The sequence below is a fragment of the Rhynchophorus ferrugineus genome, unplaced genomic scaffold, assembly GCF_030347505.1.
Source record: "Rhynchophorus ferrugineus isolate W39M unplaced genomic scaffold, kcgeb_rfMv2 rfM5, whole genome shotgun sequence".
In the NCBI taxonomy this organism is placed as follows: Eukaryota; Metazoa; Arthropoda; class Insecta; order Coleoptera; family Curculionidae; genus Rhynchophorus; species Rhynchophorus ferrugineus.
Window position 1 is genome coordinate 22,097,408 of NW_027472584.1, and position 144,179 is coordinate 22,241,586.

A 144,179-nucleotide genomic window follows, 5' to 3' on the forward strand; every position below is an offset into this window, starting at 1 on the left:
TTAAAATTAAAACTGAAAGGGCTTGTTAAATAGATAATATCTAATACATATTATATATTAAACATACATTCATAACTAAGTTGAAAATAAAATATTGACTGCCTTATTAGCTCCTTATCATTACTGTTCACGCATGAAAATTTTAAAGTCCTAGAAACCGAAAAATCAGTAATATATAATAAGAAAAATAAACACTGTTAGCTCTCAATATTTCAATGGTTTTTTCTATTCTACCTACCTATGTTTTGGTATCTACTGTATCATTTCTGGATTTCTGTTGGCTCTTAAATAAGGAAACTTGTAAAAAACAATGAATTCGATGAAAATCTTGCCGCGAAAGAGTTAGCGACTTTACTATCTCTAAAGAAAGGATTTTGGATTGATGAGATTTTGAAGGATTTAGAGGCAATCTTAAAGAATTAGAAATGTCGAGTTTTTGTTGAATGACTCTTTACAAAAACTTAAAACGATGGGGTGGAGAATGTCTTTAAAAATGCATTTCTTACATTTCCATTTCGATTTTCTCCCTAATCTTGGAATGGTGAGACGGATAAGGTGAACGCTTTCGCCAGGATATCAAATACATAGAAGAGTATTATAGGAAGCGGGATGCTAAAATATTAGCAGAAGGTGGTTCGTGATGAAAGATGAGTCTACTGTTCACAAGAGGAAAAAATAACATTTCGTCATTTTCTTGCAGAATATATGGCTCATTTTTTTCTATTGGCCACTTAAACCAGAGCTATTTGGTTTCACTATCTATTAGTAAATATATATATTACTCTCTTTTTTTGTAAAATTACTTATATAAGTAAATATGATTTAATATTTTCATAATGCCTTTATTTATAATACTATAATTTATAAAATTTTTAAAATGGTACGTGTTACAAAAAAACCGTTTAAGTTTTTGTTGTTCAGCAGATACAATTTCACATAAGAACAATTTTATTTGATCATATAGTAAAACATTCTCACACGGTGTAATTAGTATAAGAAGAATATATCACATTCTACTATACGTAGGTAATAACAAGTTAAGAATATAAAGTAGGTCAAATGAAAGATAATTAATACTAGCTAAATATTACCAACTTTATAATCTTATATATAATATTATTATAATCTTTTATATCTTAGAACTGAAATAAATATATTCATATATTGACTGAATCTAAACAGAAAAAAGAACGCCTATCCGTAGCCATTTCTTTATCGTAAAACTTTCTTTAAAGTTTCGACAAAATCTGATAACATAACACTTGTTTTCACCAAAAAGGGTGTAACTGGTTTAAACGGTTAGGTTGTTTCGGTTGAAAGCAATCAAAAAACTTCTCAAGTTTTCCCTTTATTTACTTTACATCAGAAATGTAACATTAAACAGAAGGGAGGCGCTGTATATTTTCTTTGGCAAATTTTATGTTTTTATTAGGCCAAATGGACGTCATAGTTCGTCCAAAATAAAGACGATATAACGTTATGACAACGTCGAATATATTGCCTATTGCATATGTTTAAAATCGGCCTAGTTGCCAAATATCTGCAAAATACTCTAAAACATTAGTGATAATATTGGAAATAAGGCCAATAAATATCCAGTTAGTATGGACACTGTGAATAAGATTTTAAAAGAGTAAGATAATTTTAAAAGATAAGTATAAGATTACAATTTTTATTTTATTTTCAACTATGTGGTCTACATAATAACAAATTGATCTCAGTTGAACTAGATAAAAAATGCCATTTATGCGATATATAGTATGCGATTAAAAACCACTAAGTATTAAGACTGTGGTTTAATTTTGAAGGATTTGTAATAGATGGTAACAAAGCTGTGCCAAAAATACTTTGACTATCTTTTTTTTTTTGAAATGTGAGCAATATAATTTCCATACAAATTATATAGTCACACATTTTAAACAATTTTTACAAGATTTCGTTTTCATTTCACCTAATATATTTATTGATATTTCTATCAGCAATAAATATTAGTCAAAATCAGAGGCTGTTAAAGTGGAAGGGATCTGAACGAAGATTGGCATCCTTGTTAGCATGATCCTCTAATTATCAAAAATACAAAAAGGATAATGTAGTATATGTCATTGAGGAATGAATATTTTTTGTTCTCAGAATTTTTATAAATAGAAATAATTTTGATATTCGAGGATCGATATATCAGAGCCATACGAAATATTAAGTAAATAGGTTCTACTAGAACCTGCGTCATCATTTAAATCACATTGAGAAAAAGTAGTTTAAAGAAAAAATGCGTTTAAAGCTTGGTGTAAGACATATTACAGGTCTTTATACTCATTATTTTATACACATTATTTAAACGTCGGTTCCTTAAAAGCTTGAAATTTAAAAACATATACGACAAAATGTACATTTTCAAAATTCGAGACAAGATACACTAGATTCTATACTACGTTAAAACATGATAGAATGAACGAAAAATATACTAGACAGCTGTAGGAGATTTAAGAAGAGAATTTGAATGTTTAAACTGTACTAAACTAGTATGGAAATTAATATTGAATGCAAATGATTTGTTTAATCCAAGTATAGGGAGAACGACGACTCAAGCATAAATAATAATGTCATAATATTACTTGGTAACATATGAAGAAAACTTTTAAATAATTTCTAAAAAGTTTTCTAGATAAAATTAATCGAAATTAGAATTCAAACGATGCCAGAAAGATCATTAACTAAATTATCGTTAGATAAATACAATAAATTTAGTTCATCGACGTTGTTATTACCGTTTTGCTTATTGGAATTCTATTGTTAACATGCTTTTATTACGTATTGGATATTCTGTTGTTTGTCGCTTGATAAATTATATTACAACGAAAAAAATCCAATATCACTCTACCTTTTTTTCCTAGTTTTAATCGATATAAACTGTACGAACTGACAGAACAAAACTGACAGTGTAAAATGGAACCTCTAAATAACAAGGCTGCTTTTATTCCTTTTAACGAAAGGCCAGCAGGAATACAAATATAATTAATCGACCGTAACAGTTCACACACATTCCAATATACTGTCAGAGAACGTTTATCTCATTTGTTAACAGTTTCATAGTCCAATAATATTTAACAATATTTTTTTCTCAAGACACAAAAAAGAAATTTATATTAACCTAGAATATTTTGTATATTATCTTAAGCATCTCTAATACTTGAACGGAATCTTATACATTAAAAATAACCCTGGGGCTACCTAAGTATAATAATGAGGTTTCAACACCTGAGAAGAATATATTTGACTATTTAAGAGGATATTTTGAGACAGTCTTTTTTTCTCATCGAACATTCGCCATTATGATTTTAATCTTGTCTGTTCTCTTTTCGATAAGACAAAAGAAAACGAGAAAGAAATTAGGACAATCTGAGCTGACGTAAACAATTAATCGGAATATTGCTTCTTGAAAAAGTTTTAATTAGGAATATTCTGCATGTCAAAAGAAAAAAGAGAAAGTTCTTTTGCTTAATTAAAATTAATAATCGATATTCGATTTTGAAATAAAATGGGATAGTATATTATATTTGATAATCCGTATTAGGATCGATTATTTTAGTTATTAGGGGACGGAATTAATTCGTAGGGTACACTATGCTTCAAAAAAACTGTTCTTTCAAGATATTTAATTTAGTTAAATATTTTATAATATTAAGTATACTTCGTTTATCAAACACGTTGGATTTTGTGTCTAATGATGTATTTTTCATCATTATCTTAACATGAAAAGTATACTAGTAGAAGTAATTTTAATATTTAAGTTTGATTATTTTTTTATTTTTAGTGAATTCCTTATTTATTTTTTGAAGTCGGTTCAATTTTTTTGGTAAAAATATTTTTTAATAACACTTTTTCTTGTCAGTAAAAATTCTTCTGTAAATTAGTGAGCAGTTAAATAAATGTTGTTTTTAACACTACTTATTTATAATTAAAAACCATTTCAGATTAAACATCAAAATAATTATTAAGTATAAATTATTATTTACTTAAGAGAAATTACCGAATGAATGTCAAGTAAGAATCTTTCGGTAAATACTGTATCTGTTATCAAAAGCAAATAAAGCTTTCATATGCGGCTATAAGTAACATATTTAACAACATAGGTTGACTAAAAGAGAAACCCGAGGGTTATAAAAGCAAACCTCCTTTTATTTTTTTTATAGTCCACGAATTTCACCTATATCTATAAATAAAATTTTCCGTTTTGGGATTATTTGATAACTTTTGCCCGTGAAAAACTGTGTTATGATTCAGGAAAGACTATTGGCAGTGGAGATTGATGTTTTTTTTTTGAACGAGAGCATTTGAAGGCAATATGTCTAGATGAACGATACGATAGCACGTCTCTTTGAGATTCTTTCAGGAGCTGTTATGGTCAAGCATCAAGTTGATAGTGTATCGAATTTTCCTCAAATCGATGTTACATATTTTTTTGAAACAAATATATCTCTTTTAAGTAACACACAAACATTTTCCAATAATGAAAACATTTATTTTGTGCATTAAAATTCTATACGAGCACATAAAATTTGTCTTGTTCGTATTTCAATTAACAATATTTTCACGTAACGTTGTAATCCAAATTTTATAAGATTAATACGGTCGAAAGTGTGAATAAAATTTAAATATATTTTACACAAACCGGGCTAGTGAAAATATTCGAATTATGTATGATATTTTGTTAAATAAAAACCGAAAATGTTGGTATTTTGGGTTATGATAATAAAATACTTTTATGAGACAAATTTCGTCCTTTCATTTTGCGCACAAGGTGACAATTAATATTTTCCAGTCTCTCTCCAGGCTAGAAAGGTGAAACAAACTGCGTTATAAACATAATAACCTTAACTTAATAACCAAATCCTATTTTGATATTTGTTTCCATGGTATTTTCGAAATGGAAGTAATTAAAATAGTTACTGGATAAAAGGTAGCGAAGTATTTTCACTTTATTAACTCGCAGATGCTGTACTAATCTTTATTTATCATAATAAATAAATAAATCGTTTTTATAGTATTATTTCCAGATGAAACCTTTTTCCCTAAACTTCCTTAGTTCAATGATGATATTTTATAAATTATTTGCTCTGAAATAAATGTAAGATATTTAATGATAAATAATTATAGAAATATTTTGATATACCTAAATTATATTTAGTTTAAAAGGTTAAAAGCTAACGGGCCTTTGGCATTCCTTTGTTTTGGCATCGATATATTTACTGTAAACTCTTATGGCACCAAAAGGGTTTCAGTCATGACTCAATGAACTGCTTTCGGTTTATATATCATGCCTAAGGCGAGCTAAGACTAGAGATATAAGGGTCAACTCAACACCGTAACTTGATTCCGATGGGACCCAGACTTCTCACCCTAGTCTAAGTGTAGAAACCACTAGAAATTTACTTGGTATTTGATATATCAAAGCATTTTCCCACCCTTATATATATAGTTTTTCTTTTAAAAGAGGGTAGAGACTACATGGTTAGTTTTTTTCATAGATATTTATATATATTTTCTTTTATTCGGAAACATTTTTTTTCAGATTACTGATAGGTTACTGATGATTTTTCTTTTGGTAAATAAATTCGGCATATTAAAAGAAAAAAGAGAAAGTTCTTTTGCATAATTAAAATTAATAATTGATATTCGATTTTAGAATATAATGGAACATTATATTACATCTGATAATCTGTATTAGGATCGATTATGTTAGTTGTTAGATCAGGTGTTGGAATTAATTCGTAGCGTCCAGAGCCTTTCATTAAAAGGTGTTGATATCAAAACATTTAATTAATTTAAATACCATATTATACATATATATACCATTAAGCTATAATTGATTGATGAAATATGTTGGATTTTGTACCTAATGAAGTATTTTGTGTGGTGTTTGGCTTCGTTGTTTTAAAATAAAAAATATACTTCTAAGAATAATTTTATCCATTATTATTAAACCATATAATGCCTAAACAAACAAGTTGAAAGTTATTTGAGTGATTTATATTAGATGGTTTTCACTTGTCAAGACAATGAATTACCTTTAAGGCCTATTGGGTCCATGAATACTTTTATTTAGAATTCAAGATTCATCTAAATCATTGAAAGATTACTTGTCAGCAGCAGACAAATGCCGAAAATCGTTGATAGTGTTAAACAAATTAAGAAATTGTCTTCATTATGGGAAATTAATGAAGCTTTTCGGATTTGTAACCTGTTGCTCCATTGCCAAAAAAAAAACAGACTGCCCACCCTAGTCCCTAGTCTAAGCGCAGAAACTATTAAAAATGTACTAGTTTTCTCACTTCCTTATTATTTTTTATTTATAAATTAATTTCTCAATCAATTAAGATTCATTAAAAGTTATATAGATTAGAAATACAATCAACAACTTTAAACAGCACTAATTTTTGAAAAAAAAACTTACTTTTCTTGTTCACAACTGCTTAATTTAGAGCTCATAAATATATTCCACTAGCAATTTAATTGAGATGATGCTTAATAAACTAAAACCTAATAATAAAGTTTTAATATGTATACGATTATAAAATTCAACAAAGTTATTTTACAACCTTAGTATTATATTTACATTATGTTATAAAATCTGGATTTTAAAATAACTTGGATGCTTAAATATTGTTATTTTGAAGAAAAACTCTAAATAATAAAGGTGTAAGTAAAGTTGTTATCGGGGTTTTTTGCTTATTAGCCAATTAAGCAGCGGGCTTGTTAAAATCTGACGTTCGAAAATCAATAGATGTGCTGAGAAGGGTTTTCTTCCTTTAAACGTTGGTGATATTCCATTTAAACACCTCCCCTAATCCATCAAATCAAGCGTATGTTATGTGTAAAATGTAGAAACCCAATTAAGACATCAAACTGGTAAAGTCAATAAGCGCTAGACCTGTAGCCACATTTGGTAATTCAGTTAGAAATTAAATTAACTCCGTATTTTAATCTAAGAGAAATGATGAGAGTCTAGAAGGGCTTGGAATCGTGTTTTCACAGTTTAGTTTCTATACAGGACGATTAAAATACCAAGTTGCAGTTCATATTCATAGTGATTATCGTTTTATATGAGTGATTTATATTAGATGGTTTTCACTTGTCAAGACAATGAATTACCTTTAAGGCGTATTGGGTTCATGAATACTTTTATCTAGAATTCAAGATTCATCTAAATCATTGAAAGATTACTTGTCAGCAACAGACAAATGCCGAAAACCGTTGGTAGTTTTAAACAAATTAAGAAATTGTCTGCATTATGGAAGATTAATGAAGTTTTTCGGATTTGTATCCTGTTGCTCCATTGCCAAAAAACAGACTGCCCACCCTTTGCCCTAGTCTAAGTGCAGAAACTATTAAAAATGTACCAGTTATTTGATATATCAAAGCATTTTCTCACTTCTTTATTATTTTTTATTTATAAATCAATTTCTTAATCAATTTAGATTCATTAAAAGTTATATAGATTAGAAATACACTCAATAACTTTAAACAGCACTAATTTTTGAAAAAAACTTACTTTTGTTCAAAACTGCTTAATTTAGAGTTCATAAATATATTCCACTAGTAATTTAATTGAGATGATGCTTAAGAAAGTAAAACCAAATAATAAAGTTTTAATATGTATACGATTATAAAATTCAACAAAGTTGTTTTACAACCTTAGTATTATATTTACATTATGTTATAAAATCTGGATTTTAAAATAACTTGGATGCTTAAATATTGTTATTTTGAAGAAAAACTCTAAATAATAAAGGAGTAAGTAAAGTTGTTATCGGCGTTTTTTGCTTATTAGCCAATTAAGCAGCGGGCTTGTTAAAATCTGACGTTCGAAAATCAATAGATGTGCTGAGAAGGGTTTTCTTCGTTTAAACGTTGGTGATATTCCATTTAAACACCTCCCCTAATCCATCAAATCAAGCGTATGTTATGTGTAAAATGTAGAAACCCAATTAAGACATCAAACTGGTAAAGTCAATAAGCGCTATACCTGTAGCCACATTTGGTAATTCAGTTAGAAATTAAATTAACTCCGTATTTTAATCTAAGAGAAATGATGAGAGGCTAGAAGGGCTTGGAATCGTGTTTTCACAGTTTAATTTCTATACAGGACGATTAAAATACCAAGTTGCGGTTCATATTCATGGTGATTACCGTTTTATATGCAATTAGTTTAACAATTAACATGTGTAAAGTTTTAAAATAGTTATGTTCACGTGCAATAAATATATAATCTATACAAAGTAGCAGTGATTTCACCATACATCTAGATGTATAATGAATTGTTTATTGCTATTTGTACAATCGTTGTAACACCAGACAATATTTTCCTTCTCAGTTTAATTCAATTAAAAACAGATAAAATACTATTCGAGCGTGTAACTGCATCAGCTTGTAAAAGTCGTTCGGGTGTCAAATGTCTGCAAAATTCCTCAAAACTTTCATGATAACAAGAGTTTTGACATTTTTCTTGTTTTAATACACTTTAAATGCTATTTGATGCATATTAGGTAGGAGCTATTAAATTAATTGCTTGCATTTTAACGTGACTTGAGAAAGATCAAAAAGCAAGGAAATTAACAACTCTTAAAAATGTCAAGATAATAATATTTTATAAAATTAATTTACCTTGTTTTTCGTTTGAAAACTAACGAAAAGTATTCTAGGCATTAATTAATACCCAACAAATAACCTATGCTAAATTCTATATACACCTACAACTTTCAGAACGTTTGAAGGCAAAAGTTTTATATCCACTTTACTCGCTTAGGCCAAATTTCTCTCCTACCCTACAATTTCCTTCTTTTACCTAATTGGAGGTCCTTTTTTAATTGAAAAACTCACATTTCCGAATAATGGTACATAATCAAATTATGTTGAAAGGTTAAATAGCACGTAATCTATTTAAATACTTCAATATAATTATTTTTGATAGGGTAGTTTATCATTATTCACAACAATATTGAAGTTGTAGTGTAAAAAAAAAAAATAAAAATCGTACATGAAAAGATATTATTGATGATATTTTAGTTGTTGTCCATAAAAGATTTTATTAATACACTGTTGATCAATTAATTTTAGCTTTCCTATTTTTAAGTAGTCTGAGTATATATTCTCTGAGCATGTATTGTTTTAAAGTTATTTATTATAGAGTACTGGTTTAGTATCTTCTATTTGTTTTCGTTTAATTAACGTTATTTTTAATAATTATACGGCTTTTGTTAAAATTGTAGACTAGCAACATCAGTAATATGACATATGTTCAAAATTATGTATAATAACAGGTGGGGCCATTTTAGTTATATGAGATTTAGCTCAGTTAAGCTTTAATCACTGTGTTGCGTATATGTCCAAATTTTATTAAGGATAAATATACGCTACAAGAGCGAGCAGAAAAAATGATAATATTTATTGAAAATAATCCTTCCATTATTGCCACTTAGCGGAAATTGCGTCAATGCTAGCGGGACTTTTGCCCCACCTTATAGAAAGGTTTATTTTTCTTGTAATACTTATTATTTTTGAGTTTCGCAAAGCTGGATGGTGTTTTCCATATACACCGTTTGTTCTGGTGTCGGTTTGTTTTATATAGCTGTTTCTTGCTCATCTATGTAGTTACCATTTTTGAACTCACCTATCTTGTTTTTTCATGTTCAACGATACCTTCATTTAGGTTTTTCTCAGTGAGCAATGGTTGGTGAGTGCGACAGGCGATGTAAGATTAACCATATCACAATACGCTAATTAGAAAGAGCAATTCGTGCAATTTTATGGTTGATTATGGCGGATATACTTAACGAGACTTTCTTCAGATCGTAAATACAAATCGGAGAGGAAGTTAATTAACCTGCTTTTATCTTCTTTTTTATTTCATAATCTTAATCAGACCATTGGAAAAAGTAACAAAAAGAAAGACGATAAACACCTTTTCCTTATTTAATTTTTTTACCGCTTTAACTGATAAAAAGTATAAAGTTCCCGAGTTTTTCGGATATACCTTCGACTCATAAAGTTTTATTTCCAGTTTAACCACAAATCCTAATCGTCCAGTGCGCCACAAAACCGCCATTTGTCGTTTACATGCGAATTTTCGACAGTATCGTACGACAACAGACAGGTCTTGTTCTGGAAGACAACGGACGTCTCCTAATGCTGACAATGTGACTCTAGCGCGCGATAGTGTTGCAGAGTCTCCAAAAACATCAATTCGGAGACGTTCTTCCAGTTACACAATCCTAAGGCTGTCGAACCAAGTACCAAGACATGATTCGAAATTTTCTTGTGCCTGAAATGGAAGAGCACGGACTAGAGGACATCTGGTCTCAGCAAGATGGGGCCATAGCACACACAGCTCGTTCAAAAATTTAATTATAGAATGACGTTTTTCCACGAAGACAAATTTTGTGAAGTGGCGATTAAGCTTGGCCAGCCAGATCTTCGAATTTAACAGCACCAGACTTTTTCTTATGGTTTTTTTTAAATCAAAGGTTTATGTGAATAAGCCCCATACGATTCAACATCTTAAAGACAATATTCGTCGCGAAATTGAAGAAATTTAGCCTAAGATGTCGCAGGATGTCATGAAAAATGCCTTTAAAAGAACCTAAACTTGCATAGTGAATCGCGGTTACCATTGAGCCAATATAATTTTTCACTCATAATGAAAAAATGTAAAGCCTAAATAAACTTTTTATGAAAACCACACATACTTATCTTTTCTTTGAGCAAAGTTATAGGCAATCAAAATGGCAGCAGGACTTTTGCCCTACGTTGTTTTAGGAACAACTACTTAAGCAAAATTGAATCAAAATCTACAAAGCACATGGATAAAGTCTATGATGAAAATAAAAACAAATGCGCAATTTCATTATTTATGGGACACATTTTATTATAGACAAATTTTAAATAAAACCAACAGTAAAAATAGTATTTCGAAATGTATCTTTCCCGTCGAAATCAAATTAGGCGAATAAAGCATTTGTAAAATTTTTGTTATCCGCACCTTAAGACTTATAGGTTCATATAAAGGTCGCATACCATTCGAAAAAACATCCTTTATTGACATGTTAACTTCACAAAAGTAATGAACAATACTAAAAGTTTTACGTCTTACTATTTTTTATGAAAAATGTATATTTTTTTAAATATATTTTAAAGTATCCTTTTACCAACTATGGATTTATCTGGACTGGACCTACAGTTTAACGTGGGCTCCGAACCACGGTCCTCAGCATTAAGCCTACCGACTGGCGAGTGACCAACTTTAGAAATCATCCCAGAAGACATCCGGTCTTACCCAGCCTGGTTACTAGCGTGACTGGGATCATTTTCCTTATCGGATTTTGCACTCTTGCCTAAAGACAATCACAAACATAAATTTACAACCATGCCCCAGCAGGATTCGAACCCGCGAACAGTAGGAGGGCCGTCCTATCGCCTTCACCACTGCGCCACTAAGCCGGCTCAAAGATATTTAAAATATAAATAAGAGGAAATAGAATGAAATGAATGAAATTACGAGAATGCTTGCAAGCAATAAGAGCAAATAATTAATGATTAATTATCATACCGAACATTTAAATTATTTTGACTATTGTCGAAGGAATCTTTATCCTTCCTATTTCCTAGCTTGTATATCGGGGATTTTGTTTTGTTTGCTGTTGAATGTTCCAGAGCCATGGAGCTTTTGTGGGAGTTAAGAGATTTAAGCATCTAATTATTAATTAAACGAAATAGCTATCTGTAAATTAAATCAGAGAATAGATTTGGCCAGAACTAGGGCAATGGCCGACGAAATCACTAGCACTAAACTGCTTACGTAAAATTGTTACGTTTTAATATATCACTTTATTGCCTAAATCGTTTAACATAAAATAAAATTCTTGTGACTTGTTTTTTCATCGTCTGACTATTTCCAAGTCTCCAAAAAAATCCAAAGAAATATATATATAATAAAAAAGAAACGTTTTGCATTATTATAGTTCATCACGATTGCAATTTTATTTCGTAACTTTATGGTCAATAAACTAAACTGTATCGATTTATAAGTCACTACCTTTCTTGTTAAAATAAGGAAATTTTATTTATTAACTTTGCTGATATTTAAGAATAAGTTTCCCCTGTTAACTTTACTAGGATGATGAACTAATAAGAAGTAGAGAAATATGGAATCCGTCCATATAAAATCTTTATAATTATCTTAATTTTCATAAGTTCTACTTTAGAGCAATGGCTGCAAATATTAAAACACGAAAGGCAATTTTATACACTGTTACATTTTAATATCTCACTTTGTTCTCGAAATGTTACCCCATAAAACATTATTCTTATGGCTCATTTTGTCTTAGTCAGATTTTTTTTGAACAAGAAATAAAATGGATACATTTTTTGAGCTTAGAAATGGAAAATTAAACGGTGGTAAATGAAAAGGTGAGTTTTTATTTATTATAAACTCGAATTTATGTACTCTTTCGTCCGTTTTGTTTATAGTTTATTAACAAACTTAAATAATAAATCAAAATTAATTAATTAACTATTCAGATAATGTAAGACAAAATATTATAAATATATATTGATATTTTCTGTGTCTGTCATCAATGTCTGCACACTTACAGGCAGTATATATATATATATATATATATATATATATATATATATATATATATATATATATATATATGTGTGTGTGTGTGTGTATAATACAATAACAATAAAGGAACAAACAATAAAGGAATGAAAAGATATAAGTAATAATAAATAATTAAAGATAATAATTACTTTTGATGTAAGCTGTTAAACTAAATCATAGATACAGTACTATTATACTGGTATAACAACCAGTACTATTATATTTTGTCATGAAATTTTACATATTTTTTATACTATGTAATTATAACAAAAAATTCTTTAATAAATAACATAGTAACTATATTTTTATTAATATATAAATAAATAAATTAGTTAAAAACAATTTAATCGATTTCATAAGAACAATAAACGATTTCTTGTACTGGTTACCTCAAGGAATGTATAATATACCGTTCACCATTGACCCTTTTTACGGAAATAAGTCGTCTATCTGGAGATTTGCCTTCAAGACGTTGTAAACTATGATGAAATACAATCTTCGGCTTTTCCCCATAATTCAATAACTTTTCATTAGGGTTATTCCGGGCACTATCATCGTAATCTTCATCGGTTTGGTCTTCGATGTCGATGGGTTTTTCCGGTAATCCTCCTCCATCTTCCCGATTAACAATTTGAACACCTGATAATCCCATACGGATGCAGTCGAATGACCATTCGAGTAGGGTGAAATCAGCCCAATTTGCTTCGGCATCTACACAGAGATGTACGTTGCGATTTAAGAAGTAAACGTTGGAGAATTCAAGACACAACGTTATAAAACGCAAGCGAGGTAGCCTAAAACACATTGGCGGTGGGTTCTTACCTGAAAAAGTAATCTATGATTATTACTCATAATAACTAATGTAAAACAATAATATTCTATATGAAAAGTATCTAAAATACATGATAGAAACTAATGGTTTAATGTCTTATTTGGTTGGTGTAGGACTAAACTAAATTGTCATTAAAAAATCTGCTATGTTCGATCAAAATGATTTTCAGCGGGCAAGAAATTTTACTTATTTTTGCAAAAATATGGACAACTCAATAATATAATGCACTAAAATTGATTATCAACTTTCAGCAATGTGCAAACTGCAATGAAGCGCATCCGGCAAGTTATAGAGGATGTGTAATTGCTAAAACACTACAAGGGAGGAGAAATAAAGTAGCTCAAGTTAAATCTCAAGAAACAAGTGAAAAGAAACAGCCGAAGAAATATAACAACGTTAATGGTGAAATGACATATGTCCAAAATGCCCAACAACTAAAGGCAATGAACTGCATAAAGCAGCTACTGAACTAAGATGTAGTTACTGGAACCTGGAATGTCAACTGAAAAACCAATTTATTGGTCGACTGATCAAGAGAAAACCCCAGACCTTTTAGATTTCTTCATAGCAAGAAACATAACATCCAACTATATAAAAGAAAATTTTGAGCTAAGTTCAGATCATTCGCTAGTGATTCTGACGTTGAGCGAAAATATAATAAGAAAATAAAGAAACCCAACGTTAACAAACAAGAGATCAAACTGGGAAGGATTTGCTGAAGAATTGAACAAACGAATTCAACTAAATGTACCCCTCAAGACAACTGAACAATTAAATCTTGAATCAGAAAATTCGTAGTAGATATTCAACAAGCTGCTTGGAATAATTCTACAGAAATTAAGAGTACAACAAAAGGAATGAATTATCCAAAATAATTGAAGGAAATGGTAACTGAAAAACGTAAATTACAAAAAAAAATGGCAACAAAACAGAACACCTGAAAATAAAAAGAGTTTAAACAATACAACCCAAGGACTGAAAAGAGAAATACTGGAAATAAAAAACAAAACCATAAATGACTATCTGAGAAATTTAACAGATGATAAAGAAACTGATCCACTACTAAGAAACTATTCACTGAATATCTAAAGCGCTCATCTCTACACAGTCCACCTATAAATGACCTATGTGGTAATTGGGCACGTGAAAATCGCCAAAAAGCATAAGCATTTGCTGAATATCTAGAAAAAAATTTCAAACCAAACGAAACTAATATTGAACTTAATTTGCCGGACAGAGCTGAAAATTTGATGATTGAATTAGTCACGCCGAAAGAGTTAGCCAAAGTTATTAAAACTGACATTAACTCCAGGAAATCACCAGACTACAATTTAATAACAGGAGAATTACTGCAAAAACTACCAAGAAAGGAAATTATAAAACTCACCAACTTGATCAATACAGCATTTGGATTAAAACACGTCCCAGACATTTGGAAGATGGCGGAAATTATAATGATATCGAAACCTGGGAAGTCACCAAACGAAATAAAATCCTATAGACCTATATCACTGTTGCCACTAATATCTAAGGTTTTTGAAAAACTCCTGTTGAAAAAAATAAAATCGATCATAGAGAGAAAAAACCTAATACCAACACACCAGTTTGGGTTTATTAACAAGCACCCAACAATTGACCAGGTCCACAGAATAACAGATGATATTGAAAAAGCCTACGAAAGTCAAAAAGTATAGTATAAGTATAGCTATATTCTTAGATGTAGCACAATCCTTTGCTAATAAAGTACAGAAAATGCTACCTAAACAACACACCGAACTATTAAAATCATACATTACAACCAGAATGTTTAGAGTCAAACAAGAAGAAGCTTACTCTACAATAAAAGGAGCTAAAGCATGTGTACCACAAGGAAGTGTACTGGGAGCAATGCTTTATCTACTTTACACTTGTGATATACCACAAATAAAAAATATCACGATGGGTACATTTGCTGATGATACTGCGCTTATAGCTGTGGAAGATAATAGTGAAGAAGCCTCACGAAAATTACAACAGGCAAGTGACAATATAAATAATTGGACACAAGCTTGGAAAATAAGAATTAATGAAAGTAAATCTGTACATGTGCAGTTCACCTATAAACAGACCGTACAAGCACCCATAACATTAAATAATACTATCATTCCATATAGCAATAACGCTAAATATCTCGGAATGAATCTCGTTGCAAAACTTCGCTGGAAGGAACATATAAAGAAGAAAAGAAAAGAACTGGAATTGAAATATAGGAAAATGTACTGGCTAATTGGAAGAAAGTCACAATTATCAGTACATAATAAATTGCTGTTATATAAGCAAATATTGAAACCTATATGGACCTACGGAGTTCAATTATGGGGATGAACATGACGCAAAATAGGACGTAGTTCAGTGTAAAAGTCAGTCAGTTTGCTTTTTAAGCAACAACCATATCATATGAGACGTCATAGAAACGTTGTAGACAACCGTTTCTATGGTGAACTGGATAGAAGGTTGAGCTCACACGCGGTGGTCGATGATTCAATTCCTAACAGGGCAGCAGCTTTTTGTTCTAGTTTGACCGGAACATTTGTCTAGAATACCACCTAGACTAGGTAGCGGACACCGGGGCCTGAAACGTTCCTTTGAACGTTCGATCATTATTTCTTTATTCGCATTTTTTATTATTTGAGATGTATTTTCACTTGGGCTATCCATTGTAATATTTAATAAAATAATTGCGTAAATTATTGAATAAATATCTAACATCAAAAAAAATTATTAACAAAAAACTAAATAAAGTTTCTACTTATATTTATTTAGTTATTACAACGACCATTATGTACATATTTTATTTTAAAACCTGTTTTTTTAATTAAAAGTGTAAGATTGATTATTTTTTACTTTTTAGTGAGTTCCTTACTTATTTTCTGAAGTAGGTTCAGTTTCGTTAAAAATATTTTTTACATTTTGCAAGAATTTTGATATATTTTTCTAAAAATACAAGCAACTTAATGATATAAAACACGAAAATTGGTTTGTCAACTTTCAGCAATTGTAAATCATGAAAACTTTGACTCGACTAAATATATTAAAAAGTTGCTTGATTGGAAAAGACTCATACCACGTATAATTTTGTAATACCCGCGAAAATGGGTTGAAGATATTAAAGTATATTAAGAATTATTATATTTCTCAAAGATTTTTCCTGTTAATTTAATAATTCTTGATAACTTTTGTACAGGATACGTCACTGACTGAATAATTAGAATATCTGCCTCTCGAATATCTATTAGAGAGCTGACAAGAGGTGGGAAACATGTCCCCGTACAAATACTTCACTTTTTACAAAACTTTTTGACATAAAATCTAGTAAATATGATGAGACCCATCTGGTATGGCTCCTTATGACTATTTCTTATTCCCAAAACTAAAATTAATACTTCGAGGATTGCCTTTCACCGACTGAATTATGTTACTGATTAAACATTAAAAATATCTGTAGTTACTACTAAATACTGGATGATAACCACAATGATGCTAATGTAAATATATTTAAATGTCGCATATATACAAAATATCTTGAAAATTTTCAATTTCCGTCATCAACAGGGTGAATGTTATAATTGTCTTTAATTTTATTTTGGCATTATGTTTGCCTTGTGTTTATGCCTGCGTATTCTTGCATTTTCATGAAATTATTCCACAAACAGCTTTACAAGGGGTCTAATATCCCTGGAGAGGCTTAACTCTTATTTTTAGGGTAGTCGCTGTCATAAAAAAGAAAGGATGCCTCGTATACTAAAATATACTGTTTTTTGTACTTAACATACAGAAGCTTAATGATGTTTTTTTAACTTTCCGCGTTTTAATACTCGTTATAATTTGTTTCTCTAATCACTCTTGTGATATCTACATTTATTAAACAGGTAAAACAGAAACGTCCATATTTCGGGACCTGCTGATAATAAAACATACATAATACATGAGATTATCTACATTCAAGTACACGTAATTAGGACTAGTATAAAGCCAATTTAGAGTTTGTATAATTGTTCTTAATCCTTTAAAACCGTTTTTATATACATTTGCAATAAAGTTTAACTTAAATATCATGTAATGGACTTTATAAATATTACAAAAAAATATATACAGATTAAACAATGAATAATGTAATAAAGTTCTTATCCATAGTCTAGTTACAAGACGAACTAATTAAGCTGGTACCTAGTAGAGTATAACAAACTGACAAAGAATTAAAAAACTAGTCTTAATACATAAAATATGACCATATCAGACTAACTTTACCCAAATTAAGTTGAAACCTGATCTATCAGTAATATAACATTTAAAATACCTAAGATGGGTTAACAGAATACTAATAGGAATTATTTCAAAAATAAAACAAAAGAAGCATTAATACAGTAAATAGAAAAAGATGATTTATGAGAGGGAAATATGTAAAAAATGCTGAAATAAAATAAGGAAAATCAAAATAAATAAGAAGAAAATAAAAGCGATATAGGTAGCTAGACAAATGGCAGAAATGGTAAAGGAGCTGAAGATATACACTAAAAATATTGTATAAATAATAGAAGGTTAAAGAATAAAATAAGACAAATCTCATGACAAATGTTTTAAAAAACTACTTCATAAGCAGCCATAATCCACCATGGCTTTTTACTAATTATTTATTCACTCATGTAACAATTTATTACTTTAAATACAACTTACTTAGTTGTGTGGGTTTCTAGACAGATTTTTTTTAAATAGATCAACTACATGTATATCTATCAATAACATACAATAACACATCATTTGTGTGAGATTTGAATTTTAGACTTTAATAGAACAAAAAGAAGCTGAAGATTATCGAATACTTGTAAAGTGTATTATCACAATATTCCAAGGAATAAATTATGTAGATCCTAGTAAACAAGCTGAAAATATATATTAAAATTATTGTATCAATAATGGAGACATGTCAAGAAATAAAAAAGAACTAGGCAAAAACTCTAATGGACTTCTTCATAAACACTTGTATTCTTCTAGTGTGTTTAAACCACTTATTTATTCTCTCATATAACAATTTAGGAGCTGTTTCGTTCTAAAATATTTATTGAAGATATATCTAACAATTATAAGTGATACTAGTAAACTATCTACATCCACATATAAAACCCTGGTGGCATTACTATTGAAGAATTCATCCTTAAGAATCGTTGGTCTAGTAGACCAATTTAATGTCCATAAAAATGCAGTTTAATTACTTTTGAGCTCAAATAAAGTATTGAATATGTAAGTGCAGGCCTTTTCTAATAAATTATATAAATAATAATAATAACGAAATCTAACGAAAGTTTTCAAGGGTCGACAAAATACGTGTGACATTTTTTTTGGCAATAAACTTAAGGAAACTAAAATTTTTGTGTAAATAAAAATCTTAACTTCAATTTTTGAACAAACTCTTTTACTGGGCTGCAGCTAACAAGGTTAGATCGTTCAGCGCTTAGTAAGTGCTATTCAAAATTTCTATTCACGCCACCAAACTGATTGTTTACTTAAAACTTTTTCTATTCGACAAGACGCGCCACATGGCTCTCAGTTTTGAACTGGAAATATTCATTTTTTTAAAATTCCCCATTTACATATTGTGTTATAATTAGAAAATAATAGTCCTCTATCGAAAAGAAGCCCATCTCCAAGCTTACAGTCTGTTTTATTCCACTTACTTATTCCCCCATATAACAATTTAGGAGCTGTTATGTTTTAATATATTTACTGAATATATATATAACAATTATAAGTGAAACACTTGTATTCTTCTAGTGTGTTTAAACCACTTATTTATTCTCTCATATAACAATTTAGGAGCTGTTTCGTTCTAAAATATTTATTGAAGATATATCTAACAATTATAAGTGATACTAGTAAACTATCTACATCCACATATAAAACCCTGGTGGCATTACTATTGAAGAATTCATCCTTAAGAATCGTTGGTCTAGTAGACCAATTTAATGTCCATAAAAATGCAGTTTAATTACTTTTGAGCTCAAATAAAGTATTGAATATGTAAGTGCAGGCCTTTTCTAATAAATTATATAAATAATAATAATAACGAAATCTAACGAAAGTTTTCAAGGGTCGACAAAATACGTGTGACATTTTTTTTGGCAATAAACTTAAGGAAACTAAAATTTTTGTGTAAATAAAAATCTTAACTTCAATTTTTGAACAAACTCTTTTACTGAGCTGCAGCTAACAAGGTTAGATCGTTCAGCGCTTAGTAAGTGCTATTCAAAATTTCTATTCACGCCACCAAACTGATTGTTTACTTAAAACTTTTTCTATTCGATAAGACGCGCCACATGGCTCTCAGTTTTGAACTGGAAATATTCATTTTTTTAAAATTCCCCATTTACATATTGTGTTATAATTAGAAAATAATAGTCCTCTATCGAAAAGAAGCCCATCTCCAAGCTTACAGTCTGTTTTATTCCACTTACTTATTCCCCCATATAACAATTTAGGAGCTGTTATGTTTTAATATATTTACTGAATATATATATAACAATTATAAGTGATACTAGTAAACTATCAACATCCACATATAAAACCCTGGTGGCATTACTATTGAAGAATTCATCCTTAAGAATCGTTGGTCTTGTAGACCAATTTAATGTCCATAAAAATGCAGTTTAATTACTTTTGAGCTCAAATAAAGTATTGAATATGTAAGTGCAGGCCTTTTCTAATAAATTATATAAATAATAATAATAACGAAATCTAACGAAAGTTTTCAAGGGTCGACAAAATACGCCTGACATTTTTTTTGCCAATAAACTTTAGGAAACTAAAATTTTTGTGTAAATAAAAATCTTAATTTCAATTTTTGAACAAACTCTTTTACTGAGCTGCAGCTAACAAGGTTAGATCGTTCAGCGCTTAGTAAGTGCTATTCAAAATTTCTATTCACGCCACCAAACTGATTGTTTACTTAAAACTTTTTCTATTCGACAAGACGCGCCACATGGCTCTCAGTTTTGAACTGGAAATATTCATTTTTCTAAAAATTCCCCATTTACTTATTGTGTTATAATTAGAAAATAATAGTCCTCTATCGAAAAGAAGCCCATCTCCAAGCTTACAGTCTGTTTTATTCCACTTACTTATTCTCCCATATAACAATTTAGGAGCTGTTATGTTTTAATATATTTACTGAATATATATATAACAATTATAAGTGATACTAGTAAACTATCTACATCCACATATAAAACCCTGGTGGCATTACTATTGAAGAATTCATCCTTAAGAATCGTTGGTCTAGTAGACCAATTTAATGTCCACAAAAATGCAGTTTAATTACTTTTGAGCTAAAATAAAGTATTAAATATGTAAGTGCAGGCTTTTTCTAATAAATTATATAAATAATAATAATAACGATATCTAACGAAAGTTTTCAAGAGTCGACAAAATACGTCTGACATTTTTTTTGCCAATAAACTTAAGGAAACTAAAATTTTTGTGTAAATAAAAATCTTAACTTCAATTTTTGAACAAACTCTTTTACTGAGCTGCAGCTAACAAGGTTAGATCGTTCAGCGCTTAGTAAGTGCTATTCAAAATTTCTATTCACGCCACCAAACTGATTGTTTACTTAAAACTTTTTCTATTCGACAAGACGCGCCACATGGCTCTTAGTTTTGAACTGGAAATATTCATTTTTCTAAAAATTCCCCCTTTACATATTGTGTTATAATTAGAAAATAATATTTCTCTATCGAAAAAAAGGCCATCTCCAAGCTTACAGTCTGTTTTATTCTCATTTTTATACTCGATTCTATTTCAAATTTTTTTTTGCATTATGATGGACCTTGATACAAAAGCAAAATAATATTATGTACATATATAAAACAATAGTAATAGACCCTTATTTGTTTTTATGCCCTATATAATATAAAGAATGCTTTCTCTAAGGTATAAATATCTTTGTATCTAGAAAACTCGCATTTATTATACGAGACCTAGCGAGGAGAAAATATTCAAATTAAATTAAAAGAGTTTTTCGACTATTATTTTAATTTCTTTTAAAAGCAAGCGTAAACTTAAAATGTGTTTTCTTTGTTAAAAGTAAATTAAGGTAGAGCTGATTGTCTAGTATATTAGTTAAATATTATGTATGAATTTTAGATTACATTCGTCGGTAGATTTAAATTTTACTAGACAATATGTTGTTTAAATAATAAGATAATATAACAGCCTAATTTACAAATTTTGATGACTAATTCTAAGATGCAAATTTAGTTTAGTTATTTCTTCAAAACATTAAGATTTTGAAGCAGTTATTCATTATTTGTGTCGGATTTTAATTTTAAGCTTTAATAGAATAAAGGGAGCTTAAGATCATCGAATACTTGTACAATTTATTATGACAATGTTCCAAAGGATAAATTATATAGACCCCTAGTACTTGTAAAAAATATTACCAAAAATATATCAAGATGGACTATTTCAAAGGAAAACAGAAAAAAGAGGAATAAATGCAAAAACTTAAATGACGATGTGATGGGCGTGATTTTAGAAGCTGGACAAATGACAGAAATAATAAACAAGCTGAAGATACAATACACACTAAAAATATTGTACCAATAATGGAAGAGTGTCAAAAAATGAAATGGGAACTAAAAAATAAGAATAAAATAAAACATTTCATAAGCAGCGATAATCCTTCATAGTGTGTTTTCAATTATTTGGTCACTTTATGACCATGGTTACCACTTTCTCAGTCGTCTGGGTTTCTAAAGATGGAAAGAATTATTTTAATAAATCAACTACATGCATATCTATCAACTGGATGAAATTGCATATCAGTTGCGCCATTTTAAAAAATCTGAAGATCATCTAATACTTGTAAAATGTATTATGACAATGTTCCAACGAATAAATTATGTTAATATTAATAATGGAAGAGTGACAAAAAATTAAACGAGAATTAAAAAATAAGAATAAAATACAACATAATTCATAACAAATGATTTAAAAAAAACGATTTCATAAGCAGCGATAATTCTTCATGGAGTGTTTTCAATTATTTGGTCACTTTATGACCATGGCTACCACTTTCTCAGTCGTCTGGGTTTCTAAAGATGGAAACAATTATTTTAATAACTAAACTACCTGCATATCTATCAACTGGATGAAATTGCATATCATTTGCGCCATTTTAAAAAATCTGAAGATCATCTAATACTTGTAAAATGTATTATGACAATGTTCCAACGGATAAATTATGTTGATCTTTTGACGAGAAAGTTGTAAAAATATTTGCAAATGCCCAAATGTGACGTTTTGACATAACCAGTGTATTCGCCAAACATTTCTCCCTCTGATAACTTATATACACTTGTTATATACCATAACTACGATATACTGTAACTACGATAACTTGTTATAGGCACATAAATATAAAAAGCGAACATACTTTACTTAAACTGTCTATTAAGTTAACTAAATTACTTTTACTGAAATAAATGCATATCTGACAACAAAAAAAACAAACTAACTGATTCATTCTGCAGATAGAAAAAAATTAAATCAGAATAAGAAATTAAATAGACAGAATAACAAAGAGACTGTTATTGAGCCGCATACTAACTGTAATGTTTAAAAACAAACTTGATTGCGTCATAATTTTTAAATCAGTGTCCGGCATCAACGATATTACGACATTTAATCAGAATTCAAACATTTAAACAGGGGGATTCCACCCTTATATTACCCTCGCTACTACGTGACTATATTTTTACAAAACCAGTGGCTTTTCAAGACCTTTATTGAATTCCGAACATCCTCTTAAAATTTAAATTTCGATTTTGCGCTATAACACAGTTTGTTTATTGCTAAACATGCCCGTTGTGATCGAGTTAATTGGATTTTTATCCGCCAACAGAAAATCTATTTTAAATATAGAACAGATTCGGCTTAGTTTGTTTCAAGAAGTATATTGTTTTATTGATTTTATTAAAGATAAAATCAGGGAATTGTTATACATACTTTAAAAAGTCGAATCAAAATTGAAACTTTGAAAAATATTTTTCTAGTATTTTTCTACATAACCAACAAACAACACTTAATTATTTGAAATAATGTTTTTCATACAAGAATGCCCTCAATATATTGACAAATGCTTCACATATTTCTAATATTTTAAAATATAAATAAACTAATTGTAAAAGTGCATTAAAAGTACCTTCATTTAAACTATAATTAAAAGAAATAATAAAGGAGTTTCATTATACAGAATATCCTTATAATTTAGATAAAAATATACAGCAATAAACCTTCATATGATAAAGCAATTTAACAAGAATACTTACAAGTTTGCTAAACGTTTGCGTCTTGTACTTACGCCGAAATAAATAAAGCACTAAGAACATTCCATTCGTCAAGTTTCTATTCATCAGAAGATTTGTATCTCTTAGGCAATAAATTTATTGGATTTCCGGATATTTTTTTCTGAATTTACTGGGACCATAAGGAAGGTTAGAGAGATAAAAACCGTCTGTGACATTTGTGTTTTGTTGCTTCTTCCAATAAGTTCTGCTTTATACAAAAGTATTTTACTGTTAGCAAATTCCACGTCAATTTCTCACAAAATTTATAGTTTTATTATTAATGTATATAGTTTGATCTATGGGATACCAATACATGATTATTCCTGCGATAATTTCGTATGCGATAATTTCTGTTCTCTCGTTTATTATATCTTAAGAACTTCTTATTATTAACTATGGTTCGAGTTAATATGAGTTCGAGACTATGGTTAGTGAAATTAAATTAAAGGTTATTCCAAAATATATACATACTATGTCTCCAGAATTATATCAATTACTGTTAGCAAGAACAATTTTTCTTCAGACATCAAATTAATGAAATTCTTAAAATACAAAATGGATTAATTAACCTCGGCCATGTCCAATAAAAATAATGTCTAATATATTCATTTACATATTTTATGTTACCGATTTTACAGCTATTCCTTGTTGTTTTCTTTGATTGCATTTCGTTTTATTTACTTATTCTCTAGCGCATATTACACAAACCTTTCAGGCCGTATAAGCTTTAACCGTACGAAAAGTCGATTAATAAATAGATATAAATATTGTCAAATAAAATAAAATGATGATATATAAGAGGATAATATAAAAGAACTAAAAGAAAAGAGGAAAAATCAAAGAAAGCAAGAAGAAAAGAAGGAGTTTCTGGATAAGGGTAGAGTTCTTGTTAAGAGATGAAATACATGAAATACACATCATCTGTGTCAGATTTTAATTTTATACCTTAATAAAAAACAGAACTGAAGATCATAGAATACTTGACAATGAAGAATATAGAATAATGACATGTTCCAATGTTCCAACAGATAAATTATACAGATCTTTCGATAAAAAAGTTGTAATGTGTTGTAAAAATAAATGTAATGTTTTAACAGAACCATTGTATTCGACAAACATTTCTGCCTTTGATTACTGATTGTTATATATAGAAATATAAAACCCAAAATTGAAAAAAACCTTAATTTAACTGTTCATACATTTTACTTTGAATAAAGGCATTTTAGACAACAATAACAAAATAAACTGATCCATACTATTCGTTTATATAGTTTACGTTATCGATTTGACAGCTATTCCTGGGTATTTTACTTGATTTCATTTCGTTTTATTGTAATTTATATATTCTCTAGCGCATATTACACAAAAATTTTAGGCCTTATAAGCTTTGACCATGTAAAAAGTTATACAAAGTCTTCGCTAAGCCGATATAGATTTAAATATTGTGGCTTTAAATTCTGCTACATAAAATTTAACAATACTTTAGCATTAAATTAAGGACTAACTTCATAAGAGGCAAATAATAAAAAATGTAGAGCGTATTGACCAAAGCGAAACGTCTACCCTATCTGTTTAATTAAACATACCCCCCCAAGATTAAATTGCCGTGTAGAATTAGACCTTTTTTTCAAACTGTCCATCCTTCTGTATCCGAACGTCTGCTTCAAGCTGATCTTGTAATCTGAGGGGCATTAAATTACCATTGAAATCAACTCTCATGAATCTACGTCTAATATTCTTAACATATCGAAATAGACGTCGGGTTGATATAGTACGCAAGTTGGATTGTTAAGGTCAGAATAGGTTTCCGTTTTCCCTATATCTTCATTTAATTGGCCTTTTTGGACCCGTTTAATGGCTTGGCCTCGTTAAAAAAAAGAAAACTTGATAATACAATCTCACCTTTCTGATTGTCCGATTTTGATTTCAGGAAACGGCTACATAAATCGTGTCGATGACTAAATTAATTCCATTAGAACATCTACTATCGAAAATGACGCGTCTTTTTGTGGCTCTTAAGATCATCATCAATACCCATAATATTGTATGTCTTTAAAAAATAATTTGACAAGCATATTGGATTTTTTTGTCAGCCGTTGGACTAATATGAAATATTTTCATACAGTAGACAATTTCTCATTGTTTATAAATAATTTAAAATCTTCTTCACTTTCCTGCAATCTGTAAGTATCACTTGCTTCCCTATATATAAATCAACGTCACCTATAAAAATCTATGAACTATCAATGTAAACAACTGTGAAGAACATAAAACGGTTAAAGTTGTATTTTTTGACATCTGCTTTGGGTTCCCTGATTTGAAAGTTTTGATTTTGATGAATACAAGATAAAGACTTCATGAATACATAAATGAAGTACTGAAACTAACTACATAATTTGTATAGATGGAATATATAGAATAAAAAGAAGAAATTATGGATCATTAACATTACATTTGCAAATATTTTTAAGCATTGATAAATATTAAGGTTCTTAATAATAAATGCAAAAAGATATGTAACTATATGATATTTTATTTTTTGAACATTGTATCAATTATTTTGATTATTCACTTTATAGGCCTACGTTTTTGAAAATCATTAGTTAATTTAATGATTATAAATACTGCACCATATATATATATATATATATATATATATATATATATATATATATATATATATATATGGTGCAATGCTGATACTAAATTAAATACACTACAGAAAAAATATGAACGTTGTATATAAAAACATAGCGGCCCGCACCGACTTTGCACGGGCATAAAATATATATGCCTATGTCACTCAATGAAAACATGATTAAAATCGATCCAGTATTTTTGGTCCATTCATTATTGCCCTTGGCCTGCACGCATTAAATTTGGAGTAAAACAATTCCTCTTCCCCTATACTTACTATGAAGATTTCCTGCTATCTTTGGAATATCCAAATTCATACAATTTTTATTACATTACACATTTTTAAACGCAAATTTTAAATTTGTAATATCTCCGAAAATATTTGTTTAATTTACATGCTGTAAGGAACCATATAGATCTATATTAATTGCACACTGTATTTAAGGTACTTAATTCGATAAGGATTAATGCCGTATTGCTTAAAATAGCTTCGTAAATAAGCCATTTTCTCACGTAAAAAGTAAACAATAAAAATGGTTAGTGTGGGTTATCCCTAAAAGATAAACATATACCATCGCGGACTTTTTTGTAGTGTACAATACTGTAGTACATTAATTTTATCTAACTCGTAGGGTTAGGCAGCATTTTTGCTAATTGCTAAATAAGCCTAAAAAAATAGGTTAATTTACGACATCACGTTAGAAACCTCTAAAATTAGCAATGTTGCCTTAGTATATTATGCATATATTATACATATAAACCTTCCTCTTGAATCACTCTATCTATTGAAAAAACCGGATCAAAATCCATTGCGTAGTTTTAAAGATTTAAGCGCACATAGGGATATAGGGACAGAAAAGGCGACTTTGTTTTATACTATGTAGTGATCCCCCTACTGTTGCTATAGTCGTGGGTTTGAATCCTACTGGGGCATGGTTGTAAATTTATATTTGTGATTATATAACATTTATGGTTGTCCTTAGGCAAGAGTGCAAAATCTGACCAGGAAAATGATCCGAGTCACGGCAGTAACCAAGCTAGTTGAGACCAGATGTCTTCTGGGATGATTTTTAAGTTCGTCACTTGCCAGTCAGTAGTCTTAATGCCGAGAACCGTGGTTCGAAGCCCACGTTAAACTGTAGGTCCATTCCAGAAAAACCCTCGTTAGTAAAAGGAGACTTTAACATAAACAAAAAAAAAGTTTTGTTCGTATATTCTCTGTTTTAATATACAAATATGTATTACTTCATTTATTATTCCGTACTTATATTTATAACAAAAAAGTAAAGGAAGATCATGTATACCTATATTTGGTTGTTACACTTATTAACTATTTGTTGATTATTGAAAATTAATGGAAATTAGATGTAATTAAAGGAAATTTTAATAAATGTCAGTTAGTGTTAGTAGTATCATTTTTAAATTAGTCCTTTTGCTCTATTATAAGGGAAACATGATTAAGTTCATACATTGTGGTCGAATTTCGACCACAGAATTACCACTAGTTTTAATGATTCAATCTAAAGGCAGAAATTAAAACAAATCTAAATATATACTAGATGTTTCCGTTATATCTCAAGTATGAATCTATAAATACTCAATTTGAAAGTATGAAAGAACAAAGAATGACACGAGAGAAGTTGAATTTTGATGTTGGAAATGGTCACTACAAATGGATTGATTTTTTTTTATATATGAGGACGTGTTTTGTTTAAGTACAAAACAGCTCTAGGGTGCGAATAAGTGATTTTCGTCAGCTCGTTGGCCCTCCCTTAATAAAATTCCACGCCAGTTTCTGAACAGCCATCCAAGGAATTAGCTCCGTTAATAAATTGCTATTACACTTGTGGAAACTGAAACCAGTCCGAATGAAAATTTTATTACGGTTATCATCGAAATTTTGTCTCGGATTGGATTAATACGTGATATACTTAATTTAATTTATTGTTTTTCGATTAACATCAGATTTACTATTAAGAAAAAATGTTATTGCTCTATTTCCAATTTATATGTGTGTTCTAAATTATTTCTAATATTTAAACAAACGTCAACAGCACAGTAAAAAATATATATATATATATATATATATATATATATATATATATATATATATATATATATATATATATATATATATATATATATATATATATATATATATATATATATATATATATATATATATATATATATATATATGTATATAATCGCAAACTTTAAACTAACTGAAAATCCTTAATGACTCGAACCTTCTGCATTTTTTTGCATGTTTTCTGTGGCGAGAATAACAATGAAGGAATTACTGAAACGATTATCAGTGTTATTTGCTGCAGATTATGTTAACATAGACATACAGGGATTTATTGATATATATATATATATATATATATATATATATATATATATATATATATATATATATATATATATCAATAACGATTATCAGTGTTATTTGCTGCAGATTATGTTAACATAGACATACAGGGATTTATACACTGATAATCGTTTCAGTAATTCCTTCATTGTTATTCTCGCCACACAAAACATGCAAAAAAATGCAGAAGGTTCGAGTCATTAAGGATTTTCAGTTAGTTTAAAGTTTGCGATTCGTTGGGAAAAATTCCGAGAAAGAATGAAATACTAAAACATATAATTTCCAGCTTTCCAATTTTCTTTAACAAGTGGTCTGTAATTTGAAATGTTTTATAATTTGAAATGCTTTGAATATTCGAAACGTTTCTTTCGCTTAATCTATCGCATAACAGGAAAAAATAGATCTTGTATAGATATATTAGTTATTTGCATATATTTTGGTCAGCGATATCTATTGGAGAAAATGCGAAGTATCAATGAAAATAAGCTTTAAAGAACCTAATCCAGATAGTGGCTTTGATGGCTTTGACATTTCCCTATTTCTTGCTTTTCTACTTCTCTATTTGCTTGATACTGCTTCGTCACATCCCAATTGTAAAAACGCAGGTGTACAGCAAGTCAATATGTTGAATCCTCTTATAACACTAGGAGAGTTGCTATTATAATAACGTAAGCAATAATAATAACCAAGTGTATCCAGTCAGGGAGAATAAATATCAACGAAATTCCATATTAAATTCACCTACAATCAAACTGTTCATATACCAATAAATATGAATAATACTATTATCCCACAAAGTAAAAATGCATAGTACCTTGGGATGAATCTAAATACAAAGTTTCATTGAAAATTATTATTTGAAAGAATATCTAAATTATAGACATATGGAATTCTGTTATGGGAATGTTCTAATAGAACTAATATCAACATAATACTGATACAACAGGAACAATTACTTACACAGAAACCTTCGGATTTCAATTGTTATAGGAAATGGAGAAACGAAAGTGAAAGGAAACTGGTACATTTGCAACAAGACGTGAGGAAAGACTCAACTCCTATGTTAACACAGAAGTGTAACTCTTGGTTAACGTTGAATTGAATTAAGACATCAAACTGTGTGATATTGTGTAGTGAACTTAATGATAAAAACACTGGAAAGTGTTACTAACTTTTATGTTATTTTGCTAGAGGCTAGATGAGGACCAATAAACCTCTCTAGATACTTGTAAAGACAAATTATAAGTTAATCAGCAATGACTAGTAATAGTAGTAGTGATTTTGACGTCAGTGGCAAGGATCTGGAGAACGAGGAAAGTCTGGAGAACGAAAAAAATGTTCGAAGACATTGAATTGAAAGACTTATTATATGAAAATCTAGTTCAATCCCTTAAAGAAATTTCAAACAGCTTGAGAAAACAACTATTTCCATATGTTTACATGCAATGAATTAGATTTAAAAGAGGAGAAAATAGCTACAGCCACACTAATTGACTGAACATAATATTTCAAACCATTTCGTAAAACAAATTAATAATTAATTAAAACAAATTTAGTAATTTAATTCATGATAAAACAATATACTGAAACTAGGATTTTTTAATTAATATACAGGGTATCCGGGTAACGATATATGATATATCACAGAGTATATTAGCTCTAAACTATGCAGAAAAAAATTGATATATATATAAATCGCCCAAAAGAAAAACCTGCAGCAGCCGGAGGGCCTCGACCCATTACAAAATATTTGCTTGGTGTTTTGTTTTTTAAAAGAAGTTCAAAAATATTTGTATTTACTAAGCGTTCGCAAGGAAAACCCTATTTTTCTAATTACAAGTTAAAAAAATGTCTTTACTGTGTTTATTACAGTAAGGTTAAGATATTGAGTAAATATTGATAATGTAATATTGTATAAGATATTGTATATTAAACCCGATTACTTCCCGATACCGCGCGTGAAGCAAACTGTAGCTTCTCTAGAGTTGCCTGCTAAATTAGCTGCGCGTCTTTTTTGGTTTTAATTCACAGGTCCTCAAAAAGACCCTGGGGTCTTCCTCTCCAATGTAAACTGGAATTAAATTGGTCTATATCCAAAGATGGTGTTTCTTGTAAATTACTAAAAGTTACCTGCGATAACGACATACTTTCTCATATTTAGTGACCATTCTTAACTCAAAAACCTTAATAATATTTATTATTTGTTGGTATACCGGGAAATGAGAGCGCAGATAGTGCGGCTAAATCGGGAGCCTCCCCTCCCCTACCCATCACGAATGTTTATATCCCATTCGTTTCTTCTTTCACAAATATCGAGGTAAAACATCGTTGGGCCCACGAGACCAACCACAACAGGCTTTTTGAGGTTAAAGCTGATTTTTTCTCCTCTCTTCAGGTTCCTTCCCTTCGTCACCATGTTGTAACTTTAAATCGACTGAGATTGGGCCACTGTTATTTATCGCACGATCACTTGATGACTTCGAGCCCGTCTGCTGACTGTGAGTTTTGTCACGGTGCCCCTATTTCAATCTACCACATACTGAACGATTGTCCACGGTTCACCCATATTAAAACTAAATACGGACTCCTTGGATTTTCACAAGAAATCGATTTTCTCCATAGAATCTAGCCTATGCTAAGTTTAGTGTTACTGGCCAAATAACCATTATCACCTCGGTATGGACGCTGGTGAGACAGCACACGTCTGAATCGAAGTTCTACTTAGTTATGGTTTTTTTTGTAGTCCTGTATTTGTGTTCATTTTTTAAATTGTATTTATTCTATTTATACTTTTAGCCCCCTGCCTGTGTTATTTATTTTTTTATTTCCCCCTTTATATCAACACCGTAACGTAGCGATATGACGATACCAGTCAAAGCGACAAAAGGAGTCATTATTTTTTCTTTAAATCATTTTTATGGTTCTTCAATATTAATAAGTGACAACAGTTTTTCATAAACTGACTGTTTTCGATGACCTTTTGGAGTTTCTAACCAAATGTTTATATTAAAGCTTTATTTTTTATTGTAACATCCGCCCCAACCCACATCAATTCAAATTTATTATGGAAATACTAAATTAGTTTATGAATAGTTTATTGAAAAATCCTGGATGTGACGCAAATCGATTTTTTTAAACTAGAACAAAATTTAAAATGCTAGATTATTTAGAGAAATTTGGCTAGATATTTTTAAACTGTAAAAAGTTTAACAAAACTTCGCGGTAGCTTTTATCTATAACAATATAAAGTACCTACCAACTTGAAATGAAGTCATTTTTAAATTAACTAAAGAGTACAACACTTGACTGGATATTCTGAACTTTGAATTGACTGAATATTCTTGGCTGTTTGATGTCTTTATGTTAATTAGTGAGAGATAGGCTGCCCAATAATTGAATAAGAATACTAAAATTTAAATGTTAGAAATTCAGGTTTTCGTTAATTTTGTTGATGGTACATCACACTGTGCGACGTATTTTTACAAAAACGTTTTATATTGATACTTTATATATATATATATATATATATATATATATATATATATATATATATATATATATATATATATATATATATATTTTCATCAATAGATCGCTGATCGAAATACATGCAACAACCTAATAACATATATACAGTTTTAAGGGAAATTTATACGTGAATATACTGATTTATTTTGGTCAATTTTTCATACGACTTTGTTCTATGATATGGAAATTCTATATATACATATATAGTTTTAAGTATAATAGATAGATTTAGCAATAGTGCTGATGTAAATTTTGTGGAATATCTCCATAGCTAACGTCAAAGAGAAAACAAACGGTTTGTCTTTATCGATACGTCCTCAGTAGAGACGTGTTATACATTCTCTAAGGAACAGTGTAACCGAATTAAGCATGGATAGAAGGATAGAGAATACACCCTTAAACTTAAAATTTATGTAAATTTGCTTTGAGGTGTCTTGTGGACTAAAATGGTGTTGACAAGGCAAATTCGCCCTTTGGACAGTTGAGGTAGTATTTGATTATTGCCCGCTAGACATAACGTAATCAGTAAATTTGCTAAAATAGTGGTTGTTCCAACCCTTTACGTCAGGGATGACAAATGATAAAGAACAAACGTATTCATTAGTGTATATGTTTTTGCATTCAAATTCGAACAAAAGCCATCATTAGGCAAAGGGTAAACAATGGAGGTACACTATTTTCGGCTTGAATTTAAATAAATATTTCCATAGTTATATTTCCGCAAATATTATTGCTATGATATTATTATTCTTGTATAAACGACCTGTGGGAATGGAAATATCAATTAGTAAATTGTATTTGTAATTATCTGTTTGTACTGTAATGGTGTATGTTTTAAGTGATATTTAATTGCCAGAGGCGTAAATATGAAATGTTGTTCCTCGTAAAACATCTTTAACGCCCACTTTTATAGTATAAATTAACGTTTCGTATTTATTTTTGTAACATTGTTTCAAACTGTTCATTTTCGTTTCGTATTTCATCAACCCCCATCGAGAAAACTGTATTATTTACACGTGTGGCTATTTTTCTCGGCATATTATTGTTTATTATTATAGGACATCGTTAATTTTGAAAGATTTTGGTGCAAAATGTGCAAAAGGTCTTAAGTTCTAATTTAAAAAACAAAAGGGAAGAAAGGAAAATCAATATACGGGGAAAATAGCAATCCCTTAAAATTAATTCACAGTCCGACTAATATTTAAAAATGTATAAAAATAATAAATAATATTAAGTTTTGCATGTAACCTGATCATTTTTTCATTTGAAATAGGCTGGTATTTATATAAATTGGTACAATATATATATTAATCAAATGTTCTCTATACTTTCTACAACATTTTCCCATCTTTCTAGCAATATGGTGACACTGTGTCGAAAAAACGATGTTGGTTAATAACTAGCCAAGCTCTACTGTATTGATTTCAACAAGAGGTACTCAGGCGCTTGGACAAGGCATCAGGTGTCTAGTGAGTAGAATGGGTACCACAGAACTGTTCATTAAAACTGCAGCAGTGTGTTTGATATTACGATTGTTACTCGTTATTATTGGTCCTTTTTGCAACAATATGTCCATCAGTTTATTCAGCAGGCTTCGGTAAACTTCAGCGGTAACAATTTCATTCGGTTTTGTCTGCTCGTCTTTGACTACACTTGCTGGTTCCACACAAACGTTATGGCAATCAATAATCTGACTCAGTGTCAATATGGATGGCTTTCCATGTCATTTCGTACTTGAGGTGATAACGATGCGTGCTGCGATAGTAGCAGATTAGTTTTTCATCGCCTGTTACAATACACCACAGACAAGATCAACAAGCAGTAAAACCAAGATGTATAAACGGTTCAAAATTGTATTTTCAGTACATTCATGTTGTAGCCATTTCCTCTCTTCTTGAATCCCTCTCATCGAATGTAAGCGTCTGGACATAGTTAATTCATCAAATATTAGTCGTTCTGAATCTTCCTTGATAGTTTGAACTATGTTTTCATCCTATAAGTCTTGCAATTCATGGTATTCGAACTTCCAAGAAGTTATTTATCATCGACACCAAACTCACCACTTCTAAATCATTGAGACCAAAACCTACAATTGGGATGAGGTAGCATCAGCATTCAGTTCCTACGTCCCAGCAACTCTGAGGTAGGCTTCGCCAGCAGATTCATTCAAATCAAACCACATAATGATTGTCGAAAATATAATTTTGAGTTTCCCACAATTAGCACAAAATAATTCAATAATATTAAATGTTATTTTATATAGAGAAACGTCAAAACCATCGAGTTTAACAATAATAGATGTCGTTGATCCAATACATAAAAAAGTTAGTATTTACTAATTAATATGTGTTTGTTATAATTATTTATTAATTAAAGTGTAATTCTAAGGAGGAATTAAATAATTCAGCTGTCGAAAACAATCAGGCGAAGAAAGAAAAATGGAGGTAATAGTTTTTCGTGCTTGTTCTTCAGCAGATTCATTCAAATCAAACCACATAATGATTGTCGAAAATATAATTTTGAGCTTCCCACAATTAGCACACAATGATTCAATAATATTAAATACTATTTTATATAGAAAAACGTCAAAACCATCGAGTTTAACAATAATAGATGTCGTTGATCCAGTACATAAAAAAGTTAGTATTTACTAATTAATATGTGTTTGTTATAATTATTTATTAATTAACGTGTAATTGTAAGGAGGAATTAAATAATTCAGCTGTCGAAAACAATCAGGCGAAGAAAGAAAAATGGAGGTAATAGATTTTCGTGCTTGTCCTTCAGCAGATTCATTCAAATCAAGCCACATAATGATTATCGAAAATATAATTTTGAGCTTCCCACAATTAGCACACAATAATTCAATAATATTAAATGTTATTTTATATAGAGAAACGTCAAAACCATCGAGTTTAACAATAATAGATGTCGCTGATCCAATACATATAAAAGTTAATAATTACTAATTAATATGTGTTTGTTATAATTATTTATTAATTAATGTGTAATTGTAAGGAGGAATTAAATAATTCAGCTGTCGAAAACAATCAGGCGAAGAAAGAAAAATGGAGGTAATAGTTTTTCGTGCTTGTTCTTCAGCAGATTCATTCAAATCAAACCACATAATGATTGTCGAAAATATAATTTTGAGCTTCCCACAATTAGCACACAATAATTCAATAATATTAAATACTATTTTATATAGAAAAACGTCAAAACCATCGAGTTTAACAATAATAGATGTCGTTGATCCAGTACATAAAAAAGTTAGTATTTACTAATTAATATGTGTTTGTTATAATTATTTATTAATTAACGTGTAATTGTAAGGAGGAATTAAATAATTCAGCTGTCGAAAACAATCAGGCGAAGAAAGAAAAATGGAGGTAATAGATTTTCGTGCTTGTCCTTCAGCAGATTCATTCAAATCAAGCCACATAATGATTATCGAAAATATAATTTTGAGCTTCCCACAATTAGCACACAATAATTCAATAATATTAAATGTTATTTTATATAGAGAAACGTCAAAACCATCGAGTTTAACAATAATAGATGTCGTTGATCCAATACATAAAAAAGTTAGTATTTACTAATTAATATGTGTTTGTTATAATTATTTATTAATTAAAGTGTAATTCTAAGGAGGAATTAAATAATTCAGCTGTCGAAAACAATCAGGCGAAGAAAGAAAAATGGAGGTAATAGTTTTTCGTGCTTGTCCTTCAGCAGATTCATTCAAATCAAACCACATAATGATTGTCGAAAATATAATTTTGAGCTTCCCACAATTAGCACACAATAATTCAATAATATTAAATACTATTTTATATAGAAAAACGTCAAAACCATCGAGTTTAACAATAATAGATGTCGTTGATCCAATACATAAAAAAGTTAGTATTTACTAATTAATATGTGTTTGTTATAATTATTTATTAATTAACGTGTAATTGTAAGGAGGAATTAAATAATTCAGCTGTCGAAAACAATCAGGCGAAGAAAGAAAAATGGAGGTAATAGTTTTTCATGCTTGTCCTAACTTTTGAATGTGACCCATAATTTCGAGTGTCAAAAAGTTCCAAAACCCTTTTTGTGGCATGATTTTCACCCCGCAATGTGTCTAATTAGTTTCCAGAAGTTTAAACATTTAAAAAGTTATTATGAGAACGATGAAACACCAGACGATTTTTTTTTTGTTTCTTGTTTTAAAACATCCAAACGGCACAATATAATTTATGCTAATAAAACTTTTCAGAATCCGTATCTTCCGTTCTTGCAATATCGAAATAGTCATGTCAACGAAGCGGAAAAAGCCCTGTATTTTTTTTGTTTCAGTTTAATTAAAATGATGAGGTTGTCAGGACTGATTTTACGAATATAGCTTTAGATATTTTAATCTCGAAGACGCAGCATATACGTCAATAGATGTTAATGTTGATGTATCTAAAGGGAATAAGCATGATGATTGTAATAAAGAATCAAAAAAATATTAATTGTTTATAATAATATAGGATAAACAGATTCTAAAAGAGGTTATATTTAAATTACGAGTTTAATTAATAATATTTTCGTAGAAATAAAAGCGCAAAATTAATGTCTAACAACTCAACATTTTACGAAACATTGCCTAAACATAATTTCCAACGATTGCAATTTTAACGCACTTCTATTTTATCTGGATTATCTTATATTTAAGAATTAAAAAATTAGTTTTTTTCTGCCAATAGTAAGAAAATATGAAGGAAAAACGGGGTTTTATAAACTTTATTTGAATAATAAGCTTATAAATTTATAACGACCTATGTAACTGCAATAATTCATCAAGAAATTTACAAATTATGTACTTAGACATATTTTAACATATTAAATTCTTCTATGAACTCTTAAACTAGATATTTGCTTAGTTCATTTTATTTTACTTGGCTTGGGTGACAACATTTGGGTTCATAAATTGTCTGTAGGTAAATATTGTTAGAAATGTATTTTCTCAAACTTTACCAGGCTGACAAAAACTTTACAAGGTCAGATTATTCAATCAAATACGCATCAGTTACCCTTATCTTGGATTATCCTTAACTAGACATTTGATATTAGCCGATGATGGGATTTGCATAATAGTTTTTGAAGACGTGTGTATTTAGTAAATTTTCGTCGAATGAAAAAGTGATAGCCGAAACTAAGGCCTATTATGAAGCAAAGAACAAATCGTACTTGAAGGGAATTATGTTGAATAAAAAACAATTTTGCCAAAAAATTTAGTTTTACTATCATAAGCCTTTTCAGAAGGGACTTTTCAATTGACCTCTAATAACCCCAAATTATTAAAATAATGAACAAACAAATCTTATAACCATAAATATCGCCAAGTGTGACCGAAACAACTACCTCATACACACTATCTTGGCAATTTAACACGTATTTAAAATGACATTATTTCAAACGTCCTTTTTTATGCAACTAAATTTTTATAATAATTGCCTATAATGCCTATAATGATTATTTTTCAAATATAATACTGAAATATAATTTTAGGAAATTAATAACTTCATCGATTAATCGAATGAATTACTGCTGTTATCTTACCAGAAATCGAATTTTTGTAAAACGGAATTCCATTTAATGACATAACAGCGCTTACGGCGAAGTCCTCAGGCTCGTAGGTCATATTCAGACAAGCTTTTTGATTTAAGCGATCCAAAATATATCCAGTGCAGCATCCACACTGTCCCTGGAAGCAAGAGCACGGCAAGCGAAATGACTGGAGTAACGGTTTTCGGGTAGTGGTAGATAAGACCGAAACAGGGTTTGACACAGCTGATAGGCCATTCGAGATTGAGGATCCTGACACATTCTGTGCTGAAACTATAACATAGTATGAGTAAGGAAACGTATACTAGTTTCCTCTCTTAGCTTATTAGAACTATTGATGCAAGGATATTTAAAAAATTCTAAAAACAATAACTTTTTTCACTTTTACTCATATATAATTACATTACTAATTAGTTTTGAGAGATCTCAATATATTTTACTAACTGAACTTTTCAATAATCAAAACGTAGATTATTTAAACAGAAATTGTTACACAAAGCTAGTAAATGGTAAATATTGTACATTGTATAATACAACTATGGAATATATGGAAAAAGGGCCAAAAGTTTGTATCTATCTCACAAGGTTAAAACTTTAAAAATACATGTATTTCAGTGTTAACAAAACAAAAATCTATATTAAATTACTGTAGAGTTTATAATTTTTGAGAAATTCGATATAAATAAAATTCCACAAATTTTATTTACAACAATATTTTCGAAATTACACTTTTCGTTGTATAATATAAAAACTTATGAATGTATCAAAATTATTATAGCACAGTTTAATTAATCTTAAAATGCTCTATAATCTCTGCAACTTTCATTATTTCATGATTATTTTAATGGAAATGACAGTAATAATTTTGAAAATGGCAAAAAATCGCATATTTTTACTACTGAGTGACAAAAAAATGTTCTCTATCGGATAAAGATAAAACTCTCAAAATATTTGTATTTTAAGGTGAAAGAAACGTAAATTCATTTTAAATTTCTGTAGAGTTTATAAATTTGAAGATATTTGATATAAACCTGATTCCACTCAAATTTTAAAAATACACATTTCATTGTACAACATAAAAACCAAAGATTGTATGACAAATGTTATATCATCATTTGATTCTGTGCAAAATTCTTTATAAACTTTAAAATTTTCATTGACCTAAGATAGCTGGAATTAAAATGACAGTAAAAGTAATTAAAATGGCACAAATTCGCAAATTTTCACGACTATACATATGGAAAAAGTGCCAATTTTCTTTACCACTCAGATAAAGACAAAGCCCTTAAAATAAATGTATTTTGGGGTGAAAGAAACGAAAATCCATATGAAATTGCTGTAGAGTCTATAATTCTTAAAATAATCAACATAAGTAGAAATCAACTAATTTTTGAAAATGCATATTTCATTGTACATTGGTAAAAAATACCATCAAAATTATTTAATGATATTAAGTGAAATTTGCGTAAAATTTAATAAAAATCAAAATAAATATAAATTTGCTATTTTCAATTGGAAATGTATAAAACTATTCCGGCAATATAATGGTAATATAAACTTTTCGAATGCTAAACTTATTAGATTGGAAAACAACGGGAACACTTCAAGTTTCACACAAGTCGAGAAATCCTGATAAAAGCTTTACGCCTATTCTAAGTATTTCATTTCCTGATTTAGTAAATGGGAAATTGCGATAAATTTCGAACTAACAGAACGGAAAATAAAACGTTTTATTTTGACAGTTTTGCTGTTTGTTGGATTTTACAAAGTAATAAGCAAACAATAATCTATAACGGTTTGACAAATAGAAATATTATTGAATACTTGTTGATACAATACTTGTTTTTAGTGTTTTTGTACCTAATAATAAATACCTTTATATGTATTTATTTAATTTATATGTATATATATATATATATATACATATATATATATATATATATATATATATATATATACATATATATGAATTTATATATAGATTTCCTTCAAGATTCAATCAAAAGAAGGAAAATTATTTGAATATCCTAAGCAACCTGGCAGAAAAAGTTATAAATGGAGGTGACTTCAATGCAAAAAACACAAGATAGGGATCCAGAATGACAACAACTAAAAGCAATGAACTGTTGAACTAAGATGTAGTTACATGGCAAGTGGAAAACCAAATTATTGGCAGACTGATCAAGAGAAAACCCCAGACCGGTTAGATTTCATCATAGTAAGAACCATAACATCCAACTATATAAGGGTTGAAGAAAATTTTGATTTTTGAAAAGTTCAGATCATACGCCAGTGATTCTGACGTTGGGCGAAAATATAATAACACAATAAAGAAATCCAACTTTAACAAACAAGAGAATAGACTGGCAAGGATTTGCTGAAGAATTGAACAAACAAATTCAACTAAATGTACCCCTCAAGACAACTGAACAATTAAAAAAGCCAGTACATTTTTCAATTACTCACTCTGAAAAGCAACAAAATATCTAAAGCGCTCATGTCTACACAGCCCACCTATAAGAGACCTATGTGGGAATTGGGTATGTGACAATCGCCAAAAAGCAGAAGCATTTGCTGAGTATCTAGAAAAAACTTTCAAACCAAACGAAACTAATATTGAACATAATTTACCGGACATAGAAGCTAAAAATTCGATGATTGAATTAGGCACGCCGAAAGAGTTAACCAAAGTTATTAAAACTGACATTAACCCCAGGAAATCACTAGGCTGCGATTAAATAACAGGAGAATTACTGCAAAAACTACCAAGAAATTGAATTATAAAACTTACCAACTTGATCAATACAGCATTTAGATTAAAACATATCCCAGACATTTGGAAGATGGCGGAAATTATAATGTTCATAAACTACAGAAAATTCTACCAAAACAACATACCGAACTATTAAAATCATACATTACAAATAGAATGTTTAGAGTCAAGCAAGAAAAAGCTTACTCTACAGTAAAAGAAGCTAAAGCAGATGAACCACAAGGAAGTGTACTGGGACCAATGCTTCATCTACTTTACATTTGTGGTATACCACAAATGGAAAATATCACAATGGCTACATTTGCTGATGATACTGCGATTATAGCCGTCGGCGACAATAGTGAAGAAGCCTCACGAAAATTACAACAGGCAAGTGACAATATAAATAATTGGACACAAGCATGGAAAATCAGAATTAATGAATGTAAATCTGTACATGTGCAGTTAACTTATAAACAGACCGTACAAGCACCAATAACATTAAATAAAACTATTATTCCATATAGCAACAACGCTAAATATCTTGGAATGAATCTTGATGCAAAACTTCGCTGGAAGAAATATTTAAAGATGAGAAGAAAAGAACTGGAATTGAAATATAGGAAAAATGTACTGGCTAATTGGAAGAAAATCACAATTAACAGTACATAATAAATTGCTATTATATAAGCAAATACTAAAACCTATATGGACAAACGGAGTTCAATTATGGGGACGTTCTGGAAAGAGTAACATAAATCAAATACAAATTTTTCAGAACAAAGTCCTTAGAGGTATTGGGGGCACCCAAATACTATAGGACTGATTACCCACATCGAGACCTTCAGATACCCACAGTTAGTCAAGATATCAAGAGAATTGCAAGGGGGCATGAGGAAAGACTCCATTCTCATTCGAATATTGAAATATTGCAACTATTGGATAACACCAGAACGGGAGACAGACTAAAAAGTATCAAATCATCTGATCTTGTGTAGTGTTGTGTATTGAGGTGCATATATTAAAAAATTCAGCAGTGACATGTATAAACATTATTTCACCAAAGACTGAGATAGGGCCGATGGGTCCTCCTAGATATATCCCTAGATTTAAGTTATTATAAAAACAAATTGTAGGTTAGACGGAAACGACTAGTAATAATATATTAATTAAATAACAAAAAAATAAATATATATAGATTATTAAAGTATAGATGATATATGTTAAATTAAATATAGTTTTTAAATGGTTTTAATATATATTTTATTTAAAAAATAATAATATTAATAAACAATTATCCAACAGGTATATGTTTATATAGAAGATACATTTTTCTGTTTCATTTTATCACATCAGTTTAGTTTTTTGAGCAATTGACCAGGTACGTAGATTCACAGAGATTATTGAGAAAGCCTAAGAAAAGTTTGCTCAGCTATATTTGTGGACAGCTCAGATATCTCTCGAGTAACACTCAAATAAGACATACACCGTGTACCGGAAAATCATTACTGTTTTTTTTTAATCCACATAATTTTCAATAAAATTTTATTTACTCGCAGTATTGGCGATTTGATTCTATACATCTTGTCCATCTTTCACGGAAATTATGGACAAGATCCCCATTTCTCCTTTGAGTAAAATCATTAATCGAGCCATTTTATAACTTCTTCTAAAGGGTTGGTATGCAAGCCCAATGTCCATTTGATCCGAAAAGTTTATAGTCGGATAGATCAAGGTGTGGACGATCGGGCAGGTGCGATAATATGTCCATCCAAGTGTTTTCAACGTTTCCTTGACCTGTTTTGCTCTATGAAAGGGTGCGTTAAAGTGCTCTAAAATGACTTTACCGTGTCTTCAAGCCCATTTTGGGCGTTTTTTGATTTAGGCACGGTTCATCAATCATTTTTTGTCGGAAGCGATTACTATTAACCGTTTCACCAAGTTTCAATAGTTCGTAATACACCATACAACGCTGGTCCCACCAAATATAGAGATCTTGTGACCACAACAATTCGGCCTTGGAGTCGATCGGCCGGCTTCGCCAGGTGATTACCATAATTTTTTGAGCTAAGGGATTTCAAAATAAATCCACCTTTCATCACCTGTTACCATTCGATCTTGAAATGACTTCCGATAAGTATGAAGCAGCATTTCACAGGCGATTTTATGATTTTCCATTTTCCTGCTATTCAATTTATGTAGCACCAATCTTCCCATATTTTGGATTTTCCCCATTACTCGTAATGGACCGCCAATCTTGGGTCACATATAATGTTTCTGCCAATTGTTTTGGGTCTCAGTTAGGTCTTCATCCAATAACTCTTACAGTATCACATCTTATGCTTGATGCGCTTGATGTCAGCAGAATACAATGACATATGTGTCAAATTAATGACATTCCGGTATACTTGATAGGCTTAGAATAACCAAACCATATGATCTTGTGTATTATAGTATATTAAGTATACTAAATAGTAAAAGCACTGAAAAGTGTTTACTTTTTTTAGTTAGAGTCTAAGTAAGAGCTATGGGTCTTCCTATATTAGTACCTAATTTATAAGTCACTGTAGAGAAAAATATTATTGAATCACCAATATCTAGTAATAATTCAATAATAAATATAAAAATTATCACTATACTTCTTCGCTAGATGTTCATATAAAGCTACTGAAAAGTAAATTCAATTTCCACATATTAAAGAAAATTGTAAAGAAAATAAAAGAACGAAAACTAATAAAATATCCTTTTGATTGTTATTCTTTAAAGTGCCTGTGCTAGACTAACCAATCAAATGGCTTGATGATGAAGTTGTCTTTGGATACATTAATGAAAAACTACTTTAACTTAAGAAAATAAGGCCAAAATTATCTGAGGGGTATAACGAGCCTTGGAAAAACTCTTCAGGAAAATATATATTCTAATACGGTAGGACGACACGGTATAAACTTAATGAAATATTAAAAATTTTACGTAGATTATAAAGTCCAAACAACGACAAATTATTTAAAATATTATTTGAGTTATTTGAGTTGTATATAATGAAATTTTGCTACGCTATTGAAGTAAAATCTTGCCAAAACGAGGTACATAAATTTAAGCAGGAACATAGTTTTTTTTCCTGAACGCAGAACAAACAAACTGTGAATAAGAAATACGGCAAACTTCTAACATAATTATTTTGCTTATTAATTTCGGACGGTCTTTCTGAGAAATTAAAACAGCAAGTTAAGAACTAATATTTATTAAAATATTCAAAAGGAATTATCAGCAAAAGGTAACGAACGCTATGGAACGGGGGCCCTTCTTCCGCAAATACAATTTTGTGCGATGGAAACCGTATAAATAAAATATTTGTTACTCTCGGACTAAGAATTTGAAAGTATAATGCTCCAGTCCAAACCTAATGAAAGTGGTTTCGAAGTCTGTTTAAGTAGTTCGATATCCGAAATTCTGTAATATTGATGAATAACCTCTGGAACACAGACAGGAAACTATTGAACAACCAACGATTAAAAGTTTTCAGCGCACGCCATGCCAAACCTTGTAGATTTATGGTTAAAATCAACAACGTCATCGTTTGGAATTTGCTTGTTAATTTGCGATCCATAGTTTCTCGCTATCTTAGAACTTTCCACTGGGCCATATTCCTTCTTTCTACTTAAAACAACACCTAGATTTATATTTAAATAAATTACAAGATGAAAAGTAACTCTACAGTACAATTAATAAATAAAAATTATATCTCAAAAAATATCCTACAAATAAGCAACATCTCATATATTTCATTAATTGTTGTTGATCGCTTGTACACCTAAATAAAACGAATAAAATCATTTCCGTTTGATTATATTTAACGTTTTTATTGTTCATATTTAGCAAGTAAGTAAGTAAGTTAGTAAATTTAGCTAAGAATATTATTTCTTTTTCCGCATACACCTTGTTTTTACTTAGAACGACATCCAAATGTATGTTCAAAGAAATTACAAGAAGAAAAGTAACGCTACAATATTATTAATAAATAATAATAATATCTCAAAAATTCTCCTACAAATAGGCAACATTTCATATATTACATTAATTGTTGTTGATCGCATGTATACTTAAATAAAACGAATAAAATCATTTTCGTTTGATTATATTTAACGTTTTTATTGTTCATATTTAGCAAGTAAGTAAGTAAGTTAATAAATTTAGCTAATAATATTATTTCTTTTTCCGCATACACCTTGTTTTTACTTAGAACGACATCCAAATGTATGTTCAAAGAAATTACAAGGAGAAAAGTAACGCTACAATATTATTAATAAATAATAATAATATCTCAAAAATTCTCCTACAAATAGGCAACATTTTATACAACTGTTGTTGAGCACAAGTAATTTGTTGAGAAGTAAACTTAGCTAATAATATAAATAAAAGCTTTTAACAACATTGAAAGTATTGAAAATATTAATGAAAACGAAAGAAACAGATCAAACTTGATATTAAATTTGGTAAATCTGAATATCGAAGTAACAGCATCGATATACTGAATTATGCATAATCACATATATTTGATCTATCTGCATTTGGATTTTCAAATCATCAATATAACTTAATATTTTTCATGTACTAACATCTATTATCTTTGCAAACTCTAAACATGTACAATATTGTCTGCAACAGTGTTCTACATATTTCTCACATAATTCAAAGCCCCATTGTTGTGTAAACTTTTTGGAGCTACTTAAAATTGAGCTTCCTTAACTTCAACTTGCTATTGATAACTTGAGATATAATTACAAAATTTAATGAATAATTTTTGTATTATGAATTGTATTTAATATTCAAGGATTGTTTAAGCTATTGCTATAGGCTACTGTTTTAATTTAAACTATATTAATTTTTCAGGGGTTATTATATTTCAACTATCCTTCTCATGCTACGAATTCTTTATTTTATTGTATGAAGCGTTAAAATAATATTACATTCGACATATCAATGTAACCAAAAGTGCTATGTAAATAAGTTATGTACTTTTGATCAAAACAGGTAACAAATCAGAAAGGAGCTAGGTCTGTTGAATATAGCAAATGAGGTAGAACCTCTCAGATAATGGGAATCCCTTCATAAGCAATTTTGACTGATTTCTCAATATATAGTGAACATATAAAGCAAATAATATGTTACATTCTTCATAAAACTGCTCGATCTATAGCAATAGTTGCTTCTTTTCTGATCTATTCATAGTAATAAGTCTCCGAAATATACTCTTCATTTCTTAGTCCATGACTCAAAATTCTAATGTTGATATGGAGAAAACATATTCACCTTGAGTTTCAAAATTTAAAACCATTACGTTTTTAACATAACAAAAAAACAAATTACTTTCTTTTTATCACAATTTAGAAAGTTCTAGCAGCCACTGTATCGATGATTTGATCCAAAAACTTGTGCTCATTATTATATGCTCAAAGCATTATTAATTCAGTAGCAATAACACGAATATATATGTATACCATTTAGTATAATTTAGTGTTGGGAACAATCGACTGAAATCGACTATCGACTGTTCAGCAATTGACTACTTTTTACTATCGACTATTTCAGTCGGTATCTTTGGTTCGACTGTTTTTACTAGTAACTGTTTTCAGTCGCTATTTTCAGTCCGACTAATTTTATTACTATTTACTATCGATGTTTCAGTGGTTTACTTTTAGTTACTATTTTCGGTTCTACTAGTTCATTCGCCTGATTTTTAACGTTCGGTCCTTCCGTCCTAGCCGCGACCTTGAAAGTAATCCGCCGAATTTATGCTTATATAGATTTATATGTAATATATGTGGTTTCATGTTTTTTTCGTAGTTTGCTTGTGAATAACTATATATTGTAAATTAATAAAGCAGCATTTTGGAACGCTAGTTTTCAAGGGCAAAAATATTAAATGGTAAATGATAAATAGTAAAATACTTTTGACTGGCATAATAGGTAATATTTTGGACTGGTATAATAGGTAATACTTTTTTGATAAACTTTCACGATTTTTGTCGAAGCTCTCTGTCGAAACCTTTTTCCTAAAATCTTGAAAACTAAAATTAGGTTCCAAAGGTTTCAGAAATTGCATGGATCCAAAAGATTTGATGAATTTTTTACAGTAGCAGTTGTTAAATTTCTTTTAAAAATATTAACCGTAAAAAGGTGAATAAAGTATATTAAATATTTGTAATAAATGTAGTTTCTGATAGGATAACCCTAGTTTAATATTCAACAATTTATTTTGTTGACTATTAAGAAGAGGACCGCAGTTTTTATTTGTTAACGAATGAACTATATTAACAGAATGTGTTCAACTTTTAAAGCCCATTGAAATAATGACCACCGAGTTATCTGGTGAAAGATATCCCTACGATGTCCTTAATTATACGGTTAATAAGAGGACTGTAACATTCCATCAAATCCAGGATTTTAACAAGTGAATGGGGAAAAAATGACAAAATTGTCTATTAGATGTCATCAATAAAAGACTGGCAATTTTAGAAATGAATACGATATGCTGGAAATCCACATTTTTAGGTCCTATATTTAAAAAAGCAGGATTTGGTATTGCAAATAATGCTTAGGCGATACAAAAAGTTATCACAAAAGGGTATCTTCCATTCTAACTTCAAAAAATATAAATATAGTTCCGCAACTCGAAATTTAAGACAAAATTACTGACCAAGAATGCAAACGTATGGAGATATTTTGATAAAAACATGGCTAGAATGAAATAAGTAATTACTCCAAGTACTGCAGCAACTTTACAGATTTAGCAGTATTTGGAAATTTCATTTATTGGGCGTTTAGAAAACCCATTGGATTTTTGGCAAACCCATAAAATGGGCTACCTGAATTATACCAGTTACATTCATACAGTAAAATATTCCTCTATACCCGCAGCATCTGTCCCCTGGGAACGAGTTTTTTCAAAATCTGGGAAAATAATTAACGATCGAAGAAATCGCCTCACGGGAGAAAAGTTGAACATGATAATATTCACAGTAATTTTAAAATATTTCCGTTCAAAAATAAAGAAAACTTTAATTTAAAAAGGGTCAGGTAAAAGGGTAGGTTCATCATGGATTAGATTTTTCAATGATTAGGTATATGTTTACATTTTATTTATTAGTTACGGTTATTGAAAATCTTTAGTTCTTGGGTTTTATTTAAGTTGTATTGTACTAATTATATTTATTATGCTATGTTATTTAAAAATAGCAATTAATATATTAAAACACGATAAAACATTTGTGGTGTTATTATTCCATTCCTTTTTACACATCCACAGGACATTCAGTATAAAAGTAATTCTACTTCCTTTAAAATTATATTATTTATTACATGGTAATATAAATTAGTAACTATCGACTGTTTCGACTGTTTTCAGTCGATAGTTCCCAACGCTAGCATATTTACTGGGAATGATTTGCTGTTAAAAATAATATAAAAATATACAAGACCAATAAAAACGTACGGCTTTTATATTTGCTTAGCTGTACCTTTCTAGATGGATACACAAACAAAGAGAAAGGAAGTGGGAAATACATGAAATTGCCTTTTTCCTTTCCAATACCTTATAGGACGTTTACTATCTGAACGAAGGCGCTGGACTCATCAATCAAATGTTTACGGTTTGACCAAGTCAAGAGGGATAAACGTAGTTCTTATACATTTGCACAACTAAGAAATATCCTTCTTTGCAAATTTGATCGATGTTCCTATATCTATGCCATTCATAGAGGTGATACATTTTATATGCCTGTATTATATATATATATATATATATATATATATATATATATATATATATATATATATATATATATATATATATATATATATATATATATATATATTTCTTTTTTTTTATTTCATCCAATTAACATATATTCTCAAGACCATCAATATAGGCCTTTGTTTCAGTGATAACCTCTTTATTCAACCCAAATCTCTTACCACCCAGTCCATTCTTCAGGTTTAGCCGCAGTGCGCTAAATCTAGAGAATAGAGAGGAATTAATGATTTTTGATATGGTGATTATAGAGGAGTAGTGATAAAAATTTGCGATTTTTTTTATTTTATATTTCAAACTTGTCAATTTTATTCAAATTCAATATTTCAAAATAATCACAGGTTGATGAAGATTACAGAGGTTATAAAGAATTTTACGTTGAATCGAATATTATTGTAATATTTTTTTACAGCGTTTAGTTTTCAAGTTATATAATGAAAAATGTATTAGCAAGAAATGGGCATATTTCGATTTATATTTCATTTTTTAAAAATATATATTCTTAATCAATTTAATATGGATTTTCGTTTCTTTCTTTTCTTTTTCGTTTCAAAATATATAAAATTTGAATGTCTCATCTATATCTGAGAGATTACAATTTTCGATACTTTTTCCATATATATATTTTTCGTGAAATTTGTAAGCAGGTTACTGAGAATGTTACGTTGAATCGAGTGATACTATAATATATATGATACGGCGTTTAGTTTTTAAATTACACGATAAAAATTAATTCTCAAAAAATTAACTTAATTTCAAATAATTAAAGATTTCAATTTATGTCGCACATTTTTAAAAATATACATTTTGGACCAATTTAACATTGGCTTTTGTTTAGTCTGCCTCAAAATATATATATTATAAGTATTTGATCTGTATTTTTTTATATTTACAGACAAAGAAATTTGTAATTTTTTCTCATTTTTAACTTTTTGGCTGTCATTTCTGTTAAAATAATCGCAGGGTAATGAAAATTTCAGAGATTATAAAGAATTTTACGTCGAATATAATAGCAGTATAACAATTTTTGTACAGCTTCTAGTTTTCAAGTTATGCAATGAAAAATTATTTTCAAAAAGCGGTGGCTTTTATTTATACCTTTTATCTCAAAAATTATGATTTAGATAGTATTTTATCATGAATTTTCATTTATTTCAGCGCAAGATAAATAAAATTTGAAGGTTTTATCTTTATCCAAGAGATAGATTCATAATAACTAGTTTACTGTGATATATATATCATTAATACTTCAATTAAAACAAGAACCCAAACAAGAAACTATCATTTATTCAATTACGGTTAATTTATGAATAAAAATACTCAATTCATTTAATAACAAATAGTATAAAACCATTATTATACAATTAATGATGTTTACGCATTTCAAAACAAGACTAAATTGGCTGACTTACTTTCAATAATAACAGTGACACAAATAACCAAGCAACAGAACAACTGTTTAGCGGTACACATCGGTGGAGAAAGGATGTATTTACTTTATATTAGTTATACGTGAACTGGAAAGAACGAAACAAGAAAAATACGGTACTCTTCAGCCGCCCCACTTCTTGTTTTCTTTCTCGGTACGGATGCTTTCTCTTGATAATATGCAAATTTTATTAGTCAATATTCGGTATTGCCCATTTCTTACCTTCTGGCTATCGTTTGATATCAGACAGATTGCAGATTTATACTTCGATGTCTGTATTTTATTGAGATATTTATATTTTTGTCTGAAATGTTTAATTTGATCAAATAAAAACATCTAAATTATGTTAAAACATTACTTTATTTACAACCAGGTAAATGTGTAACACAATAAATAAATAAATAAATAAATTAAAAAAATAAATAATTAAAATGACGGTGCAAAATGAATGACACTATATAGAACAATTTCTTTTAAATAAAAACTTTACATTGGTATGGCTTGATGAAATAATTATTTTCATAATCTACAAACTCAACTTGTTAATCTTTGGCACAGAAGAATGCCATCCATTTTGTAATAAATTACTTTTAATTGGTTTTAGCTTTTGATCCTTTGAAATTTCTGAATAAATCGTCATCATCATCATCGTCATCGTCATCTTCTTTTTCGTTCTTGTCATCGTCATCACCATCGTCGAATGTTTCGGATACACCATCGGCTATGTCATCGAATACATCATTTCCTTCTTTCTCATCATCCTTGGTGGTGGTAGTTGCTTCTCCAAGAGTTTTGGTTGTGGTTTGTTCTTTAGATTCATCACTGTCTTCATCGCTGTCTTCATCACTTTCTTTGGTGTCTTCTCCACTTTCATCGTCATTAATGACGTCTTCTACTGCTTCTACTAGGGGATCGTCTTCTTCCTTACTGTCTTTGATGATTAAAGATTGCATTGTGGCCTCATCGGCTTGTTCATTGCCTATGGTTGTTAGAGTAGCTGTTTCTACAGACATTTCCGTTTGTTGAGCTGTATCCATTTGTGGCATATCTTCTGTTACGTTCATAGAAGATTTAGTCATATTAGAAGAATCCATTGTCATGTCGGTTGCAGAATTAATCTCAGCCATCATGTTTTCGCCTGTTGCTGCGGAGCTAGTGCTGGGCATCGTAGAAGAAGAAACGGTAGATTGAAGCTTGGTAACGGGCGCAGTGCTTGTTGCTTTAACTGGCTTTGGTTTTTGAGTGGCCTTCTTTCTTAATGGTTTCCTGGACACAGGTTTTCGTTTTAGTGGAGGTTTAGCGGTTGTTGCCTTCTTCTTCTTGGATCCTGAGTAAGGAACGAACAGAAATTAGTATTATTATTCAAAATATCAACTCTATAACTAACCTGAAGATGATTCTTCTCCACCAAAGTAACCACCAATAAAGTCATCATCAAGTACACTAAATGGACTATAGTCGGTTGATTCAACATCATTCTCCGCCTCATCATCATCATCGTCATCGTCATCATCATCGTCGTCATCATCAAAATCGAAATCATCATCATCATCGTCGTCATCATCGTCATCGTCATCGTCATCATCATCTTCTTCTTCAACAATAGGAAGTGGTTGTGGTGGTTCAAGTCTTAAACCTTCTGGACCGAATCGGAAGCAGGATACTCGTAATGCTGCTTCAATGCTGTTTAATGATCTCAATTCTAAACCCAGGCAAGCGTTGAAGTTTTCTCCTCTCCGACCAATGTTGTACACTCTTCCGCAGAATTTCGATACACCTCCTGGTAAAGGCATGCAAATAGGATCTGGTCTTCTACCTGGAGAATAAGAGTAATGTGAGTAAGTGTGTTTTGTTTTCATGTGTGGATAACTTACTGGAGACAGTGGTGTTGGTAAGAACGCGTTCTCCAAAACTCATAGAGATCGCTAATCTATCTCCTGTTAAATATTGCAACGTAGCACAACCAGGACCTTTCAAAGCGACGACAGGAATGTTAAACTCCCTGCAACAGTTACACATTCTCGTTCCGCAACTGCAGTATCGATTCGCAGTCGATTCCTGTCGTTTATGGCCAACTTTTCCATGTTTCTTCGGAACTATTCCTTTCTTGGAGCTCCTCAGATGAGTTTTATCTGAAATGAAACAAAACTTCTCTATCAGATCTCTGTCAAAATAATCGTTAAACTAAATTAGTCGTTTAGAACGGTTTTTATCTCTTAATTAAACCATAATGCCGCCGTTTAAAATAAAACAGAAACGAAATATAATAGATTCTAAGCAGGAAGGATATTTTCGCGATAGTACTGCTCTCTCGCCTTACCCAAATGAAATTTAATAACCGAGTAAATATAATAAACGTATTACGGTGAATTATGCAATCAGACGTTTAAAATTAAAACATTTATTTATTAATAAAGAAATTAGAAATAGTCAAGATCTGGATATTTTGTATCGTTTTGTAATTATATATATTCGGTTTATTTTTTTTTCAAGAAAGTTTTTATCGAATTGGGTTGAACTTTTCAACATGGCTGACAAAGCAACCTCAAAAACTTACAAACAAATTTGTTGTACACAATTATATTGTTAGTTGATTTTTAATAATTCTCGTTTAGTTAAAATCGCCCGTTTAAATCTGAAAAATTCTAAATGGTCGATAAAAGGAGCCAATTTCAGGGTTGTGATAAGCTTACTGACAATAATTATGGCTAAAATAAACAAAATGTAGGTTTAAAATGTATAAACAAAGTGCTGCAGTCCATTCTCCAGTCCAAACTTGGAATTTTGATGGATGAACTACTTAGGATGGAGTAAGTTTTTTTTTATGTCATCATTATTTTAAATGAATTCTAATTAATATCTGGCTAACATGACCAATATACCTCCTAACAATTACTTTGTTTGTTTTTTCGATAAATTATTTGACAATATAAATTATTTACCCTAACAAGCGATGTTAGTTATATTATAAATAATCAAATGTCAGTGCTTTTTAATACAATCAACTCTATTATATCTTTTACTTAAGTGTAGTTAAGTGTTTATTGTGGTGGATAAGAAAAGTCACAAAATAGCAAAAGACAGGAACGAAATATTTTTACTGCAACATCCAAATATAATTCAGCTTATATGAATGACGTACCATTACATACTTGCAATAAATATATCTGAAAAAAAATATTTAAAAACAGATAGTCTTCAACATAACATATATTGTTCTGTACTGTGTATTTAGCTCAATTAAATGTTTTGTAATAAAAAATGTTTCAAATTGAAAGCATAAATTGTTTTTGAAATATATAAATCATTACATATTTTATAAAACTTTGTACAACGTGGGGCAAAAGTCCCGCTACCATTTTGATTGCCTATAACTTTGCTTAAAGAAAAGATCAGTAGGTTTAGTTTTCATAAAAAGTTTATTTGCTCTTAATTTTTTTCGTTATGGTGACCGCGATTCGCTATGCAACTTTCGGCTCTTTTTAAGGCATTTTTCATAACATCCTGCAACATCTGAGGGGTTGGAGTTTGGGGCTTGATCACATAAACTTTTGATTTGAAAATAACCCATAAAAAAAAGTCTGGCGCTGTTAAATCCGAAGATCTGGCTAGGCATGTTAAATTGCCACTTCGCGAAATTAATCTTCGTGGAAAAAAATTGTTAAACCAGCTCTGTGTGCTGTGGCTCCATCATCTTGAAACCTCATGTCCTGTAGTCCTTGCTCTTCCATTTCAAGCACAAGAAATTTCGAGTCATGTCTTGGTACCGTTCAACAGTAACAGTAACTGCAACATCTTGGTTGTTTTCAAAAAAATAGGGACCAATGATGTTTCCAGCATGAATACCACACCATACAGTTGTTTTAGTGGATGCAATATTGTTTTATGAATTAATTGAGGATTATGTGTTCCCCAAAACCGACTGTTCTGTATACTGACGTGGCCACTGAGAAGAAAATGGGCTTCATCGCTCTTTATTTGGAAGAAAAATCTTCAATTTCCCTAGACAGACTTAGGATTGCATTACTGTAGTCAACTCGTTGATCAGGATCTCTCGGTAGCAATTTTTGGACTAATTGAATTTTATACGGGAACATTTTCAAAATTCGCCTTAAACTGCGTGCTGAAATGCGTGCATCTGTAACTAGGAACCGTCGAGACCTGTCTGCCGTACTACCGAAAATTCGCATTTGAATAATAAATTGTGGTTTTGTGAGGTACTAGACAATTAGGATATTTTTGAAGCAATTTCTACTGAGAGGTAATAATGTATTTCTTCATGTATTTTCCATATATTTACTTAAAATGTTAGACGTGCTTAAGTAAAATGTATTTTTTACTTCTTTTACTATATTTTAAACTTCCCGGTACTCGTATTGGCACTGTCGCGCCCGATGGTCGTCTAGTGCGAAGAAAAGCTAAACTATTTCACGAATAATACATCGGAGGTTCCCTTGTATACTCTCTATTGTAGTTTTAGTACGTCGCGTTAAAATGCGGTTAGTTTTTGTCAAAACCTATTACCCGAAAAATAAAATACGTTCTAATCTTTTTTGTTATATAACCATGCAGTAGAAACATCACAAGCAATCCGGAATTTCCAAATACAGTCCTTTCAGCAATTTTACAATGCTAAAGTGGTCGAATTACAACAGGCCAGAGACTCAAAACGCTGAAGTTTCCTGTTTAACGATTACTGCTGAAGACAGAATGAAAACTCCAAAGCACAAAGCCCTTATTTTTCTCGTAATGGTTACCTCAATATTTTTTATGCCACTTTTTCGATTTAAACTTTCCGACGTAAGGATTTTCTTTTACAACGTGCATCTTTTAATTAATGAAGGATAGGTGGCGAGAATATTAATTAGAATGAATCGACCACTAAAGAAACAAGCGTGGAAAATCGTTTATCATTTTAGTTATGTTATTCAATTAATTTTGTATAAATTTAATAACCAGATTTATATTTAAAAAATATTTTAGAATTCAAGTTTGGAAAGCACGAATATATTGAGCCGACTTGGTTGGCGCAGTGTTAAAGGCGACAGGACGGTACGCCTACTGTTGCGATAATCACGGGTTCGAATCCTACTGGGGCATGCTCGTACATTTATGTTTGTGATTTTTAAATATTTATGATTGTCCTGGGTAAGAGAGCAAAATCTGACAAGGGAAATTAACCCAGTCACGCCAGTAACCAGGCTGGATAAGACCGGATGTCTTCTGGGATGATTCCTAACTTGGTTACTTGCCAGTCGGTAGTCTTAATGCTGAGGACCGTAAACCCTCGTTGGTCAAAAGAGTCTTTAAAATATACAAAAACAAAAAAATATATATTTAAGCGATAATACGGAAACGCTACGAAGGTAATGTACAAAGTTCTTAATGTGAAACAAAGAACTTATCTTATTAATCAACTTAGTTGAAAAAGAAAAAAATCATCTTTCACCGTACTCATATATAAGAGTGTATTGGTTATGTGAAAACTGTGGAATACTTACTCAACCATCCTCCCTATTTCCTTGATTTAGCACACTCATATTTTCAAATACCTCAAACTCAAAAAAATTGTTATAGATGTTTCTTTAGGTCATAGATCAAACATTGGTCCAAGTTTATTGATATCAAGAGAGATAATATAAAAAAAAATTTAATTGAAAATTCTAGTCTAAAGCATGATAGAAATGTTGTTTGTATTCAAAAATCCACGCAAAAGCAATAAAGTATGTTTTTATTTAATAATTAGCTATTTTTTAGCACCTGAAGAAGAACAAAAGACATCTTTCACCAGACGGTGGGAAAAATTGATTTTTTGGCTACCTTGATAGGTAACAAGTAGCAATATTATTATTACTTATTCATCTTAACCACCTCTAAAGTCTCCGATTTTGAAATATATAAGCTGATAGTGATGTCGTCAGCATGAAAACTACAATATAATATGCATTTTAATGCCTGACTTCTTGGAATCAACTTCTGAGAACTCTTGTCATCTTTGGATAAGCTAAAAAATATAAACCATTTAGTGCTCTGTAGGTTTGTAGGAAAGAAATACCAAAATAGAATGACTTCCACTATCTATAAAATGAAAATAATGTTGAAACCATAACAAGAATTTAAACCAACGTAAATAATCGTGGCAGATTGTTCACAGATGATATTTACACTAAAATACAAACTGTTATTTTAAAAGTTAAATTTTGATCAAATTATTTTACAACATAAGTATCTTTAGCCACATGGTAACTCCGTTATGGAAAACCCTATCGTGCATGCCATATTCTCCAGACCCTGCTCCCTTCCACTATCAATTTTTTTGCCCAATGTCTCATGCTCCATCCAAGCAGTATTTCAATTATTTTTACGAATATGTCAAAAAATAAATAGATTCTTTGAAAGCCTCTAAAAATACAAGAATTTTATAAATAAATACCGCTTGAAAAATCATGTTTAAACTTCAAAGTTACAAAAATACAACTTATCTATATACTCTATAAAATAGAAGCTGTTCTACTATCATAATAAATAAATAATTTATGAATATATAATAATAAATGTATGAACGTAAGACATGTTCTAACATCAAGTAGCTTACGCTTTTATTTCAACCCTCCGTCTAGACAAAAGCAAATGAATACGTCTATAAACAGAATGATAATAATATCCAACGTTGGCTCAAAGATGTAGTACAAAGTACAACGAGAAACACGTAGTTTAAACTAAAAGAAATTCACTACATAATGTACGTGCTTCCTCTTATAAACCAAATCTAGACATTTCGTGGAAATGGCGAATGGGGAGAATTGGTAAAACCGAATCTACACCTACAGGCAAGTTCGTTATTCTATATGTATCTAAAAGAAAATAGCTCACTAACCTTAAACTGATATTGATTTCGAGACATTATTTTTAGGTCACTTTCTACAATTACGTCCTTAAAATTGATATTATTTTAGTTATATACTTTTTACAGTTATTATTTCGTAAAAGATAATTAATAAACTAATTTTATTTAATATTCCTCAAAACCCATATATCAGTAAATAAATTTAATCGAGAAATTATAGGATTGGATATAATCTATACGACTATATGAGAGTTTATTAAATTCCAATAAATATATTAAGGGGTTTATAGAGATATATTTCACGGTATAACACGCATAATTCCTTCTGCTTAATGAAACACTCGCTGACCTGTTTCACGCTCTTTTCCACCTGCTAATAGTGATCTATCAGTAAACTGTTAAATAGAAAATAAAGATGGATGTATTTTTATATACACTCAATGAATAGACAGGTGCTGTATGAATACTAATAGTAAAATGTCTGGGACATATATGGAGTTATCGACCTGATAACATGAATAACATCCTAACATCCTTGGCCTTGAATATATTGTTCTACTTATATATAAATGTATGTAAGCCTGTTCCGTGTTTTTGTTACTGTATTTGATTGAATTTTAAATGATCTAACTGTAAAAGAGTTAAAAATAAATAGCTATTCTATTTTCATACCATTTTTTAATCGCCTTTATCAATCAAATATCGTACAATATTAAGATACTTTTAATTAAATATGTATTTTAAAGTCTCATTTTACCAACTAGGGGTTTATCTGGACTGGACCTACAGTTTAACGTGGGCTACGAACCACGGTCCTCGGTATTAAGCCTACCGACTGGCGAGTGATGAAGTTATAAATCATCCCAGAAGACATCCGGTCTTACCCAGCCTGGTTACTGGCCTGGCCGAGATCATTTTCCTTGTGGGATTTTGCACTCTTGTCTATAATAATCACAAATAATAAACAATCACAAACATAAATTCACGATTATGTCCCAGCAGGATTCGAGCTCGCGACCATCGCAACAGTAGGCGGACCGTCCTGTCGCCTTTATCACTGCGCCAACCAAGCCGACTAATTATCATTAAATAAGTCTTTGAAACTTCTTGTTAAAAATTGTTTTATAGACAATAATATATTGGGCCTAAGAATATTAAAAATATGTACAAAATGCTTTAAAAAATAATGTTTTATTATTATAGGGTTTCTTATAGTCTTCATTTAGGATTGTAAAACAATAACCTTTGAAGGCTTTGTTTGTATTTATGAAAATAACAAATGACACGAAGCAAGAAATATGGCGAATATAGAAGCTAGGGCATGATAGCAATGTTGTTTTTGGGCAAAAGTTCACAAATAAGCAATGAAGTATGGTTTTGTGTTTTTTTTAATAATCTTTCTTGCACTTTTTCTACGTTTTCATTAGGTATTGGTGTCCTGGAAAGTTATTATCATCGTCTTCATGACTAATTTTAAAACATGACAGAATTGTATACCTGTTTTATAATAAAATTTATAATCGACTATCCATATAAAATGAAAAATCCGCAACAGCTCCAAAACAAGTCGTATTCTTTCAACAAATGATACTAAAGTTATTGAGTGACTTGAGTTGAAAGTTTTAAATGAGTTTTGTTATGTTAAAGTCATGTATTTATTATTGACGCCAATAATTAAGATATAATTGAACCAATTATGTATTTTTAAATAATATTTACGTTTAACATTGTCCTTTCTAACTTAAACAAAAGTCAAGCTTTAGAAAAAAAAAACTGTTTGAAACTATAGAGAGGCATCAAAAAATAATTAACCTAGATAGAGTTAAAAGTAGTGACAGAGAAATTCAACTGTAAATATAAAGGGTGTCATTAGCCAAATTCAACGGTCCAAAAAAGGTCGACATCTTCTAAAGGCAAACCTCCCTGAATTCGAATACCTTTTAAAGCGGTTTAATTCCGCTACCTGTTCGGAAATCAAATGACGACTTTATGCGAGCCGATATTCGTTATTTCGTATCTGGGCCCTCCAAACTGTCATACAAATCAAAGATACTCGATGTCCTTGTCGTGTTGATACAGCGAACAAATAAAAGGAAAAAAAACGAATCTGAGTCAAATTGAGAGAAAGTAGGCATCGAGTAGACAATATATGTTTGACATGTGAAATGTGTACGCTCTGTCTTGCTTCATGCCTCATTGCAAATGAAAATAAAATTACGGATACTTTCTATTTTACCGTTAACCGATGATTGTTATTAGTAAACGAAAAGGGGCCTTTTAACGGCTGGTTGAATATGTGATTAAGCCTTAAAGATAATTTTCATAATTGCATTGACTGGATTTACATATCCTGTTTTGCTGATTTTAAAATAAGGCAAAGAGGACAAGAAATGATACTTAATATTTTAAATATATCATAAATAATTCAAAAATGTATTTTGTTTATATAACGTTGAATATTATAATACGTTGTGGTGTTTAATGAATAATATTAACCTTCAAAATATCATATAATTTCTTGGATAATCATGTTAGACAAAAAATAGACCAGATTAGATTCGAAGTCAAGCAACTGTACTGTTTAATCGGAAGATACTCTCAACTTGACCTAAAATCGAAGAGATTGTTATAAAGCCAATTTGAACCTATGGGGTTGCACTAAAACATAAAAGCAAGTTCTGCGATTAGTTACCAATACTTATCGCTACGTATCCCACGAAAGCTGCACGATTACCTCGAAATCTAATGATACACGAAGTCATCCAACATTTTTTCTTAAAACATGAAATAAGCTTGCTAAACCACAGCAACGTGGAAGCCGTACAGCTACTGGACAAAACGCAGGAAATCAGAAGATTGAAGCGAACCAAACCACACGAAAGTGTTTAGTGTACTTGTTTAGTGTATATAATTTGAGAAATAAATACTTATGTATTAATCACATACTTGTCTTCCTTATGTATTCATGCAAGTACAACAGAACAGTAGTAATAAATTCATTTGTACATTATGATTTAATTGATAATAATAAAACATTCTTGGATAAAGAATTATGTTGAACTTGAGATAATTTTCTTTAATAGAATGGAGATGCATTAACTGATATATTTTGAAAACCCATATATGTAACAAGTAGGGCGAAAGTCCCGCTACTATTTTGATTGCGCGCCATCCTGGTTAAGTAACGTTTATCTCAATTTCGCTTTCAGAATTCTGTTACGTAGACGTCTAAATTTTATTATGGATAAACATACACCAGAAGAACGAGCAGAAATAGTGACAATATTTATTGAAAATAATCGTTAAATTATTGGCACTCAGCGGAAACTGCGTCAAAAAAGTCCTAATCGTCCAGTGCCTCACGAAACCACAATTTATCGTTTACATGCGAATTTTCGACAGTACGGTACGACAGTAGAGAAGTCTCATTCTGGAAGACAACGGACGTCTCGTAATGCTGAAAATGTGACTCTGATGCACGATAGTATTGCAGAAACATCAATTCGTATACGTGGTTCCCAGTTACACATTTCTGCACGCAAAACATGTACAAAATTCAGTTCAAAAATTGATACCGAGAGATCCTGATCAACGATTTAAGTACAGTAATACAGTCCTAAGACTGTCTGGTGAAATTGAAGATTTTTCTTCTAAATTGATAATGAGCGGTGAATCCCATTTTCTTCTCAGTCGTCACGTCAATAAACAGAACAGTCGGTTTTTGGGGAACACAGAATCCTCAATTAATTGACGAAGCATCATTACGTCCATTAAAAAGTCCAATTGTATGATGTAATATTCATGCTGAAAACATCATTGGTCCCTATTTTTTTATCTACAGTTACTGCTGAATGGTACCAAGACCTGATTACGAAAATCGAATCTAATTTTTCTTGTGCCTGAAATGAAAGATCAAGGACTAGAGGACATACGGTTTCAGCAAGATGGAGCCGCAGCACGCACAGCTCGTTCAACAATTATTGAATGACGTTTTTCCACGAAGACTAATTTCGCGTAATGGCGATTTAGGATGGCCAGCCAGATCTCCGGATTTAACAGCACCAGACTATTTCTTATGGTTTTTATTTAAATCAAAAATGAATGTGAATAAGCACCAAACGATTTAACATCTTAAAGACAATATTCGTCATGAAATTGAAGAAATTCAGCCTCAGATGTTGCAGGATGTCATGAAAAATGCCTTAAAAAGAGCCAAAAGTTGGATAGTGAATCGCGGTCACCATTTAGCCGATATAATTTTTCGGTCATAACGAACAAAGTATGTGAAGACCAAGTAAGCTTTTCATAAAAACCAAACTTACTTATCTTTTCTATGAGCAAAGTTATGGACAATTAAAAAGTTATAATCATTATTTGATTTAATGGTAAAGCAGGACAAAATTCATCAATTCCTCTTATATCTACATCCAATATATTGTTGTTGATATAATATTTATAATATATAATATGTAATGTACATTTAATCTTGGATTATTTTAATTAACATTTTCCAATTAATTTTGCATATCGGCATAGTCCACGGTGAATATTATACAAAACATAATTAGTTCCGATCTATTTGTCATCGAAATATTCACCTGAATTAACTGATGATTTAATTTTAACAGACTAATCAAATATATTTCTTGTTTACTGAAATGTGCTTAGATTTTGGTGCTTTTTGTATAGTATTGTTTAATATAAAATATATCGAAAATATATTTATACGAGATCGTATAAATATGTTATAAATGATGGAAATAATGTGAAACAACAAATTAATATATATTTTCTATGAATAAATTTTAACAGAACCTATAAACTGGACTTAGAATGGTGTACACACATGGTTTTACTACCAAATAAAAAACCTTAATTCGAGATAAGACACAGTTTAGGCGTCATAAATCTGATTGCCACTATAACTTCGGAAAAAGGTAACTTTTATTCGACACTTTTAACTTGAATCGAATTCGTAACGAAATCGCATACTTTGTTATGGAAACAAATATTTTTTTTGTTTTTTTCTTCTTCTTTTTTAATATCGAGTTGATTTATGGGGAAGGCCATTATACATTACCTTATAAATAAATTTTAACTTTTTCACATACCACTTTTTTTTTCTTGATTACATTACAAGCTTGAAACAAGTATTTTGACTTGCAAATTTAAATAAAACACGCGCCGTGTGCTATTTTAAAGTATTTTGGAAGGCAAGATATATTTATCTAGGCAAATATGTTCATTATTTTAATAAATATGTTTATGTTTCTTAAATTATGATTAGTATTAAATGTTGATATTAAATTAAATTAATTAACATAAATTCCTTCTATTAAGTTAAAGGTACATATACACAACAACAAGTTATTTCCATATAGTTTGTGGTTCAACAAAAGTTGCTTTGTGTTGCATGAAATGGGTTTGGTTTTATGAGCAAACATTCAGCAATTCACCTGGTATCACGAATTGATTCAACATGAGTTTTCTATAATATATTACCGAAGCAATAGGTTGAATCTTAAATTCTGTATCTCAGCCAGGATGTTTGGAGTTAAACAAGAAGAAGTTTACTCAACAATGAATAAAGCAAAAGCAGGTGTACCTCAAGGCAATATTTTGAGCTATGTTCTCGAAAATGTTACTATAGTTACATTTGACATTGCTATACTTGCTATTGGAGACAATAGTGAAGAGGCAACCAGAGATGAAGAAGAACCACACACAAGTAATGATATAAATAAGTGGACACAAACATGGAGAATATCTTAGTAATCAACCAAACTGTTAAACATGCATGGCAATAAATATGGATAATACTGAGTTTTGAATAATTATGAATAATACTAGGATAAATCTTGAAGCAGAACTTCATCGGTATGAGTATATCAAGAAGAAAGGAAAATAAATCGAAAAACGTATTGGTTATTTGGAAGAAAATCAAATTTATCCGTACATAATAAGTTGTTGCTGTACAAACAGATAGTAAAATCTTTATGGACCTTTATGCACTCAGATACTATAGAAACAATTATTTATACCGAGGCTCACGAATTCCAACTGTCATAGAGATTAGCAACAAGGCATGAGGAAAGACTCCACTCCCATGTTAACACCAAAGTGTTGCGGCTCTTGAATAATACTGAACTAGAACGAAGACTCAAAAGAACCAAACCGTGTGATCTTGCGAAGTTATGAAACGAAATTCACTAAATGGCAAAAACGCTATAAAGTGGTAAAATTTATTTCATGACAAACTAAATAAGAACGAATCTTGCATCTGGTGTTGAGGCACAGTAAGCTATGAAATGTTAGATGAATCAATTCTTCTTCATATTAAATACAAAGTTCATTCAAAAATATATGAAAAATTATGAATTATGGTTTATTTTTTTAACAAGTGAGTGAATAATAAAATAGAGTGAGATAAGGTTCCTATGAGGAGTAAATGACACTATATATAGATTATAACCGTTAAAATATAATCACTGCGATTTCTCATGAAGACACAAATCACAGTGGTTCAAAGTTCATTGACTCTGGTCAGTTCTGTGATGAGAAAGTTTGGGAGTTTCACTCATACCCTCTTGGAGGTGAATTCAATATTTGTGAATATTTCCAGTGGACAACATAAATGAATATGGAACATAACAAATGAAAAATATAAATGGCCGGCTTGGTGGCACACTGGTAAAGGCGACAGGACGGTCCACCTAGTGTTGCGATAACCGCGGGTTCGAATCCTGCTGGGGCATGGTCGTAAATTTATGTTTGTGATTATCTTTAGGCAAGAGTGCAAAATCCGACAAGGAAAATGATTTCAGTCACGCCAGCAACCAGTAAGTTTTTCCCTCGCTAGTCGGTAGGCTTAATGCCGAGGAAAGTGGTTCGGAGCCCACGTTAAACTGTAAGTCCAGTCCAGATAAACCCATAGTTGGTAAAATGAGACTTTAAAATATATTTAAAAAATATATAAATGCAGAAAAACTGATGTGTAAAAAAACAGTCAAAGCAGGTTGTCTATGAATCTTTATTATTCGTATTACTGTCGTGTATTGTAGTGATATTACTTTCCCGCAATTTATATTTGCTTCCTTTACTGTTGAAAATGTTCCTAATTTGAGTTGGTTATCAATTTAAAATAATAATTAATTAAATAATATGAACACAATGTTCCATAAGATATGTTGAAATTACGACAAATTGGTGAATGCTTCCCCCAGTGTGGTCGCAACTTAACGTTCGATAATTTGAAATGAAAAAAACATAGCCATCGGATCGAAATAAAACATAACAAACGCAATGAAATCGAATTGGTTCCTTATCATATATTCGCCTGGCTAAATTGGTATAACGAATCCATATATAATCGGTAATGATTTGGCATCATGGGTGCTAAAATTTTATCTTACCTATAACAGCGGATGCGGCGAAAGCTATTAAAACAAAAACTAGGAGCAGCTCGAAGATAAAAGAGAGTTTCATGTTTGATAACCCCGGCTTGAGGGCGTTGCTGACGTGGAGACGGAACGAAATTTAAACTTCTCGCTTCTGAATCTGCAAAACGCCACCTGTAAATGAAAAAGACATGTTATTGCCTTTGGCGGGTGAGCTATACGATATAAGAAGTAATTTGCCGAATGATGGGAAGTGCTATATCAAGGCAGGCGTGTCGGAAACTTCGATTTGTATCGCATTACATCTATAGCATTTTGAATTTAAAAAAATAGATGTTAAAATATACGTGTGACGTATACCTAAAGTTTAATTGAGTCATTATTAATATCCTTGCTTTATGTAGCACATTTATTTGCTATAAATTAAATAATGTATCATCATCAACCTTTTAAACATATTTTACAAGCTGTCTAACCCCTTCGAGGGTTCTATCAAAGTTAATTATTTCAAATATCAGCAAAATACATATTTTGTGGCCTATTAGAAGATTACTTAAATTTGTCCCAGTTTTAATTCCAAAAATATATCTCACATCAGCCACAAATACGTAAATTAGTGGAGTAAATTTTCTGATTTTCTTTTAGCTCTAGCGTCAGTTTTTTCGAGGCACAGAAGAAATTTTGTCCTTAGGTTAGTTCTGAATTAAAAAAAGAATAACCTTAGATTATTAACATGTCAGTTGAAAGTCCACGACCTGACACATGGATGGCGCTACTAGAATTAAATCCATATGTTTTCCAGTTAGCCCTAACCCCCAAAAGATGCGTGTATAAATTTGACAGTTGTCGGATCATTAGTTTGTGAATTATAGCATTTTCGGTGAAGCAATTTAAGTTTAGACGTGGTGAAATGAACACCAAATTCGGTGAACGCAGCGGAGAAAAGAGGTTGTTTGAGAAAATAGGTTGAGGTTGTGGTTGAAAAGAGACCGACAAAAACATTTAAAAAATCCACAAAATGATTTTGAATAACCGTAAATTGAAGTTGAATGAAATAGCAGACACTCTAAAGATATCAACTGAACGTGTACATTATATCATTCACGAATATTTGGGTATGAGAAAGCTCTGTGCAAAGTGGGTGCCGCGTGAGCTCACTTTTGACCAAAAATAACGAGTTGATGATTCGGAGCGGTGTTTGAAGATGATCAAGCGTAGTAAAACGGAGTTTTTGCGTCGATATGTGACAATGGATGAAACATCATTTCACTCCGATGTCCAATCGCCAAACATCCGAGTGGACTGCACACGATTCTCCCAAGCATAGGAAAAGACAACAGTCGACTGGCAAGTCTATGGAGTCTGTATTTTGGGATGCGCATGGAATACTTTTCATCGACTACCTTGAAAAAGGAAGGACCATCGACAGCGACTATTACATAGCGTTATTGGACCGTTTGAAGGACGAAATCGCCGAAAAACGGCCGCATTTCAAGAAAAAGAAAGTGCTGCTTCACCAAGACAATGCACCTTGTCACAAGTCAGTGAAAACGATCGCAAAACATGAATTGGACTTCGAATTGCTTAATCATCCACCTTGTTCTCTAGATCTGGCTTCCAGCGACTATTTCTTGTTCTCAGATCTCGAAAAAAATACACACTGGGAAGAAATTTTCGTCGAATGAAGAGGTGATCGCCGAAACTAAGGCCTATTTTAACGCAAAAGACAAATCATACTACAAAAATGGTATCGAAAAATTGGAAGGTCGCTATAATCAACATATCACCCTTAAAGGGAATTATGTTGAATAAAAAAATAATGTTGCCAAAAAAATGTGTTTTACCCTAGTAGTCCGGGAACTTTTCAATTGACATTTTATATACTGAAGAATCATTGGAACAGTTGTAGTATAAGTTGGTTTTTTTTTCAACTTTTCAGAGAAAATTTCGTTATATTCACGAACTTATCGAATAATAAAAAAACAGTTGATGAATCTATTATGAATTAGAATCACAGCAAATCATATACTGCAGAATTGAGTTAAAGGAATTGAGGAAATAAGGAAACTTATCGTTATTTTTCATTGATAATCTAAGTAGTGGTCATAAGTTAGTTATTTTATAAACTACAAATTAAATTAAACCCTTAATAAAGAGCTATAATGTAACTTTATCACGTCGTTAAATGATTTTGATAGAGAGGTTCTTTCGTTTTAATAGATTCGTGATGTTCGGATCAGATTTGACAATGGGAAAGATAAAAAATTGCTGGTAAATGATAAAAAAAAGTCTTGTACGACAAAAAAGTGTGATGCGTGAATGCGGCTATACGGATTTCGACCGGTCAGCGTCCGCCATTATCTGTCGACATAAATCACAAGAAATCACGTAAACTTTAGTCTAGCGGCCACATTATGCAATCTGCTCTGAAAGCTATTTGTTTTAGGTATTTTTAAAATTACGCATCCTAAATCACTCGTAGGCGAAAGTCTCCAGGGCGTACACAAGGGTTATGAGTGGTGGTTTTAACAACACATTTTCTAGGGACAAAAGCAATATTATACTTTCCATCCGGTCTCCATTTTCCTACTTTTCCTGGAGAATTTTGCAACCACAGCTATTCTGGCGACACTTTTTTTTATTTTTCTCTTGTTAAACGACATAGAAAACACAAAAGTATTTAAAGGGACATTTACCTTATCCGTGGTTGCGTCTATTATGATAAGCGATATATGTATATTATATATATCGAGGGTCAATATTTATATTTCGGGAATTGGAACACTGTTGTCATATGAGTTCATCTGACGGTTCCATCGTAAAGTCTAACATTTTTGACGATATACGAACATTTTGTCACACGGACGCTATTTGTTTATTTTATATTTAGTTGAACGTTTCGACTCGGCAAAAAATGGAACTGAATCGTGAACATTTTCGTGATTTTTTGCGATTTTCGACGTGGATTATCACAACAAGAGTGCATCAATCAATTTCATTTGAATTTTGGCGATGAAGCTCCATTAAAAACCACTGTGTATCGCTGGTTTAGTGAATTCAATCGTGATCGCAGTTCGCTGTCCAACGAATTTCGTGAAGTTTGTCCAAAATCGGCTGCTGTGCCAGAAAACATCGATGCTGTGTGCGAAAGGATTAAACAATATCGTCATGTCACCTATTGTGAGATTGAGGTATCTCTAAGCATTAGTTTCACCAGCATATATGAACATTATATATTATACATATATAACATATATTTTACATGAACACTTTACCAAACCCAACAAAAGTTGTTCGCACACGATGCACTTCAAAGAAAATGGTGAACCCTGTCGTTGAAACTGGTAATATTGCAACAGTGCCTCTAGAGACTCGTACAATAGTAAATTCTGATTGGTACACAACCATTTGATTGTCAGAAGTCATCGGTGAAATAAGGAAAACAAACAAGAGACGCCGGATTGTTCTTCATGATGACAATGCGAGCTCTCACACATCGGCTCAAACAAGAGACTATTAGATCACTCAAAACATCGAATTGATGGGTCATCCGCCGTACAGCCCTGATTTGCCACCCAATAACTTCTTTTTGTTTACATCCGTAATGAATAAACTACCTGGTCGACGATTTTCATCGCCCGAAGAAGCTGTTGAAGCGTTCAAAAGTCATGTTTTGAAGATACCTCATTCGGAATGGAATAAATGCTTTGAAAATTGGTTTAAGCGTTTGCAAAGCGTATATAAATAGTGACCTTCGTACCTTCTCTAGAGTGATAGCGCCTTGATTTTGACCATGTTTCATTTGCCTTTTGTATGTTTGTACCTTTTGATGATTCTTTATTGTTACTGAATATATATATATATATATATATATATATATATATATATATATATATATATATATATATATATATATATATATACGAAGGGAGTCTTTTAAGAAAAGGGAGAAGCCTATTTATTGAAAAAGGAAGAAATCTGTATACTTCACTGTGGCACCCCTGCTTGTATTTTCCTTAAGTCTTCATCAGAGCGGAACCCTCCATAGCGAATACTCACTCATTTTGCACATAAAGTTGGAAAAACGTTTTTGACTAATATATATTCTACCAGTATCTCTAATTAAATGCCTTTTTAAATTGAAAAAATGATGAGAATAAATGCACACACCTATGTATAACTACATTTCCTCCAATAAAATTTTAGAAACTTATCTTTCTTTCGAAACAATATGTGATTATCGTTTTTAGTGAAATTGAACAATCACAAAGGAAGATATAATTATTAAAATAGGAGGACAATCCGAACGAGGCAACTGATAGCTGATTAGCCTATCGGCCAATTGAAAAACTCCGATAAATTCGACAAACCAATTCGACAAAGAAAGATGTAATGACAACGAAATATTTGGCCCTTCCGAGCCAAATCTGGCCAATAAAAAAAACACCGATTTTTTTATTCGAACCGTCCGCCGATGGGTAGACCGGTTCAAACGATTTCATAAACAAAAAAATATCATAATCAGTTCGTATAGCCGGGCATTTATTGCTGCCTAATCAATTATTGCGATAAAGCGCAATGAGAGAGATTTTAATGCCTTATTTATTGGCATCAATTTGTGGTTAAACTGGAAATAAAACTTTACGAGTCGAAGGTATATCCGAAAAACTCCGGAACTTTATACTTTTTATCAGATAAAGCGGTAAAAAAATAAAATAAGGAAAAGGTGTTTATCGTCTTTCTTTTTTGTTACTTTTTTCAATGGCCTGATTAAGATTATGAAATAAAAGAGAAGATAAAAGCAGGTTAATTAACTTCCTCTCCGATTTGTGTTTACGATCTGAAGAAAGTCGCGTCAAGTATATCCGCCATAATCAACCATAAAATTACACGAATTGCTTTCTAATTAGCGTATTGTGATATGGTTAATCTTACATCGCCTGTCGCATTTACCAAACATTGCTCACTGAGAAAAGCTTAAATGAAGGTATCGTTGAACATGAAAAAACAAGATAGCTGGGTTCAAAAATGGTAACTACATAGAAGAGCAAGAAATAGCTATAGAAAAAAAAGCCGACGCCAGAACAGATGGTGTATATGGAAAACACCATCCAGCTTTGCAAAACTCAAAAATAATAAGTATTACAAGAAAAATAACCCTTTCTATAAGGTGGGGGAAAAGTCCTGCTACCATTGATGCAATTTCCGCTAAGTGGCAATAATGGAACAATTATTTTCAATAAATATTATCACTATTCCTGCTCATTCTTGTCACGTATATTTATCCATAATAACATTGGGAGGTCTACACAATACAATGGTAAAACCGAAACTGAGCTAAACATCACACAACCAAGATGGCGCGCAATCAAAATGGTAGAGGTACTTTTGCCCCACCCTATATATGTAAATCTTAAAGCTGATCTATACTTTAACCCAACTATAAAGACAGAAATAACGATAATATAACAAATATTTGAAAAGGCAGTTCTAATTGAAAGAAGGAAAAGATCCTAATAGTGGTAAGTTGTAAAAATACAAGTGGAGTTCTCTATCTCAACTACAGCTTGCATACAGGAAACCCATTAAGTATTTATACAAAGCAGGAAGTAACAGGAAAAGCAATGGTAAGTAACATACACGCAGTATATGACAAATATGATATGAAAAAGAGTGAATGCGATTAAATGAATGCGATGGTCTTGAATATATGAGACATATTCAAGATATATATGAAAATAATACTTATGCGACACTTTTAGTAATTGTCCTCTAACAATGAGTAAACAAACTGTCAAATTATATTTATAATACTTCAATCATCCAAGTATTGATAGGCCTTGGCAGTTTTGGTTCTATTGGCAATAATTCAAAAAATATCTCTGAAGGTTTAGAGAACAAAGAGAGAGCAAATAAACTTGGTTTGCATCCACAGCTCAGCCAGGTGTAATGTATAGCGATGTGCTATAATCCAATACAACTGTTACTGCAGTATTTTTGAGAAAAGGCCCGCAATAGCGAGTAAAAGACACAAAGCCATCCTCTTACATGACACACATTACATAAATTGTGACGGATACACGGTTGCAAGTTGAATGGGGTGTTCTACCAGACCCAGCGTCCTCACCAAACATAGCACCTTCTGATCATCACTTGTTCAGATCCAAGCAGCATGACTTGACAACACATGGTTTCGAAATGCTGAAGATGTACGAAAATAGATCATTGATTGGATCTCTTCCAAATTAACATTATTCTTTCGATACGGTATTGTCATGTTGCCATAAAGATTGGAAAAAGCTGTAGGAAATGATTAAATATATTTTGATTAACATGTATCGTGCCAGTTTTTCCCAATAAATAACTTCTTAAAGTGAAAATATTATCAAAATACATGCAAACACCTTATATATATACATAATATATGAAAGGAACAGTACGTCCCTGGAAATAGTTATGAAACATCAAGCTACAAGTTCAACAAAGCCTCTCGCTGGCACGTTGTTAACAGTTGTTTTTTAACACTGACAAGATAGTGTCACGTATTATGTTATTAAGAATGAACAAGATATGTTAGAGACGTGAAATTTCAACGGGTAAGAACTTAAGTATGTTCTAACGATGCGCAGATTATTTCAAAATGGAGTGAAAACCATTTCCTCAGTCTGAGACTTATCTTTACAATTTTATATCACTATTATAATAAATATTACTTAAGATTTTATGAGAAAACATCAATATTTTATTCCTGGTTGTCAATGATGATAGATGCTGATGTATGAAAGTTATAAATAAACTTCTTTCCAATAAAATGTATTTTGTTATCGAGTTTATAAAAGAAAAAATATATTATTACATTATAATTTTATCAGGAAATGTCTTCTACCATGTCATTCGTAATATGATATAATGTTCTTGGGGAAAAACTCAAGCTAATTGTTTAGACAAGACAAGATCGAAACGTGTGTCCTAATAATTCCAAAAGTTTCTTTTTTTTTTCGTTGACAAATTTCTCGCTAGAACTTCTCAAAATTACTTCGAGCGCTTTTTCTAACTCGTTAGGACTGCGTTGGAGTTTTCGCTTGTCAGGCCTTACGCCGTTGAAAAAGCTTATTTCACTCGTTTATACGTTCAAATGCTCTTGCTGCAGACATATTTCTCAAATTTTAGTTGAAACTGTAACACTTCCAATTTGCACGGATCATATTTTACGATATATGGCAAAATCAATATCGAAAAGTAGATAGTTTTTTGTTCTTCATTGATGAGTTACTAAAAGAAAAAGAATACGACTTTGTATCCTCTTTTATTATCATGTTTTTACATTGTACATTCACAATAAGTATGGTGTATTGATCATTATTAGGAAATAATGGCTGTCAAAGTCATGCTATTACTCGATATATTGATACAATTTGATGTATTTTGTCAAATTTGATAGTTCTGACATATTCCCTGCCATTATTAACTTTTAATTTATTGTTTTCTAGCCATATTTTATATTTTTTGACATTAGTTAGATTTAATACCTAATTTATTTGATTTTAATTATTATTACTTTGATATATGATGTTTATTGATCATTATTAAGATTTTATTATGAAATAATATCATCTATTGATCGTAATTTTACATTTACGTGATGATGTATGCTGTCAAATTTGATAATTCTGACATTTGTTTGTCATAAGTGACATTTTATCTACCATTATTAATGTTTTATTTATGGTTTTGAAGACACAGATTATATTTTTCGAGATTCATCCTATTTATTCTCTTTTATTTGAAAAAAATTATTATGGAGTATCACTGTACTATTATCCCTTCCAGATTTTTTTACGGGATCAATCAAGATATCGATGTTTTTTCCCATTAATAAAATAAGAGTGGACATTAAATTTTAAATTACATTTTAATTATATATCGAATATTTAAATCGTACGTAATGGAAATGAACTTTAATTGTGCAACAATTTGAACTAAAAATATCCTTTTTTAAGCCATTTACATCAAATATATTTCATTAACACTAATTGATGGCAATAATAGTTCGAAAATCACTGAATTTATTGGCACTAAATGCAATAATGCGACCTTTTTAAAAAACATCCGATTAGCAATTTCGAATTAAATCAATTGACGTCCTAATTAAATATATTGTTTCCCTAATTTATAACGAGAATAATCATTTTCGATCTTTTCGAGTTAAATGACAGAGATAAAAATGATTAATTATAATAAAATTCATGTTTATAGCGAAATTTCTATGACGATTTTTTGTTACATCTCGTCTCAACATTATTTTATTATAAAATCAATAAACACATAAAGAGTTCTTAATCATGGCGAGTTTTAATTAAATTTTAGTTATTTATTTAGTATTTTATTTTTATACGTTGAAATTTCTTTGCGGTAAAACATATTTCTCAAATTTTAGTTGAAACTGTAACACTTCCAATCATATTTTACGAGATATAGCTAAATCGATAGTGTATTTTTCGATGTTCTTCCTTTTTCATTGATTAGTTATAAAAGCAATGACAATCAGAGCTTATATTTTATTTTAAATTACATTTTAACGTTGTTACATAAACGTTTAGTTAATCTAAAATGCAAACAAAGTTTAACTAATATAATAACACAATTAAAATATAGCAAAAATTATATGTTTAAATGACATTATTGATAATATAACATAATTATGTTTTAGTTTTAATATAATTTTTGATATATAAACAGAAAATTCTCTATGCAACTTGTTGGAAACTATTTATATATTACTCTCTCTTAATATAATGGTAAATAAAAATAGAAATTGTCCCATCAAGACTGTAAAACAGCAAATAAAAATATAGACGTAGTAATGCACACAATAAAAAGCAATTTTTCTATAACACCCAACTACAATAATGGAATCCTTCAGGGTATTCAGACTCGATATAAGTATCTTTATTAATCCAAACTTTCCTCGAACTGTAATAAAACAATTTGTGAAAGTTACTGGATGCTTTTTCGAATAGTAAATCGAAAAAAATACACCGTAGAGTTATTTTAACACTTATGTCTGTATATATATTGAAATAAAATCATACATATTGATCATAATACATTTTAAAAAAATTGAGATTTAAAAGTATCCATCTCAGAACCTGAAAAATGTGTAAAATCGATTTCTGCATTTCTTTTTCACAGTTCAACAAAACATTTTAACTGAATAGAAGACCTTGACCGTTACCTCAATACGGTTCAGTCATAACAGGAAGTAAAAGCTGCGTAAAATCGAAGAACTTTTTTTAAAGAAAAATGTTTAATGGACTATATATAGTTTTGCCATTGTTGAATGAGTTCGATATTTTTGTTTTTGACTGATTTTTTACCACAGTGGACATAAAGGTCCAAACCAATTATCCATTATATGCCACTTTAAATATCACTGTCACTAAACCACTTACCACTAGGAACAATCGTCTATCCAATTAATAATAGATAATTTTAATGCACCATTAACAATGTACGATCGAAAGAAAACTGACTGACTCTGATTAAAATAGTTGTTGATGTACGATTCTTCATCGAAATACTTGCTGAAGATAGCGAAGGAGGTGGGGTGGAACAAGTAGGTCAAGCTGAATTTGTTTAGGTCACACCAAGCTAATCCGGTATACGAAAAGAATTCGTACAAAGACTATACTTTTACTTGTCTGGCTTTAATAGAAAGCGGATTTTTTTCGTCGCTATTAAATTAAGAACGCTTTATTAATGAATCTACTTATTAATATTTTTAAAAGTATCCTTATTTAGATATATCGATAGCACCTATAGTATAGTTTAAATATTGTTGCGTCTATATACTTAATTTTAAATTCAACTAAGCATTTTTAAGACTGCAATAACATAATATCACATTATGTCACATATCTCGCAAATTATAGATTCTAAAGCAATTTAACACGCAATTTATAATAAGCAATAAGCAATATAATAATTGTATAGTATTTTTTCCATTTACTATTCGAAAAAGCATCCACTAAGATCACCATCAAAAATACAGATTAACATTCACAACAATAATTGCTAATTGGAATATAAAAAAAAATGTATTGTTTTCATTTCTGTTCAAATAATCGCAACTTAATGAAAATATCAGCAACGCTGAATTGAATGGTTGTATAACAATTTAAATAGAACCTTTGGTTTTCTAAATAAGCAACGGAAAAGCGTATTTTCAAAAAATTAATGGACTACTGTTTATGTCACATGTATTAAAAATTCACACATTCACACACAGTCACATGCATTCTACAGCAATTTAACATGGATTTTCGTTTCTTAGGCCTCAAAATACATATATTTTGAGAGTCGTATCTTTATCCGTGAGATACAAACTTTCTCCATTTTTTTCATATAAATAGTAATGAACATGTGAATTTTTTTGCGGTTATTATATTTTTTGCTGTTATTTCTGTTCAAATAATCGCAGCTCAATGAAAGTCACTGCAATTGTAAAGAATTTTGCGCTAAATTGAATGGTGATATAACAATTTTAATAGAACCTTTATTTTACCAGTTAAACAACGGAAAAGCGTATTTTCAAAAAATTAAAGAACTTCTGTTTATGTCAGATATCATAAAAATTGTGCATTATACAGCAATTTAACATGGATTTTCGTTTATTTAACCTCAATATACATATATTTTGAGAATTGTATCTTCATCCGTGACACATAAAATTTCTCCACTTTTTCCATATATATAGTCATGAAAATGTGCCATTTCTTGAGGTTTTTATATTTTTGCCGTTATTTCTGTTCAAATAATCGCAGCTTAATGAAAATTACAGCAATTGTAAAGAATTTTGCGCTGAATTGAATGGTGATATAACTATTTTAATAGAACCTTTATTTTTCCAGTTAAATAACGCAAAAGCGTATTTTCAAAAAATGAATGGACTTCTGTTTATATCAGATATCTTAAAAATTGTGCATTATACAGCAATTTAACATGGATTTTCGTTTCTTTAACCTCAATATACATATATTTTGGGAGTTGTATCTTTATCCGTGAGATAAAAAATTTCGACACTATTTCTATATATATATCTATTTCTATATCATGAAAATTTGCGATTTTTTGCCATTTTTATATTTCTTACAATCATTTCTGTTCAAATAATCGCAGCTTATATGAAAATCATAACAATTGTAAATAATTTTGCGCTGAATTGAATGGTGGTATAACAACTTTAATAGAACCTTTATTTTTCCAGTTAAACAACGGAAAAGCGTATTTTCAAAAAATTAATGGACTTCTGCTTATGTCACATATCTTAAAAATTGTGCATTCTACAGCAATTTAATATAGATTTTCGTTTCTTTGGTCTCAAAATACATACATTTTGAGAGTGGTACCTTTATCCGTGAGATAAAAAATGTTGCCACTTTTTCTATATATATAATAATAAAAATTTGCGAATTTTTACCATTTTAATATTTTTTGCTGTTATTTATCTTCAAATAATGAAACTTATGAAATGATTTATGAAAATAATGAAACAATTTAATGAATATAATAGGAATTATGAAGAGTTTGCGAATGGTACTTTACTAATTTAAACTATAAAGTATACTTTCAAAAAATAAGCAGATTTTTATTTATCATATCTCATAACTTAATGACAATAAATTCTAAAAAATTTAACATGCTTTTTTGTTTCCCTTAACTCAAAATAAATATAATAGTATAGTAATGTGAGTTGTCATTTTCGTATATTTTACATAAACTTTGTACAAAGCAAATATCGAGGAATTACAAAGGACGTTTTGTTGAATAAAATGACATTATGCTCAATTTTACACAACCTTTGATTTCTATAAAATATAGAATGAAGTGCATTTTTATTAAAGGATTAGATTTTTGTTAACATCCCATATCTTAAAAAGTATATATTATAATGCAAATTAATACTATATTTTAGTACTCTTTTATATCAGAGAAATAAAAAAATTTCACAGACAGACAAAAAAATCAAAAAGATTATAATTTTGTATGTAGTTTGCTTTCTTAATAGTATATAGTTTTATCCTATTTTTTATTTCATTAACCTTAGATATTTTTGCCTCTAAATATAAGCACTTCATATAGTATTTCCTTCTATACTTATTCATGTAATTTTTGTTTATTAATTTGTGTAACGGATAGGTTTTATAAATTAAAAATAAATTTGATTTTATATTTTTATTATATATATTCAGGATAAATTTTACTAAAATAAGTATTTTCATTATTTATGTTCAGGATAAATATTATGAAATACTGTTCATTGATGGTGAGAATAAAACGTGTCTATTAAAACGTGTAAAACATTATGAGAATAAAAATAGGTAATTTCCATTTGTTTTCATTGCTCACGTGGTGGAAGGATCTCTTTCTCTTTCGTGTGATTCGCCCTTTCAATCAACTTTATTTCGGAAACCGTTACTAAAAATCCAAATTGGATTTAGAGAAATCACGATCCAGCGTCGAATACGTGTTACGTAGAAAAAAATTTGCCACTGTTATTGAAAATGTCCACTTTATTAAAGAAATTCGACTGGAGGGCCAATAAAATGAAATTGAAAATTAGGAGAACGCCATAATATAGAATGATAAAATGGCTTCATTAGAGGCTTTTGAAATATTACAATAAGAATAAAACAAATTTCATTGGAAACATTTTTTTGGCAGATTAATGAGGTGTTAAGCTCGAAGTATTAACTGACGTTTTTTACGCATTCTTTACCAAAAACTAACAAATAACTTTTTTCATTTTATGATTTAATTAATTTTGAAGATTGTATAGGACGATATCAAAGATTCTTGCATTTTTCTTCAAATGCTTATACAATAAATTTTTTTTTAATTTTTGTAATGGTAATTAACTGATAAAATTTCATCTGAATCAGATTCGAGCTTTCCGAAGATCAATTATTAATACTACTAAAGCAATAAGTAAACAGTATATACATGCAGTAACAGGTCAATTGAAAAGTCCCCGGCCTGATACATAGATGACGCTACTAGAATTAAATCCATATGTTTTTTAGCCCTAGCCATCAAAGGATGTGTATACAAATTTGATAGCTGTCGGATCATTAGTTTGTGAATTATAGTATTTTGAGTGAAGCAACTTTTATTATTGTAAAAAAATGGATAAAAAGGAATTTCGCCTATTGATAAAATATTGCTTTTTGAAAGGAAAAATACAGTTGAAGCAAAAACATGGCTTGATGCCGAGTTCCCGGACACTGCTCCAGGAAAATCAACCATCAAGCATTGGTATGCTAAGTTTAGACGTGACTAAATAAGCACCGAATACGGCAAACGCAGTGGATGCCCAAAAGAGGTTGTTACCGACGAAAACATTAAAAAAATCCAGAAAATGATTTTGAATGACCCTAAATTGAAACTGTATGAAATAGTAGACACTCTAAAGATATCAACTCAACGTGTACATCATATCATTCACGAATATTTGGGTATGAGAAAGCTCTGTGCAAAGTGGTTGCAGCATCGTAATATTCTCCAATTGTGAAATATCACAAGCATAGAGTAGATAAAGCACTGGTCCTAGAACACTTCCTTGTGGTACATCTGCTTTACCTTCTTTTATTGTAGAGTAAGCTTGTTCTTGTTTGACTCCAAACATTCTGGTTGTAATATACTATTTTAATAGTTCAGTGTGTTGTTTTGGTAACATTTTCTGTAGTGAAAAACAAAATAAAAATACACTTATATTTTGGTAGAAGTAAATTAAACTTTTAAGATTATATTTGCAAGGGGGAACGATATGGAGAAGTTGCAAACTTTTACGCCTTATTTGTATTGGACAAATTTGAAAACTCTGGTTTAAGATATTTAAATTTTTGTCGTCGAAGATTTACGACACATTACGAAAAAAAAGGCTATCTGCACGGACATAAAAAATGTTTTAAAACGAAACAATATTTTTCAACAGGACGATTGTGTCGTCTTGTTTATTCTTTTTCCTCCCGTTTTTACAAAACACCGATATTTGCCCCTCTCAACTGAACGAATTTAAATGTATAATTGACTTCGTTTATGTCACTTATACAACAGTAGGATTCTCTAAAAATTAATTCAAGTCACAAAAGGCCGGTCCTAATTTTATAACTTCGAAAAGCCGTGTTTTATTTAAAAACTAAATATTCATTTCATGCTAACTAACGAAAATAACATTACGTATTTGTTAGTTGAAATAGAGGATTTAATTAAAAATGTACCAAAACACGCTGTATATTTTGTATCGATTTTCATCGTTACCAATTAGCAACGTTTTACTCACACATACACAATAGAACGTGAAAAAAAAATTATGACAAAAAAAAACATTTAAATTTAATAGATCCTATTTACTTTCTTAGCAACACACTCTACATCACAATGATTACTTTATTTTCGTAATTTTATTACACACTATGCACTCTCAATGGCATGCATACAAATTTAGTTTATTCAGTAAAATATCGATGTTATTTCTGATTATTTCTGTTATACATGAAGTCTTGATAAATTTACTAATTCGATTTCTTTTTTTTTCTATGAGTTAGTAGTACTGTATCAGAGTTGGTGTGCATTGTTGTTGCTAATTATGACTCAGTTTGTTGTATTCTTGCATTATACCGTCAATTATTCTGGTGAGACTTTAACACTTACTAAAAATTTTTAAATGGTGATAGATGAGATCATAATGAATCTTAGGAAGATGGTTAAAGATGTAGACATATTTTTTAAGTTTTTTCCTAATATTTGGACTGATATACTATAAAATTACTATTTGTTTATATTACTCATACTATTTGATTATATTCTTATATAGATATATAGATCTTATTATATATATATATATATATATATATATATATATATATATATATATATATATATATATAGATTATATTCACCAGCTATGTGAAGATAATTTAAAAATAGATATTCAGTTTATATTATAAATGATTGGAATATTGCAATGGTGTTAACATGATAGTAAAATGAAAGGTGAAGGAATTATGAATAATGAAGTTAATTACAAACCATATTATATTTTAACTTAAATACTCTAGATTTCTTGACTGAATATGCGAAGAAAATTTAAAAATAGATATTCAGTTTATATTATGAATGTTTGGAATGTTGCAATGGTGTGAACATGATAGTTAAAAGAAAGGTGAAGGAATTATACGGAAAATTTACTTTTTAGATTGGATAATATGAACCAAAAGGCTTCTTACCAAACAAAACCCGAAAAATGTGTGACTTTATCTTTTTATGAAGTTGATAACACCAATTCTACGATAGCATTCAAAATAAATATTTTTTAAATAAAAACAGATTTAAATTAGCAGTTACTTATATTCACTGCAATATATTGATATGTATGAATTAATTACCATCGTTTTTCAGTATCAACCTTTTTAAAAATTAGAATTATCTGTCGTCATAAATATAAATGGCCGCCATTGACTGAAATTAATTGAAACATTCACAGTGCTTTGATTTTTCGAATCAATTAATAACCAAAAACAGGTGAAAAATGCCGACATTGATGAATATATAAAATCCACTAAAAACTAAATCCGAATTTGAAAAAATAAAACAATTCGAGATATCTGGACTTAATTAATAGCTTAATAAATTAATTTAAATATTATCCGGCGGATTGACGAACATATAAAATCGATATTTCTCGAAATTGTATACATTTTAAAAACAAAATTAAGTCCTAAAAATTTCAATCCATTCATCACACACCCAAGGATTAGTATAACAAAGATATCAGAGAAAAACAAAGGTACATAAAACCATTTAAGCTGTTTGATGGATTATACCCCGTAACATACTAAAGGATCTAAAGTTTTTATTTTCCCTCTAATCCAAATGAAATGTAATTTTTATTCGTTTCCGTTTCTAAAATTTTAAAGGATTGATTGATCGCTACTTCACATCATATTTTTTATTTTTAAAATCAATGAAAATAACAAATAAATAAATAATAATAATAATGCTGATACAGTCGTTTTATTACATTTTTGGGAATATATTTCAACGACATAAAATGTTTTTTTTCCACAAATTTTTAGAAGGTTATATGGGACTGGAAGTCGTAAAATTTTATTAGAAATATTTTAAAATCAAATAGGACATAAAACAGAAAACAGATTGATGAAGGAATTTTATATCATAACTTTTCTGATCTCTGGTCTATATTTTAACTATTCATATACAGTATGGTAATTTACCGTTGTTGACTGAAATATCAATTTGCTTTACACTTTTTATCAATTAGCACATGCCTATCATGAATAGAATTTACATAGTAGCTGATAAGAAATTTCAAAGAATAAGCTGAATTGCAACTAGTACAAGGTTCGATCTTATATATAGAAAATATTGTGGTTTGAAGATACTTCTAAATATATAAGAATTATGTATAGACATAAGTAATAACTAAATGTGCTGGCTTGGTAGAGGCGATGGACGGTCCACCTACTGTTGCGATAGCCGCGGGTTCGAATCCTGTTGAGGCATGGTCGTAAATTTATGTTTCTGATTGTTTGAAGTTTGTGATTGTCCTAGGCAAGAGTGTAAAATCTGACAAGGAATATGATCCCAGTCACGCCAGTAAACAGGTAAGACCGTATGTCTTCTGGAATAATTTCTTATAAGTTGGTCACTCGCCAGTCGGTAGGCTTAATGCTGAGAACCGTGGTTCGGCGCCCACGTTAAACTGTAGGTCCAGTCCAGATAAACCCATAGTTGGTAAAAGGAGATTTTAAAATATATTTAAGAAAAACTAAATGTATTTTTGAACAATATTTATTACTTTTATGCCAATTATTCTACATTCTTAACCTCTAAGGAATTGAAGGCAAATCTACTAATATAAATTTATATTGAATATATTTTAAGTAAATTTTTGAAATATATGCAAAAGTTATTCACTGTCAAGTGATTTTAGATACTAAGTAATATATTAAATATAAGGAAAAATGTAATACAGTTTTCCAATATTTCTAAAGAAAGACAGAGAGAGATAAAGATAGAGAGAGGGAGAGAAAAATAAAGAATTAGTGACATACATAAAGAGTCAGAGAGAGAAATAAAGAGACAAAGAGATAAATGGAGAGATAAGGATCGAGAAAAGGAGAAAGTGAAATAAAGAGCGGGAGAGAGAGATACGGAGCGAGAGAGGGAGATAGAGAACGAGATATGAAGAAATAAAGAACGAGAATGAGAGTGGTCAAGAGAGACATAGAGAAATAAAAAGGGATATATGATAAATATTCAAACGTCAAGCTTCTGAACCAAAAAAAAACGTTTATTTTAATACTTTATACATCCTATCAAATATCTTTATTGATATATCGATTTTTCTTTTTTTTATTAACTCAACAAAGACGTACGTAGTTACAAAATAATTGAAATCGAAATTACATCACCTAACTTTGTATTCGAAACTTCGTATCAAATAGCTGGATTCATAATAATCGAGATATCGCCAGCTAGTTAAAATCTACAAAAATCAGTTTTGAAACAATGAAACAATAGCATCAGCTTTGTATAGTTGGATGGTTACATGTCTCATGTTCTCGCAGATATGGAACATAAATCAAATAGTTTTAACGAATTTCAACAAACATTTTTTCATTAATTTTCTTCAATGAAAAAAAAACGAATTCAAATTATCGTATATAACTATTTATTATTTGTACTATTTTAAAACAGTAAATAGTAGTAATTTAGCTTTAATTTTCAACTGCTGTGACATTAGAAGTTTATTGGTTATAGTATTACTTATGATATATCACACTAATGTTACAAAGCTTAACAGAAACAGATAGTTTCAGAAAGAAAACGATCAATATGCTGAAAGGAACTCGTGAAATCCGTGACAAACTATATAAAATATTTAAATTGAATGTCCTATCATACTCGTTTTATGCACCAGATTTTGTCCCTTTCGATTATTTTTTGTTTTAGTCAATATTTCCATATTCTAGGATTTTTAAATTTAATAAAGATCCATTTTTTGAAAAATAATAATCCACATAATATTATATTATAAATTTAACGATAATGAATTAATCCTTTAAATTCCTCTTAGATTAATTAATATTCAGCAATCATATAAACAATATTTCTCATCAGCTTTAGTAAATTAATACACACAACAGGAATTACCCCATCCAATCTATATAATCCTTAAATCAATGTAGAACATTTGCACAAACTTTGCAGGATGGATTTTGTACTAACGTGAAATCCTGCTTGAACGGGAAATAAGACGAGAAAAAAGAAAATGGAATACGGTTAGAACAAAGCTCTACAAACAACAGCCAATGAGGATGGATTTGTCATTGTAAATAAAGTCGTTTTCAAAAGTAACTTCTTTGATTCGCGAGAGTAAGTTTGTTAATTTTTGATAGATTACATACGTAAATTGGACAATGTTAGTTTAGTGTTTTCGAGAAAATAACGTAGTTTTTTTTATAAATATACAACATATACACTGCTCAAAAATTGAAATGTTTTCTCAAACCCAAAAATAAACTAGTTTCAAGTAGTTTTATCGATTAGTTTGTTTAGTTTCAATATAATTAATTAAACCCAAGAAATAATATAATTGTCATAACCGAATGTTATACGATAACCAAATTTATGAAATACATTAACGATGCGACTTCAAGAACAGAAACAAAATTAAATCTTCCGGATAAAGTAAGTGTAAACTGATATTAATGGTTGCCTGAGAATTACATGAAACGAAACAAGTATAAACAAAAAGGAGCTGATGATTTATCATTTTACTAGGGAATGGAAGAATCGTTTTTTAACTTTTACATTTATTTTCATTGAATTTGCAGCTAGGAAACTGAAATATATGGAATAATGTTCTATAAGAAATAAAGCTTTTATCTAAAATGTCAATCAAAAATAAATTTCTTCTGTACAATTAAAGAAATCGTCACCAATTAAATAATGTAAGAATACTTGATTAAAAAGGTCATATAGTGACAGATTCGGCATCTGTCAGCAATATAACCTTTAATCCAACAATTTTTTTTATTATTTAATTATTATATTGTTACTAGTCGTTTCCGAATAACCTATGATTTGTCTTTATGACAACTTAAATCTAGATATATAACTAGGAGGACCCATCGGCCCTATCTCAGTCTCTGGTGAAATAACGTTTATACATATCACTGCTGTATATTTCATTATATACACCTCACTATACAACACTACACAAGATCAGCTGGTTTCTTTTGAGTCTATGTCCTGCTCTGGTGGTATCCAAAAGTTGCAATACTTCAATATTCTCATGAGAATGGAGTCTTTCCTTGTGCCTCCTTGCATTTCTCTTGATTTCTTGGATGACTCTGGGTATCTGAAGGTCTACATGTAGGTAGTCAGTCCTGTAGTATTTGGGTGCGCCTACAATCCTTCTCAGGATTTTGTTTTGAAAAATTTATATTTTGTTATGTTACTCTTTGCAAGCCAACAAGAAACAAAATTTTTTCTTCGATCTGCATATTTGAACAAAAAAGGTTTTTTTAATGATTTCTAGTAGTTTTATTAAATTTATTTCTTATTCGTCCATATATTGTATTTGAAGTTTTCTATTATTATTTGTTATTTATTTATATGTACTGTTAATAGAAATGTGGCAATTAAATTACGAAATTACCTGTTAATAATTAAACAGCTGAACAGGAATTATTTATTTAATACAATTTGTCTTACAATCTTATACCTTTGGTGTAATAATGTTTATATATTAACCTAACAACACTACACTACTCAAGATTAAGTGGTTTCTTCTGAGTGTGTCCTGTTCTGGTATTCCAGGAGTTGTAATACTTCGGTATTGACATGAGAATAGAGTATCTCCTCATAAATCCTTGCTTGATTTCTAATTTCCTGAGAGACCGTCAGATACCATCTGTCCCGGTGTAAGTAATCAGTCCTGTCTTATCTGAATGCATATATAATACTTCCCAGGACTTTATTCTGAAAAACCTGTATTGTATTTATATTATCTTTCTTTATATTGAATTCTGTATGTCCAGATTTTCTTCCAACCACCAATACTAGCTGAGGATATCTTTTTACCTTCATAGGCTTTTTCAATTACATCTGTTTTTCTATGGCCCTGGTGAATTATATCAACATATATCAACAAGTTCACTAACAACATTTAAAGTCAGCTCTGTATCATTTAGAGGGTGTTACATGGACTGGACCAACTTAGTATCGTACGTCAAACGGAGCAATGCCCGGGCTATATGTTGGAAGAAAATATATTTTCTATTGATATTGATAAAGTTACTATGTGGACTAACAAATCAAATCATAAGCATGTTAAAAATGAATAAATAAATTAAATGATGCCAAATCTATACCCAATGAATTCACAAATAATTAGACCACGCCACAACGTATCTTTATTAACAGCATGTAAAATTCTATATGACAACACAGCAAAATTTCTTGGCATGAGCCTGGATATCAAGCTCCGATGAATGGAGTATATAAAAAAGAAACGCGATAAACTCTGAATGAAACTCTAAAACGCTGAATTAACTTCAGGAAAATGTATTGGTTGCTTAGACGAAACTTCGGTCTGTCAACTTACAATAAGCTTATTTTATATCAGCAGGTACTGGTGTACAACAGGTACCAGTGTGAAGCTTTGGAATTCAACTGTAGGAAGGGATTCGTAGGTTCCAAAATAAGGTGCTGAAGTATACCACAATGTACCATTGTATGTGCGAGTTTGCGACCTCATCGTGGTCTAGAAATTGATAGAGTTACGAACACTATGAGAAGAGTTGGCGATTTCTATCAAAGAAGAGACCAGAACCACGTCAGCAGGGAAGCGTCCAGACTTCTAAATGTGCATAATGTTATTAGACGTCTCAAATGTAAAACCTTTCTGATATTGCAAATATTTGAACTTAGATCTAATTATTTGTGAGTAGATTAAGCCAGACTAAAGTTAATTTATAAGTTAGTTGTATACTGGTTTTAATAAATAAATTCAATATTTGTGTTTTATATTATTTAATTTTTTTAGAAATAAACCTGAAAAAAATTGTCAGTAGATCAGATGGCAGAAGATCATCATTAGAATTCATAAGACTGTTTATAATTCAGGTTCCTTATTAATTATTACTTATTACTGGTTCTGTCAGCTATAGCTGTCTATATAACTAACATGTCAATTGAAAAGTCCCCGGCCTGACACATAGATGACGCTACTAGAATTAAATTCATATGCTTTTTAGTTAGCCCCAACCCTCTAAAGATGCGTGTATAAATTTGACAGCTGTCGGATGATTAATTTGTGAATTATAGCATTTTGAGTTAAGCAACTTTTGTTATTGTGAAAAAATTGAAAAAAAGGAATTTCGCGTGTTCATAAAATATTGCTTTTTGAAGGGAAAAATACAGTTGAGGCAAAAACTTGGCTTAATGCTGAGTTTGCGGACACTGCCCCAGGAAAATCAACCATCAAGGATTGGTATGCTAAGTTTAGACATGGTGAAATGAGTACCGAAGACGGTGAACGCAGTGGACGTCCAAAAGAGATCGTTACCGATGAAAACATTTAAAAAATCCAACAAAATGATTTTGAATGGCCGTAGATTGAAATGTAATCAAATGGCAGATACTCTAAAGATAATAACTGAACGTGTATATCATATCATTCACGAATATTTGTGTCTGAGAAAGCTCTGTGCAATGTGGATGCCGCGTGAGCTCACTTTTGAACAAAAACAACGACGAGTTGATGATTCGGAGCAGTGTTTGAAGATGATCAAGCGTAATAAACCCGGGTTTTTGCGTCGATGTGTGACAATGGATGAAACATGGCTCCATCATTTCACTCCGAAAACCAATCGACAGTCATCCGAGTGAACTGCACATGATGAACCCGCTCCAAAGCGTGGGAAACGCAGCAATCAGCTGGCAAGGTTATGGCGTCTGTATTTTGGGATGCGCGTGGAATAATTTTCATTGGCCACATTGAAAAGGTAGAAACCATCAACAGCGACTATTACATAGCGTTATTAGGCCGTTTGAAGGACGAAATCGCCGAAAAACGGTCGCATTTAAAAAAAAAAAAAAAGCTGCTATACCAAGACAATGCACCGTGCCACAACTCAGTGAAAACGATGGCAAGAATCCATGAATTGGGCTTCAAATTGCTTCCTCATCCAATCATATTCTCCATATCTGGCCCCTAGCGACTATATCTTATTTTCAGATATCAAAAAAAAAAGCTCGCTGTGAAGAAATTTTCGTCGAATGAAGAGTTGATTGCCGAAACTGAAGCCTATTTAGAAGCAAAGGATAAATCGTACTACAAAAATGGTATCGAAAAGTTGGAAGGTCGCTATAATCAGTGTATCACAGTTGGTTGTTAAATAAAAAAAACTAATTTTACCAAAAAAATGTGTTTTATTATGGTAGGCTGGAGGTTTTTCAATTGACCTGTTAAGTTAGTTAAGTATACTGGTTTTAATAAATAAATTAAATGGTTTTGTTTTATATTATTTACCTTTTTTAAAAACATTCTTGAAAAAATAGCCAGCAGATCAGATGGCAGAAGAATATGGTTATCAATTAAATTCATGTGACTGTTTAGTATGTAGGTTACTTATTAATTATTACTTATTACCTATTACTGGTTCTATCAGCTATATATGTATTTATAATATTTATATAAAAATTATTGTTCAGATTTAAAGAGGCAACAAAACACGAAGCTGTTGAAATTCAATTTTTGCGAAGGGCTTTCGCTACATATAACTGCTTTCTTTTTACTTTAAATTTAAAAACATGAGGAGCCAATTTATAGAACACATAAACGATTCGAATTTAAGGACATGAAAATAATAATATTAAATTTTCCCGGCTCAAGCTAGTTTAAACTGATATTGATTGCGACTTCAGAATTACACGAGATGGAATAAGAATAAACAAGAAGGTCCCGATAATTTATCATTTAAGTTGGGGACTTATCAGGTGATTTATTTTTTTCGTTCTCGGTTTTTCCCGTTACATTTTATTTTCATTCAATTTTCCCATTCACCAAATATAATCGTTACGAAAAATTACCTTCATGGAATATTTTTGTTACGTCGAGATCACATTTACTCGATTATCGGGGAATATCCAGAAGCTTTATATTTTACAATACGGTTTTGCGATTTATTAAAAAATTAGGCCATTCCCAATTTTTTTTTTCAGCAAGGCGATGGTTATTGATAAAATTAATGAAATATTTTCATTTAAATATATTTCGACAATACAGGAAATGTTTTAAAATATTTGTCCCTATTAACACTGTGCAATTAATATATTAATTAATATGATTTCTTATACTCCATAATGAATTAAAAACATTAAGTACCACGGCTTTACTTTCTAATCGATTATGACCTACTTGAATAAGATATTCTTCCATTATTGGCAACGTGGCCTTTAGTCTTCTTCTGAATATCAAATTACTATTATTATTCTCTATTGCATTGTTAAAATAGTATCTATCATAAACATGACAAAATCCCCTACCATGGTGCCATACTAATTACCCCCTTACATATAGATATATTTTCCTATCATTATTCACAATGCCTACGAAGTACCTATTGAGATTTCTTGTCATTTTTTATTTTTTACTGTTATTTTCTTTTACTGGTTTTGGATTAGTGAAAATCAAAGATATTATCTAAAATTTTATAAAAATCAAATGGTAATATATTTTCATTTAAATATATTTCGACAAAACAGGAAATGTTTTAAAATATTTGTCCCTATTAACACTGTGCAATTAATATATTAATTAATATGATTTCTTATACTCCATAATGAATTAAAAACATTAAGTACCATGGCTTTACTTTCTAATCGATTATGTCCTACTTAAATAGGATATTCTTCCATTATTGGCAACGTGGCCTTTATTTCTCTTTTGGATATCAAATGACTATTTTTCTTCAACATTACATTGTCAAAGTAGTATCTACCATAACCATGACAAAATCCCCTACTATGGTGCCATGGGGTAATTAGTCCCCATTACATGCAGATACATTTTCCTATCATTATTTACAATGCCTACGAAGGACCTATTGAGATTTTTTGTCATTTTCTTTTACTGTTATTTTTTGTTAACTGATTTTGGATCAGTGAAAATCAAAGATATTATCTAAAATTTTATAAAAATCAAATGGTGATATAATTTTTATACAAGCTTTGGTTTTAAAGTTATAAATTGAAACGTGTATTTTCAAACAATTTGTGAATTTCATTTTAAATGACGTATCTTAAAAATTATAAACTACAAAATAATTTAACCTGGATTTTCGTTTCTTTCTGCCTGAAATACATTTTTTTTTCATCTTGAGGAAATTATCTGAGAGGAAAAAATGTTTGCCACTTTTTCCGTATATATATTCGTCAAAATTTGTGCTTTTTTGCCATTTTCAATATTTTTACTGTCATTTCCGTACAAATAATCAAAGTATTATGAAAATTACAAAATTAAAGAATTTTACGTTGAATCGAATGGTGGTATAGCAATTTTTACACAAACTTTACTTTTTTTTTAATTTTGTTTATTTAACCCGTCAGCCTCTTGGGCTATTTAGGGTGGATTACAAAGTGTTAAGACATTAAGTGCTATAGGAACATTAACAGCATATATAAATTACATTATAATTTTTTTAAACAATCATTTTCTCAATGGTTGTTATAAATGTTGAATTAGAATGTTGAATCAAACTTTCATTTGATTGTCAAAATAAAACAACGGAAAGTAAATGTGATTAGGTTCTATTTAATGATGGAACACAGTTTAAGACGAGTTCGATTCGAATAAAGGAAAATCAGGTAAGCAGATTCTGTCCTTTGAGAAAAAAAATGTTAATAACTTTTCCATATATATAGTCGTGAAAATTTGAATTTTTTTTTGGAATTTTCAATATTTTTGCTGTTATTTTCGTACAAATAACCGTAGCATTATGAAAATTATAGAGTTTATAAGGAATCTTACGTTGAATCGAATTCTTGGGCTATCTTCACTTTTAAAGTTATACAATGAAAAATATATTTAAACAAAAAGAGTGGATTTCAGTTTAAGTCACATCTCTTAAAAATTCTACACTCTGAAGCAATTTAACGTTGATTTTCGTTTCCTTCACATCAAAATACATATATTTTGAGAGTTTCATAATTCATTGATTTTTCGATATATGTAGTCCTGAAAATTTTAGATTTTTTGTCATTTCCACATTTTTGTTGCTATTTCCGTCGAAATAATCGTAGGTTATTTAATATCACAGGATTTATAAAGGATTTTACGTTTATTTAAATGGTGGTATAATAACTTTTGCCCAATATTTAGGTTTATAGTTATTCAATCAACAGTATATCTAGATTATAGTGATATAATTCTTATGGTACTTTAAAATAAAGCGAATATGCGAACATAAACACGCAAATTTATAATATAAAATAAATATTACGGCATTAACTTTGAAATTTTAAAATTAAAATAATTTTATAACATAGTTTTATTGATTTATTTATTGATAATACTGAAAGAATTATATAAATGTTAAACTGTTAAAACCGAATACTAATTTTGTGTGATTTTCGTTTAACTAGCAATATATGACCTCATAATTATGTGAATATTTAAAAAAACTTTCATTTGATTGTCAAAATAAAACAACGGAAAGTAAATGTGATTAGGTTCTATTTAATGATGGGACACAGTTTAAGATGAGTTCGATTCGAATAAAGGAAAATCAGGTAAGCAGATTCTGTCCTTTGAGAAAAAAAATGTTAATAACTTTTCCATATATATAGTCGTGAAAATTTGAATTTTTTTTTCGCATTTTCAATATTTTTGCTGTTATTTTCGTACAAATAACCGTAGCATTATGAAAATTACAGAGATTATAAGGAAACTTACGTTGAATCGAATTCTTGCGCTATCTTCACTTTTAAACTTATACAATGAAAAATATATTTAAACAAAAAGAGTGGATTTCAGTTTAAGTCACATCTCTTAAAAATTCTACACTCTGAAGCAATTTAACGTTGATTTTCGTTTCCTTCACATCAAAATACATATATTTTTGAGAGTTTCATAATTGATTGAGAGGAAAAAAGATTTTTTCGCTACTTTTCGATATATGTAGTCCTGAAAATTTTAGATTTTTTGTCATTTCCATATTTTTGTTGCTATTTCCGTCGAAATAATCGTAGGTTATTTAAAATCACAGGATTTATAAAGAATTTTACGTTTAATTAAATGGTGGTATAATATCTTTTGCCCAATATTTAGGTTTATAGTTATTCAATCAACAGTATATCTATATTATAGTGATATCATTCTTATGATAATTTAAAATAAAGCGAATATGCGAATACAATCAGACCAATCTATATTATAAAATAAATATTAAGGCATTTACTTTTAAATTTTAAAATTAAAATAATTTTATAACAATGTTTTATTGATTTATTTATTGATAACTAGCGACCCGCCCCGGCTTCGCACGGGTGCAATGCTGATACTAAATTAAATACACTACAGAAAAAATATGAACGTTGTATATAAAAACATAGCGGCCCGCTCCGACTTTGCACGGGCATAAAATATATATGCCTATGTCACTCAATGAAAACATGATTAAAATCGATCCTTATTCCTTAGAATCATTCATTACTGCCCTTGGCCTGCACGTATTAAATTTGGAGTAAAACAATTCCTCTTCCCCTTACTATGAAGATTTCCTGCTATCTTTAGAATATCTAAATTCATACAATTTTTATTACATTACACATTTTTAAACGCCAATTTTAAATTTGTAATATCTCCGAAAATATTTGTTTAATTTACATGCTGTAAGGAACCATATTGATCTATATTAATTGCACACTGTATTTAAGGTACTTAATTCGATAAGGATTAATGCCGTATTGCTTAAAATAGCTTCGTAAATAAGCCATTTTTTCACGTAAAAAGTAAACAATAAAAATGGTTAATGTGGGTTATCCCTAAAAGATAAACATATACCATCGGGGACTTTTTTGTAGACCTTTTTATGGTGTACAATACTGTAGTACATTAATTTGATCTAACTCGTAGGGTTAGGCAGCGTTTTTGCTAATTACTAAATAAGCCTTAAAAAATAGGTTAATTTACGACATCACGTTAGAAACCTCCAAAATTAGCAATGTTGCCTTAGTATATTATGCATGTATTATACATATAAACCTTCCTTGAATCACTCTATCTATTGAAAAAAACCGCATCAAAATCCGTTGCGTAGTTTTAAAGATTTAAGCGCACATAGGGATATAGGGACAGAAAAAGCGACTTTGTTTTATACTATGTAGTGATACTGAAAGTATTTCCTAAGTGTTAAACTATTAAAATCAAACGACATCATAATTATTTGAATATTTCAAAAAACTTTCATTTGTTTGTCAAAATAACACAGCGGAAAGTAAGTTTGATTAGGTTCTATTTAATGAAGGAAGACACACGGACACAGTTCGAGATGAGTTCAAAGAAAAAACAGGTAAGCAGGTTCCGTTAGAATGGCGGCGATGGCATCAGACAAGGAGGAAGTGGTGGCAGTTGTCGGACGAATCATTAAGATTCAGGTGACCCAGTGACACTGAAAACGGTCAAAGACACGTCGGTAAACTCGGCGGTCTTCTGTTTCGCATATTAAAAGTTGGACAGTAGTTTCGATTCATTTCAGCTGATAGCCGAATGCAAAACTGACCATCGGTTTAAATCAGTTAATCATGCAGCAGAGCGTTCTGATTCTGGTTGCAATTGTGTTTGCACTTGGAATGCCGTATTTGTCCACCGCTAACATATTGGGTAAGTTTCCGTTTCCTTATTAGTTATTTTACTTACATAAATTACGCTCTAATATTTTAAATCAATATCGTACGACCTTAATGATATTTGCCTCACGTATCCTTTATACTTTCACGATAAAAACGCCCGGTATATATTTGATTCGTAACCCCATAACGAATTTTTGAAAAGTCCCCGGCTTACCTTAATAAAACACATTTTTTTGGTAAAATTAGTTCAAAATTTATTTTTTTTATTCAACATAATTCCCTTCAAGGGACTGATTATAGTGACCCTCCAACTTTTCGATACCATTTTTGTAGTACGATTTGTCCTTTAATTCAAAAATAATCAGTTTCTGCGTTCATCCTTTCATTCGACGATTTCGATTTCTTCTCAGCGAGCGTTCTTTTGAGATCTGAGAACAGGAAATAGTCGCTGGAGAATACGGTGGATGAGGACGCAATTCGAAGCCCAATTCATGGATTTTTGCAATCGTTTTCACTGACTTGTGACACGGTGCATTGTCTTAGTGAAGCAGCACTTTTTTTCTTCAAATGCGGCCGTTTTTCGGCGATTTCGTCCTTCAAAAGGTTCAGTAACGCTATGTAATAGTCGCTGCTAATAGTCTTTTTCAAAGTAGCCAATACAAATTATTCCAGGCGCATCTCAAAATACAGACACCATTACCTTGCCAACCAACTGTTGCGTTTTCCCGCGCTTTGGAGCGGGTTCATCGTGAGCTGCCCACTTGGATGATTGTCGATTGGACTTCGGAGTGAAATTATGGAGCCATTTTTCATCCATTGATGCAAAAACTCGAGTTAATTACGTTTGATCATCTTCAAACGCTGCTCCGAATCATCAACTCGTCGTTGTTTATGGTCAAAAGTGAGCTCGCGCGGCACCCACTTTGCACAGAGCTTTCTTATACCCAAATATTCGTGAATGATATGATGTACACGTTCAGCTGACATCTTTAGAGTGTCTGCTATTTCATTCAATTCCAATTTACGGTCATTTAAAAGTATTTTGTGGATTTTTTAATGTTTTCGTCGGTTACAATCTCTTTTGGGCGTTCACTGCGTTCAATGTTTTCGGTGCTCATTTCACCACGTCTAAAATTAGCATACCAATCCTTGATGGTAGATTGTCTTGGGGCAGTATTCCTTCAAAAAGCAATATTTTATCAACTCGCGAAATTCCTCCTTATCCATTTTATTCACAATAACTAAAGTTGCTTCACTCAAAATTCTATAATTCACAAACTAATAATCCGACAGCTGTCAAATTCATACACGCGTGTTCTGAGACTTAAGGCTAACTAAAAAACATATAGGTTTAATTCTAGTAGCGACATCTATGTGTCAGGTCGGGACTTTTCAATTGACTTGTTATATTTTCGAATCGGATCGTTTCCGATTTTTTATGCAGTTTCAATTTATATTTATTATGGCAGTCGTGAAAGTTCTTCCTATTGTTTTCTACTGCGAACAGGTCTACTTTCTATAGCTCAACAAAATGTATTTGATACAATTTTTTTTTCGTGTTGATAGGTTCATTTTATTATTACGGCAACTACTCCAAAACCAAACTTTTTGGCTATTTTTCCTTTATTTTGGAGCATACATCACATATCTTAAAATTCCTAAATTTTGAAGCAATTCAACGTGGATTTTTGTTTATTTCGACCTAAAATATATACAACTCATATTACTGCAAAAACTTAATTACATCTTCTTTATGCTACTCATGAGCTGTGTGGTTAAATATCCTTCATATACAATATGAGCAAAAATTAACAAATTGTAATCATTCCTAAACTTGTTTTCGATTTCGAAAAAATAAAATGTATTAAAACACCCGAAATTGGATAAATTTATTCTTCACCGTCATCCAAGCATTTCATAAAAATGAAATATAGCTCGTAACATTACATGTTAATTATTATTTATCTTTTATTTATATATTAGAATACGTTTCACTGGCATTTTTTCGGTATTTTATTACGTATCCATGATTTCGGGATGAAGCTCAAAGGCTATTAGCTTAATTAATCCCATTCTTGTGGAGTTTAATTTAATATTTCTTTGTTCGTTGGATACGAAACCGTATTTTTGTTGTTGCCAGTATGTTGGCAGCTTATTAATTACACTAATCAAAAATGTATCCGATATACCCCCTTGTTTATCTTTCCGTTATTTGAAGTATCCATATATCACATCAGTACCACATTAAATATTTCAAAATACGGATATGCTGACGCTTGGTGATGTATCTCTGATCGAAAACCAATATAAGAATAAATAAAAAATATGCAGATATGAGTTTTCCGCGGTATATGTTAAATTACCAGGTAGGGGGCATATACAGTCTTTAAATTGTTTGTTAAATATGAAAAGCCATTTGAAATACAAACAAGTTGAAACACCTTCAAACAACACTAAAAATTAAATCGTTATCGTGATTTTCACCACTTTAGACATTGAAATTACTAATTCTAAATCATCAAAACCAATATTAACTCATTTTTATCAAAGTACATTTTAATAAATACCATTGATCCCCAATATATTTCCATCATTCGATGATTTTTCATAAATTTTAATGCTTTTAGAATTTTTCTGGCTCATAATATACAGATTTCCATAATGGAGACAAGAATATATGTTGTTTATTACAACATTGTTGCTTAGTACAATCTTAATACATAATTTAATACAAGACTATTGTTCTGTGTATTAATACACAAGAAAGGGTATATACATCAACAGCTATTTACAAAATGAAAACAAAATTAGTCTACTTGAGAACAGAATAATGCTTATTCACTATAACTACAAGTTCGTTTGGTTTGGTTTGGTTTGCATTCGTTTCATATTGCTGCGATTTAGTAACCTTCTCTCATGGAAATGATAAAATTTTGGATAGTTTGTATATCCATTTGATTTCTAGATCATCATGCAGCTCTTCATTCGAGGTTATATAGCGATAAGCATGGATTACTACTTGGTTTTAAGATTTAGTACAAACCCATAGTTGAACCCCATAAGTCCAGTCCAAATATGCTTTATAATTGACTAGTAAACCGGTTTCTTCTGATTTTAAGTTAAGTTTGAAGAATTTTCGGACTAACCAGTGTAGTTATATAATTTTAAGTCTAATTTGCTGTACTTTTTCTCAACGAACGTATCAATTAAAATGGAAGATACTAAAAGCATCTATGTATAACCAAGATTTAGCAATAATCAGATCTCCATTTAAAGTGAATCCCTTAAAATTAATTTACAGTCTTAATATATATTCCTAATTAATTTAAAAAAATGCAATTGTACTTTTTATACGGTGGCTTTACTTTAAATACGAAACAAAGAATCCGAAGGATAATCTTATCCACCTTTCTACTAAAAGAATAAATTTCCATATAATTATTTCCTTTTATTATACATTTTTTTTCAGGGATGAATTCAACGAATTACATTCGAAATTAGAAACATTGTTGTCACAAAAATATATATCGAAATATATTACGGAAACGTAAACACACATAGAAAAAGAAGAAAAACAATATTAAACGCGTAGAAAATTGAATTCGAGTGTGTATGTGAGGTAGAGCAAAAATAATAGAATCATTTACGGTGGTGTCTAACGAAATCTCGACTCATAAATCAATTTTAACTAACATTTAGCGTTAGTTGCCGTCAAAATTTATTGTAAGCTTTAAATATTTCAGGTACAAGTAAGCAAAATTTGAATAAGAGACGTTACGCGGCCCACGCAAATATCAAACAAAATACAGTGGATTGCTAAATCTTGTTTAAATAAATGTTGTGTCTTGTAGGAATGAATGTACGGAGGACTAAACGTAGCGGGTTTTATTAGCATAGTTAATAAATCGATTAATGAATGCAAAGTACGAAAAGAACAGTTCGGTGCTTGAATTTGTTATTTGAACAACGCACAAATATTTGGTTCAGTCCGTTTAGTATTCAATTCGTTCGTTTAGCCAAGTTTCAAAACTGTTCAAGGTATGCCAAAATTTTTATAGCCTCAACAATACAATAGATCGGGTCCCATTTATATAGTATATATATATATATATATATATATATATATATATATATATATATATATATATATATATATATATATATATGCCTATTTAAAACAGTAGTAAAGTCAGGTCATCTCAATTTTTTTATTATTTAATTATTACATTGTTACTAGTCTGGGTATATAATAACTAGGAGGACCCATCGGCCCTATCTCAGTCTTTGGTGAAATAATATTTATACATGTCACTGCTGTATAAACACAAATCAGATTGTGTGATCCTTTTGAGTGTGAACCCTGTTTTGGTGGTATCCAAAAGCTGCAATACTTCAATATTCTCATGAGAATGGAGTCTTTCCTCATGCCCCCTTGCAATTCTCTTGATTTCTTGACTTACTGTGGGTATCTGGTAGGTAATAAGTCCTGTAGTATTTAGGTGCGCCCACAATACTTCTCAGGACATTGTTCTGAAAAATTTGTATTTTGTTTATGTTACTCTTTGCAAAACATCCCCATAATTGAACTCCGTATGTTCATATCGGTTTCAGTATTTGCTTATCACTACATAGTATAAAACAAAGTCGCCTTTTCTGTCCCTATATCCCTATGTGCGCTTAAATCTTTAAAACTACGCAACGGATTTTGAAGCGGTTTTTTTCAATAGATAGAGTGATTCAAGAGGAAGGTTTATATGTATAATACATGCATAATATACTAAGGCAACATTGCTAATTTTAGAGGTTTCTAATGTGATGTCGTAAATTAACCTATTTTTTTAGGCTTATTTAGCAATTAGCAAAAACGCTGCCTAACCCTACGAGTTAGATCAAATTAATGTACTACAGTATTGTACACCATAAAAAGGTCTACAAAAAAGTCCGCGATGGTATATGTTTATCTTTTAGGGATAACCCACATTAACCATTTTTATTGTTTACTTTTTACGTGAGAAAATTGCTTATTTACGAAGCTATTTTTAGCAATACGGCATTAATCCTTATCGAATTAAGTACCTTAAATACAGTGTGCAATTAATATAGATCAATATGGTTCCTTACAGCATGTAAATTAAACAAATATTTTCGAAGATATTACAAATTTAAAATTTGCGTTTAAAAATGTGTTATGTAATAAAAATTGTATGAATTTAGATATTCCAAAGATAGCAGGAAATCTTCATAGTAAGTATAGGGGAAGAGGAATTGTTTTACTCCAAATTTAATGCGTGCAGACCAAGGGCAGTAATGAATGAACCAAAAATACTGGATCGATTTTAATCATGTTTTCATTGAGTGACATAGGCATATATATTTTATGCCCGTGCAAAGTCGGAGCAAGCCGCTATGTTTTTATATACAACGTTCATATTTTTTCTGTAGTATATTTAATTTAGTATCAGCATTGCACCCGTGCGAAGCCGGGGCGGGTCGCTAGTATAATAACAATTTATTATGTACTGACAATTGTGATTTTCTTCAAATTAGGCAGTACATTTTCCTATATTTCAATTCCAGTTCTTTTCTTTTCTTCTTTATATATTCCTTCCAGCGAAGTTTTGCATCAAGTTTCATTCCGAGATATTTAGCATTGTTGCTATATGGAATGATTATTTAATGTTATAGATTAAAATATAAATATATCGGAGAAAAAATATATCGAATTTTTTTTACAACAAACAGAAAAAATATCGATGTTTTACAAATAATATATTATATTAATATATTAATTTAAAATTAAGTACCAAAACACATTAAACCTTCAAAATTAAGAACCAATTTTAAAAGTTCATTACAAATTAGAAACAAGGTTTTTAAAATGTATCAGAAAAAAAATTATTTAAGAAAAAATATGGATATATAAAAAATATCAGGCAAAAATATCGATATATCGACATTTTTTCAGTATTCCTAAGGAACAGTCCGGACGTTAGTAAAAAATACTAAAATATATGAAAAAACATGCCTTTTTTCTTGTTATTTTGAGTTATTTTGAATAATGAGTTTTAAGAATAATTTGATATAAATTATACAAACAATAACCTGATAATTTGGTAATATAGAGCGATGTAATTGGGAGGATTCGAATTTCAATTCGGTCTCGACAAAAGACATGTCGTTATTAAAATAATAGTTGTCCAATAAATTGGCGTGGTAATGATAGAGTTAGGCATTACCAAATAGTTTATGTAATATAATGCCAGTTACGATTATATGTTATCGCTACTTTACAATTCGCAAAATGATTTATTGGGCTAGCGCGCATTTCACGCGGTCAGGATGAAAACAGAAATATATATCAAAATTTCGACTCTAGATTAACTCCAGTTCATTAGTACGACAATTGTTATTAAACACTTCACGCGCGTTCATCGATAGCCGAGGTATTCGATGCCGTAATTTCCACTATGTTTCAGTTTAGAGTAATTTCACTGTTATATTAAACGCTAGTATTATATTTTGCAGGAATCAACAATGCTTTATTAACGCCAAACGCAATGAATCAAATATTTTGCTCCTACACCCAACAAATAAACTAAGATTTAGCGAATCTATATATTAGTTTTTTGAGGAAAACAAGGACACATGGGGGCATGAAATTTGACACGGTTAAAGTTTATGCCTAGAAAGAATATTTAGGCCCAAAATTTTTGTGTAAAATGCGCTACAAATAAATAAATTCAAATAAAACCAAATACCAACAAGCAAGCGGGAATCGCAATACTTTATTTATTATTCCATATTTATATTTATAACATAAAAGTGAAGAAAGATCATATATACTTATATTTGATGCTGTGAAGTTGTTGATGCTGCGACAGTTCTGGTAAGACTTTCACTTTCATTTTCAGTCTTTTTACCGTCATTTTCGTTCAATTAATAGCAGATTTATAAATATAACAGGGATCATAAAGAATTTTACGCTGAATAGAATGGTAGTATAAATATTTTGATACATCCTGTAGTTTTTGAGATATGCAATGAAAATTGTGTATTCAAGAAAATTGTGGATTTCTGTTTATGTGACATATCTTACAAATAAAAAACTTGAGTTCAATTTAACCTGGATTTTCGTTTATCTCACCCCAAATTATATATATTTTGAGAGTTTTATCGTTATCCCAAAGATAAAAAAATTTTGACACTTTTTCCATATATATAGTCGTGAAATTTTACGATTTTTTGCCATTTTCAGTCTTTTTACCGTCATTTTCGTTCAATTAATAGCAGATTTATAAATGTAACAGGGATCATAAAGAATTTTACGCTGAATAGAATGGTGGTATAAATATTTTGATACATCCTGTAGTTTTTGAGATATGCAATGAAAATTGTATATTCAAGAAAATTGTGGATTTCTGTTTATGTGACATATCTTACAAATAAAAAACTTGAGTTCAATTTAACCTGGATTTTCGTTTATCTCACCCCAAATTATATATATTTTGAGAGTTTTATCGTTATCCCAAAGATAAAAAAATGTTGACACTTTTTCCATATATATAGTCGTGAAATTTTGCGATTTTTGGCCATTTTCAGTCTTTTTACCGTCATTTTCATTCAATTAATAGCAGATTTATAAATATAACAGGGATTATAAAGAATTTTACGCTGAATAGAATGATAGTATAAATATTTTGATACATCCTGTAGTTTTTAAGATATGCAATGAAAATTGTGTATTCAAGAAAATTGTGGATTTCTGTTTATGTGACATATCTTACAAATAATAGACTTGAGCTCAATTTAGCCTGGATTTTCGTTTATCTCACCCCAAATTATACATATTTTGAGAGTTTTATCGTTATCCCAAAGATAAAAAAATGTTGACACTTTTTCCATATATATAGTCGTGAAATTTTGCGATTTTTGGCCATTTTCAGTCTTTTTACCGTCATTTTCATTCAATTAATAGCAGATTTATAAATATAACAGGGATCATAAAGAATTTTACGCTGAATCGAATGGTAGTATAAATATTTTGATACATCCTGTAGTTTTTAAGATATGCAATGAAAATTGTGTATTCAAGAAAATTGTGGATTTCTGTTTATGTGACATATCTTACAAATAATAAACTTGAGCTCAATTTAACCTGGATTTTCGTTTATCTCACCCCAAATTATATATATTTTGAGAGTTCTATCGTTATCCCAAAGATAAAAAAATGTTGACACTTTTTTCATATATATAGTCGTGAAATTTTGCGATTTTTAGCCATTTTCAGTCTTTTTACCGTCATTTTCGTTCAATTAATAGCAGATTTATAAATGTAACAGGGATCATAAAGAATTTTACGCTGAATAGAATGATAGTATAAATATTTTGATACATCCTGTAGTTTTTAAGATATGCAATGAAAATTGTGTATTCAAGAGAATTGTGGATTTCTGTTTATGTGATATATCTTACAAATAATAAACTTGAGTTCAATTTAACCTGGATTTTCGTTTATCTCACCCCAAATAATATATATTTTGAGATTATTATCGTTATCCCAAAGATAAAAAATTTTGTCACTTTTTCCATATGTAGTCGTGAAAATTTTCGATTTGTGAACATTTTCAGTTTTTTTTTATATCGTGCCCACAAAACTCAAACAGATATATTTATCAATTCTCCTACACAAATAATAAAGATATAATATTATTTTTATTCAAAATTGATATGATGGTTTCGAATAAATTGATTGGAAATTCGGTTGGAGTAGTATAATTTAATAAAGAAAGAAAAGCAGCTTATTTGCGAGTTTTAATAAGATTTCTTTTTATAATGATTTCGTGAGAGATATTTTTGAGTAGTAAAATAATTAAAGGATATTCGCGAATTAAATATAAAATTATGAGGGAAAAAATAATCAAACTTTTTAATTAATTGTTAGCGAGACCATTTCGAATAACATTTGAGTTGTTAAATTGAAATAGTATGGAATAAAGTTAGGAAAGAGTCTTATTAAAATGTATCCGGTGATCGGTTTTATACTGTCTTCCGAAAATAAATACCTTCTTTTTCCTCCGAGATTATTTTGCATTATACGCTATAGGGGGCCTATTTTAATAAACCTCTACATATTAAATTTTATTTCGAAAGGAAGGGACACTTTTTAGGGCCTTTTTATTGTTTTTTTCCTTCGTTCAGTGGTTGAATATTACAGGAGGTAAATTAGCATTTTAAATTATTTGATTTAAATTGAATAGCAGTGATAGGCATGATGACAGTAGTCCAACAATGCATTTATTTAATGAAATAAGGATAATAGACTTTTAAAAATGTGATTGTTTTCACATTTAAGACGATATTGACAATTACATACTGTTTCGTAATATTCAAAGAACAATGATAGATATTATTTTTATTATGCAAATATCAGATGTTAACATATTTATAAATCTTTATTTTATAATGTAAAAGTATCAACATTTTAAACAAATAATTTGTTTGTAATTTTTATTTACGGATCAATATATACAAATACAATATAAACAATGGACAATACTTCATATTATTCTACATAGACACGTTTTCTATATATATAGTCATGAGAATTGTCAATATTTTTGCTGCCATTTCCGTTCTAATAATTACAGGTTAAAGAAAATGACATAGACTCCTTCCGAAAGATAAAAAAATGTTAACACATTTTCTACATTATAGTCGTGAAAATATGCAATTTTTTGACATTTTCAGTTTGTTTTCCATTATTTTCGTTCAATAAATAGCAGATTTATACAAATTACAGGGATCATAGAGACTTTTACGCTGGTGATATAGAAATTTTATTATATCCTGAAGTTTTTAAGATATACAATGAAAATTGTGTTTTCAAAAAAATTGTGGATTTCTGTTTATGTCACATATATTACAAACAATAAACGTTAGTTTAATTTAATCTGGATTTTCGTTTATCTCACCCCAAACTATATATATATATATATATATATATATATATATATATATATATATATATATATATATATATATATATATATATTCTGGGAGTTTTATCGTTATCCTAGAGATAAAAAAATGTTGACACTTTTTCCATACATATAGTCGTGAAAATTTGCGATTTTTTGACATTTTCTGTATTTTTACCATCATTTTCGTTCAATTACTAGCGGATTTATAAAAATTACAGGGATCATAGAGACTTTTACGCTGAATCGAATGGTGGTATAGAAATTTTATTATATCCTGCAGTTTTTAAGATATACAATGAAAATTCTGTTTTCAAACAAATTGTGGATCTCTGTTTATGTGACATATCTTACAAATAGTAAACTTTAGTTCAATTTAAATTATTTTAAATATTTAAATTATATATAAATATTTAAAGACCAATGATAGATATTCTTTTTATTATGTTTACCGGATGTTTACGTATTTATAAATCTTTATTTATTTTATTTTATTGTGTAAAAGTATTAAAATTTTGACAAATAATTTGTTTGGAATTTTTATTTACGCATTAATACATACAAATACCATACAAACAAAGGACAGTACTTCATATTATTACACATAAACACGTTTTCTATATATATAGTCCTGAGAATTGTCAATTTTTGCCGCCATTTCCATTCTTATAATTACAGGTTAAAGAAAATGACACAGATAATAGAGATTTTTAGTCGATTGGTAATATAACAGTTTTTATACAAACCCTATTTTTTAAGTTATACCATGAAAAATATATGTTCAAAAATGTAACATATCTTAAAAACTATACATTTTGAAGCAATTTAACCCAGAATTTCGTTTCCGTCACCACAAAATATATATGTTTCAAAAGTTTTATCCTTATCCCAAAGATAAGAAAATTTGACACACTTTTTCCATATGAGTGTGATGAAAATTTTCGATTTTTGGCCATTTTAAGTTTTTTACTGTCATTTTTGTTCAATTAATAGCGGATTTAAAAAAATAATAGGGACAATAAAGAATTTTACGGTGAATCGAATGGTGGTATAGAAATGTTGATACATTCTGTAGTTTCTCTTTTAAAATCAGCTATTTTGCTATGAGCTGATTATATTTATGATAGATATTATTGACAATGACAGAGTGTATCGTAATATTTAAAGACCAATGATAGATATTAATTTTGTTATGCAAATCCCGGATGTATACATATTTATAAATCTTTATTTTATAATTTAAAAATATCAAAATTTTAAACAAAAAATTTTTTTGAAATTTTTATTTACGCATTATATATATATATATATATATATATATATATATATATATATATATGCCTATTTAAATTGGCAAAATAATCAAGATACATTCAAGCATCTAATATTTTAAAATTAATAGTGCAAATCGTGCATTTCAATTTTTGAGAGCATTTGCTTTTGTATCGAATTACCAAAGCGAAGCTTATACTATTTTTATATTTGTACATCTTATATTTTCAATTTCCTCTCGATCTTTTCTCAATATCATACCTTATTGACAATAGACAATAAATCGAATTTAGCGACGCAAACTATAAATTCCTACATTTCTGTCAATATTCGTATTATGAAATGTAAAGATTTTCCTTTCTCAAAACACGAAAAGTCATCATAGTATATTTGTTATAGGGACGTTTACCAACATAATTTTATGAAAATTTATTCGTTTGTTCGGAATGAAATTAAGACTAGCTTCTTCGTCCTCTTTGTTTCGTATTTAAAGTAGACCAACTTCATAAAAGTTTAATTAGAAAAAAGATTCATTCGTTTTTCCTTGATGGAATAAAATTTAAAAATTACGATTTTTACCCTATGAATATTTCAAATTTTATTAGATAGTTTTTTTATTTATAATATTCTTTAAATGTTATTGATCAATATTTAGGTCATCACTCAATAAGTTTTTGCAGAGTGTACTATTTGGTCAAAGAATAGAGAGTATTTTATTACGAAACGAAGAGAAAACTTGATTAAAAATAATTTAAAACTTAATTGTATATATTATCACTACTTATTGACTCATGGCTTCCAAATCTTTATGTATAATATTATTTAAATGTTATTGATCAATATTGAGGTCTTCACTCAATAAGTCCCTAGATAGTGTGCTATTTGTTCAAAGAATAGAGAGCATTTTAAGAGAAAGAACTTGATTAACCTCATCACTGTAACAATGTATTACACGTCACAAGTACAGACAACGAGAATATTGTACTAAGTAATCAATAGAATAAATATTATTGTATAAATATGTATATAATATTAATTCAGATTTAATATATATTTTCAGATTACATTTGGTCAGCAGATGGAGATAACGCTGAAGGTCAAACAAGACAGCAAGATAGTGACGGTTTAAGTCAATGTGACTGTACAGGCCCCACATGTCAATGCTGTGTCGACTTTAACATCACTTACATAGATTTGGGAGGGCCAGGTAACGATACAATACGAATTAATGAAGAATTTGTCAAAAAAAAGGTTTTGTAAAAATATTTAAAAAAAAAGAGAATTCCAACAATTTCGAAACTGCACAATTTTAACATCGACTGGATATAATAATTTTACCCGATGTAACATTTTTTTTATCCTCCATTGGAGGGTTTTAATCAAAAAACTTTTTTCCCGCGATATTTAATGGAAATTTTCGTAGGTGCAAATTAAAATATTTCCATCAAACTTTCTTATCCTGCTTAAATTTATGGGAACCGGACTATAATTCTGTTTTAACTGTTAATTAATTTTAAATGTGTGTGATTTTTTTGTATATTTTACGTTTTAAAAGCTTATTGGGAGAAGAATATAATATTTAGTGATCAGGCCAAACTATAGAGAGGCGAATTTTATTTTTAACCTACAAAAAAAAAACGTACGAAATATTTCGGTTAAATACATTTTCTCGATACCCCATCAGGAAAAAGCGTGTTAAAAAACGTAGTATATCGTGAAAGTATATAATAACAGTGTGTCAAGAGAAAATCAATCAAATTGCTTGAGCGGGTTGCCATACATCATCAAAACATAAATTCACACCACGTTAAAAGTAATAATGATGTTAGGTGGAGGAGTCAATATTGATCATACGAAAGAGGGAACAAAATTTCTTTTGAATTTTAAATTTACGTTTTTCGGCACGACCTAGAAAATTTGTATTGTGGAACGCCATTGTCATACTGATCATTCTCATGCATATCCTCGTTAATGGATGGAATGACGTACTCTTTCTTTATGTTTCTATTTACTTGCCAGACATATTCGTCTATATCAGAAATATTAAATATCGTAGATTGAACCGAATCGTTTTCTTTCCTCTTTTCAAGAACAATAGGTTCCCTTTGATGTATAAACTACGAGGGATAGTTCATAACATCTTTGGATTAATATTTATAGGTTGTGCGTTACGATATTTGTTGTTTCATGAGTTTAATCTACAATTATAACGTGATTTTTTTATATTTTCAATTAACTTGAATATTTTCCTTGTAAAATTCCTTATGAAACTTAATTGGGTATATTATTTATTTTATTTTATTGTGTAAAAGTATTAAAATTTTGACAAATAATTTGTTTGGAATTTTTATTTAGGCTTTAATACATACAAATACCATACAAACAAAGGACAGTACTTCATATTATTACACATAAACACGTTTTCTATATATATAGTCCTGAGAATTGTCAATTTTTGCCGCCATTTCCATTCTTATAATTACAGGTTAAAGAAAATGACACAGATAATAGAGATTTTTAGTCGATTGGTAATATAACAGTTTTTATACAAACCCTATTTTTTAAGTTATACCATGAAAAATATATGTTCAAAAATGTAACATATCTTAAAAACTATACATTTTGAAGCAATTTAACCCAGAATTTCGTTTCCGTCACCACAAAATATATATGTTTCGGAAGTTTTATCCTTATCCCAAACATAAGAAAATTTGACACACTTTTTCCATATGAGTGTGATGAAAATTTTCGATTTTTGGCCATTTTAAGTTTTTTACTGTCATTTTTGTTCAATTAATAGCGGATTTAAAAAAATAATAGGGATCATAAAGAATTTTACGGTGAATCGAATGGTGGTATAGAAATGTTGATACATTCTGTAGTTTCTCTTTTAAAATCAGCAAAAAACTTTTTTCCCGCGATATTTAATGGAAATTTTCGTAGGTGCAAATTAAAATATTTCCATCAAACTTTCTTATCCTGCTTAAATTTATGGGAACCGGACTATAATTCTGTTTTAACTGTTAATTAATTTTAAATGTGTGTGATTTTTTTGTATATTTTACGTTTTAAAAGCTTATTGGGAGAAAAATATAATATTTAGTGATCAGGCCAAACTATAGAGAGGCGAATTTTATTTTTAACCTACAAAAAATAACGTACGAAACATTTCGGTTAAATACATTTTCTCGATACCCCATCAGGAAAAAGCGTGTTAAAAAACGTAGTATATCGTGAAAGTATATAATAACAGTATGTCAAGAGAAAATCAATCAAATTGCTTGAGCGGGTTGCCATACATCATCAAAACATAAATTCACACCACGTTAAAAGTAATAATGATGTTAGGTGGAGGAGTCAATATTGATCATACGAAAGAGGGAACAAAATTTCTTTTGAATTTTAAATTTACGTTTTTCGGCACGACCTAGAAAATTTGTATTGTGGAACGCCATTGTCATACTGATCATTCTCATGCATATCCTCGTTAATAGATGGAATGACGTACTCTTTCTTTATGTTTCTATTTACTTGCCAGACATATTCGTCTATATCAGAAATATTAAATATCGTAGATTGAACCGAATCGTTTTCTTTCCTCTTTTCAAGAACAGTAGGTTCCCTTTGATGTATAAACTACGAGGGATAGTTCATAACATCTTTGGATTAATATTTATAGGTTGTGTGTTACGATATTTGTTGTTTCATGAGTTTAATCTACAATTATAACGTGATTTTTTTATATTTTCAATTAACTTGAATATTTTCCTTGTAAAAATCCTTATGAAACTTAATTCGGTATATTATCACTACTTACTGACTCATGGCTTCCAAGTATTTATGTATAATATTCTTTAAATATTACTCATCAATATTTAGATCATCACTCAATAGTGTGCTATTTGGTCATAGAATAGAGAATCTTTTGAGACAAGGAAGTTGATTAAAAACAATACAAAACCTAACTCGATATATTATCATTCCTTATTAGCACATAACCTCCAAATATGTACGTATCCGCTATTATAGTGTCAAATCTTTTGGGGCTTTAATTTGATATTACGTACTTAGGTACAAAATATTGTATAGTGATAATTTAAACACATATTAAACAATGGCGCACTTTCAGAGTTTTAATTAACAATCTTCGACTTTTCTATCATTCTAAGGGAACTTCATAGGATTCTGGTACTGCTTTCTTCAAATGTTTGATTCATTTTTAAATAAGTGGCTTTCGAATATTGCGCTCATTAGAATTGTTACATTCAGACAATAATATATACAAGCACACTCCTTCTTTTGAGACAACTTATGTAATGGGGGGACAAAAGTCCCGCTACCATTTTGATTACGCACCATCTTGGTTATGTGACGTTTAGTTCAGTTTCGTTTTAACCATTTATTATGGATAAATATAGGCAACAAGAGCGAGCAGAAATAGTGACAATATTTATTGAAAATAATCGCTCCATTATTGCCACTCAGCAGAAATTGTGTCAATGGTAGCGGCACTTTTATCCCAGGTGTTATAACGATAGTTTTCATTTAACTGGGATTGCGATTGATAGATAGCGATATCCCATGATGACTTTACTCAGTTTAACCTTGTAATTGTCAAATATTGATATATAGGCAGATGATATTTTCTGTGTATCAGAACATTATACATTATAATAAACGCAATAATTCTACGTCAGTTCCTAATAAATAAAAACAATAATATCCAATATATCACGGCAAAATATAACGTTATTGACTAACGGTTATGTTAGTTAACATATTAAATAATAGGTTGTAGGTACAATAGCAATATAGAAATGTTTGTGCAAACACAGCAAAATAATGAAAATTGTTTAGCTCGAAATCTAGTAGCGTAGAAAACAATATTGGAATACACCATTTTACATTTCCCAATATTATAACTCCATAATATTTTTTCCCTATGCAACTTTTATTATAACCATTTATTTTACGATAAAGCAAATCAGTTTGTATGCTAGATATACCCGATTCAATAAATATTACGGAGGCCGTATATCGTTGTTTTGTATTATTCCAAATAAAACGTTAACCTATAAAACATATATTTAATTTATTAAACAATATTAGAGACAAGCCAAAGCTTTAATACAACTATCGGACGTATTAAAATATAAAATATGTTTTTAATAAAATCCATATATATTTCGCTTTTTAAATATGTATAGAGTGTTTCAATAATCGCGGGTCCATGTCTGCAGGTTAAGACTATACATGTGGATTTCACAATTAAAAATAGATTTCTTTCTTATAATAATTGGTTATAGTGAAATGTCGTATATGAACACAGCAATATTCTTGGACATGACACTGTATACTAGCGTTGGGAACTATCGACTGGAAACAGTCGAAACAGTTGATAGTTGCAAAACAGTCGAAACAGTCGACAGTCAAAAAACTAGCCACTGAAAATAGTATTTTTTACGACTGTTTTTTTCAGTTCATGATGTCAGAGGAAGATATACATGACTCCTTTCCTGTGTAAATTGTGAGAGATGAAATGACGGAGATAATTGCTGGGGTAGTTAATTTTTTTATATATATTTTAAAGTCTCCTTTTACCAATTATGGGTTTATCTGGACTGGGCCTAAAGTTTAGCGTGGGCTCCGAACCACGGTTCTCAGCATTAAGCTTACCGACAGTGAGTGACCAACTTTAGAAATCATCCCAGAAGACATCCGGTCTTACCCAGCCTGGTTACTGGCGTGACTGGGAACATTTTCTTTGTCGGATTTTACACTCATGCCTAGAACATTCACAAATTTTAAACAATCACAAACATAAATTTACGACCATGCCCCGGCAGGATTCGAACCCGCGGCTATCGCAACAGTAAGAGGACCGTCCCATCGCCTTTACCACTGCGCCACCAAGCCGGCGGTAGTTAATTTTATATGTGGTAATATTTTCCAACGGTCGTACAAGCGAGACGGAGATGTCAAAATTACTGAATACTATTATAATAATAACACATAACATGCATTTATAATTTAATTATAAACGAAGTAGAATTACTTTTATATTTAAATGTTCTGTGGATTTGTAAAAAAGAATGGAATTTTCGATGGAATGGAGTAATACCCCACAAATGTTTCATTGTATTTTAATGTGTTAAATGATATTGTTACATAATATACTATAATAAATATAGACAATACAATAGAAATTAAGCAAAACCTAAAAACTAAAGATATACAATAGCCATAAATGCTATATAAAAATTAAACATATACTAACATAATAATAATATATAATTAAACATATGTAGAAAAAAAATTAATTCATGACACCGAAAAATCGAGAGAGTAATCGAAATATTACCTATATTATTACATTATTGTCATAAAAACAGTAAATATATTTTACTATTTATCATTCCCAATTTTAATCTGTTTACCCTATTACATTAACAATCTTGAAAAATATCGTACCAAAATGCTATGATATTAATATACAATATATTGTAATTTACAAACTACCTACCTAAATATTGTTATTTACAACTATATCTATATATTACATATAAATCTATGCGCAATCAAAAATTGGATACATTTTGTCAAGGTCGCGGCTAGGACAGAGCCAGAACGTTAAAAATCAGTCGAATGAAATAAGTAGACCCAAAAATAATAACTAAAAGTACGACTGAAACAGTCGATAGTAAATAGTAACAAAATCAGTCAGACCGAAAATAGTGTCTGAAAACAGTTACTGATATAAATTGGTAAAATCAGTCGAACCAAATATAGCGACTAAAATAGTCGATAGTAAAAAGTAGTCAATAACTAAACAGTCGATAGCCAATTTCAGTCGATAGTTCTCAACAACAACTGTATACGAAGCTCAATTGCAAATTGCAAACTTAGATTTAAACTTTCAAAACAATATTAGGGAAAAATTTCTAGGTAGTGAAGGGCTAGTTAAAATATGTGTACTTTTTAAATAGAATAATTATTACAAAAACATAAAATGTATTCCAAACGATTTTTTTCTGTGAATGAATTTCCATCTGGTGCTGACGACAATTTGCTGACGCCATTTTATTCCCTTAAAGCTTCCTCACTTGCACGAGATAGCATCTACAATATCTATTGTTATTTTCATTCTATTACAGGTTTTTTTGCCCAATCAATGATCGATTTTTTCAGAAAAGAATTGTTATAACGTTTAACTACTCAATATTCTGCTATAACATTATATTTTCATATCCAAAACAAAAAATATTGACACCAAAAAAGTGCAAATCTGAATCATACTTTGATCTATCATCTGATAACTCACCAGTTGTTATAACAGTCAACTCAAATATTCCCAACGGAACATAACCTTAGCATAACACCAAAATTAACTGGTCATTATTAACAGAAAACTGGACAATTTATTATAACTAAATTGACATCTTAAAACCAAAAGAGATACAGAAAGAGCAGCAAGAACATATAAAAAAACTATACAAGAAGGCACATGGTATGCAACTCTCAATAGCGCGAGATATCAAGTGTTTCATTATATATCATCTACAACTAAACAAAAAATTGCTGAGAAAAGAAAAGTGCGAAAAACCTGCCTCATAACAGAAGAAAACAAGGGAAAATTCAACAAGGCAACAAAATAGCTGAAACAGGTAATAAATAACCAACAAAATTAAGGAATTCAAAACCAGAAAACCAGCTGATGCAACGAAATATTCTGCCTGGAAAGTAACAAAAAGATTGAAAAACCGCAACAACATAATCGACCCACTAAAATTGACAACAACACCTGGGTTAGGAATGATAAAGAGCGGAAGTTTTCTCTAAACACTTAAAAGTAGCATTTAATCCATACCCGTCTGAAATGAAACAGATGATAACATAGATGACATTCTTAATACTCCATTTCAAATGGATTTGCCACATGATAAATTTACTGTTAAAGAAGTAAAACAAACAATTGTTAAAGAAATCAATGCTAAAAAAACTCCTATTTTTGACTTAATTACTGGAAGAATTTTAAAAGAGCTCTCAGAAAATTGCATCAAATTAATAAAATTCATATTTAATGCCATCCTAAGACTTAGTTACGTTCCTAGCACTTGGAAAGTGTCTCAGATCATTATGATTCTGAAACCTGGGAGTAAATCAGAAGACGTTTTTTCTTATTGTGCTATTAGCTTGTTACTTATGATGTCTAAACTTTTTGAAAATTATTGATTAATTACTATTACAGTTTTTTTTTTTGGTGTAGAGACTTATTAGTCCAATCAATGATTGATTTTCCTAGAAAAGAGTTGTAATAACATTTAACTATTCAATGATTTGCTATCACATATTTTCCTATCCAATACTATAAAAGCTGTACTAGCTCCATCCTTCATATATTGTTCCTATCTAATAGTATTATTTTTCGATCTAAGACTCATCCCTGGTCGATCAGCACTTTACCTAAAGTTGTAAAATAACTTAGCGCATGCAACTAAAGTTGTAACAAAAGGTGTAAAATAAGTAAGAAGTACTACGATTGGTCCATTCTTCTCGTGATGTGCTCGGTAGACCTGAATGAAGCTGAGTATTTATATCAAATATATTATTGATAAAATAAAATAGAATTATACATATATTACATGAGCAACTTAAACAATGCTTACAATATTAAGCTGCGAGAAGCTGACATTATATTTCATCAAATTAACATCACCTAAATCTATTGTTATGTAAATTAGTAATGCGAAATGTGTGTAATTATAATATGGTATGAAGATTTTGTGTTGAACAATTGTGTTTTAAGACACACCTAATTAATATAGCTGGAACTGGATATTTCCGCAAACTTACAAAGTTTAATTTACCCCTTAGTCGCTAAACTATACATAACCTAAGGATAGTAATACGCTAACCATCTTCCAGGCGTAAGCAAAGGGATTTTGAGTTATTTGTATTATTCAGGAGCTGGTAGGGTTCTTTCAGACATCGAGAAAACCACATTTCCCAGCCAAACTAACATTTCTGACCAAGAATCCATAAATCAGCCGCATCGTTAGTTTCACGGCCTAGTAAACATCAAATTAAAAAAAAAGCAGTAAGTATCCGGCAATAATGTAATCTCTTATCAGTCCTTGCATCTTTTGTTGTTATTTTTTATGTTTAAAATGTGGAAACATAGTTAAAATTAATTCATACATTCGATATTAATGTACGCAGACAATTACTTCATTATTTTAATAAAAAATGTTGCAAAAAATTTTGTTTTAATATCAGTCATGTTTTTTCTTAACAAATGTCTCATCAAGTGATTTTCATGTTTTAAAACTGACTAATTAACTTATGGTATGTATAGTAGGTCAATATTGAAATGCCTAGATCATAAACACTTAATAAAAATATAAGAAATAAGTTACTTGGAAAATATACGAAAGAAAAATTATGTAAAGCTATATAAGACATTTTATCTCATTTGTTCATTCTTTAGCGAATATCTAGCCACTAAGTACAGTTTAAAAGGATACTCTGCTAATAATATAAGAGTCTAGTTCTGGAGAATCCTGGCATGCACACAAGGATTTAAATTTGCCTATTGCCAATTGTTGAAAATTATACGTATATTTGATGAATATAATATAAATAGAATAAATTATCATGAAAAGTTAAAAACCTTTGGTGAATTTCTCATCTCCTATAATATAACAAATGTAATATGAAACACCTTTTATAAACATCTTTCATATTAAAATAATTTTGAAAAAAAATAGAAAATGAAACAATTTATATTTATTTTGTCTATACATATATATATATATATATATATATATATATATATATATATATATATATATATATATATATATATATATAGACATTACAATAAGAAACCAAAATAAGAGTTCTTGTAATTATTTAGTAAAATATTGATACATCGAAGAAAAAATATATCCATAATTTCAAGAAATATATATTTTTTAAATACCGAAAAATATCCGGCAAAAATATCTATATAGCGATATATCGGTCAAAAAAAGATCGACCAAACATATCCAGGCAAAAACCTCAAGTTCAAATTTAACTAGGTTTAATGCCTATTTTTTAAGTTGATATAATATGTCCAAGTTATTGAAACTTTTAAAAAGATATTTTAAAATATAAAATTTTAAAAAGAAAAGAGAAAATAAAACAACATGTAAGGTAACAGATATAAATTATTTATAAACAGACAAAAATACAATTTGCTGTTGAATTGAATTCAGTTTGCGAAATTAAAATGAAAATTGAATGGATACTCACCCAGATAGAATATGTCTGTTCAGCTTAAAAGTTTTATAATAACTTTATTGAAAATATTCACAAATCGATGATTTATCCATTATTGCCTACCATTTTTAAACAAAACATGAACAGTACAAAAACAAATAAACTAAAAATAATACAATTCTCAACCATACAAAACAGAACTCTTACCAGTACCAGGATCAAATTCAAAATGGACGTTATCATTTGACGCTACGGATTAATTCCAACGCCCAAATATATTAAGTTAAGATTCCATATAAATCCAAGTACAAACCTCGTTCGAAACATTTAATGTAATAAAATAAAGCAATTCATGTAGGAGTTAGATGTGAATAACAGACACATATTTACTTTAAAACATTTTCAATTAACCGTTTCGAAATCGAAAGAAAATAATTTCAGTGAAAACTTTTAACCTAGGTTTATTCAAATGTAAATAAACCCACTTACGATTAAAGATTTTCCTGATTACTAGTACTAGTTTAACAACAATAGTTAATTAATATAAACATTTGGTTTAGGTGGATATTTTCATTAATCTCTAGTTTCACATATCTTATCAGGTATATGTCAAAACCACTCTGTTCATGTATTATATTGGTTATTCACTGCTGGGGAAACAAAATAAACAAAACATTTTGTATTATAACTTATGAATAGCAAGCACTTAGTTATTATGGAACATTTTGGCGTTATTGATATTAAAATTGATAAAGTGCAATTTAACCTCAAAATTTTCATCAAATATTTTGATTAAAAAAAAATCTCAAAGAACAAATAGAACTAGTGGGATACTGACTATTTTTTAAAATGATTTCTACTATTTCTATACTTTAAACTACGTACGTACTATTACTAAATAATATTTTTAAAGCTGTTATAGTCGACTGGTAACTAAGATTATAACTGTAAATGTCTTCATAAATAACCTTAGAAAATCCGACAAAAAGTAACCATCTCAGTCACGCCAGTAACCAGGCTGGGTAAGACCGGATATCTTGTGGAATGGCCTCTAAGTTAGTTACTCAACGGTCAGTAGGCTTAATGTTGAGAATTCGGACCCCACTTTCAGCAGTAGGTCCAGTCCAGATAAACCCTAGTTGGTAAAAAGGATAATCTAAAATACATAAAAACTATGATAATATAAACTAAAAAAGACATATTATTTATATAAAATATAAAGATTTAAATTGGTACCAAAACACTATGGCGTAGCATATAACATATATGTCAGTATACAGTCCTATAGTATCATATAGTTTAATATCTTATAGTTTATCTTATAGTTTTTGCGCAAATGTCATAAATCCTCAAAATTTTCAAATGTCAAATACATCTTAGATCGAAAAACTAAAAAATATAAATTAAAATACTTGATTTAGAGTACAAAATATTCGAAAATGAGCAAAAAAAATGTCAAAAACCCCAACTTCCTATCTCTTATATTTTTCATTCGAATAATGAAAATTGCGGTTGATACCGACGATTCGTTTTGTTCACATTTAAAATTGGTTACGGTATTAACATGCAGCAGTTTTGAGTGAAAACAACGATCATTTTATACATTTTAGGGTCATTGATTTTTTACCAGCTCTGATTATATTAGGGCGACAAAAATTGTGTCAATTTTGAAACTGTTTTTTTAAATATTCACGTTTTTGTTTCGAATTGTTATTGAGAAATTATCGAATATTAATTAGCACTTATTAAAGGTGTTAATTAGTTGTTATAAGTTGACGAAAATGTTTTTTTTTGCAAAATAACACAGTATAAAAATATTTTCTGAATAGGTTTTAATCTTTTTGTCTGGTTGAACACCCGATACAGGGAAATAGCAGTTTATCATTTAAAATAATGTAAATTTAAAGGCTGATATGTGGTGAATAATAAATCGGAATAAAATAAAACAGTCTCAGGAAGAATTCATAAATCATCTACGCTACTTCCCATTTCATGGCCCAGTTAACAGTAAAAATTTGACACATAAGCAATTACGCATTCGTTCAATAATGGAGGTTCGTTTCATGGTGATTTGCGAACTGATAGTTGTTCAATATTCTAGCAATTTTAGCTGATTGAAAACAAAGCTGGGTTTTAGCTGTTTGCGCGGCAAATATCCACTTTTTGTTACATATCAATATCAGGTTGCGGTTATATTATGTTTGGTTAAGTAATTTCCGAAATTGATTTCAATTTCTCATTCTGATTCGTGAATCTGTTATTGCATGAATAAATACATATATGCCGTAGAAAACAACATAAAGTTGATTACCACTTGTTTATTCCATTTGTTTGACATATAAACGAAATAAAATAATGTTCCTGAAAAGAACAGAAATTAGTTTGAAATAATCGAGCAAAAATAGACGATGTACCGGTTTAGTTTTAAATCCCACTATATTTTCGTTGTACACTCGTTTTAATTAATTGAAAATAAAACCCAATTTTGTACCTTTTAAGGTTATCGGCTGTTTGTAAATGGATGATACAGAATGGGACTGTAATAAAGTCCCTTTTTTGCTGTTAAACGTTGTGTTTGTTTGTGCCAAAGCTCCCAACATATTAGCTCAACTCTCAAAAATAAAGTCCACCCTATAGTCCAGGCCTTGCTCTTCTCCACTACAGTTTATTCCAGTTTCTACAAAACTCTTTATAGTGTAAAACCGGCTTGCACAGATCCTTTAATTCAATTTATCCCTCAGATATCTCAAGAGTTTTACAGCAACAAAATTCTACTTTATCCAGAAAGTATATGACAAAATTTCAGTCGTTTGTTGCACAGTAGTCTCGGCTTAAACATATCAATTGTAGTGCATAGTCTAATTTATAATCTATCACACCAAGCTAATACAGAGCCCTGATGTTGCCGCTGATGTTAATGCACGACCAGATAGTCCATATGATTTGGATTATCTGGATATCTTATTATTAACAGATCCACTTTTAATCACCAATAACAATATTATGCAAAGAACCTTTCCGATTTTTCCATTGTCTCTTGACTGCAATTCATACGACATCAAACATCCAAGCGTTTGGATCATTCCCGCGTTCTTCAAGCGATTGATTGATTGATTATTTTGGCTGTCCAGAACCCGCTTTGTCTTCAGTCACACATTGAAATCGCTCAAGCATAGTCGCAGTATCGCACAGCATTCAGACATTTTCAAGGTACTGGAAACATTTTTTGCCGAGATTTCGACGAAATGACATTTATTGAAAAGTGAAGCCTGTCCGTGTCAGGCTTCGACATTAATTTGGTTGAAAGTACACCGGATGCGATTAAATTCACAGTAAAATCATCTGTTTTAAATCATTTAAAACCTGTATAAATTAATTCATGTCGAAACTTTACTGACAGGCTTCACTTTTCAATAACTTTAATGAACCCTTACAACTAATTACCAAAATTACTTTATTATTAAAATTAATTATATAGTTTTTTACATATTTTTTAAATATGGAAAAAAGTCTATTTTTGTTAGATGTCGGTCAAAGAAATATCGCTTAAAAAGATCACACTCTATTTTGATGTGACATAAAGCTAACAAAGATTCTTATTTAATAAATGAAATTGTTACAGAAACTGCATAAGAAGAGAGAGTTTTCTTTCTAATCTTAGACTCGTAATAATATTCTAAATATATAATATAAAAAACAAATACAGATTAGTATGTTAAAAGGAACAAAATCGAAGACGTCTTAATGCAAATGACAATCAAAATATGTTTTGTTTGCATTGACAATTTAAGCTATTATGGAACTGTTATAGTGTTGAATAAAACTAAAAAACTAGTTTTTGGAGCCTTTAATCATTTTTACAGTAACGTTAACGGTAATTTCACAACACTATCCCGATAAAATATAAACAAAATCGTGAATACTATAAAGTTGAAACTGGCTTCACGATTCTAATTAACTTGTCCAAAACAAAAAATATATATTTTTTAAAAAAAGAACAGGGCTGATTTTTAATTATACACTTAACCGTTTAAAAATTCTCCGCAATTTTGTTGAAAATCAAAAAATGCAGGTTATTAATTGGATTCCTTTGTTAATGTAGCTTGTTATAACTTTGTAGCCTTTTAAAATAAATCTCCTTTTTTCAGGTGTCAGAAAAAGGTAATTGAAATTGTTAACTATTAATTAAAAAACCTGTATATATACCAGGTGTGTTAGAGAGGTTATTACCAGTAGATTTGACATATATGTCATTTTACTTCACTGACATCAAGCTTCAAAGATATGCATATTATATTTTGCCATAGTAACAGCGTCATAGATTTATATCTGTCTGAAAACGTGCATTTCCGGTACGCATTACTTTTCTTATTTAATTCAAAGGAAAACGCTGCTAAAAGAAAGCTCTAAGCTTAAACATATGGCGTGGTTTCGAAAAGTGGTAATTTCGATGTGCCAAACAAAGAACGTTCCAGTTGACCGAAAAAGCTTGAAGATGAGAAACTGCAGGAAGTATTTGATGAAAGACCCAACCCTAACTCAAAACCAACTGGCCGAAGCATAAAAGTGATTACGACCAATGGGGTTCCAACATATATAAATAAATTTTTTGTTACACTGGCTCTACAAGTAGAGATCCCGCACTGTTACCATCTTTAGGAACGGATATGTACATGCTTCAAAGGGGCTGATTGGTACCATTTGTTTGCCAGAAGTCTTTGGTGAAGTAAGGAAAACAACCAAGAGACGCCGGATTGTTCTTCATCATGATAATGCGAGCTCTCATACATCGGCTCAAACAAGAGACTATTTGAGCACTCAAAATAATGAATTGATGGGTAGCCCTGATTTGGCACCCAATGACTTCCTTTTGTTCCCATCCGTGAAGAATAAACTGCTTGGTCATCGATTATCATCGCTCGAAGAAGCTTTAAAGCGTTCAAAAATCATGCAAATTGGTTTAAGCGTATGCAAGTGTATCGATCATCGTGGCGAGTACTTTGAAAAACAATAAAAATATATTCGCAGCTTAACTATTTGTTTTTTTTTCCTATTCTCGAAATATAAAGAGTTACCCTCGTATGATTTCGCTGTTGAGATCCTATACACAGTAATATATAATTAAGAAAAATCCGAAACGTTTTATATTCATGAATAAATCGAGTTTAATATTCTCTAATGCGAATTAAATTTTAGGTTGTGTTCAAATGAAATATATTTCGCAAGAGGAGGGTCTGAAGCTGAACGTGTCGTATGGCGAAAGCCTCCTGCATAGTCAGCAGGTGAAGGGTCCCCATCCGAACGCTACTTGTATGACTTTACTTGCAAACATTGCCGCAATTTGTGCAAGATTCTCGGACTTGCTGCCACACGAGGACGGCTTAGCCGGTTGTTTACTTTTGGAACCTAAATTGCTGGGGGCTGTTACGGCCACATTCAAAATCGGCTGTTTTACTATGGGACCTAATGGCATGGTCTTGGAGAAACAAAACGTAACAGCATCGGAGGACGCCAATTCAAATTCCACAGAATCAGGCGATAATCAGTAAGTGTTAATATTATATAAGAAAACAGTCGGAAAATAAAATAATGCTATAGTCTATCCAATGTAGCAGTGAACACAGGTCATCTCAATTTATGACGTCAAAACGTCGCAATGTTGCCACATTTAATTTTGACTTTTAGTTTATTTTGGCTTTGATATATAGCAATATTCCAATATAAATAAAATAACGAAACAAAAGTGATATAAAATATAATTTATTTTAATATTATAGGACATCAAATTCATATATTATCGAAGGACTTTACTAATTACAGTATATTAAACAGCCACGATAATTTGTAGGTTAGTTAATTTATTATATTTACATTGAACTCTTTTCTAAACCACCTATGGTATCCCCTGGAGTTTTAATCTACATAATTAGTAATTGTATAGCCAAGTAAATATTTTATTTTCATTGTAGAACATATCTACCTTTTTATGTTTAGTTCTTGTTTCCTTCGTTCCTGTGTTTTCTTATCAAATCATTCTGATATTTGACGCTGGTAAATTCAAATAAAATTAAATTTAATAACTGCATTCTCCCTAATACATGTGGCATATCTGCAAAACAGTTAGTATTAATTCTTTCTTCGTACATTTTAACCAAATGCTTCTATACACACACACACACACACACACACACATTTTTTTTATAACATCTTTATTAGATACGCTTAGTACAATCTTAATTATTATTATTACAATTAAATTATTACTACTTTTCCTATGTGCTTGGATTAATTAACAAGCAAGACGAGTACGAGAAAATATATCAGTATGTATTCCTCAATTATAAAATTATAATTATTTATTAATTATTAACTTATAGCTATATATATAATACACACTAAATGTTTACACAAGTTCGTATGGTTTTGTTCGTTTCAATCTCCTGACATCCTGTGCGCTGTCCAGCAGTTGTATTGCTTCCACGTTAGAATGATTTAGTAATCTTCTTTCGTGTTTCAAGGCGAAATCCTGCACAACTTCGCAAATCCATTTGATTTCCAGGTCATCGTGCAGTTCTTCATTGGTTACATAGCGATAGGCATTGGTAATCAATCGAAGAATCTTGTTTTGACAGCGCTGTATGACTAACTGATTTGAATTTTTAGTGCAACCCCATATTTGCACCCCATAGGTCCAAATTGGCTATATAATTGTATTATAGATCAACCTCTTTGATTTTAGGTCGTTGCAAGTTGAGAGTATCTTCCGACTAACCAGTATAGTTGTTTTATATTGGTTCTAATGTGTTTTGCTTTTTATCTAACGTGATGCTTCCAATTTAATCTACCGTCAAGATGGATTTCAAGGTATTTTGCTGATTCTGCTTGAGGAATCGGGCATCCATTGAGTGATATAATTAAGTTTTTATTATTTCTCCTTAATGCAAAATTAACGTGGACAGATTTGGAGCTATTAAGTTGAATTTTCCAATCTTTTGTCCATTTGTAGATTTTGTTGACTGCCACTTGCACTTTTTCTATTGCCCTTTTTTGCCATAATAACTGTGTCATCAGCAAAGGCTCCAAGAAGTGTTTCTTTTGTTGTTGGAATGTCAGCAGTGTAGAGCAGATACAGGAGAGGTCCTAAGACGCTACCTTGTGGAACTCCAGCCGAGATATTTTTTAATGTCGAGAACGCCATTTCGTGCGATACTCTAAATTTTCTTCCGAATAAATATGACTCCAGCAATTGACAATAGTTACGCGGTAACAATATATATATATATATATATATATATATATATATATATATATATATATATATATATATATATATATATGAGTCATAGTTTCAGTCATAATGTAAGTTTCATTCATTCACTGTCATATTCTGAGTCACTATTCAAAGCATTAAATAAGCTGTTAGTTTCCAATCCAAGACTAGTTCACAATTCCACCATTTCAATTTCTTCTTCTGTGTATCTAATGGAGTTCATCCAAATAGAAGGGTGTTATTGTAGACAACCCGTTCTACAAATCCAAACGGTTTTTGCGTTTTGGTGTGTACATTGAAATACATGTTTGTACACAAATTGAGAATTACATTATTTTAAAAGCAATTCCTGGAAATTGCATTGGACCTATTCTTGGGCTATCTCTATATTATTTAAATCCTATTTTTCCTAACAGTGTTTCAAGTAGTTACTTATACCCCTCAAAGAGCTGCATATTCCTAAGCTTTCTTTGGAAATTTTTCGTACTCTGAAAACAGACTCAGAGTATCTATCTATATAAAAAAATCTACACACCGTTTTTCACATTTCATAAATTTAATCATGAAAAGGACCAACATCAAGATATGTATATACTCTCTTTTCGGTGAATCCAAAATTATATTGTTTTTCTTTTTTTTGAGACATTTTAGTCATAGTATCCATGCTAATATTCAGTGCAGCTGTAAAACAATAAAAATATTTCTATAAAACCCCAGCAGATTAATATTTAATAATATCAATATTTACGTCTCTAACGCATTTAACTGGTAAGAACGGGCCCCCATTGCCTCAGTCCTGTTCGAAGTAGTTGATTAGAGACATTATCTGATTCTCACTTACTACTTATTTGGCTTCGGCGTTTTCACCCAGAGTAATCACAATCATTAGCAGCGATTTGAAATTTATCAAAACAAGCAGAGACCCAAAATAACGTTTGTCGGTTTATAACTTAATTATCACGAATTTGTTGAAGAATTTTGCAGACTTTTGCAGGCTAATTCGATTACAAGTCCGAACGTATCAGACAGAAATGTATCTTCTTTTAACTAAAACAAATTGGGAAAGAAAATATTGTCTGATCTTGAAACGAATTTACAAACTGAGATAGGTAATACAGTATACATCTTGATGTGAGTTCACTGCTACTTTAGATAGACTATACATGTAAAATACACATCATTCTATATATCACAAGAAATGATTAAAAGTTATGTGAAATACTCTCATAAAATTACGAACTGAAATTACTTAGAAAACAATTAAAATTAACAAAACATTCTGTTAGAAAATAATTAATTTTTTTTAAAGAAAATAAAATAATTTTTCAAATTTTTCATAAAATAAAAATAAAACTTAGAAATTCATATTCTAAAATTAAAAAATAGAATCAACTATTCTAAAAACGATAAAATAATTATTAAAATTCGTCAAATCAAAATCAGCTTAATAGGAAACTTTTCTGGGAACTTTTCTCGCAAAGCAAAACTACAGATAAAAGTTAAATAAAATCCCCGAAGAATTAAAAGTAATCTCTTAAAAATGTCCCGGAATTAAAGTGAAATTATTTCTAAAAACAATTAAAATTAACAAAAGGTTTGCTTGGCTTTTTAGTGAGGAAACTTATCCGAATGGTTATCAAAAGATAAACCCGGTAAAACTATCCGTTTAAAAAAGCTGAACAGCAACTATTTTAAGTTTCTTAATAAGATTTTTCTGAAAAAGAAGCTTAAGTGAAGTCGGTGCCCCAAGTGAAAAAATGCCTGCTTAACTAAAACCCTAAAAAGAAAACATAATTTAGCTGACGTTCTACTGGGAGAAATTACAAGCTAATTTAATTATTCAAAGAAAAAGGACGAGAAAATTGTACCTCGAACAGATACCCCCTTTTTGACATTGGACGACAAAAAATATACAAAATATTATCAAAACTTGTTAATTTTTATTATACTGATTAAGAATAAATGATTTTTATCCAGTCATATAACTTTTACGCTCCGTAGAAGAACATGTTCACCAGTCTATATCAGTAATTATCAACTCCCGCAAGAAGAAGATGCTAAATATTCTTGATATGCACCTAGATCAATGCATAACTTGGAAGAAGCACATACTCGCCAAACGGAAACAACTTGGACTTAAACTCTACCTAATGTATTAACTTATCGGGCGCAAATCCAAGTTATTATTAGATAATAAGATATTACTGTATAAATCTATACTCAAGCCCATTTGATTATATGGAATCCAACCATGGGGAACCGTTGGTAGGTCTAAATATATCCATCACACTATGGTTCCAAAATAAAGTGTTGCGTACCATTGTTGAAGCTCCGTACTGTGTCTCAAGTAAAGTGGTACAACGCGATATTCCTCTGGAACCAATAACGAGTGTAATTCAACGTGTTTGTGTGAAGTACTTCGAAAGAGTATCAGTGTATCCCAATATACTTGCTAATCAGCTAAATATACTAAGTGACCGTGAAGTGCATAGGCTAAAACGTTTAACACCATCCGATCTGATTATTGGACAAATCTAGACTTTACAATAAGTCTTAAAATGAGATTAATTAATTAAAATAGTATTTAAAAAAGGAGATCACTTAATGAAGTCATTTTCTACATGCCGTGTATATATAATATAAACATAACAAATACTTATTACCTTCTGAGCAGATTGTGGAACCACTGTAGAATAATAATTTTAAGAAATCTCGAAGTTACTTATTTAACGAAAAATATCATTTTATATATTGAAAAGGACGATGAAAACAGACACGCTGTAGAGAATTAGACACTACTTACGCTAGTAAATTCTGACTGAGCACTAGGGACATAAGAATAATTATAAAGCCTGCCACAGTAGTTTCCCTTTCAACTAATACCACTATGTAGGACCTATTTTCCATGAAGGAAACTTTTGGTTAAGCCTACATATATAGTCAGAATTTAAAATACCATTTTATATGGAAATAGTAGAAATCTGTCGTAAATTATCCATAATTAAATGGAAAATCCGGTATAAAACATGTAACAACCTCGCTTCATATTTAATTTCGCTCATAATAGTTGCAACTACTGAATATTAAAATCTGACAGAATGTTAAATGAGAGTTTATTTCTCTGGGGAATTTTTGAACTTCACGATAAACCTATATTTTCATCGAATACGTCTTGACAGAAAAGGGTTCTACAAATGCTGACGTTCCAAATAATTATTTTCAAAAATCAATTTTCACTTTAAACATTTTCCAATGTTTTTTTTTAATAACTTTTTCCCATCTTTCTGGTAATATTGGCACATTTTTCGGTTTGACAGCGATCTTTTTGCTCACTTCTCTTCATCGATTTGAACAAGTGGTAATCAAAAGGTCCTAGGTCTGGTGAATATACTGGGTGTACTTTCACAACGTATGTATTTATCTTTCACAACACTTCAAGCAAACGTTGCGTTGTGACTAAGCGTTGTCATATATGAAGATTTTTTTTATAACATCTTTATTAGGTACGCTTAGTACAATCTTAATTATTATTATTATTATTACAATTAATTTATTACTACTTTTCCTATGTGCTTGGGTTAATTAACAAGCAAGACGAGTGCGAGAAAATACATCAGTATGTATTCCTCAGTTATAAAATTATAATTATTTATTAATCATTAACTTATAGCTATAGTTTACACTAATAATACACACTAAATGTTCACACAAGTTCGTATGGTTTTGTTCGTTTCAATCTCCTGACATCCTGTGCGCTGTCCAGCAGTTGTATTGCTTCCACGTTAGAATGATTTAGTAATCTTTCGTGTTTCAAGGTGAAATCCTACACAACTTCGCAAATCCATTTGATTTCCAGATCATCGTGCAGTTCTTCATTGGTTACATAGCGATAGGCATTGATAATCAATCGAAGAATCTTGTTTTGACAGCGCTGTATGACTAACTGATTTGAATTTTTAGTGCAACCCCATATTTGCACCCCATAGGTCCAAATTGGCTTTATAATTGTATTATAGATCAACCTCTTTGATTTTAGATCAAGTTGAGAGTATCTTCCGACTAACCAGTATAGTTGTTTTATATTGGTTCTAATGTGTTTTGCTTTTTGTCTAACGTGATGCTTCCAATTTAATCTACCGTCAAGATGGATTCCAAGGTATTTTGCTGATTCTGCTTGAGGAATCGGGCATCCATTGAGTGATATAATTAAGTTTTTATTATTTCGCCTTAATGCAAAATTAACGTGGACAGATTTGGAGCTATTAAGTTGAATTTTCCAATCTTTTATCCATTTGTAGATTTTGTTGACTGCCACTTGCACTTTTTCTATTGCCCTAGGCAGAGATATATCTTTTGCCATGTAATGGAATGTATATATATTATATATATATATATATATATATATATATATATATATATGAGTCATAGTTTCAGTCATAATGTAAGTTTCATTCATTCACTGTCACATTCTGAGTCACTATTCAAAGCATTAAATAAACTGTTAGTTTCCAATCCAAGACTAGTTCACAATTCCACCATTTCAATTTCTTCTTCTGTGTATCGAGAGGAGTTCATCCAAATAGAAGGGTGTTATTGCAGACAACCCGTTCTACAAATCCAAACGGTTTTTGCGTTTTGGTGTGTACATTGAAATACATGTTTGTACACATATTGAGAATTACATTATTTTAAAAGCAATGCCTGGAAATTGGGCTATCTCTATATTATTTAAATCCTATTTTTCCTAACAGTGTTTCAAGTAATTACTTATACCCCTCAAAGAGCTGCACATTCCTAAGCTTTCTATGGAAATTTTTCGTACTCTGACAATAGACTCAGACTATCTATCTATATAAAAAAAATCTACACACCGTTCTTCACATTTCATAAATTTAATCATGAAAAGGACCAACATCAAGATATGTATATACTCTCTTTTCGGTGAATCCAAAATTATATCATTTTTCTTTTTTTTTTGAGACATTTTAGTCATAGTGTCCATGCTAATATTCAGTGCAGCTGTAAAACAATAAAAATATTTCTATAAAACCCCGGCAGATTAATATTTAATAATATCAATATTTACGTCTCTAACGCATTTAACTGGTAAGAACGGACCCCCATTGCCTCAGTCCTGTTCGAAGTAGTTGATTAGAGACATTATCTGATTCTCACTTACTACTTATTTGGCTTCGGCGTTTTCACCCAGAGTAATCACAATCATTAGCAGCGATTTGAAATTTATCAAAACAAGCAGAGACCCAAAATAACGTTTGTCGGTTTATAACTTAATTATCACGAATTTGTTGAAGAATTTTGCAGACTTTTGCAGGCTAATTCGATTACAAGTCCGAACGTATCAGACAGAAATGTATCTTCTTTTAACTAAAACAAATTGGGAAAGAAAATATTGTCTGATCTTGAAACGAATTTACAAACTGAGATAGGTAATACAGTATACATCTTGATGTGAGTTCACTGATACTTTGGATAGACTATACATGTAAAATACACATCATTCTAAATATCACAACAAATAATTAAAAATTATGTGAAATACTCTCCTAAAATTACGAACTGAAATTACTTAGAAAACAATTAAAATTAACAAAACATTCTGTTACAAAATAATTAATTTTTTTTAAAGAAAATAAAATAATTTTTCAAATTTTTCATAAAATAAAAATAAAACTTAGAAATTCATAATCTAAAATTAAAAAATAGAATCAACTATTCTAAAAACGATAAAATAATTATTAAAATTCGTCAAATCAAAATCAGCTTAATACGAAACTTTTCTGGGAACTTTTCTCGCAAAGCAAAACTACAGATAAAAGTTAAATAAAATCCCCGAAGAATTAAAAGTAATCTCTTAAAAATGTCCCGGAATTAAAGTGAAATTATTTCTAAAAACAATTAAAATTAACAAAAGGTTTGCTTGGCTTTTTAGTGAGGAAACTTATCCGAATGGTTATCAAAAGATAAACCCGGTAAAACTATCCATTTAAAAAAACTGAACAGCAACTATTTTAAGTTTCTTAATAAGATTTTTCTGAAAAAGAAGCTTAAGTGAAGTCGGTGCCCCAAGTGAAAAAATGCCTGCTTAACTAAAACCCTAAAAAGAAAACATAATTTAGCTGACGTTCTACTGGGAGAAATTACAAGCTAATTTAATTATTCAAAGAAAAAGGACGAGAAAATTGTACCTCGAACAGATACCCCCTTTTTGACATTGGACGACAAAAAATATACAAAATATTATCAAAACTTGTTAATTTTTATTATACTGATTAAGAATAAATGATTTTTATCCAGTCATATAACTTTTACGCTCCGTAGAAGAACATGTTCACCAGTCTATATCAGTAATTATCAACTCCCGCAAGAAGAAGATGCTAAATATTCTTGATATGCACCTAGATCAATGCATAACTTGGAAGAAGCACATACTCGCCAAACGGAAACAACTTGGACTTAAACTCTACCTAATGTATTAACTTATCGGGCGCAAATCCAAGTTATTATTAGATAATAAGATATTACTGTATAAATCTATACTCAAGCCCATTTGATTATATGGAATCCAACCATGGGGAACCGTTGGTAGGTCTAAATATATCCATCACACTATGGTTCCAAAATAAAGTGTTGCGTACCATTGTTGAAGCTCCGTACTGTGTATCAAATAAAGTGGTACAACGCGATATTCCTCTGGAACCAATAACGAGTGTAATTCAACGTGTTTGTGTGAAGTACTTCGAAAGAGTATCAGTGCATCCCAATATACTTGCTAATAAGATAAATATACTAAGTGACAGTGAAGTGCATAGGCTAAAACGTCTGAGACCATCCGATCTGATTATTGGACAAATCTAGACTTTACAATAAGTCTTAAAATGAGACTAATTAATTAAAATAGTATTCAATAAAGGAGATCACTTAATGAAGTCATTTTCTACATGCCGTGTATATATAATATAAACATAACAAATACTTATTGCCTTCTGAGCAAATTGTGGAACTACTGTAGAATAATAATTTTAAGAAATCTTGAAGTTAGTTATTTAACGAAAAATATCATTTTATATATTGAAAAGGACGATGAAAACAGACACGCTGTAGAGAATTAGACACTACTTACGCTAGTAAATTCTGACTGAGCACTAGGGACATAAGAATAATTATAAAGCCTGCCACAGTAGTTTCCCTTTCAACTAATACCACTATGTAGGACCTATTTTCCATGAAGGAAACTTTTGGTTAAGCCTACATATATAGTCAGAATTTAAAATACCATTTTATATGGAAATAGTAGAAATCTGTCGTAAATTATCCATAATTAAATGGAAAATCCGGTATAAAACATGTAACAACCTCGCTTCATATTTAATTTCGCTCATAATAGTTGCAACTACTGAATATTAAAATCTGACAGAATGTTAAATGAGAGTTTATTTCTCTGGGGAATTTTTGAACTTCACGATAAACCTATATTTTCATCGAATACGTCTTGACAGAAAAGGGTTCTACAAATGCTGACGTTCCAAATAATTACTTTCAAAAAAAGCAAAATGACATATTGAATGTCTGTATCTATTTTAATCAATTTTCACTTTAAACATTTTCCAATTTTTTTAGTAACTTTTTCCCATCTTTCTCGCAATATTGGCACATTTTTCGGTTTGGCAGCGATCTTTTTGCTCACTTCTCTTCATCGATTTGAACAAGTGGTAATCAAAAGGTCCTAGGTCTGGTGAATATACTGGGTGTACTTTCACAACGTATGTATTTATCTTTCACAACACTTCAAGCAAACTTTGCGTTGTGACTAAGCGTTGTCATATATGAAGATTTTTTTTATAACATCTTTATTAGGTACGCTTAGTACAATCTCTATTATTATTATTATTATTACAATTAATTTATTACTACTTTTCCTATGTGCTTGGATTAATTAACAAGCAAGACGAGTGCGAGAAAATACATCAGTATGTATTCCTCAATTATAAAATTATAATTATTTATTAATCATTAACTTATAGCTATAGTTTACACTAATAATACACACTAAATGTTCACACAAGTTCGTATGGTTTTGTTCGTTTCAATCTCCTGACATCCTGTGCGCTGTCCAGCAGTTGTATTGCTTCCACGTTAGAATGATTTAGTAATCTTTCGTGTTTCAAGGTGAAATCCTACACAACTTCGCAAATCCATTTGATTTCCAGATCATCGTGCAGTTCTTCATTGGTTACATAGCGATAGGCATTGATAATCAATCGAAGAATCTTGTTTTAACAGCGCTGTATGACTAACTGATTTGAATTTTTAGTGCAATCCCATATTTGCACCCCATAGGTCCAAAATGGCTTTATAATTGTATTATAGATCAACCTCTTTGATTTTAGATCAAGTTGAGAGTATCTTCCGACTAACCAGTATAGTTGTTTTATTTTGGTTCTAATGTGTTTTGTTTTTTGTCTAATGTGATACTTCCAATTTAATCCACCGTCAAGATGGATTCCAAGGTATTTTGCTGATTCTGCTTGAGGAATCGGGCATCCATTGAGTGATATAATTAAGTTTTTATTATTTCGCCTTAATGCAAAATTAACGTGGACAGATTTGGAGCTATTAAGTTGAATTTTCCAATCTTTTGTCCATTTGTAGATTTTGTTAACTGCCACTTGCACTTTTTCTGTTGCCCTAGGCAGAGATATATCTTTTGCCATAATAACTGTGTCATCAGCAAAGGTTCCAAGAAGTGTTTCCTTTGTTGTTGGAATGTCAGCAGTGTAGAGCAGATACAGGAGAGGTCCTAAGACACAACCTTGTGGAACTCCAGCCGAGATATTTTTAAATGTCGAGAAATATATGAAGATGACCTTGCATCTCTTACCCATTATTACTGCTATAAACAACCCATCGCTCAATTTGTTCAATTGACATTAGCAGACATAGTTTCGTTCAGTTCCAGCAGGTTTTAATACACTACAATTTGTTGATCTAATCTTATGCACAGCAAGAATACTTAGATGTAGATGTGGACAGCTCCACTGGACCTGACTTGACTTGACCTTTTGCACTTGAGATTATTGCAATAGATCCGTATTTTATCGTCAGTCTCAGTATGCCACAGAAAACTCTCCTTTTTGCCTGACAAACAATAAAAACTCTGCAGTCAAAGAGTTCGAAATGACATTTTGACTTAATTGGTATGGTCCCGATTTTCTGTGCTTTTAGATCCGTAAACGCCTGGAAACAGTTGATCTATCAACTGTGTATTTGAGATATTAAGCTGGGATTTTGTCCAATAAGTCTTGAATTTATTGTCTTGATTGTGACATCGGAGAACAGTATCGACATACGCTTCTAATGAAGCCACAACAGTAATAAACATTATATGATGAGCGTCATCTCAACAAATCCATAATACTAATTAGAAAATTGTTATTTTATCGTCATTCGCATAATATGGAATTAAAATGTATTTAATAATTTCAAATAAAAATGATAATTTAACTTACTCTACGATAAATAACGAACTTATTTCATATTACATTTCAATTTAATAGTTGGTACTGAACTTTAATATCTGCTGGAAATTTAAAACCGGTGTCAATAGCCTGGGGAGTTCCAAAGATGAAATTTAATGAAATCCAATATTTTATAGTGCCCTAGAGTTTCCACAACATTTTTGATGATTAAGTCACTTTCTATATTTTAAATTCGATCTATTTTCACTTGTGTGTAATAAATAAATTATAACGAAAAAATTAACCCCTAAAAAATTAAAACACTAAAGTGCTAAATTGCTGGATCAATTATAGTCTAGAAATATAAAATATTTTAAGAGAGTAATACTCGTAGGTATCCCTTGGAAATTGTACATAATTAAACACGAAAACCCGGAAAACTATAAAACAACATTGTTTCCTGGCTGAATTTATTAAAATAGTTCCAAGTGCTTAATATCTGACAAAATTTAAATTATGAGTTTATACCCTGAAAACTTCCAAAGAGTTCAAATTTAATGATGAACTCATTAAACTTTATAAATGCAAAATTAATTTAAATGGTCGCTTATATCCCGATATTACTATTTTGTTCCTGTGAAAATATCATTTATCATTTTTAGAATTAAATGATGTCTTAGATTTTTGTGAAGGAATGTCAATATATTTTCATATAAAATAATTAAAATGCATCTCCGGAACTTCGCATATCAAGCTGCTAATGGATGGGATTCATACAATTTTCTTATTAAAACTAATACTTTATATTACTATGTTTCACATTAGTGAAAAACAAGCGTTTTCTCTTGTTATACACAGTTGTTTCTTCTTAAAACGAATTCAGTATGTTTCAATATTCAAAATAGAATCACCAAAAGCTGAAATTTTGATGATCTATGAAAGTATTTTTAAATATAGTATTAAGGTCACTTAAATATCTACCAAAATAGATTTTGGGCTAGGCTACTGATTGATAAACCCCTGTTTTTTAACACCGCAGTCATTAATTATTTCAGTAAACCAATAACAGTTGTCAATAAGCCATATCAAGCTGTTAGTGGATGGGATTCATACAATTTTTTTATTAAAACTAATACTTTATAATATTAGGTTTCACTTTAGTGAAAAACAAGCGTTTTCTCTTGTTATACACAGTTGTTTCTTCTTAAAACGAATTCAGTACGTTTCAATATTCAAAATAGAATCACCAAAAGCTGAAATTTTGATGATCTATGAAAGTATTTTTAAATATAGTATTAAGGTCACTTAAATATCTACCAAAATAGATTTTAGGCTAGGCTACTGATTGATAAACCCCTGTTTTTTAACACCACAGTCATTAATCATTTCAGTAAACCAATAACAGTTGTCAATAAGCCATATCAAGCTGTTAATGGATGGGATTCATACAATTTTTTTATTAAAACTAATACTTTATAATCTATGTTTCACTTTAGTGAAAAACCAGCGTTTTTTCTTGTTATATACAGTTGTTTCTTCTTAAAACGAATTCAGTGTGTTTCAATATTCAAAATAGAATCACCAAAAGCTGAAATTTTGATGATCTATGAAAGTATGATCTATGAATGATGAACTCATTAAACTTTACAAATGTAAAATTAATTTAAATGGTCGCTTATATCCCGATATTACTATTTTGTTCCTGTGAAAATATCATTTATCATTTTTAGAATTAAATGATGTCTTAGATTTTTGTGAAGGAATATCAATATATTTTCATATAAAATAATTAAAATGCATTTCCGAACTTTGTTTTAATCGAGTAAGACAATAAGACCTGTCAATAAGCCATATCAAGCTGCTAATGGATGGGATTCACACAATTTTTTTATTAAAACTAATACTTTATAATACTATGTTTCACTTTAGTAAAAAACAAGCGTTTTCTCTTGTTATATACAGTTGTTTCTTCTTAAAACGAATTCAGTGTGTTTCAATATTCAAAATAGAACCACCAAAAGCTGAAATTTTGATGATCTATGAAAGTATGATCTATGAATGATGAACTCATTAAACTTTACAAATGTAAAATTAATTTAAATGGTCGCTTATATCTCGATATTACTATTTTGTTCCTGTGAAAATATCATTTATCATTTTTGGAATTAAATGATGTCTTAGATTTTTGTGAAGGAATATCAATATATTTTCATATAAAATAACTTGAACTTGAACAAGAATTTCTTGACGGTGAAAATAGCCGCGACAAAAATGGAACAATATCCGAAAAGATCGTATATAACGAGATTATCCTTGACATTTATCATCGTAATAACTTACAGATTTTTCATTTACAACTTAATCAAACCGCATATAAACTATAACGTTCATCACTCAGGTACAACTAAGTTAATTCAATTAATATGTAGTTCAATTTATATCCCAATAAAAAATAATAAGAGGAAAAGAACATAAAAAATAAAAGAATTTAAGGTTGATTAAATGTGCGAAATAAGTAAAAGAGCTTTTTTCAGTAAACCAATAACAGTTGTTAATAAGCCACATCAAGCTTCTAATGGATGGGATTCATACAATTTTTTTATTAAAATGAATACTTTATAATACTAAGTTTCACTTTGGTGAAAAACAAGCGTTTTCTCCTGTTTTACACGGTTGTTTCTTCTTAAAACAAATCCAATCTGTTTCAATATTCAGAGTAGAATTAGCAAAAGCTGAAATTTTGATGATGTATGAAAATATTTTAAAATATAGTATTAAAGTCACTTAAATATCAACCAAAATAGATTTTGGGCTAGGCTATTGATTGAAAACATCCCAATTTTTCAAAATCACCATTAACCAATTTTTTTAATAAAAGTCATTATTGTGTAAGTTTTAGATTACTTAAAATCGTTAAAAAAGTACAAATACCATCAAGTTTGATCTCTATCATGAAGAATTTCTTGGCGGTGAAAATAGCCGCGACAAAAATAGAACAATATCCGAAAAGATCGTATATAACGAGATTATCCTTGACATTTATCATCGTAATAACTTACAGATTTTTCATTTACAACTTAATCAAATCGCATATAAACTATAACGTTCATCACTCAGGTACAATTAAGCCAATTCAATTAATATGTAGTTCAGTTTATATCCCAATAAACAATAATGGGGGGAAAAGAACGTAAAAACCGAATAGAAAGTTGATTAAATGTGCGAAATAAGGAAAAAGGCTTTTTTTCGTTGCTAGACCTATGAAATACGCAATAATAAAATGTCAAAGATAATAAACGACAGAATCCTTGAGAAAGTGAAGATATGTATAAGAAGAAATATGTGATAAATGGTAATAAAGTGGAATGAAATATTTTAGGAACGAAACGGAAACCATCAATGGAGACCTGCTGGCTGTGGTAAATGAAACTGCCGAACAAGGCCTGGCATTTCTAGGCAATCTATTAGGTCTGGCTTTCAGCGAGACGCAGGAATCGAACGAATCAGAAACTGAAAATCCCACATCGGCAACGCAACATTCCACACCTAGTAATACTTAAAAATATAACCTTTATTTATTTATTCCTTTATTTATGATTATTTATATTGAAATTTGGTTCATTCTTGAACTATACTAACCAAAGTTTATGTTTCTTTTTATGTTAGTTTAATATTATTGATAATAAATGAGTTTTATTTTGTATTTAACTAGTTTTATTTACAATATGTGTGACCATATTATGAGATATCCTTTGTTGACGGTGAATAATTCCCTCTGATAGCTAGTCGGTAGATTAATGAACATTGACCGGATACAACATGCCTGGTTTCCATGGCTTCCCAGTACTGATGGTACAGAGTTATTTGCCTTCAATAGAATGAATGTAATTCACTGAATGTCTCGAAATTAGTGCCCAATGAATTTATTTTAATCATTTGCTAGACAAATGAGACAAAATGTAACACTGACCCTTTGTAGAAGAACGTGTCCCTCAGTTAAATTGAATAATCAAGAACTTCCGCAAGCAGAGAATATTAAATAACTGGAAATACATTTTGATCGACGTTTGACAGGGTAAAAACATAAAGTGACAAAACGCAAACAGTTTGGACTTAAACTAAATCAAATGTAGTGGCTGATAGGGCGTAAATCTAAATTATCATTAGATAACAAGGTTTTGCTGTATAAGTCATTACTAAGGCACATTTGAACCTATGGTATTGAACTGTCGGGTACAACTAGCAAATCTAAAATAGCTATCCTCCAGAGGCTCCAGAATAAAGTGTTGCGAGGCATCGTCGATGCCGCATATTACGTCTTCAACAAACTAATTCAGCGCGATATCCCTTTAGAATCCATAACGAGTATGATTCGAAGTGTTACTACGAAGTACTCTGAAAGACTATTAGTGCATCTCAATGCACTCACCAAACAGTTAAATGTGCGCGATGACAGTGTAGTGCATAGGCTTAATCGCATACTACCATACGAGCTGATTAATAGACACAGAGAGTGAGATTTAATAATCTCTATAATAAGTTAGAATAGTCTTTAGAATAAATTAGGATAGACTTTTAAAATAAGTCACGATAGTTATGTTATATCAGGGATATCATATAATAATGCTTATTGTCCAAGGGCAGATTGTTGAAGCTCTAAAAGATTAATACAAAAAATTTGCTAGAGAAGAATGTCAGCATATTAACCATTGTCACACCATCCAAATTTAAAATATCAGCTTTCTCAATGAACACCCTGTATATAAATGAGTAATTTTATTTTATATTTACCCGTGCTGATCATTGACGGCTCCGATAATTCCAAGAATCAAAGGCCAACCATGTGACAAAGTTTCACCATTTGTATGCAAAATTTGAAGAACACATTCCAACTGCCTCTGCCTAACATCCCCATGTGGCACCGAAGACAACTCATATAATGGCCCCAGAAGAAGAGTCTGAAGTTTTTGATTTTCCTTTAAGGGAATGGCATGTTTATAGTGCAGTGCTGATTTCACCAGATAAGTAACAGCTTCAACACCCCATTCTCTCATTCTAATATGAGGATGATGACACACTTCCAATAAATGATTTGTCAAAGGCCTCCAGAGAACTTCTATACGTGACATGTTAACTAAACCTAAATATACATCCATTAGAAAAGAACTAATTCATAGTAAATCAAACCCACCTGTTTCTAGCAGTTTAGCAACAGCAAATAATGAAGGTTCTCTATTAGAATACGCCAACTCCATAGCTTCTTGTGAAAGTTTGCATAAAGCATTAATTAAATGATGTAATGCAACATCATCAAGAAACTGACTTGACTCGAATAACCTGCTTAGCATAGCAGATAAGACTGGTAAATCGGCCATTACAGATGTTGTTATTACTGCATTGGTGTCGGAAGATGTTCTTCCAGCTTTTAAACTGCCTCCAGTTGAAGGTTTGAGACCTGTATATAAGGATGATGATAATTAATAATCTCTATAATAAGTTAGAATAGTCTTTAGAATAAATTAGGATAGACTTTTAAAATAAGTCACGATAGTTATGTTATATCAGGGATATCATATAATAATGCCTATTGTCCACGGGCAGATTGTTGAAGCTCTAAAAGATTAATACAAAAAATTTGCTAGAGAAGAACGTGATTACTTAAATTAAATAATAAAATATTTATGATAATCCATTAATACTTTATAACGTAGGAATCCAATATGATTTTCAACAACGTGGCTTATTGCTGAATATATACAATCCGACTGGCAAATAACCCTCCCAAGAATTTCAGCCTTTACCAGTTCGTATATTGACGAGAATGATTGAAAACCGTTCTAATTTTCAGTATTAATAACCACCAACATTAGACATTCTAAATGATGAATTATTCTGTGCCGGTTTAAAACGATGGCATCATTATTTCGTTGGATTTGTCATAATATTGTTTTAATATTATTTTTATTTATTAATTATAACACGTTAAAGAAAAATGTTTCGTAAAATTATGCGAATATTTTACCTTTATATTTACATTACTTTATATTACCTTTTAATTTGAAATTCTAATGCATTAAACCACGCACTGCCTCTGGTGTATTTTTAAGCAATTTAACAAAATTGTTTATTTTTGTGATCACATAATATTCTGACGTGTTTCCAGTGCAATTTTGCTCCGGAACAAGCGCATAATGCAAAACTCGGCAAATGTATGTCCTTGTTGGAGGTATACACTCGCATATTATGAGATTATTTATGTCCTCGGCTGCACAAAGTGTCCCATTGGAAATTTTACTATTCGAATTGAAATTGAAAGCCCGTTTGAGAGCGAGTTAATATCCCCAGGAGCCACAATACCCTGTCACTTAAAAATATATGATCTAATATCACTTACGATTTCGCCTGTTTGCCTACCTTTAATAGAACAGGTAAGGGAATACTAACACCCTAATTTTAACTCAAATTATTTTCTGATACCTCGACCCTCCCCATAAATATTACAATCATTATCCGGCATCAATAATCTGAAGGGGAGAATATAACAATTTGAATAACTGTTATTAACAGAATATACAGTTAGAGCGCCATATATAGGCCGCAACCACTAACCAACAACTAAGTAAACAGAATTCTAATCCATTTTATACAGCTACTTATTAAAAAAGGATTATGAAACATTATATTGAATTTTCGATCAGCGCCATCTATTGCGCCACTGGGAAACTTTCAGAGATCACCTTAAAAACTAGAGGTAACTGATCTGATAATGACAAAATTAAAAAAAATTGACAAGGCAAACCCGAGCACTAATAAAAGATATCTTCTAATTCTGAGAGAAATTATCAATCCCTATATTCCTAAGGCCAGTAGGCAACTCTAAAAACACCAGTAGTAAGTGATAACTCTATTACACAGAACCCTGTGGTGAGCTCTCTCTTGTTCATCGAATATATTTGTAAGTACAGTTTTCATTTTCTTTTGAGAAACATTTCTTCTCTTAAATAGATCGAAAACATTTTTTTATGAAAAGGGGTGTTAAATAACTTCTACTTTGTTGGTCGTTCACTAACCTAAAGTTTAAAGCTATTTAAATTGGGCTTTCAACCATAAGATAATATTGTTTAATTAATTATTTAGAAATGACCATATATAATAGCAAGTAGAATCTAGAGTAAATTGAACTGTATAGTAAATAAAAAAGACAACAAAATGTATTATATATTAATATATTTGTATTCTAAGAATGTTATAAGAAACCTAAAATTTACAAATAACAAATTTTATAAACAAATCAACAGTGCTTAGTACTAATAATCACATTTTTACAGACAATCGAAAAAAAATTCGTAACAAATAAAAAACTAAAAGCATTAAAATCAATAATAATACTTAGAGAAAAAGTCGTATTATTGTAGTTCAAATATTTTTTACATACAAAAGAATTCTGATTATTTCGAACATTTATTTCATTTAAATAGACTATCTATAATATACATTTGACTTGTACTTCTCCCATTATCAGTGCGCTCTGCATTTGTTCAACATGAATTATATTTCTTTTTTTTTTTGACTGGATATATTCCATAACCCACTAGGATTTGAATTTTTGAAAAAGGGATATTAAATCTGTTTTAATCGAAAAAGAAATCTGGTATGGATACAAAATATCAGTCAGGAATGCTATAAATACAAGAGTATATAACAATAGGAAAATAAATAAATTTAGATAAGTTATGGGAAAGTTGTGAGCATGGTGAAAGGAAAGTCTGTGGGAATATTTTATGTAAGTATATAAATATATTTAGCGTTTTGATTATATACGTTTTTGTTCAAAATATACAGACATCTTATGTATGAAAAATATATATTATTAAATTCCCTTTGAACTAACCAATAAATTAAACTATTCGCAGCTATCTAAATATTAATCGATCTAAATCTGCTGCACATCACACTGCATATGTATTTATGTATCACAGATTTAAATCTCAAGCTTTCGTTAAATAAAATTCAGTTGGCTTCGATTTATATCTATGGATATGACATCTTTTTGGTACAGGTACATATACGGCATGCATAGTAACATAATCTACATGCAAATCAATAAATAGAAGTAATCGTTTTAAAACATATTAGGCTTTTTTATCAACGTTTTTTGTAATTTCTATTGCTTTGCACATTGTAGTTTTTTTACAATAAAATCAAGCTGAATCTTCAACGTCATATTCTTATTAGATAACCGAATTTTTAACGATGTTAGTTTTACTACGCGGAGGTTGAAGTAAATCACAGAATTGTAAAAGGGCCTCTCGCAACGGTCGAGATACTTGCGTAGATGTCGTGGTTGTACATTCTACTAAATAAGGATATAAGGATATTAACTGTTCCCAAGCTTTATTGTCATCTGTAAAAGAGTATTAAGAAAATCAATAGCTAATCTTATATCAAACTTTCCTTTTAAGTTATCAAATATAGTTCGAATTCAGATTTTTAAAAAAATTTTTTTTTCGTTTTCTAAATTGACTAGCTAGAACCAAATGGTCTTCGGCTGATGTCGCTTCAGGTTCGGGATATGTTTGTTTTGCCGGCGACAGAGACCCTGGGGTTACGACTGGGACTGCCGTAGTTTGTTTACTACCGGGGTTTGTGGACAGGTAGGGATTTTATTAAGGTGTTATCGTGTTCTAAGGTTCCTATGGAGAACCTCACACTGAGCATGTTTATGAAATTTTTCACAAACGGGATGCCTGATTCGAGGTGTGTTGACGTTCCTTATAACTATGGGGCTCTCAGTAATGCACGGACTTTTTTGGATTGGAACACTTGGAGCAGTTCAAGTTGTCCCTCCGAGACATACCTGTACCACACTTGTGCTCCATTGAGGCAGATTGGACGGACTAGCATTTTATATAGAGTCGGTTTCTGTGGGATTGGGACTGCTTTTTCTGCAGAGTAGAGGAAATAATAGGCTTTACACGCCATTTCCTTTGCAAATGGCGTGCTGGATTTGGGGATTTTTTAATTTTAAATGCCACATTAAAGCATTGTCCATGACGATTATTTCGATTCTGGAGTGAAGTGATGTATCCGTGTCGACATATCGATGCAAAAATTACGGTTTGTTACGTTTAAAAATGGCCAAATACAGCTCATAATCATCAACGCGTCCTTGTTTTTGGTCAACAGTGAGTATTCACGGCACCCACTTTGAACAGAACTTTCAGAACAGTCAAATTATCATGCAATATAAAACCAACACGTTGTTTTGATTATCTTTTCGATCATTCAAAACGATTTTCTGAGTTTTCTGGTGTTATCACCTCATTTGGACGTCCACTGCGTTCTGCATCATCCGTGTCTGTACGACCACGTTTGAAGTCAGCACACCAACGTTTTATTGTTGTTTCTGATGGAGCGGAGTCCTTATAACATGTTTCTAGCCATTGCTTCGCTTGAACGGTATTTTTTCCCACCAAGAATCAGTGTAAAATTAAAACACAAAATTGTTTTTGATCCATTGTTTTGAAAATAACAAAAGTACTGTCACTCTTAGCACAATAATTCACAAACTTATGAGAGGAATATCATGAAATTTTAACAGCTTTCTTTTGAAGGTTAGTACTAAATGAAAAAGTGATTAATGCAATAAAAATATATGTCTTAGACCCGGGACTTCAGTCTATGTGTTTTTTTGCTTGTTTAGTGGTATATGAATAAATTCGTTTTGAGAATCATTGAAAAAAAAACAGAAAATACTTTTTCCCCTGTCTATTATAACAACTGACCTACTCATACACCTAATGTACCTTATATTTAAAAAAGACACTTACCTTTAACTGCGGTTGATTTTTTCATGGATATTACTAAAGTTGTTAACGCCTTTAATACAAACGAGATTTCTGAAAGCCTATATCTGGATGAAAACATCAATTAGCACTTATAATGCTCTATTATATAATCTGCTTTTATTTACCTAGGTAATGGGCATTTACCGCTTAACTTTTCATCTTCTATGTACTTTTTAAGTACCTCTTCGAAACGATGTAAGAGTGAAGTTACAGCTAATTGTCCCGCTAATCCATTACCTTTTTCGTCGTTATTGATGACAAGGTTATTATAGTCACCGTCAATAAGCGAAAATTGCAATAAAGTCTCAAAGCAAGTTTTGGCAAAATCTTCTCTTAAAGTTAATTCAACGTCTCCATCACTTTTAACATTGGTCGCTGAATGTATCGAGCCTCTATTAAGGAGTATTACAACTTGCATAATAAATTCTTTAGGTATGCTATTTGAATAAGGTAAAACTTCGGTTCTTAAAAGTTCAATAATTTGGCAATCGGTTTGTTCATCAGATACCATCTCATCCAAACCTTTCTCTCCTGGATTTGGTGAACAGCTGCGCAAAAAGAGTACGCTAGAATGTTTTATAACTAAATTTTATCCACTTACTTGCTAGGAAATAGGAAATCATTAAGTGTCTCTGCTAATTCAGTCCACATATTAGAGAACTGATTCCCATGGGATCTCGCTACTTTCAAACCTACTTTTAAAACTGCTATTAAACTACTGGCAGCTAATTTCCATACACTATTTGATACACAGTTATACTTCAAGGCAAGAGGCGTATGAAGTGTTCCAATAATTTCTTTCAAAATATTTCCATTAATTACGTCACTAGTATCAGCTGTTTTTTCATAGAGCGAAACTACCATATTTGTTGCTTTTTCTCCAAATGGAATGTAATTCATTGTAACCCAATCTGATACCTTAGTGTGCCTATTTTCCATTTTCGTGTAACTAGGTGTAGAACAAGTAAATTTGGAGAATACGAGTAATAATCTGAATATTTCCGGTATCATTTCTCCATTATTTCTTTGCAGGGCTTCTTTTTGTAATAAATCCATAGCGTGAAGAACGCCATCATGTAAAGGCGTTAAAGTTACATCAGATGATACCGATATAATGTAAGGAGTTGTCTCTCCAAAAACTGGAACGCAAACAGCGTTGGTTAAAACAACCCCCAACTGATTTAGGTCTTCCAGAGTAAAACTTCCTTTTAAATGATGAAAAACGCTAGGAAATATTTGAACCAATGCTGTTAAAAACGTCTGGCTGGGCAAGAAGAAATCTTCACTATTCTGGTTTTCGATACCCTTAAGAGGTACGGTTACATCGGTTCCAATTTTTAGCCATATTTTCCAAGCTACAGTCCAAATTTCTTTATCATCAGAGACGGCTTTATTATCACTACTCTGGGTTTTACTTAAGAACAGAATCTCTTGAAATGATTTTAGAGCTGCGATACTGACTTCGTTATTTTTGCTTAAAGCTGCGTTTTCGATGAATTCTAATAGAATCGACCATGCTCTCGGAAAATCTCCTAGCGCTTGTAAAAGTTGTCTTTTCGTGTTGAAAACTCTCGCTACTCCTGATAACGTAAGAACTTGAGTTTCCGCCCATTGTTTTTGTGCCGTATTCCTTGAATGATGTATCAGGATATTACCTCCAGCATCAACTTTTTCGCTACTTGCCGAATTTGACAAGCGCTTTACTTTATCTAAGAGTGGAAATAGAACTTGCCATATCATCACCTGCCAGGTAGATTGCTTCAATAAACCACCATGAGCAGATATTGTAGAAAACAATGTCTGACCGGCAGATTTTCTTACTGCTGGTCTACTATCGACACAAAGTTCTCCTAATCTCTTGTATAAACACATCCAAAGTTTGTCAAAACTGGGCATGTCTACAGTACCGGGAAAATCAGGTAGAACTGTAGTATCATCAGTTAAGGTTTGGTTTAATTTACCTTGATTTTGATGAAAATAATCTGATATATTCCACTGGAAAATCATAATTGTTTTTGAAAAATATATAAGCAAAATATAAAATTAAACGTACCATTAAACCTACAGATGTAAGGGATATGTTAAGTTCTTGAGTCTGACAACCAAACTTGGCAACCGTATCAACACACTGAGGTAAACACCTCCATGGCATCACGGGAAGAAAATCTGTTATAACCAACTGCAGACATTGAAATGCTATCCTTATCAAATTTTCACTGAAACAAATTTAATATTTACTAGGATGGAAAAGCAATTGGAATATTGTTACGATAAATTAAAATTAATTAGTTCTGGTCCATTCAAGTATATTCCAGATTCAATATATTTCAAATTGGTTTTGCAATATGTATCAAGCTGATTCGATATTTTATTACAGTGTGTCCACTGTCAGCATATTAACCATTGTCACACCATCCAAATTTAAAATATCAGCTTTCTCAATGAACACCCTGTATATAAATGAGTAATTTTATTTTATATTTACCCGTGCTGATCATTGACGGCTCCGATAATTCCAAGAATCAAAGGCCAACCATGTGACAAAGTTTCACCATTTGTATGCAAAATTTGAAGAACACATTCCAACTGCCTCTGCCTAACATCCCCATGTGGCACCGAAGACAACTCATATAATGGCCCCAGAAGAAGAGTCTGAAGTTTTTGATTTTCCTTTAAGGGAATGGCATGTTTATAGTGCAGTGCTGATTTCACCAGATAAGTAACAGCTTCAACACCCCATTCTCTCATTCTAATATGAGGATGATGACACACTTCCAATAAATGATTTGTCAAAGGCCTCCAGAGAACTTCTATACGTGACATGTTAACTAAACCTAAATATACATCCATTAGAAAAGAACTAATTCATAGTAAATCAAACCCACCTGTTTCTAGCAGTTTAGCAACAGCAAATAATGAAGGTTCTCTATTAGAATACGCCAACTCCATAGCTTCTTGTGAAAGTTTGCATAAAGCATTAATTAAATGATGTAATGCAACATCATCAAGAAACTGACTTGACTCGAATAACCTGCTTAGCATAGCAGATAATACTGGTAAATCGGCCATTACAGATGTTGTTATTACTGCATTGGTGTCGGAAGATGTTCTTCCAGCTTTTAAACTGCCTCCAGTTGAAGGTTTGAGACCTGTATATAAGGATGATAATCAACATCAATATTGAGTTTAATAACGAATAGATTTGTACCCAAAATCCAAACTAAATGTTGCAATGTAGTTAAAACTAAATGCCAAGATGTGCCCAGTATACTTCCGTGACAATGAGCCAAACTTAATAGAGCTCTCATCGATTGTAGATTCTTGGATGTCAGCATAACTGGTCCTTGTTGTGTTCCAGCAGGTACGGATGATGTTGGTAATGGTGTACCAACTGCTACTACCTGTTGTCGAAAGTCATTTTCACCATATTGCATTAAAACATTATGAACCTCTCCTACTTGTCCCTGTCTTAAAGTAATACCAGAAGTAACAGTATTTAACACGGTTAATGCATAATGTGGTGGTAAGGAAGATTTGCAAATAGCTGTAATGAAAGCATCTCTAGGAGTATGCAAATCTAAGAGACCACAAAGAGACGTGTAAGTTTGCATCGATTTCAAAATACTCTCTGTGATAGATTCATCAGTACTGCCATCAACCAAAGGACTGAGGGCCGAAAGTAATCCACACCAGCTTGAATTTATCAGCTGACAATTCAATTCTTTACTATTTTCATTCTTTTCAACCGGCTCATCTGTGGCATCAGGTTGTTTCTGAGGACTTATAGTGATCTGAAGGGAACGAATGATTTCCATTAAGCAAGCATAAGCAACAGATATTCCATATCCATCAGGAACAATGGGTGGCTCAACTTTATCAACCATCTC

General features: G+C 30.3%; 6 protein-coding genes across 9 annotated transcripts in view; 2 read left to right on the forward strand and 4 right to left on the reverse strand.

Moving 5' to 3' along the window:
* Positions 1-12,957: 12,957 nt before the first annotated feature.
* Positions 12,958-50,076, reverse strand: LOC143197199 (uncharacterized). Its single transcript, XM_076405443.1, has 3 exons — positions 49,981-50,076; positions 38,001-38,279; positions 12,958-13,483 (listed from the first exon to the last, which is right to left on the reverse strand). The coding sequence occupies exons 1-3, from the start codon at positions 50,039-50,041 to the stop codon at positions 13,047-13,049; spliced, it is 777 nt and encodes a 258-aa protein (XP_076261558.1). The 5' UTR covers positions 50,042-50,076; the 3' UTR covers positions 12,958-13,046.
* Positions 50,077-50,382: 306 nt separating this feature from the next.
* Positions 50,383-73,779, reverse strand: LOC143197779 (uncharacterized). The gene is made up of 5 exons (XM_076406532.1): positions 73,694-73,779; positions 64,257-64,415; positions 51,872-52,129; positions 51,385-51,813; positions 50,383-51,324 (listed from the first exon to the last, which is right to left on the reverse strand). The coding sequence occupies exons 2-5, from the start codon at positions 64,327-64,329 to the stop codon at positions 50,588-50,590; spliced, it is 1,497 nt and encodes a 498-aa protein (XP_076262647.1). The 5' UTR covers positions 64,330-64,415; positions 73,694-73,779; the 3' UTR covers positions 50,383-50,587.
* Positions 73,780-92,018: 18,239 nt separating this feature from the next.
* LOC143197340 (uncharacterized) lies at positions 92,019-134,147 on the forward strand. The gene is made up of 4 exons (XM_076405719.1): positions 92,019-92,217; positions 104,496-104,642; positions 118,895-119,243; positions 133,824-134,147. The coding sequence occupies exons 1-4, from the start codon at positions 92,139-92,141 to the stop codon at positions 134,002-134,004; spliced, it is 756 nt and encodes a 251-aa protein (XP_076261834.1). The 5' UTR covers positions 92,019-92,138; the 3' UTR covers positions 134,005-134,147.
* On the reverse strand, positions 114,838-136,966 carry LOC143197341 (protein MON2 homolog). 3 transcript variants are annotated; one of them, XR_013005985.1, is made up of 5 exons: positions 136,859-136,966; positions 135,636-135,899; positions 135,236-135,584; positions 119,679-119,807; positions 114,838-114,854 (listed from the first exon to the last, which is right to left on the reverse strand). XR_013005985.1 is itself a non-coding variant. In XM_076405721.1 (4 exons), exons 2-4 carry the CDS (start codon positions 135,817-135,819, stop codon positions 119,756-119,758), a joined length of 585 nt encoding a protein of 194 aa, XP_076261836.1. In that variant the 5' UTR covers positions 135,820-135,899; positions 136,859-136,966; the 3' UTR covers positions 119,675-119,755. The 3 variants fall into 3 exon arrangements, 1 of the variants encoding a protein (XP_076261836.1); XR_013005984.1 differs by lacking the exon at positions 114,838-114,854 and adding an exon at positions 119,490-119,616; XM_076405721.1 differs by lacking the exon at positions 114,838-114,854 and having other exon boundaries at positions 119,675-119,807.
* Positions 136,967-137,366: 400 nt separating this feature from the next.
* LOC143197342 (uncharacterized) overlaps positions 137,367-144,179 on the forward strand; it is a 473,239-nt gene continuing 466,426 nt past the window's right edge. Inside the window, exon 1 of one of the 2 annotated variants that reach the window (XM_076405724.1) lies at positions 137,367-137,399. The gene's annotated coding sequence lies outside the window, so the exon portion shown is untranslated. Of the gene's footprint in view, positions 137,400-138,205; positions 138,228-144,179 lie in introns of those variants that run through there. The other variant, XM_076405725.1, reaches the window with a different exon arrangement.
* The window catches only part of mon2 (Mon2 homolog, regulator of endosome-to-Golgi trafficking), an 8,648-nt gene continuing 2,123 nt past the window's right edge, over positions 137,655-144,179 (reverse strand). The window contains exons 8-15 of the mRNA XM_076405718.1: positions 143,501-144,179; positions 143,178-143,441; positions 142,778-143,126; positions 142,346-142,508; positions 140,894-142,287; positions 140,418-140,840; positions 140,275-140,357; positions 137,655-138,848 (exon numbers count right to left, since the gene is read on the reverse strand). The exon at positions 143,501-144,179 is cut by the window's right edge and continues 4 nt beyond it. Of these exons, the coding sequence (XP_076261833.1) occupies positions 138,676-138,848; positions 140,275-140,357; positions 140,418-140,840; positions 140,894-142,287; positions 142,346-142,508; positions 142,778-143,126; positions 143,178-143,441; positions 143,501-144,179 (3,528 nt within the window). The 3' untranslated portion in view covers positions 137,655-138,675. The remainder of the gene's footprint in view (positions 138,849-140,274; positions 140,358-140,417; positions 140,841-140,893; positions 142,288-142,345; positions 142,509-142,777; positions 143,127-143,177; positions 143,442-143,500) is intronic.

Bases quoted from the DNA above. Each gene is read 5' to 3' on its own strand.
- LOC143197199 (XM_076405443.1), bottom strand. From the start codon at position 50,041: ATGTGTACCGCTAAACAGTTGTTCTGTTGCTTGGTTATTTGTGTCACT. The intron at 38,280-49,980 runs GTAAGTCAGCCA...ACTATGTTATAG, and splicing joins TGTCACTGTTATTATTGAAA to TTTCAGCACAGAATGTGTCA. The intron at 13,484-38,000 runs GTAAGATAACAG...TTACTTTTTCAG, and splicing joins TTACAAAAATTCGATTTCTG to GTAAGAACCCACCGCCAATG.
- LOC143197779 (XM_076406532.1), bottom strand. From the start codon at position 64,329: ATGAAACTCTCTTTTATCTTCGAGCTGCTCCTAGTTTTTGTTTTAATA. The intron at 52,130-64,256 runs GTAAGATAAAAT...GTTTCATTTCAG, and splicing joins CGCCGCATCCGCTGTTATAG to ATAAAACTCATCTGAGGAGC. The intron at 51,814-51,871 runs GTAAGTTATCCA...CTTATTCTCCAG, and splicing joins TACCAACACCACTGTCTCCA to GTAGAAGACCAGATCCTATT.
- LOC143197340 (XM_076405719.1), top strand. From the start codon at position 92,139: ATGCAGCAGAGCGTTCTGATTCTGGTTGCAATTGTGTTTGCACTTGGA. The intron at 92,218-104,495 runs GTAAGTTTCCGT...ATATATTTTCAG, and splicing joins GTCCACCGCTAACATATTGG to ATTACATTTGGTCAGCAGAT. The intron at 104,643-118,894 runs GTAACGATACAA...ATTAAATTTTAG, and splicing joins CATAGATTTGGGAGGGCCAG to GTTGTGTTCAAATGAAATAT.
- LOC143197341 (XM_076405721.1), bottom strand. From the start codon at position 135,819: ATGGCCGATTTACCAGTCTTATCTGCTATGCTAAGCAGGTTATTCGAG. The intron at 135,585-135,635 runs GTGGGTTTGATT...ATGTATATTTAG, and splicing joins TGCTAAACTGCTAGAAACAG to GTTTAGTTAACATGTCACGT. The intron at 119,808-135,235 runs GTAAATATAAAA...ACTGTTTTGCAG, and splicing joins GCCGTCAATGATCAGCACGG to ATATGCCACATGTATTAGGG.